The 144179-nt window shown below is 38.0% G+C and overlaps 3 protein-coding genes and 1 long non-coding RNA gene across 7 annotated transcripts in view; 2 read left to right on the top strand and 2 right to left on the bottom strand.

Moving 5' to 3' along the window:
* Positions 1-36411: 36411 nt before the first annotated feature.
* mmadhcb (metabolism of cobalamin associated Db) lies at positions 36412-45788 on the top strand. Of its 2 annotated transcripts, XM_017469047.3 has the most exons (8): positions 36412-36529; positions 37016-37054; positions 37578-37701; positions 40013-40230; positions 40348-40456; positions 42112-42242; positions 43269-43355; positions 45263-45788. In XM_017469047.3, exons 2-8 carry the CDS (start codon positions 37046-37048, stop codon positions 45455-45457), a joined length of 873 nt encoding a protein of 290 aa, XP_017324536.1. In that variant the 5' UTR covers positions 36412-36529; positions 37016-37045; the 3' UTR covers positions 45458-45788.
* A 10618-nt stretch (positions 45789-56406) lies between these two features.
* lypd6 (LY6/PLAUR domain containing 6) lies at positions 56407-95733 on the bottom strand. The gene is made up of 5 exons (XM_017470867.3): positions 95510-95733; positions 70601-70774; positions 61938-62036; positions 61322-61452; positions 56407-59405 (listed from the first exon to the last, which is right to left on the bottom strand). The coding sequence occupies exons 2-5, from the start codon at positions 70716-70718 to the stop codon at positions 59238-59240; spliced, it is 516 nt and encodes a 171-aa protein (XP_017326356.1). The 5' UTR covers positions 70719-70774; positions 95510-95733; the 3' UTR covers positions 56407-59237.
* Positions 87079-90205, top strand: LOC128632913 (uncharacterized). The gene is made up of 3 exons (XR_008396546.1): positions 87079-87313; positions 88004-88177; positions 89804-90205. It is a non-coding gene; the product is annotated as an uncharacterized LOC128632913 (long non-coding RNA).
* Positions 95734-113109: 17376 nt separating the features above from the next.
* The window catches only part of lypd6b (LY6/PLAUR domain containing 6B), a 31940-nt gene continuing 870 nt past the window's right edge, over positions 113110-144179 (bottom strand). The window contains exons 1-6 of one of the 3 annotated variants that reach the window (XM_017469082.3): positions 127120-127303; positions 126883-126961; positions 115133-115265; positions 114702-114800; positions 114230-114360; positions 113110-114033 (exon numbers count right to left, since the gene is read on the bottom strand). In XM_017469082.3, the coding sequence (XP_017324571.1) occupies positions 113857-114033; positions 114230-114360; positions 114702-114800; positions 115133-115238 (513 nt within the window). In that variant the 5' untranslated portion in view covers positions 115239-115265; positions 126883-126961; positions 127120-127303 and the 3' untranslated portion in view covers positions 113110-113856. Of the gene's footprint in view, positions 114034-114229; positions 114361-114701; positions 114801-115132; positions 115266-126882; positions 126962-127119; positions 127304-144179 lie in introns of those variants that run through there. The other 2 variants (XM_017469083.3, XM_017469081.3) reach the window with 2 other exon arrangements.

Raw genomic sequence — 144179 nt, 5'->3', positions numbered from 1 at the left:
GAAAACTCTGTGCATTATATCTTGAGATAGTAATTCACATTAATGCTGACCCTCAAATAAACTCCACTCCTTTAAGTGTATTGTTAAACCTCAACCTCGGTCTGCTTTCACTTTGCAAGCTAGTCAAACTCAAAACCTCATGAAGACATATTCCACATATCTCAAGTTTAATGTTTATTTTAGAGCTAGAGTGCCTCAACACCCCCCGTGTTTGTCTCAGTCAGCAGCAGTCTGAAGGCACAGCCCAGAACAGGAATGCTAGGAGGCTGGACAGCTGCCAGAGATGGCGGCCTCTCTTTGTTCATGCTCCGCCACTTTATCCCACGTGCACACATTCAACCAAATGAGAACCAGCTCCCTGCTAAATTGTTTACAAAGATCCACAACTGCAGCAACCCGAGCATAAGCAAAATGTGTAGAAATTCAAATGAGCAAGTGGTATAGAAACCGGTAACCCTGCCGCTCGTCCTAACCTCAACCATGTGAAACATTTTTATACACGAGGTGGCCCATGAACATTTCTTTGAATTTACTAGCAGACCATGTCTGTACAGGGAATCTGTCAGAAAGGGAAATTGATACTGTAGTTCTGCAAGCTGCAAGGCAGTTCACCATCATCAAAAAGAGAACCAAACGATTCGATTTGGTTTTGAAGCAGAAAAACTGTTTCTGTTCACTCCTGTAATATTATAACCAATTTGTGTTTGTGGGTTGCCTGTGTATTTATGTGGTTTTTGAGGTGTCTGTAGAAATGATGGTTCACATGCTGGTCTAGGTTTGTGCTGACAAAACAGACTCAGTGCTAAACCGAGAGAGAGACATTGAGAGAGAGAAAGAGAGAGAGAGAGAGAGAGAGAGGGGGAGGGAGGAATGAGGAAGGTCATTCATCCCATGTGGAAACATATGGGTTTAATAACACATACGCATAAGCACTGGCACCAACATTTATTCAAACAACAAACATGCCATTCCGATCCTCCACCATGCCACCAGAATATACAATAACAAACCTTGAAGACTGAGGAATTTCAAACTAAATAGAAGATTGGGATATTTTTTCTTTCATTACAAACCAGAGATTCACCTGAAAAAAGACTGCACTGAGTGGATACTGGTTATTGTGTTTTACTCTAGATTTCCCACCAGCCTTTGCTTGATATGTGCAAGAGTTCGTTTCTTTTACTTTGTTCTCATAGTTTTATGCAGAGCCTCGCCTGCTGAGATTTCTCAACAGGGGCCCACCTTACCCAAGCTTCATGCTGAGGTCAAAGAAAGAGAACTGTGGTTGAACAAAGGCGAGTCCAACACCCTGTGCCGAGACAGCTTCTCGGTAGTGAGTCGACCACAGTTGTATCACAACAGTGCCTGTGTGTTTTTATGTGATTGCATGTAGATTTCAGGCAATGCTTCTGGAGATTGTATTACAGCCCATAATTACCAACAATCAGCACCATGACAGTTTGCAGATACATTCATTTTTCTCCTGAAGGTGTTGTGCCAAGTATAAACTACAATTATCAACAGGAGCAAAACATGGACAACACCTGGAGATTCTGCAGGGACAAATTAGCAAGTTTAACCATTTATACACAATGAAGAGCTGTAATTCTTCTTGTACACCTTTTGTCTATGGAGCTGTGCATTCAATACTTGAACTGCTTTTCTATAGGACCATAAACAAGGAGATTATACTGTACAGTTTTGTATGAAATGTCTTTTAAGAGAACCTAACAAATGTATTTCTGCTATACAGATGTCAAATTCCTTTCATCTTAGAAAACCATTTCTGGAGAACTATTTATTATCAGTTCAGTACAATCCAATTAAGCAAATAAATACATCAAAAGAGAGAAGAGTCCATTTCAGAAGGGCTTCAATTTCTTTTCATCATACGTCAAACTCGAATGTAACGTGTTTTCCTTCTTCTCAGTTTTCAACACAGTGTTTACACAGTTGCGTTTTCTATTTATAGCTTGTTTCTTCCTCATTTGCTCATGCGTCTTTGATATGGCTGGGTATCTTATCTGTACTATAAATGATAGGCTGACATCCCAGAGATGCCTTCCTCTCATTACCAGATATGTTCTCTGTAATCAGCAAGCATGAACAAAATTACGGGGGGGGGGGGGGGGGGGGGGGACGGGACGGGACATCTAAGAAAAAATAGGCTTCAATATCCTGGTATTTATGAAAAACCATGATGCCATTAATACTTGTATGCAGTTCTGTTGCGTTGCCAAAGCTGCTGATGGTGTGCATGTGCATCAACGAAATAGTTTGATTTTGGTCTCACAGCACACCATGCAAACACGTTCAACCACGCTCACTCATACCTAGAAGCAATATAGAGTTGGCAATCCACCTACTGACATGTTTTTCAGAACTATGAGGAAACCCATAAAGGAAACATGCGAACCTCCTCACAGACAGTCAGCTTACACTATCAGAGATTAAATTGTGTTTAGAATTCACAACAGTAAACTAGGAGCCCATCTGCTAGGGAAGATGATATCACCTTAAATGACCCATTTGTTACCGTCGAAAAAAAGTGAGAGTAAAACAAAATGAAGCAGAATTATTGTAGATAGATTTCAAAGAGGATAGGGAACTGTATTAAATTGTGAGAAACTTGTAAGAAAGTGTCTCAAGTGACTAGAGAGGAAATATCCAAATGGAGAGAAATTATCCAGAGGAATGGCAGCAGTGAGAACCTAATGTGTTCTCTAAAGTGATCATGATCAATACTTTGTACAATAATAATTTCAATTCAAGTGGCTGTCATTTAAACCATTTACAGCTGGTACAGTACACACTGAAATGAAACAACGTTCATCCAGGTCCATGGTGCTACATAAAACAACACACTAATCACATGTGATGACACAGAACTAAAAAGACCTACACATTAGTAACTGTTTAGACATAATTAAACACATTTAGTAACTACTAAAACAGGACAATGGACACAATAAGTGACAGATTTGGGGAGATATTCTGTCTGTTTACTCCCTTTTGGGACTAGTTTCCTCTCAGAGCTGTTTTGCAAGACCATGGAGAGCTTGTAGGTCATACCACCAATTTGGTGATATCGGCATCCCCAGCAAATCGACGCACCCCAACCACCGCATGTTTATTCTGCTACTCTCTTGTAGGAGGTACTACACTATTCATTCACACACAACCAGACTGAAGGATAGTTCTACACCAGAGCTGTCAAACCGCTGGTTCCCCCTCACATACACTGGTCATTAAAACTGTCAGTCTGCTGATTCCCACTTACTCATTATCCTGCTGCAGTACTGTAATATTGCCACCCACTCAATCAGAATTGTGCAATATATCCATCACTCTGACTGTAAGCTATAAAACTTTTAAATCTATCTCCTTTTGCTCTACTTTGTTATGTATTTTTTTTGCACTGTGTTCTGTGTTACTTCTATTATTGCTTAGTTAGTTAGTTACAGTTATATAACACTTTACATAGTATGGTGGTGGTGGTGGGGGGGGGTCCTCCTCAACCACCACTAGTGTGATGATGTGAGGCAGCCATAGTACGCCAGAACGCCCACCACACACCAACTATTAGTGGAGAGGAGAGTGATGTAGCCAATTCAGAGATGGGGATTATTAGCAGCCCATGATAGAGAAGGGTCAATGGGGGAATTTCACCACAACACCGGTGCTATACCCCTACTCTTTTTCCCATAAGCGTCCTGGGATTTTTAATGACCACAGAGAGTCAGGACCTCAGTTTAACATCTCATCCAAAAGACAGTGCTGTTTTTACTGTATAGCATCCCCCTCACTATACTGGGGTATTAGGCCCCACACAGACCACAGGGTGAGCACCCCCTACTGGCCTCATTAATACCACTTCCAGCAGCAACCTTTTGTTTCCCCAGGACGACTCCCATCCACATAATGGCCAGGCTCAAAGCTGCTTAGCTTCAGTGGGAAACCATCGCAGTACTGTCTAGGCCTGTGTGATATTGAGTTTGTGCTGTTTATGATTTTCCACTTTCACCCAAAAATTGTTTAATCATCCATAACTGATGCCTTAAAAAAAAAAAAAAAAAAAAAAAAAAAAAAAAAGAGAGAATTTCTATTATTTGAGGTTTAAGGACCAAAGGGCATAAAATATTACTAGCTGTGCAGTCAGGAACTGCTGGCTGGCAGTGGCACTCAGCTGGATGGTGGATTTTTATGTGATTCTGCAGTATGTGCACTAACAAACCTACAGTAACAGTACATGATTAAACTGTTATATGGCCTAATATTCTCCTGCACTGTTTGTAACTGCTTTGCATTACCTTTAGTAACATATCCACTGCCCTGTCCTTACATTGCACTGTTGTGTTATTAATGTTTGTTGCACAGGAAAGAACAGTGAGAAAGCTTTTCATTATACTACACTGGAGTAGTATAGTTACTATAAAGTTGAAATGTATTGAACTCATTTAGCAGAGATGCAAATCTAGCACCTGAGAAAAGAGTACAACGCAACATAAAATGAAAAGCAACAGACTCAAGCCAAGTTCAGATACAGACAGATGTTAATGTAAATGTCCAGGTTATAAAAGACATGGCTAAATGTACTCGTGTTAAAACCCTTGGGCATGCACAGGGAATGAGCAGTTACACAATGCTTCCTGGGATCTAGCTGCATATCCATCATGTAACATGCCAGATGGTGAGTGTTATGCTCAAACCCATGTCTTTTACATATATCACTTGCCAAGAGTACTGATAAAGACAGATTCCAGGTCATTGACTTTGATTTCCTGCAAATGCCTAATGAGATGATCTCTTGCACTCAGTAAATGATGATAAAGCTGCAGCAATATGATTAACAGCCACGCATACAGACTAGTAGCTGGACTATTCATCATTCAGAGCTGAGCCCAGATTCTTCCCCATGCATTTTTTTCCCCAGCTCAGCGAGTAGCCTAAGTTTTGTTTTATGAACGCTGAGGTAACTTAGCTGTCAATGTATTGTCAATGTACTGATATGATCAGAAAAATTTGGATTTATCATAAGACCTGCCTCGGATGTTATCACTGTTTGTAGGACTACCAGACTGATAAAATATAAAACATTTCTAACTAGGCTAGTTTGGTGTCGCTAGCCAAGTAGAGGCACAACTAAGCTACACTGCTACAACTTCTTTTACTGATGTTCAATTACGTAGTGACAAACTGCTCCAAGTGGATAATTATCCTGGGCTAAAGAAATAATCTTCGGGGCTACAGCCCTGAATGCCCAGGCCATACGCCCCTGAGATAGACCACTGCTGCGCTCTCAAAAGCAGGCAGCAGAAAATACGATGTTGCTCTGTATGTGCATGTGATCATAATGTTCTTGGTTAAAATCGGCAGGCCAAAAAACAAGATGGAAAATATCTGAAGTAAAACAAAATCTCCCAGTACTATGCAATAACATTCACAGAGGTCAAAGATATTAGTAGTGATCAATATGTTGCTCAATGTCAACAAGATCATTATACCTACCACAAAGCTAAAAAAAATAGATACAAAAGATGCATGGGGTCAGAAAAGTGCAAGCAAAGTGTTATTGATTGGTCACATAGGAATAAGGATATCAATCAGATGGTTGGTAATTGTGCCACCTGACTCAGTTATGGTACAAAGACACTTTGTTTGAGATCTCCCACAGCTATCTGAGAAAATAGGTACTGACTTTTACCCTGTAAAGGAAAGACTATCCATTCTCAATTGACTACCTGTCTAATTATCCAGAAACGCAATGCTGTCCAGGACAACCCTAAATGTTACAGTATACTGCTGCACTAGACTTTCTTTTCTTTTTTTAGACATGGCATTGAGATCATTTCAGATAATGATCCCATGCCACCCTGCTATGAGTTAAAAAAAATTATCCAGCTACTTCAGATTCGTTACTTTACAACTAATCAAATGGACATAAAACCAAACCAAATGGTCATAAAACAAATCTGTAATAAAAAGTTGTATAGAAAGTGGTTTCACCTAAACTGCCAGGGATTACTCGGTGCACATGAAGGGCCAAGAGACTTGGAGTTAAGATGCAGTGGTCTTAAAACGGTCAAGCGGCAGAGATGGCCGCAGATGCTGGTAAAATGCTTTATTGAAAGACAGGCGGAAAAATACAAAATGTGATACAAGGTCGAGGTCAGGTGATCAGTAAAGACAGAACTAGGCAAAAGAATCCAAAAAAATGGAGTGCAAAACAAGATTGAGAACCAGAAAATCATAAGCAAAGAACAAACTCATCAGGCGGTAGATGACAGTGACTGATATGTTGCTTATGCAGAGAGTATTGTGTGCGTGTATACATATTTAGGTAAGTTTGTGACTGAGTCCAAGTGTGTGCAATCAGTAATCAGGTGAACATAACTTTGAGTGTGTAGGCCATGAAGCAGTCTAGGGCTGTGTCTAAATATCCCTACTACCCTACTATACAGTACAGTACTATACAGTATGCCAAAGAAGTAGTACATCTGAATTCATAAAAGTAGACAAAAAATACCTGAATGACCTTCTGCTTCTACTGAGATTCCGCGGTATCGAAACAATGGACACTGCGCTATCAAATAAGGCAACGGGACTGGCATGAAAGAGCTTTGATCAAGAGATCAAAAATGGCAGAAGGCATTCGGCCTCGGCTCTTTTTAAGTTGTTGGTCACGTGACAATGTCAACATGGCGGATGCAGTATGTCCAGATTGTATTCATACTACACACATATACTGATCAGTACGTACTGTACTGGGACTGCAATTACATGCTCCTTTGAACAGTGGACTAGTTCAACAAAATGACTTCATATAAAAACCATAATGAACTTTCCTTTACTTTCACACTATTCATTGTTACCCAGATGAGGATGGGTTCTCTTCTGAGTCTGGTTCCTCTCAAGGTTTCTTCCTCATATCATCTTAGGGAGTTTTTCCTCGCCACCGGCTTGCTCATTAGGGATAAATTCACACACTTAAAATCTGTATCCTGTGTTTATATGTTTCTGTAAAGCTGCTTTGAGACAATGTCCACAGTAAAAAGCGCTTTATACATAAAATTGAATTGAAATTGAATTGAATTGTACTATATCAAAAACTGAGCAGTATGTACTGAATCAAATGCAGTAAGTACTATCACTGTACTCGATTTCACACGCAGCCTAGAGATGGAGTTTGACACCGATTCTGGCTTTGACAGAAACAAGCAGCCCCTAACTTAAACACTTCTTGTGAATGAAACTGACTTAATGACAAATAGAAATGGTCTCCAGTAATCAGCAATCATTGCAACCCAATTGATATAAAGTACCTTGAAAACGTATTCTGTCACCTAATCGATTCTTATATTTCATTGTCTCAGATGAGTGGCACAGCCATGCAGCAGGTAGAGTTGTCCACCTCACAGCTCAGGAGTCCTTGGTTCGATCCTGATCTCAGATTACTGTGTATGCAGAGTTTATTTACCTTGTCTGTGTTGGTTTTCTCCAGGTATCGTGCATGTAGATGCAATGTTACTCTAAAATCACCCCTATGTTTGAATGAGCATGTGCATGGTTCTCTGCCATGGACTGGCATCCAAGTCAGGTTGTATTTCTGCTACTGGGATAGACACAGGATCCACCATGACACTGATCAGGATAAAGTGGAACCTGAAGATAAATCAAAGGAATAAATTGTCTCAGATATTTCAAATATAGTAAAGTAAGTCTGGTTGATCTATAAAAACACAAATCAAAAGAAAAAGGCCAAAAACTTTCAAAATATTTACTAAAACTCAAAAAAGAAAATGGTGAGATTTCTTTTTGGAGAAGTGTTCATCAGACCAATTTTAATTGGAAGACTGGCTTTGATCTCATGTAACACATTGACTTGCCAGCTCACTCAATTTGTTGAAAGTCAACATGTTTGCCAAAAACTTTGGAGATCAGCTGATTCGAATTTTTCACAAGGAATTAATATGAAAGATGTTCTCTTTGTGAGGCCTATCGGTATGGTAGAAACCAGAAAACAAATCAAAATTAAGACAAAGGAGCATTTAAAACTCTAATCATAGAGAAGCACTGATCTGGAGAAGATTACAGGACCATCTCAAAGCCAGTGAACATAAAGACATGGAGAAAACTACAGACACACTGCCTAAGTCTGGGAGACTTAGACTGGCTACTGTGTCTAAAGGAGATGTTCATCATCCATGCGTCAACCATGTACAAGGGCTGGGCCTATGTGGAAGAGTTGCAAGGTAGAAGTCATTACTCGGTTAAAAAGGTCACAAACAAGTGCACTATTCGGGTGGGACTAGTTTTCTAGACGTAGTTTGAGTTACAATTCTTATCACCGGACATCTGTGATTCCATCTACCGATTTGGATGGGACGAACATCTCTGTGTTTATTACAGAGGTGAGAGAGTCTGTTTTGTACATCTGGGCTTTGCAGAAGATCACATGCTCTGGATGCTTGCATTGCGTGCATAAGTACTTTTAAATTTAAAAAGTAAAATTTCTTAATTCATTGATTTAATTGTAATTTATTAAAATGACTTTATAAACGTCACATGATTTTGTAGTACTGGCTGCTTATAACAAAACCACTGAAATAAAGATGTGATTAATTGTATAATTAAAACATTATATAATTGAGTGCAGAAATGAAGGTGTGTAATCACCTGACGCTGATATTACAGTGGCCAGTCTTAAGAATTGACGTGATTTGGCTGTTTTAATTTTAATTTCTTCGCCGGGTGGCACCCCATCCAGGGTGTACCCCGCCTTGTGCCCGATGCTCCCTGGGATAGGCTCCAGGTTTCCCGCGATCCTGAAGGATAAGTGATATAGAAAATGGATGGATGGATGGATGGATGGATGGATTTCTTCGCCAGGGAGCAAAAACATCTACATCCATACTGAATTGCACACAGCTTGCAGATGTGCACGTTAGTAAGAGCTTCTATGATAGTTGGCCAAAACACAAGGAAAAGTGTTATGAAAAAATATAATTGGCAATCCCAAACATTCGCATTCTGACAGGATGAGATTTCTCAGAGGATCACCGAGTTAGCAGAAAAAAGTAGGTAATTTGCTCTGGAATTTTTTACAGAGGTTGTGAGAAAAACACAGACTTTGCAGATTCGGACAGGATTAAAATCGTGAAGTTTGTCTGTGAAATACGAATTTCTCTAACGCCCCCCTGGAAAACTAGTCCCATCCGAATAGTGCTAATGTCTCCCACAAACTGGCAGAGTCTTGTGTCTGATGGCACTAAAGTGGTACTTTTCAGCTTAGTAACACCATTCCCACTTGGCATATCATAATGTTATGGAAATTCATTTTGTATAAAATCCTGCTCCTCACTGCCATAAAACTTAATCTGGGAAGAAAGTTTGTCTTTCAGGAAGACAATGACCCAAGGCACACTGCCAAAGCAACACTGGAGCGGTTTAAAATGATTCCAATCCAATCTCAAGAGCACTGAACATCTGTGGTGAGACTGCAAAATGAATGTACTTCAGTGCTCCCCAATGAAAATGTCAGAACTTTTCTAAAGAACTTTTCTAAAGAGGAATGTGACAAAATTGCTCCAGGATGAGCCTGTTACTGCCTTATCAAAATAGACTGGAATATGTTTTGAATAATTTACTAAATACAGTTTTCTTTTTGTTTCTCTCTTCTTGGTCTTTACTGAGAACAAGAGTATGATTCAAAACAGTTTGGAGGCTGAATACTTTTTCAGGTCACTGGAGACTAAGAGGACGCTCAATAATAGTCCTTTAAAAAAATTAAGAGGGTAAAACAGGAAAATGACATTCTGTAAATTTTAAAGATTTTTTTTTTATTTATTTTTTTTTACAGCTGTATTAAAGAGAAGCGTCTTGCCCAACAAGCAGATGCCACCATTCCAGCAAGTGATTCATTTTTAACAAAATGATCACATAATTACTGGTAATTTTATGTCATTTTAGTGTAACAATAGTATGACTCATTCAAGGGTGCATGCATTAGCAATTAACTATCACTCTTGCTTAATAGCTAGACTTGCTTCTCTTTATGTTCTTTTTCTTATTGTGTATTTGTCAAAAACCTCTTAGTCATCAGCTAATCCCAGTAGTAGCTCACAAGTTATATATGCTTCAGTAATTATCTGATATCCATTTAATGTTAGCTGTTGTGGTGAGTGTTTCATCTGGGTTCATTGGTTTCCTCTCACCTCACACAAACATGCAGGTAGGTGGATTGGTGCATCTACATTGTCCTGCGTCCCTGCTTCTAATAGAGAAGGACATATTTGTAAAGTATTAAAATATCAACCTCAGTCAAAGTGATCACTTTTAAACATGCTTATTAATGGCCTCTCTACTGTATTGCTAAGGTTTTATGGTGTTTTTTTTTTTTTTTTTTTTTTTTGGACACTAATTTATACACCAGCCATAACATCTAAATTATGAACTAGCACACTTCTGGTGTATGGTGAGTAGGATTGCTAGAAGACATGCATGTGATAGGCAAATGAATGTGCCTCTTCAGAGCTCCAGGGTTCCCAGTTTGAACCTGAGTTTGGGTTAATGTGCAATGTGGGTTTCCTCTGAGTTCTTCGGTTTCCTCCCACCTCCCAAAAACATGTTAGTAGGTGGATTGCTGGAGCTCAATTGCCCTAGGTGAGCTCAACTTCCCTAGAATGAATGTGTCAATGTGGGTGCATGGTGTCCTGTGATTGATTGGCTTCCCATCCACAATGTATGCCTGCCTCACTCCCAGTGTTCCTGGAATAGGCTCCAGATCCACAGTGACCTTGACCAGGATAAAGCAGTTATTGAAGACAGAGTATTCATTCATTCATAAGGCACTGTAATGAAGTATAGTGTGTGTACACAAAGCAGAACCAGAGCGCCGTATCTTGCCCCTCCATCAACAGCATGAAACTCTGATGGAATCTTAGTGGCTTATGAATAACCAAACTCACACATAAAGAGGATGTTTGCATACCTCTTGAAAGTGTATTCCGACTAGTAGCATTATGTAGATACAACAAGGTACAATGTCAAAAAATAATCCCTTAAGCCCTAAAGCCACCTGTGCTTTTTATTTCGATTCAACTTTATTTATATATACTTTTAACAATGGTTGTTGTCACAAAGCAGCTTTACAGAAGTCCGGATGTAGATTTAGCTCACTAAAGAGCCAGCCGGAAGCGACAGCAGCAAAGAAAAAAAAAACCCTTGTGTCAGTTTCTTTAGTACAGCTGTGTACTGAGGTTTTGAATAAAAATAAAATAAAATGCTTGACATGACAGAATATCTGTTTCCTTCCAGGGCAACTTATAACTTACTTTTGCCAAGTGGAAAGGTGTGGTGAGGAAGGTTACTTTTTTTCTACACAGCTGTACACAGCTCCTGGAACATAAAATGTTTTATGGTAACATTTGAAAATTAGAAAATTGAACTGTGCCCAACACATACAGTGCAAAAAAGAGTTATGGTGTATTTACACATGGCTTAAAACACCACTGGCTTTGGTCTGACCTTGATCTCAGCACTTTTGCCTTCTTGCCCACCTAAACAATGCTGTAATCAAATTTATGCATCAAGCTTACACACCGTTCCATTTTCATTTGACTTGGTTTGGGCTGTGCATTAAAAGCTGAAGCTTGGTGGTTACATTTGCATAAATGCTTTTATTCACAATCCAAAAAAAAAAAAGAGAGAAAACGTATGCCCCATTTGAAGCATTAAGTGGCGGCATACTGTATGTTTCCAAGTTCAACTTGGTTTGCCTAAGAGAAAGAGAAAACAACTGGAATTTTGCATAATGTTGCATAAAGTTCTATCAAAAGTACAAATAAAACCAAGTTTGCGTTTCTATTTGTTTATGTTGCCCATACAATGATTTGACTCTAGCGTTTGTTCTGTCTTTATCACTTTATTGTTATCATACAAAATCTTAACTGCAAAAAGCATCATGTTGGCTTCTGCCCTCTGATACTGCTGGTAGAGGTCAATGGTTACCGACCCTCTTCAGAGACATCCACCTTCATGCAAGTCAACAAGTCAGTCCTGAGCATGTTCCAGCCAGGCCAATGGCCATGCACCTTGCTTCAGCAAAGATGGATTTGCAGTTCAGATGATTTTCATCTTTCCAGTCAAGCATCTTCAAAGCAGAAACTGGTGGAGACTCACCTTCTTGTGGTTTTTCGTTTGGTGTGAGTGTGTAAGGTTTTGTTTAAAACTGAATTCTGAAGACTTCAGGCAAATCTTTAGATGTTGTGTTATGAAGTGCTATAATTATTAAAGACTTTTGCATGTGACTGGATTGGCGACAATTTATGATAGGTGAACATTAAAGCCATGAGATGGTTAATATGACTTTATGTTCAAATCTGGAGCACCAGAAAAACACATTTTCCAGATTATTTGTGATATCCTGTTCTCTAAATTTGTCTTGTAGGATAAAAGGATTTTTTTTTTCTATGTTAGTATGCTCTCTATTATCCGAATCCGGGCTCCTGTCATATGAAGTTCATTATATCAGTAACATTATATCATTACTACTTCAGTGTCTTTGGTGGAAGTTACACCAAGGACGTGAGATAATAGCCACAGGGAGATGAAATGGCAAAAACAACATGTTCACAGTGTCAAATTCAGTCCTGACTGTCATGGGAAATTTACCTCACTGTCAACAAGACTGACTTGAGGTCACATGCACGAAAAACAAACTCCAGGCTCTGAGAAGCCTGGCAGCTTTATTCGCTCTTGTACTATGTGATCACTTCAGACTAAATGTGACAAACTGGTGACAATGAAATGTCCTAAAATGGTGACTTTTGCCACTGAATATCTGAATAAGTTTTTAGTGATGCATCATAAAGGTTGTGCAGATTTGTCTCTAATTAGATCAGACTCTTACTTGATTGTTCTGGTAAGATATAACATTACTCAACAACTGAGTTAACAAAAGAATTAACGAACATGCTAATCTAGGATCTCCAAGATCTCACTAACCAAATTACAAACTATCCATGAGATTAGAACACTTGCATTCAGTATTTCAAACACATTGCAGCACTGGGGTGGGCCAACATCTCGTCCAAAGTGCCTACTGAAAATAGCTCAGTTTGCAAATAGTTTGCAAAAGCTGTTTAAGAAGTGTTTTTGTTCCTGTGTCAGTTGCCACCATATTCACCACTTTCTTTTGGCTAACTACATGCGTAAGATGGAAAACGATCCTAACCACTTTGAATAGAAAGAAAACTAAAACATCAGTCACAACACATGGGGTAAGCCTCTTAATTAAACCAGAAGCTGTACATGTGTGAAGATCTTTACATTTACCTCTTTTGGCTGATGATTTTTTCCAAAGCACCTTCAGACAGAATTTAGTCTTTCTCAAGGACCCAACAAAGGCAGTTTGGTGGGTGTTAGATTTGAACTCCACCACCTTAACCACAGCACAGACTGCTGGCTGCTAGTTTAAAAGCTAGTTAGTCATTAATGTATTCTCTTAATTCTAACTAATCATTCTGGACTACCTTTAAGACTATCTGGCAGTATAAAAAATATCACATTCATTTGGCTTCCAATGGTACCCGCTCAGACTATCTTCAGGAGCTCGAGCCCCAACAATACCACGGCTATAAGTGCCCAGGAGCCAAGGGAGCAAAAATTGGCTATGCTTTCTGAATGGGAGATATCTTATACTCTCTCCCTTGTATCAAAAACAGCGAAACACCAACCAACCATGGGCGTCTGCCAATTCATGTATGTGGAAAAGGGCAGATAGCGCTTCCCTCCGAGTGTATTACACTGCCCTGTGATGCAGCATGAGCAGCAGTCTGAAAATATACAGTTGACTGGCTTCAAGTGTATTGGAGGAAGCACATATTAGCCTTCACCCTACTGGTTGGTAGCCATTGTATGATATGGGGGAGCTAGCTGGTGGGAGGGTATTGGCAGGTGTGCAAATAAGGGATAATAAGGGGGGGGGGGGGGTGGTATAAAATGTATCAGTCAACATTCAGTCAATCAAAAACTTCATCTGAAGAGAATCTTGAGGAGAACAACATGGCCTTGAATGTATTCCAGGTAAACTATGTTTTTTTAAAAAAAAAAAAAAAAAAAGCCATATGGTTTACTTGCAATCATGAATTGTCCAGTTTAAGTGAGTTCCCATTTTCTGCCGAATCACTGTAAAATACAGTCTACTGTTTTGAAATTGTCTTATGTGTAAGGCTCACAAATGTTATTATAGTAATGCCATTAATACAGCCATCAGCTGTGTAAGCAAAATGCTTCTAAATCTGTAGGATGTGAAAACATCTGCAGTCATTATTGAATTACACTGCAGTTACTCTGCAAATTCCTCATTAGATCTATATACTGAGGCAATTGACAAATTAAAGGAAAACTCAAAATGAACTGTTAAAATAATGAGTTGCGCACACCACAACAACCAGAACAGCTTCGATGAGCCTTGGCTTAGATTTTCTGGAACTGTACTGGATGGATGAACAGAATTCCTCTAAAAGATACTCCCTCCGTTTATGTTTTGATGATGTTGTTTGTTGGTGTCGTCTAACTCGTCACTTAGTGTTCAATTAGGTTGAGATTTGGTTACTGAAGGCCATAGCTTCATTTTGATTCTCATCAAAACATTGAGTGTACCTTGAGGGGCAGAGTCATCCTGAAAAAGACTACATATACTTTTATACATGTTTTATATATACAAGAGAGAATGTCATATTTTGTGAAGAGTATTTTGCATGCAAAGCAGACTGCTATATTGCCCAAATCCATTAGCAGTTTGCAAGGAGCATAATAAATAATAATTATGCCTTGTGTTTATGAGATAAAATGAGACATTTGAATATCCCTCCAGTATTTAGCCTGGAAACTTAACCGTCATAATGCAGATGCAGTAGACTTCTTCTCCCTGATACAAAAGGCTTTTTTTGTATTTTTTTTTTTAAAAGAAAGGAAAAAAGAAATTAAAACATTTTAGTTATAATGAGAACACAACTATCTTGACAATTAGTATGTCCCATGCTAATTCTGCCAGAGCCATATGTCCCTGTAGTTCTTGCCAGATCTCCCATTGAAGCTAAGTAGGGTTGAACCTGGCCAGTACCTGGATGGGAGACATTCTGGGGAAAACTAAAGTTGCTGCTGGAAGTGGTATTAGGGATGCCAGTAGGGAGTGCTCACCCTGTGGTCTGTGTGGGGCCTAATGCCAAAGTATACTGACACTGACACTTTTTACACTATACTGTAAAAACAGCACAGTCGTTTGGATGAGATGTTAAACTGAGTTCCTGACTCTCTGTGGTCATTAAACATCCCAGGACACTTATCGTAAAAGAGTGGGGTATAACTCCTGGTGAAATTCCCCCATTTGGTCCCCTTCTCTATCATGGCCCCCTAATAATCCCCATCTCTGAAATGGCTACATCACTCTCTCCTGTCCACTAATAGCTAGTGTGGGCGTTCTGGAGCAATATGGCTGCCGTCGCATCATCCAGATGGACGTTACACACTAGTGGTGGTTGAGGAAATTCCACCCCCATACTATGTAAAGTGCTTGGAGTGTCTAGGTAAGTTCTATGTAACTGTAACTTAATAATATAAAGTACATTTACTAATTGCATTGTTGTCAGAATTTTCCAACTAGATCTGTCTGTCTGCATGAACTGGTATCAAATCCAGGGTGTATTCCCGATTCATCCCCAGTGCTGTCACTTAATTAACCCCTAACTCCCCACTCAAAAAATAGACATATATCTGCACTTACACCTGCTCTTACACCTCTACTCTGTGCACTTTGCTCCTCTAGCACTCAATTTTACAATCTGTACTACCTGCATTGTTCTCTGCTTGATGTATCCCTTTGCTTATTTTTTCCTCATTTGTAAGTTGCTTTGGATAAAGGCATCTGATCAATGAATAGATGTAGAAGTAGAGTTTCCAGGATAGGCTCCAAATCCACCACGATCCTGATTGAATGAATGAATGTACACCTGTGTACAACAGCAAAGATCTGTGCACTACAAGTGCTTTTGTTTAAATGAGCTGTAAATAAATGATCTAATCTCTGTGTATTGTCTTTCTGCAGTGTTTTGGCCTTTGGATTGTTAGCCATCATGTTTACATTCCTGCCTTTCACTACGGACAAAAAGAGGTACTCGGCGTCATCGTCAGGATGTTTTTATTTGCTTCCACCTACATTTGATTACTTGATTATGTAGATGGCAATAAACTCCAAAAAATAAAGATAAACTTAGACTACATAAAATGTATTATATGCTTATATTTAAATGCTTATATTTTGTGCAGTGACTGTGGTAATCTGTCTACGACACATCATACATGGACGACTCATTCCCAGGGCTTAAGGCTTTGGGTGTTTTTCTTTAATGTGGTGACCCAGAAATGTCATATAAATTTGGCCTTTGGAAGAAAGTCTATGTTTTTTTGAGTTTAGACCAGCTGAATTCTTCCACTCTGACTGAGCATTTCTTTATCCTTGGTGCTTCGCTTGGAGTCGCTTGTCATTTTGGGTAAGGGTGAACACTTGAGCAATATCCTAATACTCAGTGTGTGACCTTGCTGCCCACTATGCATCTAGGCAAGATTTTAGGACCTTATACAACCTTTTTAACTTTGTACGTGCCATTTAATTAGCATTACCATTAACTACGGGAATGATAATTACTCAAAGCAACAGACAGCTCCATAATATAAAAGTTCTATGACTGTAGATCATTTTAAGTATCAGAATCTTTGGGGGTTTTTTTGTATAGATTTCTTTTCATCCACTGGCAAGTTTCACCTTGTTGTTAAAATTTGACTTTATAATGATATTCATTGACAGTCATTTTACGACCTAAAAGTCTTTGATAACTGTCATTTCAGATCAAATATTATTGCTTTTTCAATTTAGCATGTTTTAACAGTACAAATTCTAATATGTAGTCGATATATTTGATGTTTTTTCAGTAGAAGTTGTCATCAAGGTCATGGTGAATGTCTCAGCAGTAAAATAGCATGTTTACCTCAGCAGTTTCTTGCCAGTTCACACCTCTAGACCCTGATGACACGTTAGTTACATGGCATTACAATTGTGAATTACACAGTGTTTAAATGCTGGGGGCAATTTCCCACCAGGCAGTAGAGCTGATGAAAGCCCTTGGATGCGACATGAAATACCTACAATAATAAAATATAAAGCCTGTTAATTAGAATTGTTGCCAGTCTGCCAGAAATGAAAATATTAACCCAATGGTGCTGTTGCCTTGTACTGTAGGTCTAAGAAACAGGGCATATAATTTATATCATTTTCATTTTGAATATTCAGTCCTCACATTATTCATATAGGGTACAGATACTCAAACAATGCAAAGTTATTATTTATTGATATACAACTTGTTTTCCATTCTAGTAGCAGTCCATGAAAGTTTAATATTGGCCCATGAATATCTCAATGTAAGGAACAATTTCTTCCTTTCTTGTTATATTGAATTAATGTTACATTACAGGTTAATGTTACAGGAAATATTGAGCGTCGTGATGGGTTGTGATATTTCGTTATCACGGATGACACACACATACTTTTAGTGCTCTGAATGATGCTTCTTACCCACTGGCAGCCCCTGTTTATCAATTTCATCAGGAGACAGTGAGATTATTAACCTCAATATTACTTTTAATGGAACACAGTTGTAACCTCTAAAATGGCCCAAATGAGTTTCTCCCAGCCAATTATCACATACTGTGCCTACAGTTCAGTGGACACATGTCGGTCACATCGTGAATCAGCTCCAGGGGGTGTCTAGCTCATAGCTGAAAATAATCTGCTTCTGATACAGGATCAACTGGGTCTATGTGACGCATCCTTTTTCCCCCTCTGACTGTTTTATCACAAGATAAAAGCTCAGGATCTGTGTTTTCTACCAAACCATATATCAGTATGACTAACAAGCTATTTCACGCTCCAAAAAACAAGTAAACAGCTTTTCCCCCTCATGCTAAACAATAACAACTTCACATTTGTGTAAATTTGTGAGAAATCTGCCACTGATGTTACTCAATATACAACAGCTAAATTTATGGTCAAGTTTACATTTACATTTACATTTATTCATTTAGCAGACGCTTTTATCCACAGCGACTTACAAATGAGAAAATACAAGCAAAGTTCTGGTGGACTTGTTTTTTTCTTTTCTTTTACACTTCATATATTGTTGATGCTATTATAAAATATAATGTGTGGCCTTAATTAGCCAATGGTTGACAAAGAAAATGTACAGAGCTGTCAGCCTCCTTTAACCCACTCAGTCTAGGAGAACTCATCTGTCTGTTACTCAAATATCTGTTCGCCAATAAGCGCTCAACATAATTAACTCTTTAATTAAAACAGATCGTGTTCCAAACAGTTCATAAGTAGCAATAATAAAGCCACTAATTAAGAAGCGTAATTTAGGCACCAATTAGCTTGTCAACTATCTCACCACATATATTTCTAATATTAGAGATTGTTTCATGACTACTCATTTTTTTCTAGTTGACCAGTAATTTAAAAAAAAAAAAGTAGTCCAGTAGTTGTTTTTTCCATAGTTAAGACAAATGCTCTTTCATGGCATCACTATTTTGATGCTGTTTTATTTGTGCAGCAAAGAACGCATTAAACCGCACTTCAATTTTTTGATAGGCAATAATACAAATTATTATTTTCCTGTGTAACTGGAAAAAGGAGACTGTAACTTTGACAAAACAAAACAAAGCAAAAAAAAATCCCATTTCCACCATCAGGGCAATAATTAAGAAGTTCCGGTCAGCTGGAAATGTTATGAATCAACCTGGAATTGGACGTGTGTCTATTTTGTCTCAACGCACTCTGAAGAGGATGGTTCTAGTGGCCAAAAAATCCCCAAGGATCACAGCTGGAGAATTGCAGAAGTTAGATGTGTCTTGGAGTCAGAAAGTCTCCAAAACTACAATCCGAAGTCACCTACATCACCACAAGTTGTTTGGAAGGGTTTAAAAAAAAAAGCCTCTACTCTCATACAAAAACAAACTCAAGCATCTTCAGTTTGCCAGACACTACTGGAACTTCAAATGGGATCGGGTTCTATGGTCAGATGAAAACAAAATAGAGCTTAATGGCAATAAACACCAGAGGTGGTTTTGGCACACACATAGAGAGGTAGCCATATGGAAAAGTACCTCATGCCCACGGTTAAATATGGTGGTGGCTCTTTAATGTTTTGGGGCTGTTTTTCTCCCAGAGGACCTGGACATTTTGTTAGGATACATGGCATCATGGACTATCAAATATCAACAGATATTAAATGAAAACCTGACTGCCTTGCCATTAAGCTTAAATTGGGCCATGGTTGGATCTTCCATCAGGACAATGATCCAAAACATACATCAAAGTAAACACAAAAATGGTTTACTGTCCACAAAATCAAGGTCCTGCCATGGCCATCCCAGTCCCCTGACTTGAACCCCATAGAAAACCTGTGGTGTGAACTGAAGAGAAGAGTCCAACAGCGTGGACCTCTAAATGTGAAGGATCTGGAGAGATTCTGTATGGAGGAATGGTCTCAGATCTCTTGCCATGTATTCTCCAACTTCATCAGGCATTACAGGAGAAGACTCAGAGCTGTTATCTTGGTAAAGGGAGGTAGCACAAAGTATTGACTAAAACGGTGCCAATAATTGTTCTACACGTATATTTCACAAAGATATATTTTTTTAGAAACCTGTGTTGTGTTTGCAACTGTTTTATATCCATGACAGCAGAGAATTTTTGTAATTTTTTAAACCAAAGATCAAAAGGTTAAACAATAAAAACAATTTCTCACAGCCTTCTTTGCTCATAATTACCAAGGATACCAATATTACTGGAGGGAACTGTATATATATTTTGAGTATTTTGTTAAATGATAAAATGTAATTGTTGCCATATGGAAACAACATGCCATAATGGAACTGTGGTGACTGTGGTAATGGAAATGACTTTTCCCTGTGTAGTCTTGTGCAGTTGACAGTAGAACTGGCTTCATCTTGTCTGAAATAATTTCAGACCAACAAAGTACAAAGTAAACAACTCACTGTTTTTCCCACCACCCAACTAGTCAACAGTTCCCTACAGTAGCAACTAGTTAATGTATTAGTCAACTAGTACACTAGTCTATGCAAATCCTATCTAATATCCCATTTTTTCTAAAAAAAAAAAAAAAAAAAAAAAAATCAGATTTTTAAAAACATATTACTTGGTAATGTGCTCAGATGCATCAACTTCTTAGATGATGAGAAACTTTCAACAAATTTGCAACTTCGAGACTTGACTACTGCACGATAGACTGGGTGTTGATTCCTATAAAACTTCCTATAATACATTGTCTTGATTAAAAATCTGACTTACTTGAGTACTGCTTCCCATGCTGTATAGACTCTCATAGCTCTGGCTTGCTTTCCTTTCCAAGAATTAAGAAAATCAGCAGATGGTTGAGATTTTGCTTTTAGAGTGCCTTCATATAGACTTCATAAATCATGGAGATATTCTGACTCACTCAACAGTTAAAAACATACTTGTTAGAAAATTGTCACCAGAGATGTAGATAGCTCTCTTCTTATTTTATTTATTTTATTTTATTTTTTTACTTTTAAGTAATTATTTTCTTTTCTAATGTTTTTATTATTTTGTACGGTGTAATAGAATGTCTTGCAAAATTGGGCTGTTTTTAAATACAGCATATCCAATTTAGTACAGTTTTTACCAATGCATGTCACCACAGACATTATAATTGACCCCATCATAAGTGACCTTAAGCTCCATTTCCAAGACTTTAAATGATAACGCCCTTAGGATGTGCCATGCCGGAGGAAAAGTGACATCCTCCTCCGCCCTTCCAGAGGAAGAGTGCAGAGTTCAGCGACTATATTTACTTCCCTTCGGAGAATTTCCACAGTTAGGGAGGACAACCTCCTAATCCTACTCTAGATACCACAGATGGGGGATGTTGTTCGTCATGACATCGCATGAGGCCAACGAAACTATTTATTTAGCTTGTACAACAACACACAGCTGGTTGTCCTCTTGGCTAGGCAAACAGGATCCACATATTTAGTCTAAAGAGGAAGCATTCATTAAATGATTCAGTACTCAATGCTGTTAGATATAATTATAGCTTACAGTATGTGTCTAACTTGAGAAGTAGGATGGCAGCAGTGGCACATCAGAAGAAGTGTATTATTTCATCTACATTATTTTACAATATACAGACTAGCACTGTCTGTTTACCATAAGCCTTGAACAACCCAGGTATCCTGATAAACAAAACATGCATAAGCATTAGTACATTGCCATGGTGGTGACTTACCACCTACAGTACGCAAATGAATTAACTAGCTAGCATGCTTACTAGACACCTAGTGGTATGATAACTAGTAATTAGATAACTACTTATTGGGGTTAACTGGCAGATTAATTTATTGACGTTACGTCAGTTATCGTTTGTTAATGGTCCAATGCCTTAAATATCATAACCAGAACATCCCATTTGACCAAAACTCTATGTCCATAAACCACCAGATCCCACCATTGCCTATGAGGAGCTAAATAGCAAAATGCTCCACTCATCAATTGTGTATTCAGCATAGATTAAAAGATTGAAACTGTGACTAGGTCACAAAAAATAAACACGATTGTTACTCTATAGCTAGAATTGCTCTACCTATGACTATCATGATATCATAGCAGACCAAATGCTCACTCAGCGAGTGGTTTATATAGCATTAGTAGTATTTGATAATCAATAGGAGCCAAGGTAGTGGTGATGATCAAATTGTATTTCTAGTAAGGATTGCGACTGGAACATCCAGACAGTAAAGCATTACAATAGTCTCTTTTTGAGGTAACAATAGCATGAACTGTTATATTTTATTTTGTGTTGAGTTTATATTTCTTATATTTCTCTTTATAAATATTTCTTTCAGACATATTTTATTTTGTTATGAGTTTATATCTTATATGAGATTTTGAGATGGGAAAAGGCTGTCTTTGAGAGACTGGATTCAGCAACAGCCTTTATTACTGCATATAATATAAAAGAAAGGCCATCAAGAGTTATTGTTGATCATCTGGCTTTGCTGAAACATACAGCTTTGTGTCATCAGCATAGCAGTGGAAGCTAATACAATGTTTGCAACTAATTGTACCCAGAAGTATGTAGCATATCTATGGAAAATAGTAGCTGGCCTAGAAGAGAGCCTTGTGTCAGAGCGAAATTTAGCTGTGAATGCATAGAGAAGTCACCGTTAACTGATAACAACCAGTTAGATTAGAGCTGAACCTGCAAAGCGTATTCCTAAACGCCAACAAAAGTGCTTAGAATTGTTCAAAAAATTATGATCTATGGCATCAAATCCTGCACCAAGATCAAGTTAACCAAGTAATGTGAGCCAACAAGACACTACACGCGTAATATATACATTTCCTGCATTGATGAATAAATTAATTCCGCAGTATGATACACTGTTATTTAAACTGCAAATCTAAGAAAGCTGATTTAGTACACAAAAAAAAAACATTTTGCCTTCATAATATAATTTTACATAAAGAAGGAATACATAATGATGGAGTAAAGCCTGAAGCAGTGCCAACAGTAAAGTGGGGGTGGCTGTGGTTTGATTCCCGACCCACATGTCTCCACATACCGAAGTGTCCTTAGGCAAGACACTGAACCCCAAGTTGCTCCCAATGGCAGGCTAGAGCCTTGCATGGCAGCTCTGCTACCATTAGTGTGTGAGTGTGTATGCGTGTGAATAGGTGAATGAGAAACAGTGTAAAGTGCTTTGTAGAACCGCTGAGGTTAAAAAAGCACTATATAAGTGCAGACCATTTAAAGTGGTGTTTATTATCACGTGTGAAAAAATATATATATATATTGGTATTTACTATTAAATTATTGCATAGGTTTAATTTAAGAAAACCATTAACCTTTGCTTTTAATTTCTTTAACATTGAAGGTGAACAAAGCCATCACTGCCTCAATTCACATCCCACAAAAAGGAAAATGTCCAGTCAACCTATAACATTTGCTCAAATGTAAACAAGAATCTGTGATATTGATGATTATGTACAAAAACATATGAATGCATAGAAATGTATAAAGTTCTCATACAAATTTGCAAGCTGTCTACAGCAGTGGTTCTCAAAGTAGAGTCTGGGGTCCCCCAGGCATCCCTGAAATATAGCCAGGAGTCCATCCATCCACTTATAGATTGTACTGCTTATCCTACACAGGGTCATAGGGGAGCGTAGAGCCTATCACAGGGAACTCTGGGAAGGAAGAAGGTGGGAGAAACCATGGACGGGATGCAAACCCATCACTGGGCACATATTCACACACTATGTACAATTTTACAATCAGCCTACAATGCATGTCTTTGGACTGGGGGAGGAAACCCTTGAAACATGGGGAGAACATGCAAACTCCATGCATAAAGGGCGGATATGGGATTCGAACCCCCAATCTCGGAAGTGAGAGGCAACAGTGCTAACAAATAAGCCACATAGCCAGGGGGTCCCTTGAATTAAACAGGTTTAATTCAAACCTCAGTAACTCCTATATATAATGTCAGCTTGGACCTAATGTGTTCTGTCACTGGAAAGTTCAGCAATAAAAAAGCTCCAAGGCTCTGATAAATAGCCACAATATGTACACATTTGAATAATGAGTTGAATATTTAAATAACTTTATAAAATAAAATCTATACTGAGGAATTCTGTGAAACTAGAATTTACAGTTAAACTAGTCCCTGGCTTCAAAAGGTTTGAGAACCCATGGACTAGAGCTACTTTTCACTATTCCGCTGGCCCTACATATTAACCCCAGCAATATTTTCATTTCCATGTAGGACAAAGCTTCCTATTAGACCACTTGGGAACAAAAGCAACTATGGTCTATGTGTGGAAGTCTTCACTCCATGGTCAATTATGGAAGAATTACATGAAGAACTGCAATAAAGAAAGAGAAACTGAGCAGACCACTGATGATCTGAGCTGCTGTGAATTCTAATGAACACTGCTGGCCATTGTGTATTAAGGAGTGTTATATATGAGGTCAGTAATTACATCAGTCATCAGATTAATACCACAGGAATTCTTACAGCATACTGTTCCAGTGTACTACAAAAAAACTACTGTGATATGATGCCATTGCTATGATACCAGTGACCTTTCTGTATGAAACCATCACAATGGGAAAGTGAGTAGCAAGCCAAAGCTTCATTAAATGTTATGTAAATTCTCTGATTAAAAAAAAAAGAGAGACTATTTTACTAATGGCATAAACATACATAGTAAGTCACACTGGAATTCAAGAAACCAATTTATTTCTTTACTTTAATAATATTTTTTCTTCTTTTCAGATCAAATAGTCTTCCACATTCTCTTAATTTTAATCCTCAATAGAATTGGATGAACTATTTATTCAGACTTCAGAGTTTGAAATCCTGCCACGTTGCAAACACGGTCTTTACATTTTAATAGGAAGTCATATCTTACAAAAACACATTGTATTTAATCCAGTTTTCAAGGAGCCGCCGAGTGAAGCAAGATCAAACATGCGAATGGTGCATTAACAGCTTGGAGATCAGGGGAAGCTAAAATCTTCACCTCATGCTGAACTTCATGCTGTTTGAGGTTGGCAGTGCAGTGTGCTTCATCATTGCTGGTTAAAAGAAAAAAAAAGGTTTCATGTTAAGGTAAAAATGTGTGGTAAAATTGAACAGTGAGAAGAGCAGGCATTTTTTTTTTTTTTTTAGGGTTTTATACTTACTTAAATGGCATAACACAACATAGACAGTTGGTTTTATTTACTTTTATAGTACTATCACATCGTAAGGACAATTGGATCAAGAAAATATAACCCAGTTTAAGACTTGCCTGGACTACCTAACCTGGTCATTTGGATTCTCCAGTGAATATTCTTTTATAGTTCTGGGAAAGGCTATCCCAGGCAAATATGACTTCTGATTCCACTGTGTTTTTTTTTTTTTTTTTTTAAATGTGAATTGAAACTGTAACTATAACTGTACATCATCTCACTTCATCATCACTTCTTCCACATATGAACACTGATGCAACCAGTACTGAAAAAAAATATCTGCTAACACTGAAAACTCACAATATAAGATATTTCTGCTTCCCCCCTAAGGAAGATGGCAGACAAATGGCTGACAGAGTGTCTCTAAAAGAATGTGAGTGAGTGAACGACCTTAAGGTAGCGTAAGCAATTCCCATTACAGCTCATTAGAGTAAGTGCAATGCTACTGTGTTGAATCGCGATCCTTTGTTGGTGAGTGTCCCTTTGGCTATGGCTAGGTCCGTGTGGGCCAAGTTGCCCACAGGCCATCGATTGGATTGACGAACGATGCCTTCGTAATGGAATTCAGTGCCTCAGGGAGACGTGGAATGGTCCGAATCTCTCTAAGGACCTTGATGGGGCCTGGTGAAAGACTCTGCAAGTCCCAGGAAATATATTCCACTTCCTTGTGGATGGATTTTAGGATAGCATTAGTCTAAATCACCACTGACCCATAATGGAGGCCTTTTGACAATCTAGCATGCTCTATGATAGTAAATGAAAAGGTCAGTGAGTTACACTGTTAAACTCTGTTATATTGTGCACCATGTCTATAAATGAACAATTGCCTATAGATAGCACAAAGCTGGGAAGATACCCAACACATCACAATATTGTTTTAATTTCATGACCAAGTGATTTATAATTACACTCTGCAACAATGTTTGACATTTTCATTTCTACAGCAAACATGATTTTCCCAAGGTTCTTTCCACGTCTAGTTATAGAGTGTTTTGTATGTTATAATGAAAGGCCTGTTGCAGTAAATGAACTAAACTCAGTGGCTTTGAAAGATGTCGGTGGTCGTCTGCACATGACGTCTCCGAAAAAATAAGCAAGACAAATGAGGTGTAGATTAAACAGACAGTGAAATCTGGTTGGAACATTCCTTATTCCCTATCCTATTTATACTACTATCAGCAGTGTAATGCAAGATCCCTAAAGCAAGATGCTGGGAACTTGGCATTGTATGACAAGCACCTGAATGTGTTTTGGGCTGGAACCTGCTAATTATGTGTATTCACACACACACACACACACACACACACACACACACACACACACACACACACACACACACACACACACACACACACACACACACACACACACACAGTTAATTATTTTCAGACAGCAGGTTTCTTAGCCATTTACCACCTTGTGTTGTTACAATGCAATTTCCTTATGAAAAAAAAAAAAAAAAAACGGTGGGGAGGTTTGTTTATCCCAAAGGTATACTTTAATTGCTACTTATCTAAATATGCAAATGAATTTTATTGTTCAGGTTGGGATTGTATGTTTTGTTTTATTTATTTATTTATTTATTTATTTATTTATTTATTTAATCCTGTCTATCCCCCAAGGTGAACCAAGCTAATTTGCCAGGTTAATTACTTTCAGACATGTTTTGGAGGTCAGCCTTATAATATGATTCTGGTACCCACCATAATGTGCTCATCGAGGCAAGAGTTAAACCCTGGCTAGGAATATTGATTTTGTAATCTCACCAGAGACACAGCGTTTTCAAAATGGATCTGATGAATGTTAATATATAGATCCATATCAGACGCGTCTGAAGCCGTTTGGCCATCTTCATCTAATTGCTTCTAATACTTTAAATGGCAGACCATAAGAGATAAAAACGGTTATCATTTCATTATCACCTGCAGTTGATCCAACATTGTAGCAGTTTTTAAGCGTGAAAAAGGATACAACGGCCTTTTGTTTCACTGAAAGAATCAGGTAATTATCACATCAGAGTCCATTTGGCGTGTATTAATGTGGTACTTCCTATTCTTGACATGCCACCTGGTACATATTCATGACTGTCTTTAGCAGAAGATCAGCATTATGGCAATTAACCTGCTAATGTATGTGTTCCTGTGAGATTTTATCTTCCATATGCCAAAACCATGCCATGCATGTAATTTTCTTGTTGAGATTGAAGCCCACGATAATCCCAAGATAGAATGTCAGGAGCTTCAATATGTAGGTAGACAGATACTAATTTAATAGGATGTCATTTAGATACCAATTTTTTCACCTGAACATCAAACCATAGGTCTCCACCGTACACCTTATCAGATTTAACATCCACAAATGTCATGAACAAAGACACTCGTGATATATCAGGTATTTCATGCAAGACTGAAACAAAAGAACATATCTGGAAGCACACATTTTAAAACTCTCATCGTTTCTCCTTTTTTACACATATCATACTGTATTGTGTTTTCATAAAATCTTTCATAATTTTTAATCAAAAAAAGTTTTTTTGGTTTGTTCGTTGTTGTTGTTGTTGTTGTTGTTGTTGTTGTTGTTGTTTTGTTTTTGTTTTTTTTGGGGGGGGGGCTTTCCAATAATAATTACATTAAATCTGAATTACTGTAGCATTGCATGTTTCTCCTGTTTATGTTAAACAATATAAATGTCCATGTTGAGCTAGAAAAGCTTGAATTAAAATTCTTCTCACATTATTCATTATAATATTCAATTAATTAATCCACAGAGACACAAGGCTGGTGCTTCTTGTTTTTTGTTTTGTTTTGTTTTGTTTTTGTTTTGTTGTTTTTTTTACTACCAAAACTGGCTTCAAGCCAGAAAACGTCAGAGACAAAAAAAATCCCCCATGAGTACAGCATCCAGGCACACAAGGTTCATTATTAAACACACTCCTGTGAAAGGTAAAATAGGCTAACAAAATCAACTTGTAATGATGCAGACTTATATAATTTTGCCTTTGTCAGCAAGCATTAGGGATTTACATGGGGGGTGCAAGACTGAATGAGGCTCAAAATGTGTGCTGAGAACGAGAACCAATGATGCACCTGTACAGTGAGGTTTTGTGCATGTTTTAAAGGTGTGATACAGAGATTTAATTAAGGTGTGTGCATGCATTTCCTGGAATCATGTTGAAGTTTAACTTTTGGTGGTGGGCTGCTTCCTGTTGATGAGAGGTCTAGAGGTACTGTATGTTGTGAAGAAGAGAATCAGTAGAAGAAGCCATGTGATGATATCACCAAGAGAACAGTTATAAAGGGGAAAGAAAGGAGGACCAAGAACTGAGCCTTGTGGGATACCAGGAAAGAAAGAGTCTGCAGATCCTCTCCATCAAGAACCATTAGTTGTTATATCTTTTGGTAAATATTTGAGGTCAAATTAAAACAATTTCATGCACCATGCAGCTATTGGACAGTATGTTATAATACAGGGTGTCCCAAAAGTCTGCATATATGGGGGACTATGTACACCAACATCGCGTCGGTTGTGCCTTCGTCAGGGGATGTTCGTGGACGTCCAGCTCTCGGTTGGTCCGCAACACTTCCAGTCTTTTTGAATTTGTTAGTAGGTTTGCCAGCAGTGTCGTGTATGATGTGCTCACCATGTTTCCTATTAAAGTCCTTCGCAAGCTCCTCGATCCAGCCATGAGAGTGATTTCAATACGTTCCTCTTTTGTCAAAGGCGTTCTTAAAGGCTATCTGAGAATAAATATATATAAAATAAACTAAGTATGAAAAATTTTGGAAGACTTTTTGTTAAAAAGAGTTAATTTCCTATATGTATGGAGACCTTTCGGACACCCTGTAGATTGTCTGTGAGCTGGACCTGAACCTTATTTTGAGAATTAAGCCATTTTTCTGAAATATAACAATATTTCAATAGTGACGCTATATAGATCACCAGGCGGCTGTGGCTCAGGTGGTAGAGCCACTAATCGTAGGGTTGGCGGTTCGATTCCCAGCCCACATGTCTCCACATACCAGAGTGTCCTTGACAAGACACTGAACCTCAAATTGCTCCCGATGGCAAGTTAGCGCCTTGCATGGCAGCTCTGCTACCACTGGTGTCTGAGTGTGTGTGTGTGAATGAGTGAATGAGACACAGTGTAAAGCGTTTGGATTAAAGCTCTATATAAGTGCAGACCATTTACCATTTACCTTTCCGGAAACTAACAATTGATTGACATAAATTGGCAAATCAGTTACAGACAGAAATCACAATGTGCTGTAAGAGAGGATTAAGGAATACAAGAGGAAAATACATTGGTATATAGTATTTGCACTCATGCACTTCTAGGCTCATACCTAAATATTGTAGCTGAAGCTTATTATGAAAAACTGTGTGTTTGAACATGGTCATACTCATACTGACCTTCACGTTTATTCAGATGTTGTTTCCATACTGTAACCATGCTGAAGACTAATTTAGTTCGCTACTCTGGTCATTCCACTGAACATTTTTGTACCTCCACTGTTCTCATCTGACACTGTGTTCATGTAGAGCCATAGTCCTGGAGGAATCATAATTATATATCCTGGAGGAATTCATATTTTGTGCCAGTCTACAGGATGACTATAAATTTAAAACACAAGGGACTGCATGGTTTTAGTATTAAGGCAGATTTTACAAATAAAGCTAAGTATGGAGAAGATGCTAGTCGAGCTGAACACTACATAGCTCATCCAGAGCAGAGGCTGTGTATCCTTTCAGGACTTTGTGATGGATATCAGTGACCCCTAGTATGACCCCAGCTCCTAATGACCATGACTCCTGCTGTGGAAGACTCTCCTGACAGCACGAATCAGTTCATAAGACTGTGACCAGCAACTGTCAACGTCAAGTGACAAGCTGCTTACAATTAAAGGGTCTTGTTTTGAAGGTTAGCTGAAGGCCATCACCATGCTATGAAGGAGGGGTGAAGGTAGTGTATTAAAGATTCAGTGGATCAGTAAATGACATTTTGGGCCATGGTTTGTTCAAATAAAACATAAATCAGTACATATATTGCTTAATAGTTTCATAATATGAGTAAATATCCACAAGTCAGCGTCCTCTATCAAGAAGTGTTGTTTTTTTATTTTTTTTTTAGCAAAAGCAGATTAAAAAAAAAAATTCTAATAATACTTATTAATCGATAAGGATGAAATACATTTAAAAATAAAGAGTCCAATCTTTAGCCATTTTGAGGAATTACAATTTTAATAGCCTGCTCTCATACATTCTTTGTTTTGCTGCCATCTAGGGGAGAGTGGGGTAAGTTGCCACGCTGCTTACACCCCCAACACCAGCGCTCTTTTGTGTGACTTCATGTTCTGAGGTCAGTTTCCTGTTCTGTTCCATGTCACTCTAACCTAAAGTTATTAGACTTTTTTTCAGTTTCTTAGTCGCATGACAAGCTGCGTTTTGACTTAGATAATAGAGAGAGAAGATAGAGAGAAAAGTGAAGCTGGAGATGGAACAGCTGTTTATATGTCCAGTAGCTGCAAGAGATATCTGGAGCTTAGTTCTCGGAGATGTTCCATAACTAAATGAAACTATAAACTTTTTTTTTCTTTTTTTTAAACGCGATGTGTTGTTCATTAATAAATTAAAAATCACTAGCAAGTCGATGTGGTAGAAGTGGAATAACACACTTCAGACCATGCTGTTATATCCTTATATAACACATCCAGTTATTTATATTACAGTATATATTTACTAAGCATGTGTGGCTTAGGGGTTAGCACGTTTGCCTTGCACCTCCATGGTTGGGGTTTGATTCCGCCTCTGCCCTGTGTACATGTAGTTTGCATGTTCTTCCCGTGCTTCGGGGTTTCCTCTGGGTACTCCGGTTTCCTCCCCCAGTCCAAAGGCATGCATTGGATGCTGATTGGTATTTCTAAATTGTCCGTGTGTGTGTGAGTGTGCTCTGCGATTTGTAGGATAAGTGGTATGGAGAATGGATGGATGGATGGATGTGTGCATGTGCTTCTACACATACATACATACACACACACACACACACATATGTAGGGCCATGAATTTAGAGTATTTCATGCATTGTAATAATAAGAATAATTGGTGGATAAGCCTGTAATTGCAACTGGAATTTCGCGAGTGAGAAAGGAAGGAAGATGGTTAGAAATTATGAAAGAAATACAGTAAATCCCATCACACTACCTGGAGTAATGTTAAGAAGATCAGCCACCCACCCCTTCCAGATCTGGCCCCACTAGTTCCTTGATTAAGTTGTATTTGGCTTTGAATTAAAAAAATAAATAAATCAATATTCACAATAACCTATGGCAAATGACAAAGTACACGCCATCTATTAATTGTGTAGAACACCATATTGCAAGATTTGAAAATGTAATAAATGCAAAAAAGACGTGCTTGAGACATTATTCTTTCATTCAGTATGACAATATTCCCCCATTCTGTCCTAATTCATTTGAATAGTCGCACCATGTTAACTGTTGACTCTTTAATTATAAAAGCCTTTAAGTTCTTAATAACGAAAATACAATTGAATTTATAAAATTGAAATACATGACATCTGTATGTATTTACTTTTTGTTTACCTACTTGGAATTCAGATTAGGCTTTTAGGGGTTTTATGTTTAGTTTTCAATTAAGTTTTCGGGGGGGGGGGGGGGGGGGGGGGTTCTGTAGCTCCTCCCCATGGGTGGAGTCATCAGGGAGCCCACAGACATCCATGTGGTTGGAGAAGACAGAAGCCTGGATGGACCATTCCATCTGTCACATTTCCTGGGAAAATCTCGTTTCTAAACATTTCTACAACATTGCTGCAACATTGATAGTTATAAGGAGATTCTCATTAACCTTTCCTGTAAACATTGTGTGAGAAATATTCCAAGAACATTTATTTTTGTAAAGCTTTAAGGCGAATAAAACGTTTCAGGATGCGCCATCACAGCAACACGTCATTGTTATGAATGACTAAGGGAATTTGGCCTATGTGTTACCTCATATTTATTCCCCTGTGCAGCAGGCATTCCTGGTTGACCAATTTCTTGTTCCTAGTCACACAGGTGTACTAATAAAATTTTCAAATATCAATGGGAAAATACAGGTGCAGCTCAAAAAATTTTAATATTGTAGAAAAGCTCTTTTTTTCCCCGTTATTTAATTCAAAAAGAATATATAACTTTCATATATTCTAGATTCATTACACATAAAGTGAAATATTCCAAGCCTTTTTTTATTTTCATCTTGATGATTAGGGCTTACAGCTCATGGAAATCAAAAATCCAGAATCTCAAAATATTAGAATAAAGAATTTATAATACAGAAATGTCGACTTGAGAAGAGCTCTAACCAGATAATTAACTCAAAACACCTGCTGCTTTCCTGAGCCTTTAATCTCTCAGTCTGGTTCAGTACACAACCACAATCATGGGGAAGATGGAAGTAAATTTTGCATTTCATTTGAAAATCAAGGTCCCAGAGTCTGGGGAAAGAGCGGAGGGGCACAGAATCCAAGTTGCTTGAAGTCCAGTGTGGAGTTTCCACAGTCAGTGATGATTTGGGTGCCATGTCATCTGCTGGTGTTGGTCCGCTGTGTTTTCTCAAGTCGAGAGTCAATGCAGCATCTACCAGGAGATTTTAGAGCACTTCATGCTTCCATCTGCTGACAAGCTTTATGGAGATGCTGATTTCCTTTTCCAGCAGGACTTCGCACCTGCCCACAGTGCCAAAACTACTAATAAGTGGTTTGCTGACCATGGTATCACTGTGCTTGATTGGCCAGTCACCTCGCCTAACCCGGTATTGTCAAGAGGAAAATGACCCAACAATACATACAAGCTTAAGGCCGCTATCAAAGCAACCTGGCTTCCATAACACCTCAGCAGTGCCACAGGCTGATTGTCCCCATGCCACGCCGCACTGATTCAGTAATTCGTGCAAAAGGATCCCCAACCAAGTATCGAGTGCATAAATTAACATACTTTTCAGAAGGTCGACATTTCTGTATTAAAAATTCTTTATTCTAATATTTTGAGATACTGGATTTTTTATTTCCATGAGATCTAAGCCATAATCATCAAGATTAAAACAAAAAAAAGCCTTGAAATATTTCACTTTGTGTGTAATGAATCTAGAATGTATGAAAGTTCCATTTTTTTAATTCAATTACGGGGAAAAAATTACTTTTCCACAATATTCATAATTTTTTTTAGATGCAAATGTACTTCTCGTATGAATTCATAAGGGTGCCAATAACTGTTGCACACCCATATTTAACAAAGAGGGTTTTTTTTTTTTGATAAACTTGTTTTGTGTTTACAATTGTTTGATCCATGAGAACAGAATATTTTTGTGAATGAAATTGATTGTCCATAGTGTGAACTCTATGCACGAAAACACGTTTTTATACATTGTTAAGGAAGCCCATTCTCTCAAAAAGCTTCCAAGCCCAACTAAATGATCCTAAACCATGTGGTAAAATGTGCAATGGTCTGATGAGACCAATTCCAAAAGGTATAATAGTTCCATCATTCCAAAAGATTTGTTTGGTGAAATAAAGAGTGGTGTAATAAAATCAAATGGTGCTTCAACAAAGTATTAGTTTAGGGGTATGCACACTTATACTTATAATAACCTAGTATAGCCTAAGTATATATTTTTTTGTTTGTTTTTTTCCCGTATACATGTTTCTAATTGTTCTTCACTTAACTTTTTTACATCACAAAAACCTGGCATTTTAACAGGGGTGTAAAGACTTTTTATATCCATTGTTCATGTACAGAGTGCAGGAAGTACATTTGTAATGCACACACTGTAAGGTTTTGTTCATCATATCCATTGTACATGTGCCACTACTCAAGTTTATTATTCTAGTTCATCTGCTGTATACATGAATGCACACACACACCCTGTTCTGTTTTATCCAGTGCTATTTCAGAAGGATGTGCTTCATTTTTTATGCAAGCATACATTTTTAAAAAAGGGGGGGGGGGGGGGGGGGGGGCATTTCCATATTGAGAATGGAGCAGCATTCTACTCATGCTCTTGCGTTTGGTAGGATGATGGGTTGAGAGGATGGTTGTTAGGTTGAGTTTCTGATCTTCCTAGTATAATATATGCAATATAGAGAGGGGAAAAAAACTTATTAGATATCATTTACAACAGTAACAAGAAGCCAATACCAGCTGTAAAAGTGAACAGTCATTTAAACCTTTATATCTTATTCATATAACATATTCATAGTGTCTCACGCACAATTCTTTTCTGGCATTCATGACATAAATGTTATTCAAGATCATTTGATGTACGGTACAGGAAAAGGAATCAGTATCTTGTATGATGTGCTTTTTAACTTACATTACCACAACAATGCAATTAGTGGTTTTGGGTCTGTAGTAGTACACAAACCCTATAATCATATACAACCAGAAGGAATTCTCCTATTCCCGGTTAACTTTATTCCATTAGTAGATATTCACTGATTATTCCTATCACTGACTCCTGGCTACATAACAGCCCAGGTCAGTGTTGACATACAGTATGTTCTACTGACATCTAGTGGAAATTTGTAATCTTGCAAACTTACTCGGTCTCTTTTTAGCAGAGAGATACTGTAGATAAAGGATTTAACGTTCCAAATGGACCCGTGAATGCTTCAACAGTTCCACATTTCACTAATATTACATAATGCAATATTATGTAATATTATTTTAATCATATATGATATGTGATGAATTAAGGTCAACAGATACTATTTTAAGCATTTAGTATGAACAGGATGAAGTCTGGTCTGGAAAATATATTAAAGCATCCATTCTCTCACACACATACTGTACATCCTCTATATTCATATATATATATATATATATATATATATATATATATATATATATATATATATATATATATATACACACACACACACACACACACACACACACACACACACACACATACAAACAAGTTACAAATTAAAGGTAAAATTGGTGGTGTTGTTTGGATTTGTCGCATCCCTTAGAGGAAATAGTCAATGCAAATCAATGCATAGTTCTTCTGACTAATCAGGTTTATCCTAGGATGAAACATTTCTATCCCAGTGGGAGTGGTCTCGGCCAGGATGACTCCGCCTCCATCCACAGTGCATGAGGATCACTGAATCGTTTGATGAGAAGGAAAATGATGTAAATTGTATGCTATGGCCTTCACAATCACCAGATCTCAATCCAAATTAACACCTGTTGGAGATTTTGGAGCAACCTGTTAGACGGTGCTATCCACCACCATCATCAAAACACCTGAGGGAAAATCTTTAGGAAGAGGGGTGTTCATCTCTCCAATACAGTTCCATAGACTTGAATAATCTATGTTAATGTGCATTGAAACTGCTCGGGTGGCTTCTGGTGGCCCAACACCTTAATAAGACACTGTGGTATTTTTTCTTTAATTGCGACTTGTCTGTATGTATGTGCCCTACAAAATGAGTCACACACCTTTATTTTACTATATAGCAATTACTATATTAAAACAAAGTAATAATCATAACAACAACATCATCACATAACTGAACCTTTGAGCTCAACTACACTATATGGCAAAACGTTTGTGCACACCTGACTGACCATCGCACCCATATGTGCTTGTTGAACATCCCATTTATTCCCCCTTTGCTGTTATAATATCCTCCACTTTTCAGGGAAGGCTTTCCACTAGATTTTGGAGCGTGGCCGTGGGGATTTGTGTTCGTTCAGCTACAAGAGTGTTAGTGAGGTGAGGCGCTGATGTTTGGTGAGGAGGCCTGGGGTGCAGTCGGTGTTCCAGTTCATCCCAAAGGTGTTCAGTGGGGTTGAGGTCAGGGCTCTGTGCAGGACATTCGAGTTCTTGTGCACCAACCTTGGCAAGCCATGTATTCATGGGGCTCGCCTTGTGCACAGGGGTACTGTCATGCTGGAACAGGTTTGGACTTGACCCCTTAGTTCCAGTGAAGGGAAAATATAAAGCTACAGCATACAAAGACATTCTATACAATTGTGTGCTTCCAACTTTGTGGCACCATTGTAGGGAAGACCCACATATACAGTAGGTGTCCACAACCTTGGCCACCCTGTTGATAAATAAATAAATAAATAAATAAATAAATAAATAAATAAATAGAAACGGTCATAGAATTTGTAATGGTTTTAATGGAAGCTGTAATGATTTAGTGGATACCATTAAGGACCAGTAATGGTAAAGTTTTTAATGGTTATCTGATGGTTTTTAATAGTATTTCTAGCGGAAACCATTATAATTTCTGTGATGGTTTCTACTTTTTTTTTTTTTTAAGCAGGGAGAGATGTTTTGTAGTTTTAAGATTGAAGCACTTTTTTCATAGTGAAATGTTGTTACATCTTATATTTTCCTAAACTATATAAATAAAAGTGTCAATAAGTATGGTCAGTATTCGGGAAAGGGTTTATATAAATGAATACCTAAATGATTTGTAACCGGATAGGGCGTCTCCTGTAAAAGCGAAGCTTTTCTGTCGTTCCCTCGCAGGCCTCCGTAGTGACGTCATCAATAGGTGACCCAAGAACCTTGAGGCGCTCCTAGTTATCTTTAAAAACGGTTTATATTACACAGGAACGATACAGGTGAGAACACTGCCCAGGATATTTACTTTAGATGCGTGGCGAATTTTAAAGGGCACACATTATATAAATTATATCCGTGATGAATACTGTAATAATCATGTTATAATGAAAGTTATTCCTGTGCTAGCGTGGTGTGCTAGCTGTTTAGTTAGCAGCAGGTGTTAGCTGGGTGAGAGTTAGAAGCGAGTTCAGCTTAAATGATTGACTCCTAAGTGATTTGAATTGTAAAAGCTGGAGCTGAGACACTGAGATAAAGAAAATAATATTAACCAGTACCAGCTGCGCATTTCTTTCATGCTTGTATTACCCAGAAACCTCATGTGTACAGTCTGATAGTAAACAATGGAATAGAAACCTGTCATATGGACACAGATCAGTTCGAGGTGATGTTCAGTCTAACATCTTCAACAGCTAGCTTGTAGGTATACCTCTGTGCCATGTGGTAATGGAGTCTTTGATGAAATAATGGAGTCTTTTCATCCACAGGTGGTATATAAAAAGGAGAAGCCCAACAGGATGGCCAGCGTAAGTTCAGTTCAATCCAACATCATGTCTTGACTTCGTGTTAACCGTCTGCAGTACTTTCATTCATTCGTTCCGTCTTCAGTAAGCGCTTTATCCTGCTCCTAAAGCAAGATAAAGAGGATACAGAGCCAGTCTCAGGAACACCGGACACCAGTAGAGAATGCACACTGGATGGGACATCAGTCTGTGTCATGGCACCATTCACATATACATTCACTTTTTGGGGGAGTAATCTGCCTACGGGAATGTTTTTGGGAGGTGGAACAAAACAGAATAACTTCAACAATCACTGGGAGAACATGAAAAACTCCACACAGACAGGGACTCTGGAGCTGTAAGATGGCAACCGTGCCTCTCTGAATGCAGTACAATCAGACTTACAGTAGCTTTGGATAATGTTTAGTTGTCCACTTGAGCCGCATAATACATTTACAGTGCATTACATCTTCAACTGATCACGACTTGATTGTTCGTTTAAATCTGTTCTGTAAGTTCAGTGTATTTGCATTTTTCTGTTCCCCAGGTGCTCTGTAGTAGAGCCAGGGTGGTTACATACCTGCCAGGGCTTCACCTTCTTGTGCAACGCATAGCAGGATCCAGATGTATCTCAGATGAGCGTCACGTTAATGTCACACCACCAGATATGGGTAAGAGACCAGAACAGTCCTTCATTCTGAAACATGCACGATGATGATGGTGATAAATGCTGCATTTCTGAGTGGCTGGTTTTTGAATTCTCTCAGCGATTGGGGAAAATATGTGAATTTCAGTCCTGTGTCATCTTTTGTAAATACTTCAAAAGAAATCTCAAACCATTAGAGACTTGCATGGAATTGAATGGCACTATATATATATATATATATATATATATATATATATATATATATATATATATATATATATATATATATAATATAAAATGTGTATACCCCCTCCTCTACCTTGAAGAAGACCCACTTGGGGGAAAAAAACTTAGTTACAGTGTTATTTTTGACTGTTACAAAGTACTGACACTGGAGACTCCTTCTGTAAATGCTACATACATTTCTCTTCACTGAAAATGTATAATCGGTATGATATGGTAACATCAATTCATGTGGAGCATCCGCCATACAAGTCTACTATACGGTAGAAATAATAATGTACTGCATGAATTATTTACATCACAAAATGTTTTTATGGATTTTTAATACTGGAATTAGTTCAAGTTATATAGATAGATATAGATGTAGATATTTAGATTGCAAAGAATTTTTTAGGGGCCAAATCAATGTGCAATTGTGGAAAGTATCATATAGTCAAAAATAACACAGTGTATAAGATTATAATTCCAATTACTTCATTTTCCAGATGTTGCAGAGTTTTTTTTTTCACCTAGTATATCTTCTAGTTATATCTTCTGGAAAGGAATTACAGTTTTTGTAAAAAAAAAAAAAGTTTTTTAAAAGTATGTGGATGGATTTAATCACTCAAAGTACATACAAAAATTAGATCCAAACGTGTTTTTGGTGAACTATGTTTTTAATTTGTTCTCTTGAATTTAGGGCTGCACCTATCAATTATTTTGATAATCGATTAATCTGTCAATTATTTCTTCGATTAATCGATTAGTTTGGATTAAAACGCCAATTTTTATTTTCTGTATTTAAAAAAAAAAAACACGCAAAAAAAACATGTTCTTTCTCATTGTGTTGTCCTTCAAACATTGTGCAAATTGAAGGCTACGAAGAAGGTATTAAATGTATGTATGTGGGCTATGCTATACATTGTGCAAAGGATTTTAAAAATATTAACATTATATTTAAAAAAACAAAAACTGATTGTCCACAAGCTTTAAACCAGATGTTAAATCACTATATTAAAAATGCTTAAAAAAAAAAGAAAAACAAAAGCATAACTGGTAAGAGGTTGAATGTTCTGCAGTAACACACACATTCACTCATTTGAACACAGTAATGTTACTTTATTCTGTAAATGTATGACACTTCTTACATTTATATACAATTACATTTTATAACCCCATTACAGTTACTGCTCTCATAAAAACAATTAATTTTGTTTTTAATTATAGCATCAAACAACATATTTGATCAAAATGAATATTTTAGTTATTGCGCTTCCTTTCCATCGCGTGCTGTTTGATTGACGCGTGGACTCGCGCTCGTTCAGTGAAGTTTAATGTAGACTCGCTCGCTGTCAGAACGAGTCTTTATGTAAAATGGAAACACTGGCGTGAATTTCTAACATTTACAGATAATGATATAAAGGTAAAAATATCATTTCTGCACTGAAGAAAACACGTCTGGAACACATTAAACAGCACACGCCTCTGTCGCAGCATCTGACACGACAAGCCACGTTAATACACTTACGAGTCTGGTTGAAGCGCTTAATGTAAAACACTCTCTCCTGTTTTGGACGACGTGGCACTTTTCCCACAGCAGCTCACTCTGTAACCTCAGATGTGTATTATATTGTATGTAGAAATGCGTTTTTCACCCTCGTGAAGTGGCGTCACTGGGGGAGCGGTTATCCACAGTGATGTCACAGACCCGAATAATCTGTAATGTTTTACCATTTTAACAGAATACTCAAACTATATAAACTTGTTTGAATGATAAAAATAACTGTTAATGTGTTTCAGTTTTTTCATTTAAGTAGTTTTGCCTAAATATTGAAAATATGATAAAATTTTGAAAACCCTCCGATGATGACCATGTGATTGCGGAAAAGGAAGTGCAAATAGCACTTCCTGGTCATGTGACATGGAAAATAGTTAAAGGAAAATAGTAGTTTTGTTTTCAGATCAAAAAAACTGGAGTAAAGGGTTAATATGAGCTATCAGAGCTGCTGTTGTAGAAAATGAACGAATTAACACTATATTAAACTTAAAAACTATAGTTTTTAGTTGAAATTTGAGATGAAATAAGCGAATGATTTTACTCTTCTGTAATCCAGGACCAAGGACGGTGTGGCCAGACGAGACCATGGGTCCATTTGCTCCTCAGGATAAACGTTTCCAGCTGCCTGGTAACGTGGGATTTGCCAGGCAGCTAGAAGCCACAGCGGAGCAGAAGCCCGGCTCTGTGCATTCAGTACTACCGGACGTGCTGACAGCTCCGTCTAACAGCGAGAGGCACGAGTTCATCCTGGCACAGTTCCTCTACGAGTCCCACGTAAAGAATCTTTTTCATTCAATCCCATATACTGGAAATCCATTCGAACATGAACTTTTATATTGTCCCGATGCAATGTTACTACCCAGTCAGTTAAAAGCTGCGGTCCTCTTTTAGGAGAACGGCGAGGCTTCATCAGCACACAAGGTCGACAGCGCAGAGCAGTATTTCAACCATTCCAGAGTGGAGTGTGCGATCCAGTCCTGCCCAGAACTGCTGAAAAAAGGTTTGCAGTTTTACACTGCAGAGGACAGTGCAACAGTTTTGGCCACTAGATGGCAGCATACACTAGTGTCTGTAAACTAATCCTGACAGTGGCGTGCACAAGTTAAATCGGTAAAAAGATAAAGGCCATGATAATTAACAGGGACCTAAATCGACCTCCTACTATTGTTAAAAGAATTGAATTGAAGGTATTAATAGTAAAAGCTCAACATGTTTTGTAGTTAAAGGCTGCATCTCACGTTCTTTTCCAAGCGTTTCGATGTTGATCTGGTTTTCTGTTTTGGATCGTCTTGTTTTGGGATTTAAAAAACAAAGAAATGAGGGGAAATGTACAATTCTGTCCTTTTCTGAATTTAACCACTATCTTTGCTCTGTTGTTATTTCCCTCACAGACTATATTCGTTATCTTTATATTCTTTTCAGGGTGTCTGTGGATCCTTAAAATGTCGTAATGTCTTAAACTCCTTAATGTAAATATAAGGCTTTAATTAGCATTAAAATATCTTAAATTCACGTTTCAAAGGTGTTCAAAATGCAACCGAATCGACATCGTAAAGCAGATTTAGATTTTATTTGGGCTCGTTGCTGTTTGAAACGGTAAACCCGTGTCACTGACTACGTTTACATGGACAGCAATAATCTGATTAGTGACCTTATTCTAAATAAGACAATATTGTGATTAAGGTGTTCACATGAGTTGCTTTTAGAATACTCCTTTCATGTTCGTGTTTTACATGTTATATGTGCAAATAGACGACTGTTTGAAGCCGTGGGCTGCGTCCAAAGCCACGTACTTACCTACTATATAATATATACAAATACATGTATTTCGCCTACTATATAGCGGGTAAGTACATGGTTTCGGACGCAGCCGTGCTCTCGTTTGTTGCCAACTAAACGGAGGACTTCCTGCGGTTTTCCGCCAAAATAAAAGCCACAGGGTCTAACACATAGAAGTGAATAAAGTCAGAAATATATAACTATTGTTATATTACTGTTTGTACCCCAAGTAAAAATGTATTATTATTATTAAGTATTATTCAGTGCAATGTTAATATTACAAAATAGCAAAGTTAAATATATATATATATATATATATATATATATATATATATATATATATATATATATATATATATATATATATATATATATATATTTCTAATACAGCTGCTGAGGTAGTGTTGGTAAATGTGTCCATCTCTATAGATTTTTTTTTTTTTTCCTCTCTTGGAAAGTCATGGGAAGGAAATGCTGGATACTGGAAATACTTTTTATTTCTTTCACTGTTGTAGCAAATGGTAATACAAACAAGTATATTCGCTACGGTCTCCCATTCACCTCTTATAGAAGCTTACCCTGCTATAGTTCACTTAAACCCAGAAATGGATGTATATGCAGGAAAACAGTCGATTATAGCTGATGTATCATGTAGCACGATTGAAGTGACGTGCAGGTCTTAAAATTTTTTGGAAATGTCTTGAATATGGTATTAAAAAGTATTAAATTTGAAGTGCTGATACCTGCAGACTTTTCTTAATAGTTCCTGCAGAACTAAAATGTCGATGAAGTTTGGAGAAACACTGAACATGTGCTGCAAGTTACAGATGTCTGGTGTTACACGTCTTGATATTTGAATATTTCCCAACCGTGCAGACTTTGAACTGATGTTTCCCGAAGCCCCCTCCAGCAGTATGATGGTGCTCACTGTAACGCAGAGAACAGAGAACGACATGACCGCCTGGTCTGAGGAGGTGGACCAGGAGAGAGAGCAACTGCTGGTTAAAGTGAGTCTCTCTCAGACACACACACACACACACACACACACACACACACACACACACACCATTCTTGATCACTTTTGCACAGCTTCTTATGGGCTGTTACTGAAAGAATACAACTTTGCAATGTTGTGTTTGAGTGAACCAATAAGAACGATTGATCTATTCTATCCAGAATACACACAAACACTTTTAAAATATACTGTTGTTAAAAGGGGTAGTCTGTTGTGCATCGCTCTTAAACGCCACGCGTCTTTTCTTCTTTACGAGCCGCAGAGGAAGCCTGTGACCTCGGATCAAGTCCAGAGCGCAGTGTTTGGTTTTTTACCTTTCTAGCAAAAAGTGTCCGTTCTTTACATTCCATATCGTCGCTGCTTTTGGAACGAATGCGTCTTTATTAGGACGTGAAACGCAAAGACAACGACGTCGAGTCTGTAGTATTGGATTCAGATCCTTACAGTGGAGTGCAAAAGTTTGCACACTCTCAGGATACAATAATGGCAAATACTTTGCCATCAAAGGCCAGATATAAGATATTATGGATCTAGTTCTATCTTTTGCTGTTGTTAAAAGTGCTATACAAATTAAATGAATAGATATTGAAGATATTGCTTCTGATCGATTTGTTGAGCGGTTTCCAGGGCCCATGTTGCAGCATGAGGGTTCGTTTATTCTTTCAAACGTTCCATGGCTGGAGAAAACCTTATATGGAGAAACTCCAGACTTCGACCTGTGTGTTTTCTATTCAAAACGCACGTACTGGAGACGATGCTCCAGAATGGGAACAGATAGAGGTGTGTGTGTGTGTGTGTGTGTGTGTGTGTGTGTGTGTACTTCAGCAGTGTGTGTTGCTCAGCTTTGCTCTAATTGGCATGATCCCAAACCTTACTATGCAAATTGTTCTTTTGTCGTTTCTCTTCTGGTATTTTCCGCCCACTGAAACACACTTTTCATACGACACACATTCAAATGCTTTTTGCCGGATGTATAAGGACTTTGTTAAGCTTATAATGCTGTGTGTGCTGCATACAGTTCATTGAAGGGGCAAAGGAGATCTGCCACGCGCTGCACACCGAGGGATTTTGGGCCGACTTTATCGACCCTTCATCTGGATTAGCGGTAAGTTTGCAATGGAAGTAATAGTAGTTAAAAAGCCTGATTGTTTTGTTCAGTATTGAAATGGATTTAGTTTTTTTTTTTTTTTTTTTTAAACAATCAATTATACACATATATATAATTTCTACGTTCTTTTGAATGTCCTGTGGAATAAAATAAAATATTAGATGCCACGAGTTTACCTTCTGCCATCATTTCACATTTGAATGGCCATGGAATACGAAGCAGTGTGATAACTTGAAAATAAAAATGACCTTATATGGCCATGGGCATTGTCTCGAAGCAAATGTTTGACACCGTACACAACAACGCTTTACCTTCACGCATTTGCTGAGAGTAGGCTAATGGTTGAGAGGCAGGAATTTGGCCAATAGTTTCTCCAAGCCTTTTATAATCGACCAACTGGTGTGTGAGAAGGCAGGAATTACAGAGACGGGTTAAAGCAATGCAAATATGCGGACACATGATGCAGTACTAGACCATAAGCACATCATAATGAAATTAAAGCCGAATCCCAGACATTTTCTCAAATGTTGTGTAGTCAGTCTAACAGAAGCATTTCAGAGAATTTGTGTTCATTTCAACCAAATTAACTTTGCACCCGGAGGTTGCTCAAATGAGCCGCGACTGGCAAGAGAGAACCAGAACTATAAGCAGCTGTCTATATTGTGTCATGTTAAATTTTATTTCTTTGATTCTTTAAATGAAAAATTGTAGTCCTGATAGTATTTTTTACAAAATGTACGTGTAATTGGATTACTTTCTTTTTTGACATAACTGTAATGGATTATAGTAACCAGTTTTTTGTATCCTGATTATGTAACGCCGTTACATATATAACGTTACTCCCCAAGCCTGCACACACTCCAGTATGTCGAACAAATACAATTAAAGGCATGAATGGTGAGGTTGTGATTTAATAAACACTGATGTGTAATGTTAGTAAAGCTAGCTTTAGGCATGCTCACCTATATCACAGTTAGTTGTGTTTGTAGTGGAAGCCTAAAATTCATGATCAGTAAGCCTTGAATAAGGCTTCTTGTTGGTGAACCGTGTCAGCGCTGTAATCTACGAACTGCTCGGTTAGGACGTGTGTTTTGTCTCATTTGCAAGCCACTTTGTATAACATGGCTACAGAATAAATACAATATTCAAATGATCCAAAAATACATACAGTGCCCTCCACTAATATTGGCACCCCTGGTAAATATGAGCAAAGAAGGCTGTGAAAAATTGTCTTTATTGTAAAAAAAAAAAAAAAAAAACATAAAAATACTCTGCTGTCATGGATATCAAATATGTCCACGTCCAGTTCCAGGTTGATTCATAACATTTCCAGTTGACTGGAACTTCTTAATTATTGCTCTGATGGTGGAAATGGGCATTTTCAATGCTGGTGCTATTTTCTTACAGACACTTCAAATTTTGTGAAGCTCAACAACCTTTTGCCGCACATCACAGCTATATTCCTTGGTCTTACCCATTGTTATGAATGACTAAGGTAATTTGGAATTTATACCCCTGTGAAACAGGAAGTCATGGTTGAACATTTTCCTGTTCCTATTCACCCAGGTGTACAAAAATAAATGTAAAGACAATTTTTCACAGCCATCTTTGCTCATATTTAACAAGGGTGCTGATATTAGTGGATGGTACTGTATTCAGAGTATTATCATTTTATGCCGCATGTTAATTTCTAGAACCAGTTCCCTTATATACAGTGTTTAAACTTTATGGAATCGTGTGAATGAGGAAATTAAAGCATTACGGGTGCTGTGCATGCCCTGAGCATGGCAGAGGGTTTCAGTCTTAGAATTTCTCACGGAGAACAGGATATCCTGTTGAAAAGGTTTTCATCTCTTAAATTGTGTTGCATTATGCTTCCCCCCCTCCAATCCATCCATGTACAGTTCTTCGGCACTTACACCAACAACACACTGTTCGAGACAGACGAGCGATACCGCCACCTGGGTTTCCAGATTGAAGACCTCGGATGCTGTAAAGTGATCCGTCACACGCTGTGGGGCACGCACGTGTTCGTAGGAAGCGTTTTCACCAACGCGCCACCAAGCAGCCACGTCATGAAGAAGCTGCAAGGAAATTAACGCATCGCGCACTTCATATCGTAACATCCAAGAACACTATTGAAAAACAAAGGTTTATCCGGTGTTAATGCTCGTGCTCGGAGTACATGCACTCGACTAGCACTCATCAATGGCACAGACAAATCCATACTCGATTTCTTTTCGATTACTTTTGCTGTAATCCCTATGGGGTGCTTGATTTATTTATTTTTGTAGTTGAATATGGCAAAGTGTAGAAAGGCTCAATTCCATGCTGCTTGATTTCGGTGTTTGAGAAATGTAATAAATGAATCTATCTTTAATGCCTTTTCTTTTACTGTCACAGAAATAAAGTGAAAATTTATGCTTGGCAGGTTGTTGTGGTTTTTATTTTTTATTTATTTATTTATTTTTTTTTTGGAGTATTTTAGTTGTTGTAGCAATTAGTTAACCAGGTTTTTTAAAATAATTATTATTACATGAAAATTGCAAGGGTTACATTTTTGCTTTTCATGACTCCAAATGGATTTGAGCTGTTGTGAATTTCTACCAATATGTTCAAAGTAAAGACTCTCACCTCTTTAAAATATGGTTTGTATAACGGATTTAGAAATTATTTCAGGGGAATAAAAGTATAGTTTTCTCATCATAAGGATAAAAGTTTGTATGCCACAATGTTACTGTATTCATGAAAGATTATTTCCATCAGACAAATCTCCAGTTCTCTTAAATATAAAATAATCCAGATATTTCCTTCTCATTATATAATCAAATAATTGAACCCTTGGTTATGTCTATGTGAAGTGTCATTTAATCCTTTATTTTTTTAAAAATAAAAATAAAAACCGAATAAACAGGTGCTATTGAGTTGTTTGGTTTATTGACAAAATTCATACACTTCTCTTCCTAGGTGTTTGTGTTATGGACTAAATGTTCTGTGTGTGTGTGTTTTTTGTCACAAAATTGATTTCACACTACTCCGTGAATTGATATATCAACATATTTCACAGCTTCCAAACGTTCTCACTTTTATCCACGAACTTGTTTTCTAGACCCCCCACACACTGTGTCCAAAAAGCTGATTAGCCCGAGGTCATCGCTGTTGGGGCTTTTGTCATAGAGGAGCAGATGCTCGTGCATTATTAGCATTCATTAAGCCCAAATGGTCTCCACCAGATGGACTCCAATCGGTCTCCACTGAACTCGTAACACAATTACTTAGCTGCTAAATTAAGTCTCTTCTACTTAGCAAACAGTAAAAACAAAAACTGATGCATCTCTGTAAATGAATGTATTGCGTTCTGTCCTGATGAAACGGTCAACTTTGTTTACTTTGGAATTGTATTTATAATCAACGTGCTACGCTAGCAAACGTAAAAGCACTCGATGCATAATGTGCTCTTAGGTTTGAGAAAGATAAAGATATTAAATCTGAAAGATAACTTTTTGGCCAAATGAAAAATCAACAAAGGGGCCTTTTACAAAAAAATAAAAGTAAATCAAAATACCACTGGTTCACCAGTCTGAGCCATTTCTCAGATCATATCAGCATTTAATTTCTACTTCTAAATGAGAGCTTTGTGTAATACCTGGATATCAGGAGGAGACGTCTGTGTGTGCAACAGTTTGCCAGACTGTGCTTCCATTAAAGACTACATTACATCACCTGTTGCATGTCCATGGCTGTTCCTTGTTTTAATTATCAGCAAAAAATAGTCTTTTTTTATGTTTGGATCTAATTTTTGTATGTATTTTTGAGGGAGTAAATCCATCCACATACTTTTTACAACTGTAATTCCTTTCTAGAAGATATAACTTTTATATGCTTACTATGTGGCAAAAAACCCTCAATTTATAGTCTGGGAAATGCAGTCATTGGAATTGTAATCTCATACTTTTGTGTTATTTCTGACTATGTGATACTGTATACCATTGCACATTGTTGCCGTACGGCAACAATTTATCAACTACAGCTTAATATTATCTTCACCTTCGAAGCAGCTCAGGTAGTTATAGATAAGCAGTCATAAAATTTACAGGACAGTAATGGAATCAAGATTAAAAGGGTGCAAATGTGTAAAAAGCAGCAAGTTCAGTAAAGGACCAATAGAAGAATGGGTAAAGGTATAATTTTACAGAATGTGTATGAGCTTGTCATTTTGATACATATTACACTGGATTTCAAACCTGAATTGTTACTAAACATGTAAATAATTAGAAACAAACTATAGACAACAACAAAAAAAGTTGCTTATTTGCAATAGAGTTTATAAATCATACATAAATGTTATGAACTGATTTCTGAATCCTGTTTTGAACACATCACTGTTGACCTGTGATTATAATTTATCCCGTCCATCTCCATCTCATGGCATTTCCAATACTTTATGAGGTCAAGTAAAAGTTGATTGCCAGAACCTCGGGGCTCAAGAGCAGAACTTACACAGTATTCCAAAAAAAAAATAAAAAAAAATGAGTAGGTGACGTAAGGGATGCACAGTTTTAAGTGCATAGAGGAATAGGGAGTGAGAAAACAGTATGAGACCACAGCACTGGTTAAAAATTACTTAAAGGAGTACATAAAGTCTGATAATTGGGGTCTTATTTTTCCAAATTTAGTCATCAAGAAAATCAGACCCTACCTCACCGAACAGGCTACACAGATACTAGTCCAGACTCTTGTCATATCAAAACTGGACTACTGCATTGCACTACTCTCGAGCCTCCCAGCCAGCTCCATCAAACCCCTTCAGATGATTCAGAATGCAGCAGCACCCCTCGTCTTCAACCAGCCCAAAAGAACCCATGTCACACCCCTTTACATCTCCCTCCACTGGCTTCCTGTAGCTGCCCGTATCAAATTCAAGGACATGATGCTCACGTACGAGACCTTGTCTGGAACAACACCCTCCTACATCAACTCTCTCCTGAAGGCTTGCGTTCCCTCACACAATCTGCAATCAATTAATGACCGACGCTTAGAAGTGCCTACTCAGCGTGGCTCAAGGTCCCTTTCAAGAACAGTCACACTAACTGTTCCTCAGTGGTGGAATGAACTTCCAAGCTCAATCCGGACCACAGAATCTGTCACTATCTTCACAAAACAGCTAAAGACCCACCTCTTCCGTGAGCACGTAACTAACCTCTAAAACGCCAACCCCACATTATCCTTTAAAAAGAAAAAAAACTTCCTCTGTCTCTTACACCTCTACTCTGTGCACTTTGCTTCTCTAGAGCTCAATTAAAAGATCTTGTATGGTAGCACTACTTGTATTGTTCTCCGCTTGATATATCGCTTTGCTTCTATTTCCTCATTTGTAAGTCGCTTTGGAAAAAAGCGTCTGCTAAATTAACACATTTAAAGTACAGTTTTGGATGAGGCAGACACCCGTTGTCTGGCAAAGCCACAGGACAGGGAAGTATTATCCAGTAGCTTTGTTGTTGAAAAACTAAAGAACACACACAGTCATGTAACTGTTCATCTAGTTTTAGTCATCTTGTCTGGCTGTTGCGGTGATCGTATTTGGCTCAGGGTACGTCAGCAGTTCCCGTCTTTGTCGAATTTGTCACATGGCCATAAAAAGGCGTCTCTCCATGTCTGGCATTCAAATACAAAGTAGGGATGATTCAAACAGGAAATAAAATCATAACCGGTGTGCTGATTCAACAAAATCAGCATTTTGGAAGAGAAGCTGAATTAAGGTTGATTTTTCTTTTTGAAATATGACCACAACACATGCAAGAGTCAGACACACTGCTCCAAATCTCAGAAAGGTGGTCATATAAAAGAATCTGGTGTGTATTCAAATGTTTAATAACTGAAACAAATCTCATCTCATACAAAACTATACTCCTTTGATTCACCACGCATATTGAAAATCCATTGTCTTGGTGTTAAAGTGAATACTGCAAGCTATAATAAATGGAAGTGTGGCCTCAGAGAGGTCTTGAGGCTGAGCTGTAGTTTTGATTTAGGTCATTTGCTTAAGAAAATAAGCCAACAATAGCAGGAAAGGAGACAAATATTGTCTCAAGTATTTCCAGAGAAACTATGATCTCTGCCTTTAATGAACTTAGTTTCAACTTTTATGACACCTGAATCGAACACTCAGGTCCTTTTACAAGCTCTGACTAACATATATCGGGCGTGTGAAATTAGTGCTGGAGGAAGATCACCAGGACTGCACGCCTTCTCTAATGCATTCACACATGTGCCTGAATAATTGAACACACATAAGAAATGGGAGTCATTCATTTTTAATTGAGGTTAGAGATCTAGGTCAGGCACCCTGCTTGTTAGCCTGCATGAGATCTGAATAATTCAGAAGTTCAGCTTTTCTTCAGGGTATGCCTACAAAAGAATCGATATTTAATGTTGAACATTTGTTTAAAAAAAAACCCCCAAACAATTAAGCCGGTATATTCAAATATACAGTGTCAAATTATATACAAGGTTAATAATTTACATAATGCATGAAGAATAACAATGTGTGCATGGGTTCATATTATTAAGAAGCAAGCTATGACCTTAGTATTTTAAGCTTCTATCTCCCATTCATTCTTAACCCATATAAAATTGTATAACACAGGTTTATATGAAAAGCACTATCTAATATTTCTAATAGGTTATCGTGTCTATAGTAACGGGTCATTCACAGAGATTTGTATAGCAGATCTAAGACAAATAATCCATCCACCCATCCATCTTCTACCGCTTACTCCTTTTCAGAGTCACGGGGAACCTGAAGCCTATTCCAGGGAGCATCAGGCACAAGACGGGGTACACCCTGGACAGGGTGCCAATCCATCGCAGGGCACACAATCACACACACTCACACACAAGACAAATAATAAACTGATTATTATTATTATTATTATTATTATTATTATTATTTTTTACAAATTAAAACAATCAGTGATAGTGTTTTTCTTGTGTGTTGGTTTTGAAGTATTCAGTTAAATGTTGCTTATGTAACAGTTATGGAAGGAGTCTCCAGTGTTAGTGCTTTGTAACGGTCAGTCAGATTGTTCTGGACATGGAAAAGTCATTTTCTTACAGTAAACAGCTATAAGTTTCATGTCTGGCGCTTTCACACCAACCATGCATTTTCATATAACGGTCTGTCGTATGTGATTCCTTACTTTTAATTCTGCCACATGGCTGCATGGGCATGGCGCTCCATCTACACCGTGTTCAGGGGATAGGCTCCCGATACACCTAGGCCAAACATGAATGTGTGAAAGGGTGATGAGGGCACGATGGTTAGCACTGTTGCCTCACACCTCTGGGGTTGGGGGTTCGAATCCCGCCTCCACCCTGTGGGTGTTGCCCTGTTTGCATGTTCTCCCTGTGCTTTTGGGGGTTTCCTTCAGGTACTCTGGTTTCCTCCCCCAGTCCAAAGACAAGCGTTGTAGGCTGATTGGCATTTCCAATTTAACTGTAGTGTGCGAGTGTGTGTGTGCGATTGGACTCTGTGATGGGTTGGCACTCCATCCAGGTTGTCCCCAGCCTTGTGCCCCAAGTTCCCTGGGATAGGCTCCAGGCTCCCCGTGACCCTGTGTAGGATAAAACGTATGGAAAATGGATGGATGGATGGACCTAGAGTAAGAGTGACTTTATTAGTATTAACCACTATATGTCCTAATAAGTCAGTTAGAACTGTTTTTGAGGGTTTACATTAGCAAAGTACTGTACAAGATCTTGTTGAAGACATACACAATGAGGCAACTGACATTAATAGTTTCTAGTCCTACATGATTTATGGACTGTTTCAATCCAGCAGTAACACTGCAGTGTTTTAAATCACCATCACCGCTCTACCTGTACCTGCACCTACTGTATACACTACAACTTCAGTGCCACTGCTGCGCTGAGAATCATCCACTATCCAAATCGTTCATCAGGTCAGTGGTGTCCCTTTCTATTGACCGATGTGATGGAGGATGGCACACACACCGTGCATAGCAGCAGCAAGCCTACAGTCAGTAACTGTATACTTTCATATATAAATGAACTGTGATGGGTCTATTGTATAAAATGGCCAAGGTACTGTATAATTTGACTAAATTGCATCAATTTCTGAAAAACAGTTCTTCACTTTGGACCTTCATGTAAATGAATGTCAAATTAATTTACATTTACTCGTATACCATTCTTGAGTTCATAGAACTCAAAAAGCAAGTTCACTACCACTTTTGTACCAATCCTCGTACAAAATTTATCCTGTTTCTGCATAATTTCCATTAATATTTTAAATAATAGATGGCGCTTGTTACTGTTACTCTGTAAATTCAGTGATATTCAGGATATGCCGGCATGAACAGGAGAGCCTGGTGTCACAGGTTTTCTCTGAACAATGGAACATACACATAACTCAACTCTAAGTGCTTTCCTGTTTTCAGAGAGCAGCTCGGATTGACTGGCAAGCTGTGACTCCGGAGTGCCAGCCCCTGTTGTTCTTGGGTGGTGGGAGAATTTTCCTTTTGCCCTTCATCATAGTTTAACCAGTGATATAAGAACGCACCAAAGCTCATGCATCCAAAAGCATATTGAATGCAAGTCCATGGCATTCAGGACAGCTCACACTGCACCACCAATGTGTGCAAAATACCTACAGTATGTCGCACTGTACCTTACTATAGAAGACACTGATGAGCAAATCCACTGTAGTGTTCTTGAACCAGAACTAATGCTTCACTAATGATTCTTCAGTGTAGGAAGATAACACAATGTTAGAATATTTAGAAGTTTAAAATCTCTACAGCCCGTTCACCTCAGATATCCCGAGTCAATATGTATGTGATTAAGGTGTCTGGTGTAGTAATTAGCATTTAGCAGTCATCCAAAGCAGTCATGCAAAGCAGTATAGCAGGAGTCTATGCAGAACAGCTTGGCATTTTGTGTTGATCCTTCAACGTGGTCTTGAACATAATCGAGGCCTTTACCATGACCTGCATACCCTTTCCATTCAGCTCTGTGTGATCTGCTTGGTAATCCTGTTAGCGCTCTCATTCACTTGCAAGAATTTCACTCAATTAAAGAGTGGATTAGGGCTTGCAAACAACAAAAAGCCTGGAACTGCTTACGGATACTATAGAGAGGAGGGTGATGTTTAGAGAAGGCGATAGAAGAAAGAAAAAAAACACTGTGGCAAATCAGCTGTACTGGTCTTTTATACTTCGCATTCAATTTGAACTTTTTAATTACAATTTCAGCTAGCATAATTGTCCTGTTCAAATTTCTAATTGCTAAACTAATGTGAAACACTCATGTATTGTAATTTTTATTATTATAATGTTGTACATTCTGCACATAATGTATTTATTATAAATACATAATGTATTCAGTTCCTGTAAGTTCCTGGCAGATCCTCTGAAGTTCAGTCAGATTGGATGGAAAGCGTGTGTGAACTGCCATGTTCAGGTCTCTCCACATATGTTCTATGGGGCTATGTTTGGCTTTCATTGGGCCACTCAAGGGTGTTCAGTGACTTGTCCTAAAACCACTCCAGTGTATGCGTCAGGTCGTTATCATGTTAAAAGTTGAACCTCTGAAGAATCTGCCCAATCTCCCAGTCCCTACTGCTGAGAAGTATTCTCATAGAATTATGCTGCCGCAACCATGTTTCACCATAGTGATCATATTGTCAGTTGTTGCCCCATCAGACTAGAGAATCATTTTTCACTTGCTCTCAGGGTCTGAGAGCCATATGCTTTTCAATAAGGAGTGGCTTCTGTCTGGCCACACTACCATAAAATGCCTGATTGATAGAGAATTTCTGAAATGGTTGTCCTTTCAGTAGGTTCTCCGACAGGTTCTTGGTAACCTTCTTGACCAATGCACTTCTAGCCAGGTTACAGAGTTTGGCGGGACAACCAGGTCTAGGAAGAGTTCTTCCATTTCACAATGGTGGATCCCGCTGTGCTCCTGGGAACAATCAATGGTATAGAAATGGTTTTATATCCTTGCCCAGATCTATTTCACAACCCAATTTGATCATGGAGGTCTACAGAAAGAGCCCAAAAATGGCTTCATTTTTGGTCTGACATACACTATAAATCATGGGACCCTTTATAGTTCACACACACACACAGATTCTAAATCTCACCAACCTTCCATCAGGCCTTCCTCTAATGCCTCTGGGACACTTACTGCCCCTGTGATGGAAATCCTTGCATCACTGACACTTACATCATGCTTCGTCTGCACCCCATAAGTCACACTGTCTGAGTCTCCTCCACCCTTCAACTTCTCACACTGATAACGGTCACATGATGTCTATATTTACCTCAATACAAAGTTTTATTGAGGGAAATATAGTTTTAGCATTGTTCATTATATTTGCAGCATGCAGAGAAATAGCAACATGATCACATAGTGACCTCTCCTGTTCAGGATTGTCCTTGAGGTCCAACCGTTCTTTTACACTATAGCAGGTTGAGTAGATTGAAAAAGAAATAGGTATCTAATTAGAATTTTGCCAGAGTTTCTGTATACATATAGACTGACCCAGTGTGCTACTGTCATCCATATGTCCAATGTTACTCACTAACAGGATACTATTATGAGTTTAATCAAACAATACTGGATACATTAAAAAGGCTAAATGCAAAGCAGCAGCAGTAGTATGAAAAAACAGCAAAAAAGCTACACATTTGAGCCCATGAAAGTAATAAAAACCCAGACACATTTCTTGGATTATATTTCTGAACATGTTACTGGAGTCAGTCTTCTCAGTGGCTCTAATAATAATAATAATAATAATATTATATAAATAATATATATATATATATATATATATATATATATATATATATATATATATATATATATATATATATATATATATATATATATATATATATATATATATATAAATAAATTACTAGTTTATTCCAAACTACAATATGCATTAAATTGCAATACATCCTGGAAACAACATGGCACGTTATGTAATATATGCCACACAGACACAGACATTGCTTAGGTTTTACCAAGCAAAGTGATTTCTAATTATACTTTCACAGTGATCTATGAAGGACCACTAAACCCATGATCAAGTTCCACCAAAAAGACACCAAACTTCAATGTATGATTTATTTATTTATTTATGCATTATTTTCCAAACCAATGATCACTAATCTAAAGTCTCGTACTGCTAATGGTATCAAGGCATTGCATCCTAATCGTATCCTGGTGCACTCTTCCCAGTGTAATTGTTCATTTCCCTGTTCATTTCCACACACCTGTCTTGGCTTAGAAAGGGCTCAGCTTCCTTGGATCAGGTGTATAAGAGCAAAGAAAACAAATGTAGACTGTTTGGTAAAGACCACTGGATTTTTGTTACTTCCACTGAGTACTAGACAATGCATGTTTGATACCCATACTCGTATCATACCAAAACTACGCCTATGTTTGCCCCAAAAGCAGTCGGTTGAGATTTTCCCCACAGCAAAAAAGGCATGTGATTGTTTCCATCTCTGGTCAATCTCTTCTGAAGCTGTGCAGCAGAAGTACTTAAAATCTCAGCATGGCCAAAATGAACAGGATATGCAGTCATGGTGCCAAACAATAAGGGTCATTCTTTGTACTCCAGATGAGGTACATTAAGTCCAGCCATGCAACAGGTCAAGATCATTAAAATCATGTTACTGCTCATCTGGAAGGCGAGGAAATTTGACTTTGACTGGCAGGGGACGTCGACTTAAGAAACAGGATTAGTGTTGGTGAATGTAGATGTAGATCAGGCGCCATCATTGGTTTTGCAGTGAAAGATGAACAGGTTTATTTTAACACATCAGGGTTGCACTTAATTGCAAATATGGTCATAATGTGCACAAGATAACTCGTATAAACCAGTCAAAAAAATAACTCGCATTATTTTGTACATTTTTCTTCCAAACCATCAGCCATTTTTTTGAGGACAAACCATCCAACTAAAAAAAAGTGGTATAGGGACCTTTTGAACATCCAGGATCCGAGTCTCAGTTAGACTGTAACACGACACCCCATGATTGAACAAAGTGGACTTCATTTTCAACTCAAAGACCACCTGTAACACAATTGGCATCAGGTTTTCACCTTTGACCCAAGATTTTAAGCACAACATGGGTCATGTTCCTCCTTTCTATCCTGTTGGACATTTCTAAGCAATTAAAAATACCTGTATATCTTTTGGGCTGTGAAACAAGACTTAAACCTGTTCAAACATAAGTCTACGTTTTGACTAGTCCTCTGAAAGGAACCGAAAGAAACCGAAAGTTCACAGGTGGGGTGTTTTTCCTTTTGTCCCAAACATAATTAAAATTGCATTACTGGTACAAGAAGAAATTAACCACCATGTGTCTGTAAAATCTCACCATAGCAATTTAAATCTTCTGATCTTCAGTGAGATTTGAGCATTCAACTGTGCAGTGGTATCATTAATATTTCAGCTTGATTGATTTCAGCACACCACCTTTGCTCTCAGGCTTCATCTCAATTGTTGTTCTGCAAAGTCAGAGCAGGAAGAGAGGTTGGGGCAACTCTGTTTTCTTTCACGCCAAAAGGACTAAGAGATAACGCAGACACAGACTGCTAAACTAACACACTGTGGGCTTTTCTCTATCACAGTGCAGGTCAAAATATCCAACATAATCTGACCACTGGGAACTGACGAATCACAGTTAACTGGTTCACTGGTTGAGGTTATATTTATGAACTCAAGAGTGGAGAGCTCTTTAGAACTTGAAAGGATAAATATATTCACTCCACAATGTGTAGATGGAATAAATTATTAGTATGTGGAAAGGCTGAACAGAAAGCAGCGGAATATTTCATTACAACGGACGACAACGAGACCTGCGTGATCATCAAATAGCTTTTCCAGTGGTTCTGTTTCAAAGATAATTCTTAGTCATTCTTGTTTTTTTCTTTAAAATATGGATCTTCATCAATGAAGTAACGACAACTTATAGGGTTTCAAAGAGACTTTACGCTTTAACAGGATGGGAAATTTTTTACCGTGCCCTTTAATATATTCAAAAGTATGTACACTCATTTACAAAAAAATTACAAACTTCTTAAAAAAAAAAAAAAAAAAAAAAAAAGATCAAACATGGCGTACAACTTAGCACATAGAACGTGATTCATACACAATATTTTGGTCCAGCAGGGTTTTTCTGTTAGGCACACTCAGTTTTATGCACAATGTGTAACTGGCACTGTCTTCTTCTATGGTACGCGATTACCTGAGCGACACTGAAGACACGAGAGATTGTGTTAGCCCTTCTGTTACCTATGGGTAAGTAGCATGCCCTTTGTTTTACAGAGTCAAAAAGCATTGCAGTTTATGGAACTAAACGTTCCATGCTTGGCATTTATATTCTGACAGGAAACAACTTCTTTCCAGTCCTGGGCAGTTTGCCTAAACAAATCAAATCCAAAACGAACAATAACACTGTAGTTGCAAACACTGCATTTTTTTTTTTTTTTCATGACCACTTCACAGATAAAGCGATGAACTGGTAACATATCACAGTAACATTAATAGCCTTCAGCAGAATGTCTATCACAGATACAGTCTCTTCCGAAAGTATATTGTTTTGCTATATATTGAAGACAATTGGGTTCGAGATCAAAACATGAATGAGATGATAGATCAGAATTTCAGCTTTCATTTCCTCATACTTACATCTAGATGTGTTAAACAACTTAGAACAAGGCACCTGTTGTTTGAACCTTCCCACTTTTTCAGGTGATCTAAAATATTGGAACCTGTAACTGATAGGTGTTTCTTGCTGCCCAGGTGTGGCCTGTTAAATTGATTGTTTAAATAATTAATAGCTCTGAATATCTACTCTTGGTTTGAGCCCTAGTTTTCACCTGTGAAGACTGCATTTGTTGTTAAAGAGGATAAACCAACATGAAGACGAAGGAGCTGTCTATGGGAGAAAAGCAAGCCATTTTGAAGCTGAGGAAAGAGGGAAAATCTATCAGAGCCATTGCACAAGCACTGGGCATATCCAATACTACAATTTGGAATGTCCTGAAAATGAAAGGAAACACAGGTGTACTGAGCAGCCAGACATATAATGGGTCGGCCAAGGAAAACAACAGCAGTTGATGACAAACATTGTGACAGCTGTGAAGAAAAACCCAAAAACAACAGTTAGTAACATCACCAACAACCTCCACAGAGCAGTGGGGAAGGCATCATAATCCACCATTCGAAGAAGACTTCAAGTGCAGAAATATAGAGGCCATACCACAAGATGCAAACCACTCATCAGCAGTAAGAATCAGAAAGCCAGATTGGAATTCGCAAAGAAATACAAAGATGAGCCACAAAAGTTCTGGAACCAAGATTAACCTCTACTGAAGTGATGGAAAGGCCAAAGTGTGGAGAAAGAAAGGATCTGCTCATGATCCAAAACATAGAAGCTCATCGGTCAAGCATGGTGGAGGTAGTGTTATGGCTTGGGTTTGGATGGCTGGTTCTGGAACAGGCTCACTAATCTTTATTAATGATGTAACTCATGATTGTAGCAGCAGAACAAATACAGAAGTCGTCTACAAACACAATGTGTTATTTACTTTAAGTCTATCTGTTACATTACTTTTGCTCGCCTAAAAATTGGGTGGTCTGCCACAAAAAAGTGCCATGCTCCAAGTTGTTCAACACGTCTAGATGTAAATATCAGGAAATGAAAGCTGAAATACTGATCTGTCACCTCATATGCATCTTTTGATCTCAAACCCAAATATATTCAGTGTTTAGCAAAAAACAAACAGAACCCTCGCCTTGCTGTTCCAATACTTTCGAAGGGGACCGTAAAATAAACAGACAAAAACAGGAAAGGGCCACATATACCATATATACACACACCACATGAGCCACCAGTGGCTTAAAAACAGATTCGAAATGTAACACAAACGCTACAAGACTCAGCATGCGTATCTTACACACACATCTGTACACAAGTGCTTTATAATAGTTGATGATGAATTGATCTACAACACCACGTGAGAGCAAAATGAAAAATGATAAATAACTGCAGCACATTAAGGCTTTTTTTCTTCTACTTCGTTGCTCATGAAAAAAAAAAACATTCATCACTGTAAAAAAGAAATTGTGGATTGAAAATTTTTTTTTTTACACTCCTCAGTTCATGCGGTGACCTACTGTACATGTAATGCGCTTTAGTGTCAGAGTCCTACCATAAATGTATGGTACAAGAAATAAATATACATCTAAATTATATTTCACGACACAAACTGTACAGTTTTGTTTCCGTTTAACCATAAACATGATCTCGGATTTTCCTCCATATCTGCAGTGTGGCAAAAGGTAGAGGTCTACATTTAGACAGGGTAATACATGATGCTCATGAAGGCTGAGCTTTATCTTTAGATTAAGGAATGTACTTACAAAAAGTCTACTTTTAGACAAGAATGTCTTCTTATATATAGGATGCTTTCGCAGCAAAGGTAGCAAAGAAAACAGTAGTACAGCTGATTAAAAACCAAAAAAACAAAAATGACACTTCATTTGCAGGAGGTTGAACTAAAAACAGATCCAGCCACAACCCCCGGTTATCGTTCTTGTTAATGCACAAACCATTGTTTATTCCTCCGTTTCGTAACTCTCGTGTTCTTTTCAGCTCAAAAGGACCCACTGAAATTTGTTACTAGAAGTGTAACGGTCTAAAATACCATGAATTCAAGGGTGTTTAAAATGGCTAGTGTTTGTAAACCCTAATCAATAAGGTGATTTGAGGCTGGCCATTACCTCTGCTACTTATCCATGTTACCATCCATTACGACGCAGTGCACAGTAAAGAGTCAGCCGTGGCTGAGGAGGAGGATGAAGACGAAGCACAGGAGCAGTGTATGACCCAGAGCAGTGCGATTGCTGCCATTCAGGGGTGACGTGGTGGCAAAGATGGCGTCCGTTTCATTCCGAGGGAGAGGCATGTTACAGATGTTTCCCTCACAACAGGAAACGCACACCTGTACAGACAAATTAGGCAGGACAAACCAGGTTCATGAGACAAACGTGGGGAATAAAATGTGAACCACTAAACAAACACTACACATAGAAGTTCTGCACTAGCTCTTTTAATGAATTTAAGATTAAGATTGAAAGATTAGCTTCAGGATCATAAAATCAAACTGAATTCCTATAAATTCTAAAAAAAAAAAAGAACTTGTGTTTGCTGTTTCCTGAAGATCTGTCCACTGTGTAGATGGCTATCTAGTGCTCTGTGGGCTCAAGTATGTGGAAGAGTGCAGCAAGCCCTCGGAGTCATCAGAGCGTATTCGGCTTCCGTGAACAGCGGTTTGAAAAGACGACTTGGCTGGCTTCACATGTCTCAGAGAAAGCACTCATGTGTCCTGGGTAGTAGCTATCGTGTGATGAGTAGAGCTAGCTAGGGTGGGAATTGGCAAGTGACCAAATTGGGAGAAAATGGTGTCAAAATAAATGGGGTTTACTGAATGTACTCTAAAATATACGTTTTCTTTCAAGCAAATACACTGGGTGCACTTAAACAGCCCTTCAAAACAATTCTGATAACAGAGTTTGAGACATTAACCTTAACTTTTCCTTCAATGGTCAATGTCTTTTTTTTTTTTTTTTTTTTTTTTTAAACGATGGTTTTAGTCGCCACTGATTAAACCGTACACACAATGACGTGTTACAGTAGCTGGAAATGACTGGAAGATCCCACTACACATCACGCTAGCAAACTAGCTAACTGCCAGCATTAGCAGTGCACTTAAACTCCAAAAGGTGCATGTGAAACAGAAACCAACTGCCTTGCTTCCCTGCTCACTTATAAGTCAGTGGTTTTATCAAAGTTTGCATGCTACATGCGCTAACTGTCAAAAGTTTGTTTGGCAAGATGGAATAAAATATTACTGAGGAAAGGAAAACAGAAAAATATTCAGTGTTTAGACCAGTACATTCTTGTCAGAAATACACTAGAGTATAATCTTAATCTGAAATAATTTAGACTGTTTCGGACACGCCCCCATGTCTTTGTGATTATGACTTTGCACAAGTCAGAAATTGAGCCATTTAACAAAACTTGTGTAGGATTTGTGTATAAATCTTGGATTTGTCTAAGACTATTGGCAAAAGTTACCAGCTAAAACAAAATAGCTTATTAAGTTCAGTAAGCAGGCATTTACATAAAAAAAACAACAACAAAAAAAAAAACAGCTGGATTTCTACTTTTCTAATGTTTGTTCAATGTCTGTTTCATGAGGCATGAAACAAAATGAATTGCTTTCGGACAGGGCAATCGAAAAATGCCGGATTTGCTTGATGTAGATCAATATTCCACACCACTAACTTAACACATCTATTTGTTTTCTACTCATTCCTTGCCAGAATTACTTCTGAAACATCAGGAAGAAACGTAATCTCTTGCAGGCATGCATCTATTTCATTGCATACTGCAGCTTCCAATAATGTAGTAGTTTCTCCACGTAGTTTCTTCCTTGTGTTCAAACGCTGACCTTCGCCTGGCTACTTTACAGCTGCAACAGACGACTTTAAAACCTGGGGAACTCCCTGGACTGTCTAGTCATTTCCTGCTTTCTTGTTCGAACCTCCTGTGCTGCTCTAAGAAGCAAGAGATAAGCTACACAATGAGCAATGGTGATGGCAAGAAGCAAAGCTTTCAGCACAGATTAAGCAGGCTGTATGCTGTCGTCTAACTGGCGTCTCACTCTTCCAAAGCAAAATCACTCAGCAAAGAGTTAAAGATTAGTGTAAAGTGGTTAGGAACTGCTATGCTATGGGGATGGACAGGATGGAAACTTTCGAGTGCTCATGTGAAGAAGTCTAGTGTTTTACACTATTATCCAAAATTCAGATTCTTAGAGCAAATCAAGGACAATGTTTAGATGAAAATGTTTACCCTGATTCCTTCATGGTCCATGTCAGTGCAGCTGGTAGCGAGACAGTCCTCCAGTGCGACACAGCGCTTCGTCACGGACACCGTGTTTCCACCCCAGTCCAGCGTATGACGTGTATAACAATATTTAGTCTCTATAATGGGAAACGATTTGAACATTTTGCACAGTTCAGGATTTCTATTAAAAAGGCCGGTCATATTTCAAGATAAAGTGTTGCGACTCCCTTTTAAATCGCCGCTCAACGCTGAAAGAAAGTGCGATTTAAAAGATGGATGATGAGCTTTTTTACGCCATTAACAGTGTGCTATACATCAACTCCGCTTTCTTTTCAACTAAGACTGTTCAGAGCCAAAATTTTTAATGTTGAGAAAGAAGACGTGGATATATATTTCCTTCACTGTACATCATGATCACTTGGATATATAATGACTAATGCAGAAGTTAAAGCCCTGCTAATGTAATGTTTTTAATCAGAACTGCTTTTCATGAGGGAATCGTTCAGCTGTACAACAGGCCTAACAAATCATATCTACGCTGAAGCTATTACTAAAAAATTCATAGAATTAAAAGAGGAAAAAAAACTTGCTTTATGGAACAACTGGAATTGGATGGTCTTACCTTGTGGGCAGTACACATCTGGAGCCCAGCGATTACATTCGAAATTGTCAGCTGCTTCCTCACATGTAAAACACTTGAATCCTCCTGGATATGGAGTAGCTGTGAACACACACACACACACACACACACACACACACACACACACACACACACACACACACACACACACACACACACACACACACACACACACACACACACACACACACACACACATACATACATACATACATACATACATACATACATACATACATACATACACACACATACATACATACATACATACATACACACACATACATACATACATACATACATACATACACACACATAATATATATATATATATATATATATATATATATATATATATATATATATATATATATATATATATATATATATATATATTATGTGTGTGTATATATATATATATATATATATATATATATATATATATATATATATATATATATATATATATATATATATATATATATATATATATATATATATGCATTACTTGTGCATTACTTTTTATGGATGCACAAAAAGCCCTGAATTGTACAGTCCTAACAATCCCTGGTCGATTGGTTGTACCTGTCAATCCCCAGGGATTGGTTCAAATACCATTTGTACAAATACCAGGTTCAATTACATTTTATTGTTGGTGTGATATTTAATTTGACTCTCTGAATTATCTTTTGTTTATTTTATCCATCAATGCGACACTTGAACTTGTCTACCACTTATAGGTTTTTGCAAATTATCATTTCATTTGTAAATAAATTTAAAATAAAATCCATCAATGAACGATCGTCAGCTCAGCTAACATGATGTTTGTGAATGCACACGAATAACCAAATTGATTCATTTTAAAAATATATTTGAAAAACATTTTAAAAATATATTTGAATATATTTTGATACATATACAAAAGTATATATAATATTATTTAAACAATTTTAAAACTTTCCAATGGACCACCTGCAATTACACCACTGACCACTAGGGGTCCGCAGAAACGCTGCACTAGACAGTAGAGTATATAATGCATAGTGTAAGTGTATAGTACGTCATTTGAGACACAGCTTTAGTATTTACTCTCCAAAGCGTGTTTTCGGAACAGAAGTAATGTAATGAGTAAACGTATCGCGTGCAGACCAACTAATCGATAATGAGATTAACAATTAGTTGTTGCAGCTCTACACTGCAGATCAACTGCTGAGGTTAAGTATTCGTTTTTAATCTTATCTGGATATGGATTTTCACAGCATTTAGTTCCTTATAAATACAACAAATGTAAACAAGTCACAGCAGGTCAACATTTACATCCTGAAATCAAGAGGCTGTAAGAGAGATGCCGTTTTAATTTGTAATGTCCTGCTACACATAACTGGGATTTTCATCGTTTTCTTTTTTAATTAAGCCTCAAGTAGCTTTGGGCTTTTTATATTATTATAATTTTTTTTTTTTTTTAATTATCAAAGGGGTTCCCAAAACGATCGCAAGTTGACACTGTACATTTTCTGTGACATTTTCTCTTCATTTTTTATTCCAGATTTATATAGTTTAGGACTACTGTAACATTTGAACATTTTATCATGTGTCAGTAACATAACATAAGTGACTAAAAACCAAATGGAATATTTCTTGCACTGGATTAGTGAGGAAGGAGGAGCTTACGTTGCCTGATACATCTTTACAAAGAGTCAGGTGTGTTTCAAAAAGAGCATCTCTTTCCGCCATCACGTCTATCTTCACGCAATACATAAGAAATAAAACGGAACAGGGCATGTTATTGGAAAATGATTCACGTGTGAGGGTGTGATAAGGGCCAACGCAAAGCAGAGGAGCCTGGATTATACTTGATGGCAACATGAGCATTGTTCACACTCTCGCCTTGTTCTCTTTTTAGGTTTAAAAGCAACATCCACTCTAGCTGGCATGTTAGAGCCAAACACCCTTTCATCTTGCTTCCAGCTCTATTTACTCTCAAAACCTGACTACATTTACATGGACAGCAGTAATCTAATTATTGACCTTATTTTGAATAAGACAATATCGTGATTAAGGTGTTTACATGAGTTTCGTTTAGAATATTCCTTTCATGTTCCCGTTTTACATGTCATAGAACATAGATTGATTAAAGGCACACGTCATTACGTCCCCACGCCACGCGACGTTCCCTCCAGAATTTCACTTATTAACATACAGTTCGTCTTTGTTATGGGACCGTACACAGTTTCGAGTCTTTCAGTTTTGTTTTTATGTAAGCTTAATTATGTGCAGTTAATTATTTGTCATGCTATACGTGCAAACAAAATTCTCCAGCAACAGGCCTCCTCTGTACTTTCATTCGGCAACATTTCATTCATGCCACCGCGACAAACTCGGAGGTACTTGATGAGAGTACGAAATAAGGACTAGTGGGAGAGAGTTGTTTTAATGGAATTTGATGACGCCGAATGGAAAGCAAATTTTTGTGTATCTGTCCTGTTGCAAAATGTGGTGAAAACTCCCACACGACGTTAATAGTGTGATTAAGGTGTGTACATGTCTATAATGCACGTCAATAATGTGACTAAAATAGGAATACTCCACGTTTGATTTGGGTTTACTTCAAGTATTACTTTAGACGGATTAAGGTAATCAGAAATCACTGTTTACATGCTAGTTTCTTAATCAGAGTTTTGTCTTAATCGGGTTACTATCGGATTATTGTTGTGCATGTAAACGTACTGATTGTGATTACTGTCATGAACTGCGTCTAAAATGAAAAATTTCTGAGCTTATAGTAAAAGGTATTTACTAATCTAGAAAATTCAGAAGAAATGGTATGCAAAACACCTTTCGGTGAATTTGAAAGCTACATTTGAGGGTTTTGAGAATTACAAACACAGATTGTAACAGGAAAACTGGTTAGTGTTAGAACTCAGTAATGGTCTAGAATAGGACAAGAATTCCATTTGAGACACAATGCTAGTTTGTTTAGTGGCGGTAGATGGACAAGGAAATTGTTTTGTATTGTATTGCTGAACTATGATAGTGCAGGGGGTCAGGATAGTGACGAAGACGTACACTCCATTTAAATGTGGCTTGTTCAAATGGTGTCTCCAAGTAAAAACGTCTAAATATTAGCACGTTTCTTTTATCCATCCATCCATCAATTTTCTATACCGCTTATCCTACAGAGTCACGGGGGACCAGTAGCCTATCCCAGAAAGCATGGGGCACAAGGCAGGGTTCACCCTGGATGGTGTGCCAGTCCTTCACAGGGCACACTCACACACCCATTCATATAGCACTGACACTTTGGACATGCCAGTCAGCCTACCATGCATGTCTTTGGACTGGGGAAGGAAACTGGGGAGAACATGCAAACTCCGGACACACAGGGCAACATGGGAATCGAACCCCAAACCCTGGACGTGTGAGTCGAACGTACTTACGACTAAGCCACTGTGCGCCCTTACTTATTTTATCACTGTACAAAATAAATTATTACAACATAATAGGACACAGAGTTTCTCTCATGACCCCAGTTGTAAATCAAACGACCCCTAGTTTGGGAACCCCAGGTTTATGAAAATAGTATACTTCATTTAAATAAATACTAAATAATATTTTGTTTAAAAACCCAGCATAATATGAAAATAATTGTTTATACCTGGTGACAGAAACACCTCAATATTTGTCATCGTTTAACATTTCGTGTGAAACTGAAAGTTAAAAGAGGAAGTGCTCATATTTCCTAAATGGTCTCAATGGAGAAAAAAAAAGCCAATGCATTCCATCTGTTGTGTTGAAACATAGAAGGTCTCGGGTCGCAACGTCCATCAGCACATTAAATGTACAGCTATTTCCTCCAAACAGAGTTAGCTGTGAACATTGTGAAGGCACGCATGAGCTACTGTACTGCACTGCACTTTCTGCTTACTCTAATACACTCAGGGCTCACATCCCCACTAATTGTATAGCAAAAGACATGCACACCTGAGCAGACATGGATATCTCTAGCTGTATCCTTTAAAGTAGACACGCTATTATACTCATCTTGGGAGGACTGCCTTAATATAGGTCTGCAGTGATTATAAAAGATTTTGAAATGGCTCCAGGCAATATTAACTTGGAATTACTATTGTGGTCTAATTAATACTGGTGTCCCTGTGTCAACAAGTAAGCCCTAAATCAACACTGGAACATTCTTTTCAAGCCAAAAGTATGGGTGCTGGGCAGCAAGCTTGCATTCAGTTCATCATCCTGATCACATAATAACAACTGCTAAGCATGGCATTGAACTTCAGCCCGAATAACTGAAACAGACCTCATGCTCAGCTAATGACTAATCCAACAGATCTCCAAATCATTAAAAGCATGAGGACCAACACCCTACAAAGTCAACACCATAGTGACCAAACACAGAGTGGTCAACCTCACTTGCTCTAAATACTTCACCTCATATTAGAGGGCCGGGTTCTGCACAAAGCAAGCGAGATCTGGCTTGAGGGTATTAACACAGTTACTGTGCCAATCCGAACTTGGCCAGGGATCAGAGGCTCACCGAGTCGCTGGCAAAACACAGACATGTCATGAAAATCCACTGGTCAGGAAAAATCATTCTTATACAATCCAGAGCTCAAACAAACAAATACATCTGTGTTCATCTGCATGTTGCAAATTCGGTCTAATATCTGTCTTCTGCTCAAAGACTATGGCATGAAAGAGGACTATGGCATGAAAGAGTCTTTAGGTATTGTAAATAAATATGGTTGTGGTAATTAGCATCAGAAGAAACAGGAGTTATACAGTCTTTAGAAACTGGTGTGGTTAACCTTTATAAACACACCAAGTTAATTATACCTTGTATGGTTATGATAGAAATGAGTCAAACCTCATATTGATTAGGGTCATTAAACCAGTCCATGTAATGTAATGAGTAATGGTCACAGCAAAATTCTTTTCTTTGCATAACCTCCACATGTTAGCAGGTTGGGGTCAGAGCACAGGGTCAGCCATGATACGGCACTCCTGGAGGAGAGAAGGTTAAGGGCCTCGTACAAGGGGCCAACAATGGCAGCACTAGGGCTTGAACCCCCGCCCTTCCGATCAGTAACCCAGAGCCTTAACCGCCAAGCCACCAATATTGTTGCTAAATGTAATTATCCTCGAAAACACAAGATTCAATACATATCTTCCAAAACGATGCATGTCTTGGACCCTTTTGAGAAATTTTGGTTCAACCAACAGGATACTTGCAGAGAAACTCTGCATATCAGCAGGTACCCAACACCAACATCACCACCAACATGTAAACAAGCAAACTCACTGCGAGCTTCTGTTACCAAACAACGTGAGACAGGCTGAAGTGGCCCGGCTTCCAGGATCTGGCAGAAAGGGTCTCTTTTCATTACAAGCCAACCGTGATTAACAACCATGACTACCAGCTGAGACGTGACAAACTCATTTGTCATATCCGATATACAGGAATATCACTGCTCACATGCATGGCGCTAGCCACAGTCTGATCTCGACAACAACTGGGACAAGACTTTAAGGCTTATCTGAGGCAGCTGTTCCCTTTGGACGACGATCAAAGACTTGGAGAAGATGACGGAATAAATCGCTGCGTGTATGTGGTAAATGTGTAAATGATCATCGTGTGTGATTCCTTCAAAGGACACATTCCTGCCTTTCATGGGAATTGCCATTTTTCACCCCTAATGCACTGGGCCATTTCAGAGAGTAGAACTGACCTAAAGATGTTTTCCCACCCCAGACATTTCAAGTAATTTTTTTTATCCTTTCATGGTCTTACTTTAACACAGTAGGCCCAACAAGAAAGCCTAATAGATGTGTTGTGATCACATGACATTGGGAAATTTAGCAAAATGGCTCTTTTATAGGTTTACACACAAGATTGAATCCAAGTATTAAGATACCTTAAATTCTTATCTTAAGGGTTTTTGAGTACACAACTTAAATATGTGATTCCTAATGTTTTCTTACTTCTCTTTTGACTTAATTTCTTCTTTACTACACCAACCATTTTTTTTTTTTAGACAAAGATGAGCAGAGTTTTACACCATTTCTTCTCAAATTGTTCTATCTTTGACTTGTTTCTTTTTAATTTATAGAATTCTCTTTAGGTTTTTTTTCCTCTTTTTTATATACAAATATTTCATTTTGCAGCCAAGAAACTCAGCATGCAAAGCTTTCTTCTTCTTCTTCTTCTTCTTCTTCTTCTTCTTCTGCTTATTGTTCTTCTTCCTCTTATTGTTGTTGTTCTTCTTCTTCTACTTTCTATTGTTCTACTTCTTCTTATTGTTATTGTTATTATTATTATTGTACTTATTGTTGTTCTTCCGCTTATTGTTATTATTATTGTTCTTATTATTGTTCCTATTGTTCTTATTATTACTGGTCTTATTGTTCTTCTTCTTCTTATTATTATTATTATTATTATTGTTCTTCATCTTCTTCTTCTTATTGTTCTTCTACTTAGTGTTCTTCTCCTCATTGTTCTTCTTCCTTTTATTGTTCTTATTGTTCTTCTTCTTCTTCTCCTCCTCCTCCTTCTCCTCCTCCTCCTCCTCCACCTTCTCCTCCTCCTCCTCCATCTCCTCCTCCTTCTTCTTGTTGTTGTTGTTGTTCTACTTCTTCTTCTTTTTGGTCTCCTGGCCAGCTGCACTCTGAAAAGTCAGCCTCTTTATTCTCAAAGCTGTAATCACTAACAGGTGAGTCTAGTCACAATTAACGAACAGAATGTAAGTTAATCACACCCACTCCTTAGTGATGACTCCGCCCAGTGATGACAATGATAACTGAAAGCAGCTGTGCACCATTTATCTTGGATACACTGGTCCTTATGCTAAAATAAAAACAAAATGACACAAAGTATGTTTCAGTTTAAGAAGGTTGTACTGGAGAGGGGAAAAAAATAATACAAAATAACATTTGGAACATTTTCCAGCACAGACCTGGTCAAATAACATACCTGCCTGAAGCAAAGCTAAGCAACAGATGACCTGTTAGGACAGTGATTAAAGTTTTTTTAGTGGTCACGTCCAGGATTTAATATTAAAATCCTCTGTGTTTGGAAGTGATCTTGCCTTCCATGCCTTAAGGTGTTGTCACACATGTAGCATGTGGTCTGTTTAAATCTAACACCGGTGTGTTTACTCCCGCATTGCAGTTTGTCAAGGCAGGTGAGAACACAGCAAACCAAAACAACTGACCCATTCTGCTTCGACACAAACTCTAGAATGGTTTGATTGCAGTGTGAAACAAATTAAGCTCTGAATCTGATTTTTCCTGCTTGTGAGTTTCTAAACAAATGCACAAAGAGCAAACTGAGCCAAAAACCCACCTGAAGTGAAAGGCCAGACACCAGCACCAGTAATTTGTATAGTATGTGTGGCACCAAATAACTACTTCTTGTTCTTATCCCAGGAATCTTATTCTCAGTATGCTCACACTGACCATCATTTCTAAACACTTACTACTGTTTGAAGTTATAGTAGATGTAAAAGCATAATGATTTATAATCTCGCTGTTTGGTGTCACGCAGAAGAGGATGGGTTCCCTTTTGAGTCTGGTTTCTCTGAAGGTTTCTTTTCCACCAGCAACTCTGGCTTTCTCATTAGGGCTGTACAGGTGCAGCTCAAAAAATTTATATATCGTGGAAAAGTTAGTTTTTTTCCCCAGTAATTGAATTCAAAAAGTGGAACCTTCACATATTCTAGATTCATTACACATAAAGTGAAATATTTCAAACCTGTTTTTGTTTTAAACTTAATGATTACAGCTTGCAGCTCATGGAAATCAAAAATCCAGTATCTCAAAATATTAGGATAAAGAATTTATAATACAGAAATGTCGACCTTCTGAGAAGAGCTCTAATCAGCTAATTAATTAAAAACACCTGCTGCTTTCCTGTTCCTTTAATCTCTCAGTCTGGTTCAGTACACAACCACAATCATGGGGAAGATGGAAGTAAATTTTGCATTTCATTTGGAAATCAAGGTCCCAGAGTCTGGAGGAAGAGTGGAGAGGCACAGAATAAAAGTTGCTTGAAGTCCAGTGTGAAGTTTCCACAGTCAGTGATGATTTGGTGTGCCAAGTCATCTGCTGGTGTTGGTCCACTGTGTTTTCTCAAGACGAGAGACAATGCAGCATCTACCAGGAGATTTTAGAGCACTTCATGCTTCCATCTGCTGACAAGCTTTATGGAGATGCTGATTTCCTTTTCCAGCAGGACTTTACACCTGCCCACAGTGCCAAAACTACTAGTAACTGGTTTGCTGACCATGGTATCACTGTGCTTGATTGGCCAGCCAACTCGCCTGACCTGAACCCCATAGAGAATCTCTGAGAGACACCAGACCCAACATTACAGACGAGCTGAATGACTATATCTATTCTTGAAAGTGCTATACAAATAAAAAAAATAAAATGCATTGAATTTTACATGACTGTATTTCTGACCAATGAAGAAAAGTTTTGTTTTCAACCCCGTTCATTCCTATAGTGAACTTGTAAAAAAATATATAAATATTTTGAAATCAAAACAAATTAAATAGCAGGTGAAGCAAAGGTATCAATTTGACTCTGGTACTCTCGGATACTCGGATGTACTAGGCTGAGTTTTAGATACTTACTAGAGGGATGAAGGAAAATAATGTCCTTTTTTGTAAAGTCTCTTGACCGCACAGTCTTTAGCCAGTCAGCGATGGAAGTCAGCATTAAGAACCAGGCCAGTATCGGCCAGGGTTCCATTGCTGGGCGTACACTCGCACATGCAACTCTGCGATTTGTCAAATCCCAAAAGGCACCTATGAAAGGGAAGAGGAACAAAATCAAGGATAGAAGAAGCACTAGAGAACTTTTAATAAGAGTCTGTTTTAAATGTACAGAATCTTAAGAAACCTTTTTTTAATAGTCATAAATAATACCAGAGCAATACGACTTTCTTCCTGTTCTGCCAAATTCCAGCTCTTTCACTAGTTTTGGTACACATGAACATTCTACACATACCCGTGCCCATTTCAAAGCGCTTTTATTTCACTCACTCAACAAAAGTGCTTATTAAGAGACTAAGCTGTCTCTTATCTTCAGGCCTCCCAAACAGTGACTGTGTCACTCTGTCCAGAGTATTAAAGGAACGGAAGCAAGCACAGTCTTCCGATAAAAGCCTGCACAAACTGAGCCATGCTTGTTGTTACAGCAATTATGTCTCATTATATCAGTGTCACTGTCAGCAGTCTGCCAGTCTTCTGATCCTCACGCGTCACAGAGCTCCTTATTGTTTGTACTGTATTCTGGGTTTGGTTTGAGTCATAGCACTTTGTTACATGAATCTCATAAACAGTGGACGTCCACCACAAAACTGCACACTGCCTCTTGCTTATATTCTAGGAGAGTTTAGCAGAGCTTTTTGGAGTTTAAAGCCAGCTAAAGCCCAGTATACAGATTCTTTCTGAAAAAGTTATGTAGAACACAGAGCATTCTGTATCAGAGCACCCAATTTTTAGGCAAGCAAAAATATTGGAACATGTGACTGACAGGAGTTTCTTGTTACCCAGGTGTGTCCTGGTAAATTGATTGTTTGAACAATAAATAGCTCTTAATATATACTCATGGTTTGAGCCCTGGGTTTCACCTGAGAAGACAACCTGTAATTGTTGCTAAAAAGGATAAGCCAACATGAAGATCTGAGAGCTGTCTATGGGAGAAAAGCAAGCCATTTTGAAGCTGAGGGAAAATCTATCAGTCTCTCTGCACAAATATTGGGCATAGCTAATACAACCATTCGGAATGTCCTGAAAAAGAATCCATTGGTGAATGAATGGGTCAGCCAAGCAAAATCAACAACAGCTGATTACAGAAACATTGTGAAAGCTGTGAAGAAAACCCCCAAAACAACAGTCAGTGACATCACCAACAACCTCCAGAGTGAAGGTATCACAATCTGCCATTCAAAGATGCAAACCACTCACCAGCAGTAAAAATCAGAAAGCCAGATTGGAATTCGCAAAGAAATACGGAGATGAGCCACAAAAGTTCTGGAACCAAGATTAACCTACACGAAAGTGATGGAAAGGCCAAAGTGTGGAGGAAGGATCTGCTCATGATCCAAAACATACACGCTCATCTGTAAACATGGTGGAGGTAGTGTTATGGCTTGGTCTTGCATGGCTGCTTCTGGAACATGCTCACTAATCTTTATTGATGATGGAACTCATGATGGAAGCAGCAGAATGAAATCAGCAGTCTGCTAGAACCTTCTGTCTGCCAGTTTACAGAGAAATGCATCCAATCTAATTGAAAAGAACTTCATCATGCAGCAAGACAATGATCCAAAACACAACACCAACTCAACAAAGGACTTTATCAGGGGGGAAAAGTGGAAGGTTTTAAACTGGCCAAGTCAATCACCAGTCACCAATCACTTAAAGGAGAAACCCCCTGAAACAAACAACAATTAAAAGTGGCTGCAGTAAAAGCCTGGAAAAGCAACACAAATGAAGAAACCAACAATTTGTTGATGTCAATGAGCTGCAGGCTTGATGCAGTTATTGCAAGCAAGAGATATGCAACCAAATATAAAGTATTAAGTGTTATTTATTTTTATTGTCTTCAAGACTTATCTGGTCCTATATACTTTTGCTCGGTTAAAAAGTGGGTGGTCTGATAAAAAAAATGTTGTAGGATTTATGTTGTTTAACCCATTTAGATGTACATACCAGAAAATAAAAAACTGAAATCATAAACTCTCGTCTCCTATCCAGCTTTTAATATCAAACCCAAATGTCTTTGGTGTACAGCACAAACAAATTAATTCGCCTTGCTGTTCTTGCTGTTTCCGAGGAGACTGTAGATTATTGTGCAGTTACAAATTCTTACACTTAATGTAAAATTTCAGAATTAGAGTTAGTTGATATGTCCTTCTTGGCATATAAAAAGTGTCTTTCACTGAACATTGAAAAAAATCCCATCCACATTTTTCCAAATGCATCATTAGAGAAATATCTCAGTAAGTATTATTGTACACTCAGATGCGTACGTTGGTCATGTCAGTAAAAAGGTCTTGCTGAATTTTCTTTGATAACTGAAAAAAGAATCAAATAAAGACCAAGAAGAGGCATACAAAGAAAGTCCTTCAATGTTTCTGAAAAGTAATCTAGGTCAAACTGTGCATCTGTTAGATAGAAATCAGCTCAGGTTAGGCAAATCATTTCCTGCTTTCTTTTATTTTATGGCTTAAGCACTGTTATCCTTCTGTACACATATAAAAAGACTGAGTACGTGACAGTGACACCCTGGAACATGGTTCAGCAACCAAGACGAAAAAAAAATGAGCTGGAGCTGTATTCCAATTCAACAAATAATAATCACAATACATGTCTTGACACAAGACCCAGCTTCCTGAAGTGTACCTTGTTTGTCATTTTGAAGTACCATATTTACTTTGCTATCTGGCTTTTAGTCCCGAAGTGTCTGTGCTTACAGTTAGAGAAGTGAGTGACACGTGATTTCATTTGCATTGTACTGAATCAAAACATCTCTGCACTTCACTGGCAATGACTACAAACCAAATGAGAGATGTGTTATTGTTGAAAGCCATCAGATCATACGAGTGGAACAGAGCGAGGTGCTTTTGTATTTAAGTGAACAACAGCTTTCTCTTTTGCATTTCCGTAACCTAACCCTAACCCTACTCATCATGTCATGCCAGTCAATCGCACACTTTTAAGCTTGTACATGCCTTCACATGATTAGCACCGACATATTTAAAAGGTGTGTTAAATACTACAGAATTGAAATGAAGTAGTATTACTCAGACTGTACTTTGAGTACACTGCATTATTTATTTTGTCCTTTAAAAATTATTTTAATTTTTCTAAATGCAAGCACTTCAGTAATTAAAGAAGAGTAATAATACAGTCCCAGGCTACACTATAGGTATACACCTGACCATCACACCCATATATCTTCCTTCTCCAAACTGTTGCCACAAAGTTGGAAGCACACAATTGTATAGAATGTCTCTGTGTGCAGTAGCAGTATGCAGACATCACCACAATGTGACGTCATCACAACACGCATTCAGCCAAAGCCCCATTCAATTCATGTGTGCTGAACATGAGTACAGCTAAAAGGTCACGTTTAACAACAAACATCACTGTGAAAGACCATGTAAAACAATATCGTGCAACTGCAGTTTCGCCAATTCAAATAGTTTTCTGAAAAAAACCCCAAAAACAAAGCAAAAAAAATATAAATAAATAAATAAAAAAAACACTAAAGAACTCCCCAAATTGCGTTGCACATTTTGAAACAAGCCGCAACAAAATCAAGCATTTTTGGCCGCAACAATCACAAAAAAAACCTCATCGAAATCCAGACTGAATTCTGTCACTTAAGCCTTCTTGTCCACTCTCTGCCCCTCATGCTCTGTACTTGTAATCCTCTTAGAAAGAATAACGCTTTAGCTACATTCCACAGCACTATGGATTAGGGATGGGCGATATGGACTCAAAACTATATCACGATATTTTCTGGTATTTAATGCGATAACGATATTAGTGACGATATAAATATAATACCATGCACCACTGTTTTTGGCTACATGTGATAGCTGTGAGCGCATTCAGCAAGCACTGAACTCCTTCTCAGCTTCACGTCCGCCTTCCACCATACTCATTTTCACTCTGCACGTAAGCTGCGAATGGGTCGCACACCGAAATACATCATCAGCTACGCTTTATCGTTATTATCGCTGGAAGACTAATTCTTATTGTGGGGAGAATTTCTAGCAGTATATCGCAAACCATAAGATATCGCCCATCCCTAGTATGGATCTATTAGTAGACTAAAAATGTGTCCGTTTTAAGCCTTGTAGAGTAACTGTGGGCCATCCTGAGTTATTCGAGTCATGTTTCTGTTAGAAACGTTAAATAAATAAATAAATAAATAAATAAATATCTTGTTAGGACAGTAAGGAAATGCATAAACAATATGAGAAAACAGACTCAAACACACACTTACAGGAGGCAGCGTGAGCTCTACTGGATTCCAGTTCCTCAATGTGCTGATAATTGATTATATAGCAACATGAATGACTTGGATATTGTGAACATGCATCCATTTTCCATACCGCTTATCCTACACAGGGTCACAGGGGAGCCTGGAGCCTATACCAGGTTATTTGGGGCACAAGACAGGGGACAATCTGGACGGGGTACATACACCATCGCACACAAACTATGGATGATTTGGAAATGCCAAAACAGCCTACAACAGTTTTGAATGGGGGAGGAAACCAGAGTAGCTGGAGGAAACCCCTGAAGCACAGGGAAAACATGTAAGCTCCACACACACACAGGGCAGAAGCAGGATTCGAACCCCAGAGGTGAGAGAGAAATGTACTAACCACTAAGTCACCATGCTCCCACTGTGAATATATCAAATATATTAAAAAATAAAAATAAATTATATATATATATATATATATATATATATATATATATATATATATATATATATATATATATATATATATATATATATATATGAGCAACATATTCTAATGTTGTGATAATACCATATCATAAACTGCAATAATAATAATAATAATATATGTCAGGCCTGCATCGTGATCCATATACACTGTATATATTATAAAAACAATATAGGAACTAACCTACTACACCAGTTGTAACAGTGGCATTTCCATCAGTCTTCATAAACTGATAAAATTCTCTAGAAAACAATGTTTAATCCTAAAGAATGAGAACCCCAGGGCTAATCCAGAAGTCCCCTCCCCCCCAACCCCCGTCCCACCCAGACCTTAGCTCTTAGCTCTTGTTGCATGTTAGCTCTCGACTCCTCAGACAATACAGTGCAGCACACCAGAGCCATGTTGGACTGCATTGGATTTCCTTAAAGAAAAAGAAAAAAAAAAAAAAAAAAAAAAAAAAGATTCTTATCACTACCTCTGGTCCAAAGCAGCATTCAGAAAGGGACCAAAATGCAAGGTGTGTGTGTGTGTGTGTGTGTGTGTGTGTGTGTGTGTGTGTGTGTGTGTGTGTGTGTGTCTTATTTCAGACTGCTGGTTGAGTTAGGAGGCGGAGCAGTACTTCAGGTACGTTTTGTCATCCCCGTGGGTTTGCCTGGTGACATATACCAAATGTGTCAAATTGTAAATTTGAATCATGCATTAAATGACCAGGTCAAAAGTTTTACCATTTATTGTATGTTGAACAATGGTAAAAAATATATATATATATATATATATATATATATATATATATATATAGGGCAGTCATTTAGTGAATTTTTCCAACTTGAACAAAGAATTACAGCCAGATTGATAAAAATCACTCATTTGTTTGGACACTTATTGTTTGTAACAATTTATATTAGACAGCAGAGACAAAACCACCAGCTTTTCATGCAACTGAATGACAGAATGAGAAAAAAACAAATGGTTTGAGGGAAGGGGTTATGGCCTTTAGGCTCCTGGGAGTACATTAAGCAATTAATCAAGGAAAAGCTTCATCTTACAGACAACAGTACATGGGTTTGGTTTCAGCACCATAGGTGTCTTTGTTGTACCTGACGATGCATCTCAGAAAGCGTTATCTCCTGTAAAGGAGTCTAACTTTACTCAGCTCGGCCTTCCAGTGTCTTTTACTCAGGTCATTTGTTTGAGGATAACATCAGGACCAACACAGCAGGTGCAATGGCTGAGAAAAGACTTTCCCAGGTAAAAAAAAAAAAAAAAAGAGCACAGGGATAGAGTATACAGAAGCAGAATAAAAACTTTTTTTTAAGGTATAAAGAACAACAATTTTATATAACACAAATGGTATTTGACTGTACTGTAGAATGCTCTTTTTTAAGCTTGTTCCCCCTGAATAATGTATATAAATCATATCTAAATTATCCATGCCCCATGTCATGTTAATCTGTATGTAGCCATGAGTTGAGCAGTAGTTCAGCTGCACTTACTGATGAAGAACCCCGAGAAACAGTTTATACCACAGCACTATTGAATTCTCTAATCTGATTGGCCAGAAGTTGCTGATTAATTTTCTATAACAGCAGCTCTGACAGTTGTGCTGGCTGTAATTCAAATGAATGGTCACCCACTGATACTACTGTTACTATGGCAACCAGCATCACACTATCCTGTTATTGATTATTTTCTTATAATTGCAACCCTCCAGAGCAGGATATTCGCAAGCTATAATCCTGTAAAAGACATTTACATGATCTTAGTTGTAGCGATGGCATGAGGACAAGAAAGTGTTGATGTCACCACACCTTGAGGTCTAAAAGCAACATCCGCCCTCATGGCTAAGACGGCAAGTGAGACTGATTTTCTGTCCATTCGTTTCTGAAGGAGACAAAGGTGCTGAAAATGATCAATGGGTGTTAAGCTTTACCAGTCCCGTCTACTCTGAGAAACACAATCTGTCATCAGTCAAATGAAAAGCTCCGGCTGCTTGTGGGGAGGTGAAAGAAAATTCCCCTTTTGAATAAATGGATCATGGTCTATAACAGTAGGTAATTACCAGGCAAAAATTCCACCCTGCACGCACTCGTGGTGAAAGTATGTGTCAATCATGTCTGTGTGTGTGTGTGTGTGTGTGGGTGTCTGCTGGGAGTTTCAGAACTTTCTTGCATTCCATCAATTATCTAGTATTAACTATTGATCTAATACCAGAACTCATGAATAGTTAGTTTAGGTGTTTTAAGAAATGTCTTTCTGTTATACAATACAGCCTCATGGATTCAGGGTGTGTGTGTGCGCGCATCATGCACGGCATGGATACCTCAGCTGTTACCATTCGAATCTGATTATTTAGTAATATCCTTAAACAATAACAGCAGCTTGTCGACGGCAAAAATTTTTTATTAACTGAAGAAGACGACATCACGACTTTATTAGTTTAAAGTGTTGTGGAACATCTGTGAAACTTGCGGTGTAGCAGCTATAAATAGTCGTTCCCTCATCAGCCTCTCTTTTTCACTCTCTTGAAGTTAATACAAAGGACAAAAACAAAGAAACAAACAAACAGCTTACCAAGAAATTGTCAAGTCCCTTAACATGAAGTATTTCCCTTGCTGGAAAAAACATACTGGGCCCTGACACTGGAGACTCTGGAGAAATTTTTTTATTTGTTAAATTAAATTGTTAAAATTGGTTTATTATTAGATTTAGTTTACGTCCACGATACAACTATCTGTAAAAGAGCTGTTACTATAGAAAGGATAAATTATTATTATTTTATTAAAGTGCATTAATGTAAAGCATTACATTAATTGTTTGATTGTTCCGGCGAAAAATGCTTGGTTTTACTGTGGCTTCTTCTCAAAATTTGCATTGTGATTCGTGGAGATTTTTTGTCAGTTTTTTTTTTGCGGAAAACCACTTGAATTGGTGAAATTGTAATCGCATGAAATTGTTTTGCAGTGATGTTTGTTGGTAAATGAGACCTTTTAGCTGTACTCCTGTTCGATGCACTTGTATCGAAGAGGGCTTCAGTTGAATACGTGTTGTGATGTGCTTGACCCAAATCTGTAGAAAATCTGCCGTAATTTTTGAAAAATTACAAGCTCCTCTGAATATTCTGGAGTTTGCTTGATTTCATGTTAATTTCTGCGATCGCAAAAACAGAAAAAATCCTGGAGGGACTCACCTGTGATTTGTCTTGCAGCAGCCACTATTGTCAAAGCCGTGCGGTTATAGAAAATGAATCGACACCTTCGGAGTCGTCAGTCTAATCAATTCAGCAGCACTGTAGTATGATGTGAAAGGTTTCAGGGGGGAAAATTATATATATATATATATATATATATATATATATATATATATATATATATATATATATATATATATATATATATATATATATATATATATATATATACACACACACACACACACACACACACACACACACACACATACACACACACATATATACATACACACATACACACACACACACACAGTATCTCACAAAAGTGAGTACACCGATCAAATTTTTGTAAATATTTGATTATATCTTTTAATGTGACAACACTGAAGAAATGACACATTGCTGCAATGTAAAGTAGTGAGTTTACAACTTGTGTAACAGTGTAAATTTGCTGTCCTCTCAAAATAACTCAACACACAGCCATTAATGTCTAAACCGCTGTCAACAAAATTGAGTACACCCCTAAGTGAAAATGTCCAAATTGGGCCCAAAGTGTCAATATTTTGTGTGGCCACCATTATTTTCCAGCACTGCCTTAACCCTCTTGTGCATGGTGTTTACCAGAGCTTCACAGGTTGCCACTGGAGTCCTCTTCCACTCCTCCATGACAACATCACGGAGCTGGTGGATGTTAGAGACCTTGTGCTCCTCCACCTTCCGTTTGAGGATGCCCCACAGATGCTCAATAGGGTTTAGGTCTGGAGACATGCTTGGCCAGTCCATCACCTTCACCCTCAGTTTCTTTAGCAAGGCAGTGGTCATCTTGGAGGTGTGTTTGGGGTCATTATCATGCTGGAATTCTGCATATTGATCATGCTCTGCTTCAGTATGTCACAGTACATGTTGGCATTCATGGTTCCCTCAATGAACTATAGCTCCCCAGTGCTGGCAGCACTCATGCAGCCCCAGACTATGACACTCCCACCACCATACTTGACTGTAGGCAAGACACACTTGTCTTTGTACTCCTCACCCAGTTGCCGCCACACACGCTTGACACCATCTGAACCAAATAAGTTTATCTTGGTCTCATCAGACCTCAGGACATGGTTCCAGTAATCCATGTACTTAGTCTGCTTGCCTTCAGCAAACTGTTTGCGGGCTTTCTTGTGCATCATCTTTAGAAAAGGCTTCCTTCTGGGACGACAGCCATGCAGACCAATTTGATGCAGTGTGCGGTGTATGGTCTGAGTACTGACAGGCTGACTCCCCACCCCTTCAACCTCTGCAGCAATGCTGGCAGCACTCATACGTCTGTTTCCCAAAGACAACCTCTGGATATGACGCTGAGCACGTGCACTAAACTTCTTTGGTCGACCATGGCGACACCTGTTCCAAGTGGAACCTGTCCTGTTAAACCACTGTATGGTGTTGGCCACCGTGCTGCAGCTCAGTGTCAGGGTCTTGGCAATCTTCTTATAGCCTAGGCCATCTTTATGTAGAGCAACAATTCTTTTTTTCAGATCCTCAGAGACTTCTTTGCCATGAGGTGCCATATTGAACTTCCAGTGACCCGTATGAGGGAGTGTGAGACCGATGACAACAAATTTAATACACCTGCTCCCCATTCACACCTGAGACCTTGTAACACTAACAAGTCACATGACACCGGGGAGGGAAAATGGCTAATTGGGCCCAATTTGGACATTTTCACTTAGGGATGTACTCACTTTTGTTGCCAGCGGTTTAGACATTAATGGCTGTGTGTTGAGTTATTTTGAGGGGACAGCAAATTTACACTGTTATACAAGCTGTACACTCACTACTTTACACTGTAGCAAAGTGTCATTTCTTCAGTGTTGTCACATGAAAAGGTATAATCAAATATTTACAAAAATGTGAGGGGTGTACTCACTTTTGTGAGATACTGTATTTCACATGCTAGATTGCACACTCTTAACCTTACCCTTCTTTTATGTTATAGCAGCTTCTTTATAAACTATCTTTTTGTAACGCTGTATCTATGTACATCGCTCCAGATGTCATGCTCTTTTAATTTTCCACAATCACTGTTAGCGGTTAACGTAAATTCTATTAGGATGCCACCTAAATTGGAAAGAGAGAGAGCGCAGTGAAGTTTTTCCACGTTTACTGGAAACCTTAAGCACCTGAAAACACTTAACCAGCTCGAATGGTTAATCTAAGGCATAATGATGAAAACCAGTTTATTGAGAGATTCCCAAATATGAACAGCATATCTTTGGCCTGTGGAAGCAGCTGCAACAATTACTCTAGATTGAAACCTGGCATTCCTGATGAAGAGGAAATAAACAATTTCCATACATGACATTTTATAACTGTTAAAGGAATCTGAAACATAGAGTTGACATTTTGCAGTTAAACTTCTGCTTTCTAGTTTCCTATGAGAGCCAGAATTTTGGGTGATCATAGATATTTAATGGTGCAATAGGTAAAATCAGACTTTCTTTTTTTCCCCAAGATTAGGTGTCTAACAGTTAGGGGAGTTTAATATTTGAATGACATAAAATATAAATGGGAATATACGTCATAAATTTTTCCCATATGAATTCATAGGGGTGCCATTAATTATTGCACACCTATATTTAACAAAGATATGTTTTTGGATAAAACTGTGTTGTGCTTGCAATTGTTTGATATGCATGAGAGCAGAGTATTTTTGTAAATTTTTTCTTTAACAAAAGATCAAAAGGTTAAAACAATAAAGACAATTTCTCACAGCCTTCTTTGCTCATATTTACCAAGGGTGCCAATATTAGTGGAGGGCACTGTAGATATGCTATTCAGAGTCATGCCATTTATCTTTATATATATATATATATATATATATATATATGACAAATATCCTAAGCCAACAAGGACACTTTGTAACTTCTTCGTCTCAGATTTTGCATGAAACCTTGAGCTTGTTCTTCCGCTGAGTCAATCGTGTACAAAGTGCGCATTCCTTGGGGCGCACCTTTTGATTTTGATCAGAGTGTCAAGTCAGAGCTGCTCTGAAACCCTAACTTCCTTTCAGCCAGGCACAGAACACCCAGCCATATTATGTCCATGTCATCTCATTACTTCAGGTCAGGGGCAGACTCAGACCTGAAGGGGTGCAGGATTTTTGCGGCTCCCAGAGGGGTCAAAGGCCTACGGGTTTCTTTCCGAGCTCCTGCCAGGTGGGGACGACTAGCTTCAGCTGGCAACATGATACGCTGGCCTGTGAAGTGGCCTGTGAATGGCAGGGTCTCCCTCTGTAGGGAAAACGAAATGCAAATCCTCTCCTGTGACTTCGCAAACCCGTTGGACCAGATTTGGCTATGGTACGAGAGCTGTAAGGGCAGGAGGAGTGTTGTGTGAGCTATCGTGGCCCGCCCGATGTGGCTCTTTTCCAGTTTGCTACAGGTATCTGACTGGTAGTGTTTTTAACACAAAAAGGAGATCAGCCACTGAAGGATCAGCAGCAACCATAAACTGAACTTGGAATTCTGAGTGTAGATCACAGACTGCCAGTTACATATACATATACATACATACATACATACATACATACATATATTCATACATATACACATATATATATATATATATATATATATATATATATATATATATATATATATATATATATATATATATATATATATATATATATATATATATATATATATATATATATGTATGTGTGTGTATATATGTATATGTATATGTGTATATATATATATATATATATATATATATATATATATGTGTGTATATATGTATATGTATATGTGTATATATATATATACACATATATACATACATATATATACATATACATATATACATATATATACATATACATATACATATATACATACATATATATATATATATATATACAGTGAGGGAAAAAAGTATTTGATCCCCTGCTGATTTTGTACGTTTGCCCACTGACAAAGAAATGATCAGTCTATAATTTTAATGGTAGTTGTATTTGAACAGTGAGAGACAGAATAACAACAAAAAAATCCAGAAAAACGCATGTCAAAAATTTTATAAATTAATTTGCATTTTAATGAGGGAAATAAGTATTTGACCCCCTCTCAATCAGAAAGATTTCTGGCTCCCACGTGTCTTTTATACAGGTGACGAGCTGAGATTAGGAGCACACTCTTAAAGGGAGTGCTCCTAATATCAGTTTGTTACCTGTATAAAAGACATATGTCCACTGAAGCAATCAATCAATCAGATTCCAAACTCTCCACCATGGCCAAGACCAAAGAGCTCTCCAAGGATGTCAGGGACAGGATTGTAGACCTACACAAGTCTGGAATGGGCTACAAGACCATTGCCAAGCAGCTTGGTGAGAAGGGGACAACATTTGGTGCGATTATTCGCAAATGGAAGAAGCACAAAAGAACTGTCGATCTCCCTCGGCCTGGGGCTCCATGCAAGATCTCACCTCGTGGAGTTGCATTGATCATGAGAACAGTGAGAAATCAGCCCAGAACTACACGGGAGGATCTTGTCAATGATCTCAAGGCAGCTGGGACCATAGTCACCAAGAAAACAATTGGTAACACACTACGCCGTGAAGGACTGAAATCCTGCAGCGCCTGCAAGGTCCGCTGCTCAAGAAAGCACATATACATGCCCGTCTGAAGTTTGCCAATGAACATCTGAATGATTCAGAGGACAACTGGGTGAAAGTGTTGAGGTCAGATGAGACCAAAATGGAGCTCTTTGGCATCAACTCCACTCGCCGTGTTTGGAGGAGGAGGAATGCTGCCTATGACCCCTGGAACACCATCCCCACCGTCAAACATGGAGGTGGAAACATTATGCTTTGGGGTTTTTTTTCTGCTAAGGGGACAGGACAACTTCACCGCATCAAAGGGACGATGGACGGGGCCATGTACCGTCAAATCTTGGGTGAAAACCTCCTTCCCTCAGCCAGGGCATTGAAAATGGGTCGTGGATGGGTATTCCAGCATGACAATGACCCAAAACACACGGCCAAGGCAACAAAGGAGTGGCTCAAGAAGAAGCACATTAAGGTCCTGGAGTGACCTAGCCAGTCTCCAGACCTTAATCCCATAGAAAATCTGTGGAGGGAGCTGAAGGTTCGAGTTGCCAAACGTCAGCCTCGAAACCTTAATGATTTGGAGAAGATCTGCAAAGAGGAGTGGGACAAAATCCCTCCTGAGATGTGTGCAAACCTGGTGGCCAACTACAAGAAACGTCTGACCTCTGTGATTGCCAACAAGGGTTTTTAAACCAAGTACTAAGTCATGTTTTGCAGAGGGGTCAAATACTTATTTCCCTCATTAAAATGCAAATAAATTTATAACATTTTTGACGTGCGTTTTTCTGGATTTTTTTGTTGTTATTCTGTCTCTCACTGTTCAAATAAATCTACCATTAAAATTATAGACTGATCATTTCTTTGTCAGTGGGCAAACGTACAAAATCAGCAGGGGATCAAATACTTTTTTCCCTCACTGTATATATACATACATACATACATACATTATATATATATATATATATATATATATATATATATATATATATATATATATATATATATATATATATATACATATATATATATATACACACATATATATATACACATATACATACATATACATTATATATATATATATATATATATATATATATATATATATATATATATATATATATATACACACACACACACACACACATATATACATACATATATATACACATATATACACACACATATATACACACACACATATATACATACATATATATACATGAAAAAAAATGATACTTATTGTTTTCCACTTTAATTAATAGTTTAAAATTTCCCAGTAAAATCTAGAAAATGTTCATGGTTAAATTTTTTCTTTTTTACATCACAAAAACCTGTCATTTTAAGAGGGGTGTGTAGACTTTTTAGATCCACTGTAGGTATCAGTGAAATAAATATCAGTATATTTCAGTGTATGTTAACTTGAAGCTCTAAGCAAAGTGTAATTTCCAAAGGCTTAGCAACACCAAATGGATGCCAATAAACATTCAACTTTCAGCAATAAGTCATTTTATCATTTCACTCCTGCTTTTGTATTTTCTGAACAGCACCACATTTCCTGATACTCATTACATGGAACAGATTCATTTAGACTATGTGTAGCTGAATGAGAGCATCTAAACTGATAACAGCGAGACCTACTAGAGAAAACAATGCATTCCTGAAGTGGATCCTCATGCCACATGCCATATGGTGTTGAACTGTTCCTCCTGGCACGTAGATGAAAACCCAAGGCGTCGGTTCAGATCAGAATCGCAGGTCAGCTAACTGTAATCCTGTGAGCACATGCTCTGATCCAGCACTATGCTTTTGAAGTACTGCAGTTCAGCTGTATAATTTCCTAATCCCCTTCTCAAGCACTTGGCACACCAGGAAAAAAAAAGATCAAGTAGTTTACACAATGGAAAACTATGGTGTAGCATGAAAAATTAGCATGTCTGCTTCAATTTTAAAAAAAAAAAAAAAAAAAAAAAAAAAAAAAAACAACTTTGTGTATCCTCTAGAGTGCATACAAATATTATACATTATGCTAGTTATTAAGCATTAAACTATTGTAAGCATGAAATGGTTATTAAAGTCTGTTTGAAAGAGATAGCTCCATGTCAGTTAAAGATTTAATGAACTTATTGTGTTAATATAAAATGAGAGGACTCAGTTCTGATCAGGATTCAGGTCATATTCCAAACGCTAGATTTTTAAGGGGTAGATGGAGCGCTAATGCTTGTTATCCTAGTCTCTTTTTTTCCCCCCAGTACACCAAATATGCATATTAGCTAAACAGTGCTATCCACAAAGTGCATGAATCAGATGCTCAAGCACTAACTGTCATCAAGTAAGTCTTCCTTTCAAAGTCAAATCCAATCTGATCACCATCCAGTCTATCCACCATTGTGAGAGCAAAAAACCAAAACCACAAGGGTGAGGAAAAGAAATCAAAGAAGGTCAGGCCGCAAGATGGAGAGACAAGTACTTCTAGCCTTAATTTGACTTTTAAAGTGTTGTTCTCGCCTCCACATTCTCCACCCACCCTCGCTCTGCTTTTCGGTTCATCTTCCTCACATTTGTACACTCTGTATCTGGATCACTAAGTGATCTCAAAATTATTTGAACCATTTTAGTACCATATTAATACCAGTTGGGCTGCTTTTTCCTAGATGCTTTATCAAAAATGTACTAATGCCGGATTAGGTCAAGTCATCCTTCTGCCATTGATGTGTGAAGGGTTAAATCTGTCTGGAGGGCACTTGAGTGAAAGGGAGAGAATCCCTTTGAAGGGTGGGTAACATGCCTAATTTTTAAGTCTAGGAGGCGGGTGGGGAGTATATGAGGGATCAGAACGGGGGGGGGGATAAAGTATCCCAGTGGCAGCTGCAGTGGCAGTCTGAGAAGGGGGGCACAACCTGACTCCCTTGAATTCTAAAGCCTGACATGGTGCAAAGGCAAAACAAGCTAATTAGGATTTTAGAGGCTGAGAATTTGCCTTCTTTCTTCTGTCTTGGGGGACAGGGATGGTGTGAACCTTTTCAGAGGACAAATGCAGAGAATGGAGGGAATAGAAGATATGGTTTCTCAAAGGACAGTTGTTTATTACTGTATATACATGGTTATAACAAATAAGGTTAAACCATGGCCAGACAGATGCCTCTCATGTCTCTGATGTCTCATGCAAAAGAAAGGAGGCAATATTGTTAAAAGCGAAGCAGTCAGGTCCTAAAGCACTGGAATTTGGATGAAGCAGTGAACACATAAAACAAGTCCTACACTTAAGATAAGATTAACTCGTTCGTTCGTTTATTCATTCATTCTTAAAAAAAAGAAACTTTGATAAAACTGTGAAGATGTCTTGCTGTAAACAGATGCAGGATGAACCTGACAGGAAATGTAATTAGACATGGGGCATAAAACTTCAAACCACAATTATGTGAGCCTCCTACTTCAAAGTTAGGCAGGAAGGGTTGCTCTTTATAGAGACTGGCCATGTAACCTAAGAGAAATTGGGTCAGTCGATGTGCACAAAGAGGAAAGCAAACACGCTTCTTCTCAACTTCTTACGTGATTGATCTGTGACAATGCAGAATGTCCAATGTTAAAAAAATAAATAAATAAGTCCAACATGCAGGAACAAATAATAGAAAACAGAGTAAATGTACATTTACTGGCCACTTTAATAGGTACACACAATCATACATGTGGCAGCAGCGCAATGCCTAAAATCATGCAGATACAGGACAAGAGCCTCGGTTAAAGTGCACCTATTATGCTTTTTCAGATATTACCTTTCATGTAGTGTGTTATAGAGCTGTTTGTGAATGTAAAAACGTCTGCAAAGTTTAAACAATCAAAGCACACGACAAACTGAGTTATTGACTCCCAAAAGAATTAACCGATTCTGAACAGCTGAAACGAGTCGTTAGTGATTCCAGACTCACTGACAGCGGTAGACCCATCACAACAGACTGGGACATCTGACCAATCAGAGCAGAGTATGCACTCAGAAAGGAGGAGTTTAGAATGAATCTTTTAGAACGGATCATTGAACGAGTCGTTTGTGACACTGGGGGGAAAAGGTAATGCTGCAGTTTAAATTATGAGCACATTAAATTGTTTTTTGACCTTGGATGCATGTAAATCTATTGTATGAGACCTTTAAAACAAAATTAGGTATGTTTCAAAACCATAATAAGTGCGCTTTAATGTTTACACCAAACACCACAATGGGGGAAAGAAAAAAAAAGTGCTCTCAGTGACTTTGCTGGTGCCAAACATGCTGGTTTGAGTATTTCAGAATCTCCTGGGAATTCACTCATAACAGTCTCTAGAGTTTATACAAAAACGGTGTGAAAAAAAAATAAATTTATATATATATATATATATATATATATATATATATATATATATATATATATATATATATATATATATATATATATACACATACAGCGAGCATATTTCAGTGACGCTGTAGCCTATGATTCCTGTTCTTGCCTGACAGGAGTGGAACCCGACATGCTCTTCTCCCCATTTGCCATAATGTAGTGTATTCTGACATGCTTTTCTGCTCACCACGTTTGCAAAGAGTAGTTATATGAGTTACTATAGCCTTCCTGTCAGCTGGAACCAGTCTGGCTATTCTTTCTGATTTCACCCACGGAATTTCCGCTCACTGGATGTTTTTTGCACCATTCTGTGTAAACTCTACAGACAGTTGTTGTTTTTTTGTTTGTTTGTTGTTGTTGTTTGTTTTGTGAAAATCCCAGGAGATCAGCTAGTCTAGCACCAACAACTATGTCACAGTCAAAGTCCAATCAGATGTCTGATGTGATTATTAACTGAAGATCTACATGACTTTCTGCACTGCGTTGCTGCCACACGACTGGCTGATTGAACTACACTGATGAGCAGATGTACACATGTTCCTAATAAAGTGAATGGTGAGTATATGTAAAGAAGGGATCTTCTGTTCCATTTTAAAACACATTAAACTAAATGTCCACGTTTTCAAGCATCCATTTCACTATTATTTAATTAACTACATTTATGCACCGACTATGTTGAACACAAAATACAAAAGAAATGATTAAAAGGCAAATCTCTAGATAAATAGAGAATAGATGCAAGCGGATTATTCGCACTGCTCTTTTTCAGCAGGGGATTAAAAAAAAAATTCAGTGTACTCTTGGGAAGCACTCTAAAGAACACCACTGCGCATACAGACGTTAAAAAAAAGAAAGAAATTATTAAACATCAACTACCATACCACAAAAATGATTTTATATTCACACAGATTCAGTCATGATCATATTAGGCTAATTCTCTATTCTCTATAAGGAGAAAAAATAAAAACAAAGAAATAACTAACACACTATTCCTACACACCACTTCCAAGGTTTATATATGTATCATAAATACAAATTGTCCTAAACAAGACATTAAAGTAAAGTGCAGAAATACAAAATGCTACTGTTATTTACTCTAATCATGTTGGGCTAAAATGCACTATGATAGCAGTATAGAAATAGAGAATGGCAGCAGGTTCACTGCAGGGTGCAAGAGAAGCCTTTGGAAAGACAAATTGAATACATCTGCTCAGCAAGACACTGAAATGAGGCCCAAGAGGAGCTGATTAGCATCAAAATCTGACACGGTACTCCCTGCTTTGTGTAAGAAAGCCGTGTTTTCCTCGACCAGGAAGCATGGCACAAATCCCCTCTACATTTTTTTTTTTGTTAGTTATTTCGAAAACACTGTTCTTTAAAGTAATGAAAGATGTATTCAACAGATAAGAGATGATCTCTCTCTCTCTCTCAAAAGAAAAACCTTCAACCTTGCAATCCCCAGGCAGACATGCAGTGAGATCCTGTGCAGGTCAGTCATGCAGCTAATGCGAAGCACAAACTTCACTAAATAATTGAAAAAGATCATAAGTAATGTACGACGGCGAGGGACGCTTTTATACGCTCTGCTGCAGGGAAAAGTGTTATTAGATGTGTGTCGAGTTTGCTGGAGGTGAACAAAGAGAGCGGATGAAGACGTGGCTCGCTCTGAGCTGCACTCGCTCTAATGGAGAGACAGATGAGTGCTCATAGTGACTTTTATAGGGCTCATTCATTTTTGTGCATGCTGAGCCCCAGCCCCCATCTCCACTATGCCACTGTACTGAGATCAGCATTTGATTTTATGGAAACTGTGGAGTCACGCAAAGCAACTCTGACAGTCCCCTTGTAAAAAGTACCTTATAAATCCATTCAGATTAGACTTTATTTTTTTTACTAAACATAAAATCATTTGATTTCATTCTCAATTAACGAATATAAAAACGTAATAAACAGACTTAGCATTTAGAGATCAAATTGAACAGAATGGTTATTTTAGTCACCGTTATATCTCTGATATGGAGATATATTCATACTATATACTACTATCTTAACAAACAACTGTATCAAAAATGCTGCATAAAATGATTTCTAAACAAAAATATATTAACTATATAAGGAAATCTGTCTAATATTTTTCATTATTTCCATCCATCCATTTTCCATACCGCCTATCCTACACAGGGTCACAAGAGAGCCTGGAGCCTATCCCAGGGGACTCGGGGCACAAGGCGGGGGACACCCTGGACGAGGTGCCAACCCATCGCAGGGCACAATCACACACCTATTCACATACACTACAGATAATTTGGAAATGCAACGCAACCAACTTACAACGTGTGTCTTTGGACTGGGGGAGGAAACCAGAGTACCCAGAGGAAACCCCCGAAGCACGGGCAGAACACGCAAGCTCCGTGCGCACAGGGCCAAGGCAGGATTCGAACCCCCAACCCCAGAGATGCGAGGCAATCCACTAAGCCACCGTGCCCCCCCTACTCATTATTAATTACTATAAAACAAATCTAAGATTAAACCTATTTCTATTAAAGTAATTTCAAAAGCAGTCTTTTTGTATTGCCAGATAGTTTTTCTTATATCAAGCATTTACAATAAGCAGAATGCACTGCCAACATATTTAAAAAATGTCAGAAATAGGGTTAAAAAACTTCCATTTATTTCATAAGAAATATTAGATAGAAATCGAGAACTAGTAGATACATTTAGAACTATTAGAGTCTAGATATCTATTAGACATTAGATACATTTGACTGTACTCTCATGGGAAAGCCATAAATCCATCAAAACGCCATGTTTGTTTGTTTGTTTTTTTAAATAGTAAATTACACTATGATATGCTATACTAATTATATGATATAGTAATTAAACAGCTGGACTGAAGACTAGCTAACAACCGCTCCCCCTCCCAAAAAAGGCCCGCATGAGGCGTTGACTAAGACTAAGTACTTAAACAGGTCACAGCCACTCACAGGTTGCCAAAGGTAAGAAATGACATGCAGAGTAAAGCGTGTAACTTGAGTCACGAACATTCAGCATGCTGAAAGTGATCTCCACACCTGAGAGAACACAAATACAACATCACGGGACAGGGCATTCCTCACACCTGCAGCATCTCTTTTGCTTATAACCGTCATACTGGTAGCAGTGGTGTGTGTATACCAGTAGAAATGAGACACCGTTAAACTACAGCAAATGAAAATCAAGTATTTGGACTAAAATGTAGACACACGGCTAAAAATCGAAGGCAGGCTAAAATGTTAAAGTAAATGTATAGCTCGTTCATGATTTGCTATAATCCGTACTGGTTACTTCATCAAAATGGAGGACGGAGTATCGGTTTGGAATTTTTCTAGCTTGTAGTCCAGTTACTCAGTTATAGGACACTAAATGAGTGTTAGTGAGAGCAGTATGCTGGGTTGACATGCTGACATTGGAGAAACAGAAAGAGAAGCCTTACTGAGGTGTTGCATCAATAATAATCAATAGCTTACATGTTGGAAACTACATAACAACAATACTGATTAAATTGTCAAGCCCTTGCTATCGTTCTGCATAGATCCCGATTAAAAAAGAAAAAAACATGACTGTGATATCAAATGTACCAAATATCCACCCCTAGCCTGAAGACTACAGACGGCTCATAATGACCTTCATGCATGCCTTCGTTGCATCCTCCATCTTGTCATTACCACATTTCATAGACACCCAATTCAATCTCTCTTAAAAACCATCTGGGTGAAAACAAAGGACACATCTGCTAATATCATGGCGGCTAATATCATGGCGGCTAATGTAATGTCGCTTAGGGTTATTTGATACACAAACATGTGACGCCACCTTCCATGAAAAGCCCCCATAATTGAAAGCGTCCATGCTAACGGGCATGAATCTGGGCTCGGGAAACACATCCGACAGCCCATTTCTCAAAACCGAGCTAACGGGGTCTCCTGGCAGGCAAGAGCAGACTAATCCATCAAACAATAGCGTGATCTGTCAAATCACTGCTTCAGTCTTCCTGAAAGTGATTAACAAGCGCACGGATAACAACTGTGACGCTGCATAGATCATCAAAAGAACGTTGTAACTTTCATGGATGTCGAGATGTCAAGGTCTTACTGAAAAGGGTATCACAGGCTGAACAGACCGGGCGGCACTGTGGATCAACGCTGGAGTTAGAAATGCAAAATTACTTGCAAGCTAATAAATGGGAACTCTCTGGTAGATAGAAAAAAAAAGGTGCTTAAAAGGTTCTGACATGACAAACAGTGACAAAATGACTTCATGTGTTAGTTTTGTTAAAAAAAAATATATATAGCACGATACTTCTGTGATATATTATGTCAGAATATATAGATTTGCCAGCAAAACAGTACTCCTGCAACAACAACAACAACTATTTCACAATACTTTCATTGAACTTCTACATTTATTTAACGCGGAAAATTAGAAAAAAATATTTCTGCACAAATCTGTGAAATCTAATCTGTTCTAATCAAAGGTTGTAATTATGAAAATATATTAATGATCGTACTGTTTCAAAATGTTCTATGTTTGATATTATATCAGCATATTCCCCAGCCATATCTTCCAGCATTTGCTCTTTTCTCATAAACACACACACACGCAAAACCAACTTATATGCTATATCCTCATTGCTGTGATATTCAGCTCCCTCAGCACCGTCAGATAAACAGGACCCGAGGGACTCCTTGATCATGAGAGGTCTTGTGTGGGCTACTGTGCTCTTAAAGCCAGAATGCACTTTTACTCCAGCAAGGATCCTTTCATCGCTAAAATATTCTTTTGGATCCATTGTTTGAGGGATTGTGCTGCTTCACTGCTTTCCTGTTATCAAAATCACAAATTAGGTTTGGATATAGTGCTGTAATTCTATTCTTTTTGTATGCACGCTGCTCTAAAAACATGCATTTCTGTCACTCTTTACATAGCTGGGTCTGTATTACTTTATTATACATTATCACTGCCCGGACATGTGCAATCAAATGATTTACACTGGATATACATGAAGCAAAACCAGGTTCCTCGACATACTGCATGTCATGTACCTGCACTGTGGATTTCCTCTCTGCATGAACGTTTCATGGCTTTCAGCATGACAGTCTCGAGTCCTAACACACTTCTGCTAGAGGTATACGGCACAATAGCTGATCATGCCTCAGTGAGTAACTCAGCCAGCTAGTATTATTACTGCAACGGTATTACAGTTAGTTACTAATGATATTACATAGCGGTGTAATGATATTAAGATATCACAATTAATTACACTTTTGCTTTGTATCCATGCAACATTGGATAGATAAGAAATTGGAAAGAATTTTAATGAGAATGAATCACCCAGAAATAATGAAGTATAGAGGAAGATTATTATGTTCATGTAATCAATGCAGGAAATATGGATTGAATAATATGGGGGGGGGGACAATATGTGTAGTGGATCATGCATAAATTATTGAAAACCTAAAACATGTCCACATTCTTTTTTTATTGAATATGAACAAATGTAAATATTACGTATATTAAACGGTAAATGGATAAAACATTAAACAACATAAAAAAATCTCCCTAAATAAACAGAAATTCGTAAAATGTAAAATATTTAATGTTGATAACCAAAATGATTAATATATAAATAAATATATATATATATATATATATATATATATATATATATATATATATATATATATATATATATATATATATATATATATATATATATATATATATATATATATATATATATGTTTGAATAAAGTCTAGCAATTTTCTTGAAAAAAAATAACGTATGCAGTTGCATGGCACAAAGTGGCACAATTATATTTTTATTTTTTACCATTTTTTTTAATGTAATTTGGGATTTTGTGTAGGAAGGTATCTACCAGAAATATGACAAATTAGCAAATAGTCTAGAAAGCAACCAAAATCACAGTAATGATGTATATTAAATAAGTAATGGTGATGTGCATATTATATTTTCCTTTTAAAAAAAGCATCCTTAAGTTCACTCTCTGTAAGTGTGAACAGCATGCACGAAAGGGTTAAGCAAAGCTAAAATATATATCAAATATATATAATATATATCATCAATAAATTGTTTTTATCTACAGTTATTTTTACTAAAGAACTCAATATTCATCAATTCAGTGCAAAGTAATCAATAACATTTTTGATACTTGTTAAAATAAAAAGAGACGAAACAGTAGGAGTTCAAATTAACGCATGAATTTCGTTAAAGGTGCCCATATAAAAATGGATTTTTATATAGTATATATATATATATATATATATATATATATATATATATATATATATATATATATATATATATATATATATATATATATATATATATATATAAAATGACTCATTACAGAATTACAATAATATATATTTATTTATTTATTTGTTTATTTGTTTATTTAAATTGTATTTCTGTAATAATGCTATGAGTTAGAATGATTCAATTATAATTTTCTATATACTGATTATGCACATAGTAAAACATGGACTTAACACACACTGTCCATGACATGTGTCCATGACTTATTTTTTCTATTGCTTTGTTTTAGTTAATAATAATAATAATAATAATAATAATAATAATAATAATAATAATAATAAAAGATCCACAATCACCAGACAAAGTATATCTCACTATAGTGAAAAAAGGAAAAGTCATGGATTTCACACACACACACACACACACACACACACACACACAGCTTGATGTAAAAGAAAGGACTGTATATTTCATTCATTCATTAATCCTCAGTAAATGCTTTAATCTGGTCAGGATCGTGATGGATCCCGAGCCTATATCCTGGAAACACTGGGAGCAAGGTGGGAATACACCTTCGAGTCTCAAAGTATGAAGTACGCTACAGAGTAGACCTATGTTTTTATGTTACTATATATAAATATACATTAAAATACATTTGTCTTCCTGCAATTTGAAGGCTGATTTCACAATATTTCAGAAAACAAATCTGTTCACACCAACAAAGAGTTCCTCAAGTACAAAGACTCATGCACCTGCCTGCACACACAAACACACTCTCTAGCGTGTATGAATTTCATGCACCCACCTCCATCGATTTGTACTCGCCAAGGGCACCGGAGGTCCAGTCTGACCACGGCTATATATGATATAACCGTGAACTGACCGTGACATCGAACCATGCATACATGGCATCGCATGGACTTAACACATTCCGACTTAACACACATGGATCATTCCTGACCTTTCCCAGGAGATGAGATAAAGGATGGCAAAAATATATATTAGAAAGTGACGCAGATGGTAAGGCATCTAACAGACTTTAAATAATGATAATAATAATAATACATGAAATAATAAGAATGCTACACCTTTTCATAACCGAATTATTGTTATTCTGGATGGATAATTTCAACATTTTGGGCAGCACAGGCTCCAAAATAAATATATATATATATATATATGTTACAAAATGTATACAATTTCATTGGACCAATATAGGTCCTTAATGGTATCCACTAGACGTAGCATGCCACCAATAGGAGGTAACAAATTACCAGTATAGACCTACTGGGACCATTACAGTTTCCATTAAAACCAATACAATTCCCATTATAACCAGTACAAACTCTATGAGGGTTTTTTTTTTTTTTTTCCAGCAGAGTGAACACTCAGACTGAGAATTTTACTGTAGAAACATCTTGCCAGAGCTCAGAGCGAGCAGTGCATCAACCTTCTCCATTCCGTGTTTACTGACTTTCCACGAGTCCCATTGACTTGTTTTGCTTTCACACCCTCAGCCACTGAACCAAAACAAACCCTGACGCAGAGAGCTGGAGAGAAGCACTACTCACCGGAATGACAAATCCTCTAACTCCTGATCAACTTCACCCACAGCTCCAACTGTCTCCTTCGTTTATTTTTCACCAGAATACTACAGGGTCCATCTCTCTGTTCCTCCGTGTTTTGTGCTGTCACAAGTCCGCAGCGTGGACGAGCACACGCGTTTGTTTGCGCGCCGCTTCCGGTGTGCGCGCTCTAGTTACGCGGTTACGCGCACCTGAACCTTTTTAAACGTCTTCGTCCGCCCACGGCTAGAGTTTTCCCTTTTATAGGCTTCTTCTCAAACCACATCCTAATAAACAAGAGTGCAAAAATCCTAGTGTTAACATTTAGACTGATAGAATGTGGTAGAAGGACAATCACTAGGTGTTCATTCAGAACTGGAGATGTTTCTGTACTTGCTTCTAAGTAAACAACACTATTATGATTATGATTATTATTATGATGATTATGTCAGAGGCACGTTCGTCTCACACCTCCAGGGTTGGGGGTTCGATTCCCACTGTTGCCCTGTGTGTGCAGAGTTTGCATGTTCTCCCAGTGCTGCGGGGGTTTCCTCCGGGTACTCCGGTTTCCTCCCCAAGTCCAAAGACATGCATGGTAGGTGGATTGGTGTTTCCAAAGTGTCCATAGTGAATGAATGGGTGTGTGTATGTGTTTGTGCCCTGCGATGGATTAGCACCCTGTCCAGGGTGTACCTCGCCTTGTGCCCGATGATACCTGGGATAGGCTCCAGGTTTCCTTGTGACCCTGAAAAGGATAAGCGGTATAGAAGATGGATGGATGGATAATATCACAGGACAGTGTTGCAGTTTACATAGTATACAGTGATGCAGCTAGGTTCACATTTATTTCAGAAGAATCTAACTTCTGGTTGTTGATGATGAGCACTATGCACTCCAGAAATGAATCAGGTTTTAATCAATGTACTCTAGTGTAGGTTGCATTTTATTACATGGCCCTCTGCTGGTGGTTTTCATCAAACTGCCCTGCTGGAAAAACAAACAAAATAGCAAAATCTAATAGAATAGAAACCATCCATCTTCTATACTGCTTATCCTTTTCAGGGTCACAGGGAACCTGGAGCCTATCTCAGGGAGCATCGGGTTTGTGAACATGTGTAGTTCAATGCAATGATTTCAGTGACCTCTAATCAATCCAGCAAGCAAACAAACAAACAAATAAAAATAGCAGGTTTATGTTTTAAACGTAAATCATAATATGATATTAAAATGATATTTTGTTTGCAATGTTTTCAAATACGTATGGTCGTATGATTTCAAAGCTATTTAAATCGGCTTTTTACAGCATACAGTTTTCAACCACATTTTGCTATCGTGGATGAAAATAGCAGATCGTAAAATAATTCTTTGGTTTCGGAGTTGAGATCTGCGATTTTAGACGCCATGATGTGACAAAGACACATGATGACGTGTCCGAAATCCTTTGACTTAAAATCTCAGAATGTGAGCTCTCCTAGTGCTCGTATCATCTAAAAACCACAGCAAAGGATTTTACGAAACTCACAGAACAGCCGCAAATACTTACATGGTGCAGGTGACAAGCAAAACATAAACAAAACATACTAATGTACAGAAAAAAATATCCTTATTACCTCAAGCTCACTTTGAATATTAGTTTCTGTTGATGTGACCTTAGAAGAACGTAATCATTTTCTTTCGTCATAGGTCTATCCTTAGACGAGCTTCATCATATAATATGACCTGAAGAGCAGGTTATTGCATTATCACGTTATCTGTTACAGAATTTTTGGGGGGGAGATTTTGTACAGTGTGACAAGTAAGCATAAAAAAATCGCTGTAATGGCACAGTCGAAAACCGGCTTTGATTTAAAGACTCCTTTCAACATGTGTATGTTTTTACATAATAAACATCAGAAATGTTGCTAACCTGCAAGACGTTAATCATAATTCAATGTTTTCAGGTAAAAGGAGTGAAGAAAACAACTATGTGCCAAACGAAAAGGAAATATGGAGCTCTTGCAAGTTTTCAACTCCCTTTCAATAATCTAAAGTGAATTTAACAGTAGCTTAATTAGCCACCTCAAGAAAGCATACCCAAGAACTCGGTTATCCTTTCGAATAGAACTTTTCCTAGGCTATTAAAATAACTGTGGGTTTTTATACTTAAAGCAAAAATGTTAGGAATGCACTTTTAAAGATCTCTTTCACCGTGAGTGACTCACCTGCGAATTAAATAGTGTATCTTGTATCTTAAACAGTGCACACCATTGACTGAGGTTTTTGTAGGCAGCTTCTTCGGGAGAGCATTAACCATTTTTAGCTGGATTTATGTTCGATTTAGACTTTTAAAAAAAAAACAAAAAAAACAAACAAACATATTTTTAACTATATCTCAATAATAACTGAATCATTGAATACTCACACTATAGCTTTAGTTTAGGATGATCTCTGTCGAGAAGTCATTTAAAAGACATTGCTGAATTGTGTATTATGCAGGTTCCTATTATGTATCTTATAACTAGGAATAAAAACATAACCAGCCACCATCACTTGTTGAAATAGAGCTGCTTTTGTTTGGTTATCCTTCCATCAATACTCTTATGGACCGAGTGGATATCCAAAGGCACTTCCAGGAACTAATCCCATTTACACCATGAATTTTCCATTATCCTGTTAAACGATACTCTCCGTATTTATGTTTAGCCTTCACTTGCACCAAATCGTTCCTCTGTATATTCAGGTTAAAATAATTATTCATACAGAGATCTTTAGTAACAAACATTTTAAATTTGTCAGAACGTAAAGAGAGAAAGGAAAGTGATGCTGTAAGTAAAGTAGCTACTGCTAGACTACAGTTAGAATATTAGCTGTCAAACTAATGCAGAAAGAATGACCCAAAAGTATGTGGACACCTGACCATCATACCCATATTTAGTTTTTCCCCAAACTATTGCCATAAAGTTTGAAGCACACATTTGTATAAAATGTATTTTTATGTTGTAGCATTACAATTTCCCTTAAGAGGCCCACACCTTTTACAGCAGGAGAGTGCCCCTGTGCACAAAGCAAGCTCCATGAAGACATGGTTTGCTTGGAGTGGAAGAACTCCAGTGACCTGCACAGAGCCCTGACCTCAACCCCAGTGAACACCTTTTGGGATGAACTGGAAGACCGACTGCACCCCAATATCAGTGCCTGACCTCACTAATGCTCTTGTAGCTGAATGAACACTACAAGAGGAAACTCCATGTTAATGCCTATGGTTTTGGAAAGGGCAAATGCTTTTAGCCATATAGTGTAAATCTGTTTTGTTAAATCCATTAAATATGCTTTAAATAATACATTCTTTGGAATATTCCATTAATTGGGTGTGCCACTTCACTATTCATTTCTTCAATTTCAGTGACCTCTAGTCAATCCAGCATGCAACCAGAGAAACAAATAAAAATAGCAGGTTTATGTTTTAAACGTGAATCATAACATATTAAAATAATATTTTGTTTGCACTGTTTTCAAATATGTATAGTCATGTAATTTCAAAGCTATTTAAATCAGCTTTACGGCATACAGTTCTCAACCGCATTTTGCTGTCGTGGATGAAAAACTCCATGTTAATGCCCATGGTTTTGGAAAGGGCACATGCTAATCGGGTGTTCATATACTTTTAGCCATATAGTGCAAATCTGTTTTGTTAAACCCATTAAATATGCTAAAAAAAAAAAAATACATTCATTGGAATATTCCATTTATTGGGTGACACTTGACTATTCATTTCTTCATATCTATAAATAGCCTTTTTTTTGTCAAATCCACAACAATGAGCAACATTTTCCCAGTCATCAGCGTGTTGTACGATGACAGTATTTTTAGAAAGCTTCCACTGGAAAAATCTACTCTGCTCACATTTATATACAGAGTACATAAATCCATCAGAAGCACATAACCCTGACTGCTGAAATGTGCACTTCAAAGCACCGGAGTGGAATGTGTGTGCATTCAGAATGGATGTGTGTGTGTGTGTGTGTGTGATGTGAGGTGTGAGGATGTGCTGGTTTTCCCCAGGGTGCCAGAATTTTCAGTATGTTTGGTATCTTCTGGTTTAATATTAATAGGCAGGATGAACTTCAGACTATAATGATATAGCACTAACCCTGTTGTCTTCTTACAGTATAACTTGTATATCTTTCCTTCTTTATTAATAATTCAGAGGTACTACCACTACTAACAAACAACAACAATAATGTGTAGCATTCTTCTCACATCTATGTAAGATTTTTTTTTTTTTTTTTTTTTTTTTTTACAATTTATTTTCCATATGGTTCACAAAATTATGCCAATAATATACCCAAATATTGAATTGTGCCTAAAATATATAGTAAACAACAATCCACAAGCATATCTGGATTAACAGTTCCTGTCCTGCATGAAAGCACCATCAGGACCATGTAGAAGTTTCACGCACCACTGAGTACCGCTTAAAAATATTTTAATCTATAATTCGACCCGTTTTCCACAATTACAACCTGCTAGAGGATCCAGTTCCACGTAATGAAGGGACAAGAGGTGAGATAAGGATAATTTGACCAGGACAGGAAGAAAGAGAGAGATCAGAATCGAACTGTGGAGTAGAGAGAGAGAGAGAGAGAGAGAGAGAGAGAGAGAGAGAGAGAGAGAGAGATACTGACTGGCTAACAAAAATATACACAGTTAAATATGTATCCATCAACATCTAACAGAGCTGAAGTGTGAAAGGAAAGGAATGCATTCCTTTGACATTTTCTTTGAAAGTAACCTTTACTTTTTCAGAGCAGTAATCGATAAACATCTTTTAGATTAGTTAATCAGCACGGCTGCTTGGGGATTCATTTTGAATCATTCTTGAATACTGTATCATATACCAGAAAGTAATTCTATGACGAGAGTCGTAACTGGATTCTCATGTAAGCGAATCAAATCCTGCATGTACGCTGAGCCTTAAACTTAAATAAAATGGCTTTTCCAATTTCCTGTGTTAGGAATTTAAAATTTAACCTTAATATATTTATAATATTTATAAAGATTCATAAATCTGGGATGCCACTATACAGTCATGTGAAAAAATAAGTATACCCCATGGAAATTGGACAGCTCTCACCCTGGCTCTGATCTGTTTAATCTGTTGCCCTCAGGGAGACGTTACAGGTGCATCAGAGCAAGGACTAATAGATTTAATAATATTTTTTTCCCCAAAATCTATAACCATTCTAAACACATACTGATTTCACAGTATAGGTATATAGAGTCTCAGAACTGTGCATTTTATAGTACCCCCCACCCCCCGGTACTATTTATTTATTTATTTATTTATTTATTTATTTATTTATTTTTTATGTATTTCGTGCTGTTATATTTATTTATTTTATTCTATCTTGTTTATTTTATGTACATGTTGGCACGGAACAAAAAGGAGTGGCTCTTAATTTCATTGTACATGTGTATAGTGACAATAAAAGGCATTCATTCATTCATTGTTGGCTTTTTTGACGCATTTGGAAAAGCATACATTCAATTCAATCTTTGAAACTGCCTATTAATAAATTTGGTACACTCTGTCAAATTACATAAAATTGACATTTTGTAGCAATTTACACAATTTAAATTAACAAAAAAAAAAAAAACAAGATCAGTCACATGGGAAAAAAGTAAGTACACCTACATTTATCACACTAAAGGATTAAAGAGGAATGGGACCATCCGGCTTTTTATAAGCGCTCAGTTCAAAAGCCTGCATCTCTGATGGTATGGGGGTGCATTAATGCCTATGGAATGGGCAGCTTGCACATCTGGAAAGGCACCATCAATGCTGAAAGGTATATACAGGTTTTAGAGCAACATATTCTTCCATCCAGATTCTGTCCCATCTTTAATTCTGAAAGATTCTGCCTCTCTAAGATACTCTTTTATACCCAATCATTTTACTAACCTGCTGCCAATTAACGTAATTAGTTGCAAAACTAACATTTCCAGCCTTTTGTTGCCCCGTCCCAACTTTTTTGAGACGTATTGTGGCCATGAAATTCAAAATTCCCTTATTTTTTTCTTAAAATGCTACACATATACTCAGTTTAAATATTTGATATGTTTTCTATGTTCTATTGTGAATAATGTATGGGTTTATGAGATTTGCAAATCATTGCATTCTGGTTTTATTTACATTTTACTCAGCATCCCAACTTTTTTGGAATTGGGGTTATATACAAATCTCATATGTAATGTCTGTTGTTCCCTTTGTTAATGAGGTGTGTGGTGTCATCATGCCAAAAAGTTACAGAGTTAAAAAAGCCAACAATTTCCATGAGATGTACTTATTTTTCACGATTGTATAATACATAAAGTAAAAGTACTATATAATAAATATAGTGTAAAATATAAAAATCTAGTATAAAATGCAAATATTTTATATCACAGAATTGTTGAATTGTCTAATCTGATTGGTCAAAATGTGTTACACAGTGACTTGTATGCCAGACGCTCCATGAATGAACTTGTTCCTGAATGAACAAATCATCGTGTGTAACTGCTGAAATGGTAAAGTTTTTTGCAAGATGACATTCACTGTGCATGTTTGGAAGGAGTCTCCAGTGTCAGCGCTTTGTCAGAGTCTGAGATAAAGCTGTAGCTAAATTATCCGGCATGGGAAAGTCTTCAGGATGGAAGGCATTTGCAGTTTCTCAGAAACAAGCTGCATTTTTCGTCTTAGTAATTTTAAGAGTGTGAGAGAGAAAAAAGTGAGAGGGGCTGGTGAGGGAATGGCTATTTCTAGCTTTTATAACTTATAAAAGTGATAACAAAAACTATCTTATAGGAAAATAACAGTAACTCTACTTCAGTTTTGGCTGCATTCCACCACTGCATCATTGATTATTTTCCTATAACAGCATACCCCACAATGTTTGAAGTCAAACTTCAAGAAACCAACAATGTGAATTATTTTTAGCGACTCTGAACCACAGGCTTCAACAGAGATCTAAAATATTCTTCCATCCATCCATCCATCCATCCATCCATCCATCCTTTATACCACTTACCCTTTTCAGGGTCACAGGGAAACCTGGAGCCTATCCCAGGGAGCATCGGGCACAAGGTGGGGTACACCCTGGACAGGGTGCCACTCCATCACAGGCACAATCACATACACACATTCATACACTACAGACACTTTAGACATGCCAATCAGCCTACCATGCATGTCTTTGGACTGGGGGAGGAAACCAGAATACCCGGAGGAAACCCCCACAGCACAGGGAGAACATGCAAACTCTGCACATACAGGGCCATGGTGGGAATCGAACCCCCCTGGAGGTGTGAGGCAAACGTGCTAACCACTAAGCCACCGTATTCTTCCATATGTCTACAAATAAACCAGTAAGCAAAGTAACAATAAACCAGTAGCAAAGTAACAAATATCCTATACAGAAAACCTGTACAACTGCTGCTTAGTCAGTGGCCTGATCACAAATTCACACATGAAATCCTGTAGAATCCAATAAAGGATAATACTGCTTTGTAACCACTGCTGTCCAACAACCCACCATCCCTGTTTGTAAATGTCCAGGTATAAAGTCTACATCTATGTCTATGGCTGCTAAAAGCATCTCAGTGCATTATGGGTCATCCTCAGCCAGATTATCAGCCCCAGGCCTGTCCATCATGAGAGACAATACTAACAGTGATGAGCACAAGGAAGAAGACAGAGGCCCTTTCACGATGGAAGACGGACACCAGATCTTACCCTCCATTAAAGTTAAAAGCAAAAAAAAGGTCTAAGTGCATTCCCTGCATGTCCATGGACAGGCACCCTTTGAAAAACAGGATCTACTTGCAGACATTACGTCACTCACTACAGATTAGATTCATATAAAACCCCTTAAAATTTACTTTCAAGACCCTGAATGAATTCTTTCACAGTACACCTCATCATGCTATTTTATTTGCAATATCCAATATTCTTAAATGAAACAGTGGCAGATCTATTAGACCCGGGAAAGAAATTAAACTCATGAAAACTTTTAAACATGGCCTCACAAGGCCTGAATGCAATGTGGTGCATTTATTCTGGGTGTGTATGCTTGGAGGTGGTTAAAAAAAAGAGACAGTCAGTGAGAGTGCAGAACTACTGCCTTTCCTCAGCCACTGTGTATGTGTGTCTACTTTTTCACATTGCATTAAATACATTACAGGGGGTCACGATGGCTCTGAGGTTAGCACATTTGCCTCGACCTCTGAGGTTTGCATGCTCTCCCCATGCACTAGGGGTTTCCTCCATGAATTCCAGTTTCCTCCTCCAGTCCAAAGACATGTGTTGTAGGCTGAGTGACATTTAAAAAATTCCCGTAGTGTGTGATTGTGCCCTACGATGGGTTGGCACGCCGTCCAGGGTGTCCCCCGCCTTGTGCTCCGAGTTCCCAGGCTCCCTGCGACCCTGTGTAGGATAAGCAGAAAATGGACGGATGGATGGATGGATGAATGATACACATATAGCACATCACATCTCCAATATTGACGATTATAAAATATTAAAAACATTTTAATAAACAAATAGTAAAAAAATATTTTATCATTTGATTATCAGAAGGAAGCGTGAAAAAAGTGAAATGTTTATATTTTAATCCGGTTTAGAGCCAACTGTTTGTGTTAATTCTTATAGCATAACAGCAGGCCTGTGAGGATGCACTGCTGTGAGAGTATACGGTGATAAGGAATATTGCACTGTTCCTAGTCAAGTCCAGAATTACTGACAAAAAGGAAAACAATGAATAATAATAATAATAATAATAATAATAATAATAATAATAATAATAATAATAATTTATACAAAAATTAAATTATACCCAATTATTCACTTGTCCATAAAGAAAAAAATCCCAAAACAAACACAATTTACTTTTCCTCTAACAAAAAAAATATTCTTATAAGGATATCTTTAAAAATAAATAAATAAACAAACAACAATATTACAACTAATACGATTACTACTACTACTACTGATTATTATTATTATTATTATTATTACTACCATTACTACTACCATTATTATTATTAATATTATTATTATTTAATAGCACTTAATAACATCTGACTTTATTCATCATATATATATATATATATATATATATATATATATATATATATATATATATATATATATATATATATATATATATATATATATATATATATATATTTTCCATAAAGGATTATTTGTTTGCATTTATTTGAAATATTCCTTTGGAGAAAATTTTGAGGGAAATACCATAAAGAAGAAGAATTCTTATGAGAATGATTTATGTTAGAGGTAAAGTAAGTTGTCTCTGCAATTGTAATGAGACTGAGATCAGATCCATTTAGAAGTAATATATTGTGCTATTTCCTCCTATGAAGCTAAAATGCTGCACAAATACTCACACCACTACCACTAGTTTAATCAACAAGAGGGCACAACCATTCTCCCAACCCTAAATTAGTCTCTTGCTTTGATAGTTTTCTGCCTAGCAGTCATTTCATCCTTCGACAACAACCTCTTCTGACACATTCTGCCCTGTGCTCAATTGTGGTTTGAAAATCAACCACAAATCCCTACCTTTTCTCATTTATAGCTTGAAATTCAGCACCGTGGAGCAAACCCTGTAGCACTGGAGAGCGATCTCACTGGAAGCAGGGACAGAATCTGGAGTCCATTTATTAGGTGTATAACGTTTTAGGTGTATAAAAGTCTCAACTCTGCTGCTTGATGTTCACATCAAACATCAGAATGTGGAATTATGATTATGTCACATGACCCAAATCTGTGGAAAATCTGCAGTAATTTTAAAAAATTGCAAGTTCCTCCAAATATAGAGGTTTTCTTGATTTGCATTCATTTCGTTGATCAAAATCCTGGAGGGAGTGACAATAGACTGACGGAGTGACAGCTCTGTGGGTGAAAACAGCCAGATTGGTTCAAGCTGACAGGAAGTCTATAGCAACTTGAATATAGTTGTGCTTAAATGCTTGTGATATGTGCTTAAAAGCTATATATCTGCATAAATTTGACCTAAAACATGATAAAAATTTTCACACAAGATAAAGAGAACTAAATTAAACAAATGAGATACAAGTATTATAGTTGGTCATTTATTTATTGAGGAAAATGATCCAATATTACAGATCTGTGAGTGGCAAAAGTATGTGAACCCTGTTGTGCAGCAATAACTGTAATTAAACATTTCTGGGAACTGTTGATCAGTCCTGAGGAATTTTAACCCATTCCTTAATATAGAACAGCTTCAAATTTGGGATATTGGTGGGTTTCCTCACATGAACTGCTTGCTCCAGGTCCTTCCACAACATTTCTACTGGATTAAGGTCAGGACTTTGACTTGGCCGTTCCAAAACATTAACTTTATTCTTCTTTAACCATTCTTTGGTAGAACAGCTTGTGTGCTTAGGGTCGATGTCTTGCAGCATAACCCACTTCCTCTTGAGATTCAGATCATTCTGATATTTTCTTTTAGAATTGGCTGGTATAATTCAAAATTCATTGTTCCGCCAATTATGGTTTTTATGCTGGAATGCAATGTTTTCTTTTCTCCTTCTGATTTAAAACAAATATTTTATTTTGGTTTCATGAACGCACGCAAAATTGTTCCAGTAGCCTTCTGGCTTGTCCACGTGATCTTTAGCAAACTGCAGACAGATAGCAATGTTCTTTTTGCAAAGCAGTTGTTTTTTTCCAGTCTGATAAGCAACAACAACAGAGGTCCTCAGAAATCTCCTTGCCATGATGCACTTCCACAAACATGTTGTGAAGATTAGACTTTGATAGATCCCTGTGCTTGAAATAAAACAGGGCACTCACTCACACCTGGTTGTCACGCCACCGAATGAAAATACCTGACTAATTTCACCTTCAAATTAACTGCTAATCCTAGGGGTTCACATACTTTTATGAAATTTTCACCAGACTTTGGTATTAACTCAAGAAATCAGGAAATATAAATAATTCACAAGATTAATCTCCATAAATAAAGTTATGTGTAATAAAGTGGAATGACAGGGAAAAAATTTTTTTTGAACATGCTATGAAAAAGCAGTTCACCAAGGCAAGGTAAATCAAGGAACCAGCTGAAATCCATTAGTAGTTAGAAAGTAATTATACCTTCTATCTGTGTAAATTAATATCAACTGGGTTAGTAAATTAATGGCCTATAAAAAAAGCTTTTCGTTACCAAGGTGTCACACAGGAAACATCTCATGGTGGGTAAAAGCAAAGAGCTCTCCCAAGACCTTCCCAACTTTATTGTTGTGAAACATATTGAAGAAATCAGATACAGACATATTTCAAAACTTCGGAATCTTCCAGTAAGCACCATTGGGGCCATTATCCGCAAGTGGGAGCAACATCACTCCGTTACAACCGGCCATGCACCGGAGCTCGTGGCAAGATTTCTGACCAGGGAGTCAGAAGAAAAGTCAGAAGAATAGCCCAAGAGCCAAGGACCACTTGGAAAGAGCTCCAGAAACACTTGGAGGCAGCAGGTACCATCGTCACAGAGAAAACAATAGGCAATGCACTCCACTGCCATGGCCTCTACGCATGCTCACCCCGCAAGACTCCATTACTAAAGAAAAGACATGTCAAAGCTTGTTTACAGTATTCTACAACTCATTTGGACAAGCCTATGAAATGCTGGGAGAGTGTAGTCTGGTCAGACGAGAGCAAAATTGAACATTTTGGCTGTCATACTACACACCGTGTTTGGAGAAACAATGGCACTGCACCTCACCCTTACAACACTATACCAACAGTGAAGTTTGGAGGTGGAAGCGTCATGGTGTGGGGCAGTTTATCATCACATGGTACTGGCAGACTTCATATAATTGAAGGAACGATTCTTGAGAAGAATCTGCTGCCATCCACCAGGTTAATGAAGATGAGACTTGGGAGGACTTCCAGCAGGACACAGATCTAAAGCATACAGCAAAGGAAACTCTCAGTTGGTTTCAGAGAAATAAAATCAAGGTGTTAGAATGGCCCAGTCAATCACCTGACCTGAATCCAAGTGAACAAGATTTAAAGGCTATATGTTTAGAAGAATGGGCCAAAATCACACCTGAATACTGCGGGCGATTAATTTCTTCATACAGGAAGCGTTTTGAAGCTGTTATTAAAAACAAAGGCTTCTCCACTAAGTATTAAATAAGTTTCAGTTAGCATGTTCAATACTTTATTCCTGTGTCATTCCATTTTATTACACATAACTTCATTTATGGACTTTAATGTTTGGATTTATTTATATGTCTGGATTTCTTGAGTTAATACCAAAGTCTGGTGAAAATTTCATGTGAATAGATTCATTGGAAATATATTTACTGAAAAAAAAAAACTGTTGACATGTTCAATACTTATTACCCCCACTGTATGCTAGTAACTAACTATTCCAATCAACATGACACATTTTTAATTTAACGTGTTAGATAAATATTTAAGTCTGAAGTTTCAACATTTCCCCACTGAGGCTGATGAAACACTTTTCATTTACTAAATGGCCACTTTTCAGGCCACATGTTTCTTTGTCATTTTCCCCAACAAAAATGAAAATCCAGTCACTTATGTACACAAAGAGGTGCAGGTCACACACCTCCTCTGAGTTCCCTCCTGCTGTAAGATGTGCTGAAAGATCAGAGAGCTTGTTTGTAGGAACATGAGCGTCTCCTCTGAGCCTCATGTTTACACAGCACCACAGGGGACGACCGATCTAAAGCTCAAAGAAGTGCCATCTTCTTGACCCTTCCTGCAGGACCTAAACTGGACCTTTGATGGTTGCTCAATGAGTCTAACATGCGTGATGCTGTTTGCAGTGTCATCAGTTGGACACTGCAAACAGCTCACACATGCAAGGCTTCGCTGATGACTGATGAAGTAGTAACAAATGGTATGGAACCATTCACTGAAGATAGCCAATGATGTATTGAGTTGATGACTATCATATTTGAAAGCATATATTAATGTAGGTTTAGCAGTTCTACAACCAGCTATAATCAAGTAATCATAATATTTATAATAAGATTAAATAAAATAAGTCAACTTTAAACTCCTTACACTTCTATATTTTAAAATCTTTAGTTTTTTACTACAGCTATGACACTAACATGGCTAAGTAACAGACTGAACCAGTTAGCAGTGTGATTTTACTTAGATTTTACTAATTGTACTTGGATCACATGCTCCTCAGTCTTTTCTGAATAGACCTGCTGTATATATAAAAACAAATAACAAATATAAAATGACGGTGTGAAAATATTAATTTTATTTGGCAAATGAGTTGAACTTTTTTTTAACTGTATTTTTTTTCAGTAATTTCATATTTTTGTTTTTTTTAATTTGCTACCTATCAAATGGAGATGGTACAATATTGAAACCTTGAATATCACCCAATATCAATATTGTTTTATTTAAAAACTACTAAGCTTCATTCTTTTTTTTTTTTTTTAAACTAAAACTCTTTACAATTAAACTCTAACACAGGTATATTGTAAATATAATAAAGTATTAAATTATAAATACAATAAAATCATATAAGTCTCTTTATTTGTAAACATTTACAGTTCCAAAAATAAATTCCTTATCCAAATTCAATTCCAATCTTTGTCATTTGTTACAGGATCCGATATCCGAAATGTTTCTCCCATATCCGATCCACCATTTTTGTTCATCCATGACTTCCTCTTTCACAGGAGTATAAATATGAGGTAACACATAAGCCAAATTCCCTTACACATTCATAACAATATTTATACTTGACAATATTTATATAATATATTGTTAAGAACATTTAACAATAATCCCTTAGAACAATTTGTAAGACCAAGAAATATAGCTGTGATGTGACTGCCTCTGCCAAAAAGCTTAAAATGGGCCGTGGTTGGATCTTCCAGCAGGACAATGATCCAAAACATACATCAAAATCAACACAAAAATGGTTTACTGACCACAAAATCAAGGTCCTATCATGGCCATTCCAGTCCCCTGACTTGAAACCCATAGAAAACCTGTGGGGTGAACTGAAGAGGAGAGTCCACCAGCGTGGACCTCGAAATGTGAAGGATCTGGAGAGATTCTGTATGGAGGAATGGTCTCACATCCCTTGCCATGTATTCTCCAACCTCATCAGGCATTATAGGAGAAGACTCAGAGCTGTTATCTTTGCAAAGGGAGGTAGCACAAAGTATCAACTAAAAGGGTGCCAATAATAGTTGCACACATATTTATCAAAGATGAATTTTTTTTGGATAAACCTGTGTTGTGTTTGCAATTGTTTGATATCCATGTGAGCAGAGTATTTTTGTGAATTTTTTAATGAAAGATAAAAAAAAAAATTCACAGCCTTCTTTGTTCATATTTACCAAGGGTGCCAATATTAATGAAGTGCAATTGGGTCTGGATGTATTTGATCTATAAAACATTCCCTGATGAGGGAATCCTTTCTGATAGAGAAACACTATGTTGTAGGGTTCAACAAGTGGAAGTGGACCTTTAAGGGTCATAGATTTAACCTTTTTGTCCTAACAGGGTTCCAAGTGAATAATCATACATGCTAACTATACTAGGTTTCTTTTCGTTGAAAAGGGTCTGCACTCATTCCCTAATCTTTGCACTCAAAGATTTACTAGCTCTATAAATATTGAGGGTGCCCACGTAGCAATTCCGTCTGTAATCCATCACAAGTTTCTCAGTCATTAGTGTTTTTGTGGTTCTGTTACTTAGAACCCCCTCAGATACTCATGGTATAACAAAGAAAGCAAGATCTCTCTGAGACTCTGCTACCAATTAACGCTATGAACTCTGACCCCCTGTGCATTATGTTAAGCTTTACAAGCCTTTAGATAAACAACCATGCTGACATAATGCACCCGAAGCGACCCGGTCGGATTACAGAGCCGGACAAGATCGAAAAGTGTGTTGTGTATAACATGGGTTGGTTAATTGCACATTCATTTTTTTTTCAGATTATCCAAACAGCCAATCATGTGGCAGCAGTACAATGCAGAGATGGGTTAAGAGAATCAGTCAGAGAATCTTCAACTGTCCAGCCGAATTCATTCAGGCAGCTAAATGGTGGCTGAAAGTTCCACGGACATGTTAACACTCACCAAACACTTTCACTTTGACAAAAAATTAAGGGGTATGTCTAACACATACAGTGAGGGAAAAAAGTATTTGATCCCCTGCTGATTTTGTACGTTTGCCCACTGACAAAGAAATGATCAGTCTATAATTTTAATGGTAGTTGTATTTGAACAGTGAGAGACAGAATAACAACAAAAAAATCCAGAAAAACGCATGTCAAAAATTTTATAAATTAATTTGCATTTTAATGAGGGAAAAAAGTATTTGACCCCCTCTCAATCAGAAAGATTTCTGGCTCCCAGGTGTCTTTTATACAGGTAACGAGCTGAGATTAGGAGCACACTCTTAAAGGGAGTGCTCCTAATATCAATTTGTTACCTGTATAAAAGACACCTGTCCACAGAAGCAATCAATCAATCAGATTCCAAACTCTCCACCATGGCCAAGACCAAAGAGCTCTCCAAGGATGTCAGGGACAAGATTGTAGACCTACACAAGTCTGGAATGGGCTACAAGACCATTGCCAAGCAGCTTGGTGAGAAGGGGACAACAGTTGGTGCGATTATTCGCAAATGGAAGAAGCACAAAAGAACTGTCGATCTCCCTCGGCTTGGGGCTCCATACAAGATCTCACCTCGAGGAGTTGCATTGATCATGAGAACAGTGAGGAATCAGCCCAGAACTACACGGGAGGATCTTGTCAATGATCTCAAGGCAGCTGGGACCATAGTCACCAAGAAAACAATTGGTAACACACTACGCCGTGAAGGACTGAAATTCTGCAGCACGCACAAGGTCCGCTGCTCAAGAAAGCACATATACATGCCCGTCTGAAGTTTGCCAATGAACATCTGAATGATTCAGAGGACAACTGGGTGAAAGTGTTGAGGTCAGATGAGACCAAAATGGAGCTCTTTGGCATCAACTCAACTCGCCGTGTTTGGAGGAGGAGGAATGCTGCCTATGACCCCAAGAACACCATCCTCACCGTCAAACATGGAGGTGGAAACATTATGCTTTGGGGTTTTTTTTCTGCTAAGGGGACAGGACAACTTCACCGCATCAAAGGGACGATGGACGGGGCCATGTACCGTCAAATCTTGGGTGAAAACCTCCTTCCCTCAGCCAGGGCATTGAAAATGGGTCGTGGATGGGTATTCCAGCATGACAATGACCCAAAACACACGGCCAAGGCAACAAAGGAGTGGCTCAAGAAGAAGCACATTAAGGTCCTGGAGTGACCTAGCCAGTCTCCAGACCTTAATCCCATAGAAGATCTGTGGAGGGAGCTGAAGGTTCGAGTTGCCAAACGTCAGCCTCGAAACCTTAATGATTTGGAGAAGATCTGCAAAGAGGAGTGGGACAAAATCCCTCCTGAGATGTGTGCAAACCTGGTGGCCAACTACAAGAAACGTCTGACCTCTGTGATTGCCAACAAGGGTTTTTAAACCAAGTACTAAGTCATGTTTTGCAGAGGGGTCAAATACTTATTTCCCTCATTAAAATGCAAATTAATTTATAAAATTTTTGACATGCGTTTTTCTGGATTTTTTTGTTGTTATTCTGTCTCTCACTGTTCAAATACAACTACCATTAAAATTATAGACTGATCATTTCTTTGTCAGTGGGCAAACGTACAAAATCAGGATCAAATACTTTTTTCCCTCACTGTACTGACACACTTCAACACCATCGGTCAATAGAGTCTCAACGCACACGCACACATTTCATTCTAAAAGGAAAAAGCCATATGTCATGTTTAGTCAGACAAATCCAATCCCATTAGTCTAGACTGAGAAGATACAAATGGCGCATGGCTTTGTGTTCAGCAGCATCAGCGTCTTTAGGGAGTTAATGTGGAGGGGGATTTAAGGAGAAGAAGCCCCTTCTTTCATATAGACTCAAAGCTTAAGTTTAAAATCAGCACAAAGAATTTTGAATTTGCTCATGACAAAAACTGAAAATGCATGAAAGTGTGCGTAAAAGGAAATGCTATTGATGGAAATGGAAAAAACTGTGACATAAATGTGTGTTGGTCTGGTGCCAATTCAGAGTCATGTTATTTATAGTTATTTAAACATCTTTATACTGTTCTCTTATCTGTTGTGCATGACCACAATGATTCATGAATCTTTTATGTGATTCAGCTTTTTTTAAATTAATTTTTTAACACCATTCTTTCTCCGAAATACCTTTGTTATTAAAATGCATGCTTATAAATGGAATTAATTCTCATTTTCACAAAAGAAATTGAAAATCTAGTGAGGCAAATTGTGTGATTTGACCCTAATGCTACAGGAGGAAAACAATAAGACCTGAAATATCACAAATATGACTGTTTTGTCTAAAACAGGGACAAATGTAGTTTTGGTCAATGTAGTCAAGATCCAAGAAATGAAGTGAAATGAAATTTAAACGAGTGAGAAATTAAATAAAATGCATTATGGAACCATGTGGAACATTAACAACAACTTTTAATTATTTCATAGTGGCAATATTGGTGTAAATGGCAAAAAATAAAAAAATAAAATAAATAATAATACTTTCATTGAGGGTTTTTATTCTTTATTTGTTCTTTATTCACAAATACTGCTATGAATATCTGTTCAGTTGCATGTCTCAAAGCGTCCACTGATTTGCTGCTTCAGCTAGCACTGTTAGTCACATGTTTTCTTAATGTGAGATTTCTAAACCAAAATGCGACCATGAAACATTAAAAAGTCTGTCCACTTTCTCGAAGCCTTACTGCTAGATCTCTTCCGAGTTCTGTGTAAGAGAGTGGCTTTGCAGTTTTGTCGTCTTGTTAGGCTTTTTCTGGGACAGTCTCTGGGCTCCAAGCCATTGGACGAGGTCGTCCCACCATCCCAGAATCCCTCAGTCCTGTATGTGTCCTTCAACAGGGTCAATACAAACCCAATGAAGCATTACTCAAGGGAATCAACATCCTCGCAGTTAAATGATTCCTTTTGTCCATCCTATTTAGCATGCCATTGGTAAACAGTTGACATTGGCAAAGTCTCTGATTCCATGGCTTCTTGGTTTGCGCTGACTGGCTGGACTTTCGGTCACGTCAGTGTGACAGCTTTGCTATTGCGATTGGCTGCTTTTATACGTCCAACACTGAGGAGGAACTTTCGGCTTTCTTGAAGACTCCTGGTAGCCCTTTAGCTATGTGCCAGTGGTATTCCAGCAGGATATTTGCAGGCTCAGCAGCACTGTGATATTGTCACAAAGGTAACAGCGCTGCGAGAGCTGCAGTTAGTAGAAATATGCGAGTCCAGCTGTTGCTGCTGCTGCGTGTCGCGGCGGAGCTGAAATCCTGAATCCGCATGAACACGGCGTTGGTGTGATTAGTGGGAATCTCCACATTACATGCCATGCCCTCGCAGCATGACACACACTCCTGAGAGAGGTCAATAATCAGAGATCAGCATCAGAAACACGACTGTAATGAATTTTAAACCGGACATTTAGAAAAACACAACAGGAGCGATCTTCATGCTTCATTTTGGTACTCAAAATACGTATGAGAAGGGGGCGACCTTAACATGCATAAACAAACAACACATACACATGGAGCTGTGAGTGTGTGTTCTCACCGCGTGGTGCGTGTTCATGTGATGTCGGCATCCTGTCAAGTTGCAGTCGTCGAATGAAGCGCACCTTTTCGTTACAAACTTTGTTTTTCCGTGTCGACCAAAATGATGTATGGTCATGCAGTACTGTGTATCTGTAATCACAGGAATGATGAATACACTAGTTTTATATTATTCAGCACAAGCAAACGTTAAGTTCAAGTTCTTTTAGAGATCTCTTGTGGTTTGGTATTCAGTATGCCAGAAGGGAGTAACCGGTGTACTTAAGAATAATGCATGCATAAATACACTAATGGAGCGGTAAGTGTGTATCGATGACAGAACCAACTGAAAATAATTATTTAGCTTAATTTCTGGACACAAACGACACTAAATCTCTTCATCTCCTAGGTATAGGAATGAAAAGGATATTTTCATGAATGCATGTGGAATGTCGTGTGAGAGGATATTCTTTATAAAGATACGGAGCACTCACTCTGAGGACACCACTTGTCTTCAGCCCAGCGATTACAACTGTAGTTGTCTGAGGCCTGCTCGCATGTGAAGCACTTGAAGCTTTTGGGATATGGAGTCGCTGCACACATACGATTGTCCATGTTAGAGATAAAAACAGTAGAATATGACTGATACTGTGCTGGATACAATTCTTAATTCATAATCCACCATGAAGCTTGAGGACGTTCAGCACATGAGAACCTGCGTCATATGATCCCAGGAATTTTGAATCATTTCGAATGGCCTTTTGCCAAATTATAACTCATTTGTATAAAAATCTCAAATTGAAATTTCTCCTAAAGGATTTCGCTGACCTTTTCTCCAGCTGTTCTGCTACAGGAGCTCAAAACGACTTGCTGAATACGAATAAAGAACTGCTGCACGTTATGACCGAAAATAAAAAGCACTCACCATCTACAGGAGGCCTGATGTTATAGAAGTTGATGCTGTCACACTTCACTACAGCCAACAACAGCATGGAGGCAACCAAGAGGTACATGGCTACAGGGACAGCCATCCTTCAGAACCGGGTTAAAGCGGGCAGCTGAATTGGGGGTAAAAAAAAATAGATAAAAAATGTCGGTCAAACAAAGTCTATTCATGACATTAATGATAAAGTTAAGAAACTGTAATAAATATGAGTTCACAGCGAAACTCAGAAGGTTTAGGTGAAAACAAAACCCTCCACTTGAGTAATAAGGACTTTAGTGAATAAAAGCAGTGTGAAATAGACAGTTGAGACCAAACAACACAAAGAACACTTTACCTGCCATGAAGATTACTAAAGTGCACGCTTCAGGCAGGGGAGGAACAGGTATGTACTTAACACCACTTCTAATTTAACCAAAATAAATGGTAAATGGTGCACTTAAATAGCGCTTTTATCCAAGGCACTTTACACTGTGTCTCATTCACCCATTCACACACTCACACACCAATGGCAGCAGAGCTGCCATGCAAGATGCTAACTTGCCATCAGGAGCAACTTGGGGTTCAGTGTCTTGCCCAAGGACACTTCTGTATGTGGAGTCACGTGGGCCAGGAATCAAACCGCCATCCATAGTGGACAACCTGCTCTACCATCTGAGCCACAGCCGACCAACACGCACACAATGCACAATCAGGCTGAGCAACATGGCGATTACGCACTTTTCGGAAGTAACACTGATATTGTGATATCTTTTTTTTTTTCTTTCTTAAATATTAAAATGTTCTTTAGTAACAAGCACAAACTCTGTTTGGAAGCAGCTGGTTTGATGTACATTTTGCATTCTTTAAAAGCATAAAACATTTTTAATGGATTTTTATTGGAAATTCTAATTGGAAAAAATCTATAAAAAATTATTTTTCAATTATCATTGATTTTTGTAGACATTAAATAAAAGCATCATTAAACACAAATAGGTTTCTTTAAAATGCATTTCTACTGTTTTGCTGGCCGGGTAATAGCAAACCTAACCAGATACATATCATTTATTGGAGAAATATCTTGAAGTAACAAGATATGATATTTTGGTCAACCCAAGAGAGAGAGGAGAGAGAGAGAGAGAGCAAGAGAGAGATTGGCTGGAATATTAATCACTTATTCAAAATGATATCTAATGTGTGTGTTTCACTCTGCAATCACAGCTGTAAATGACCTACAATGCTTTTTTTGTCATTTGTTCAGTATATAATTGTATCTAAGCTGCAAAAAGCTTTTCATCGCATCTGTAAAACTGCGGCCGGCTTCACCCGGTGTAATCTACACTTCGGTTTTTCATTAGTTTGGAATTAAAACATACTGAGATTTTCACCCAGACTGTGATTTCAAATACCTTAAAAATAACAACAGTAATTCTCTCAAGACTCATTAAACAGGGGTTTTAACCAGGGGGACTGAATCACATTCATGATGGTTCGGTGACATACAATTCATAACTGAATGGCGTCAACGATGACCTTTTAATGCTTCATCATTAATGTTTAGTTTCTGGTTAAACAGTGGTTGTGGGTTATGTTATGATTATGATTTGTTAGACTCTGAAGACGAGAGGGTAAATAAAATGAAAACTCCCTGAAGGTTGCTTAGTGGTTAGCAGGTTTTGCCTTGGAGTTGGGGATTCGATTCCTGCCTCCGCCCTTTGTGTCCGGAGTTTGCATGTTCTCCCTGTGCTTCGGTGGTTCCTCTGGGTACTCCGGTTTCCTCCTCCACTCCAAAGATATGTGCTGTAGTTTGATTGGCATTTCCAAATGTTCTGTAATGTGTGTCTGATTGTGCCCTGCGATGTGTTGGTACCCTGTCCAGGGTGTTCCCGCCCGCCTCGTACCCAGAGTTCCCTGGGAAAAGCTCCAGGCTCCGCTCGACTCTGTGCAGGATAAGCGGAATGGAAAATGGATGGATGGATTTCTCAATGAGCTACGCTAAATATTTGCATCTGCTACAGAGGCTGTGACAGTTCTTGTATAAAACACTAGAGCTGTCCATTTTTACATTAAATACATTAATCAGTTCTGATACGGGAGTGCTTAGTTTGATCAACTGAAATATTTATTTATATCAAAGTCGACTTCGGCTCCACATCAATTTGACCATTTTTCATGCCCATCAATAGCTGTTCATCTCTGTAACCTCTGGAGTTCAGCTCTATTATGTTAATTGATCCTTAATGAATTAAATCCACATTGCTCATATTTCACTTTGCACTTAAGCAGTCTCATGGCCTCACTGCCGATCTCGGCATAGTACATTACGCCATGTTCTTCATTCAGTTGCATTCATGGATGACTTGATTTCCTTTGAGAAAATTCAAAGATGCCGAGTCAACATCACGTTAAAAGGGACCCGATAACGTATCGCAAAAATAGCTTTGGAGATTTTCTAACGCCGTCATGTTCAAATAAAACCACATCTCCTCTATCAGCTGGTTGAGATTGTGTTAGCTTAAGGTGCGTAAATAGACTGCCTAAACAGACGCTAATAGCAACTTACACAAGAAACATTCACTATAAGCACAAAACACTTTGACGAGCTTAAAACTAAAAACCTGTTACGATTATTAAAGGGTAAACGCCATAGAAAAATAAAATGTTTCCTTTGCCTGAAGCCAAGTGTTGCTAAAAGCAGGGATGTGAAATGTCTCTGTAGTGGATGTTAGTAAGGAGCAGTAGTGTGTGGTGACCCTGAAGGTTAACCATTAAGGCTGAGCGCAACTACTATTCTGGGCGAGTTTCCACACTAATGCTCGCTCGCAATCAGGCCTGAAGGTTCGCCTTTGAGCCGAGATTACTCGTTTCTCACACGTATCGTTACATCAGGACGAGTGAGAGTTCAGGTGTTCTCACATTCCACACAGGAGTCCTAAATAAATAACCTGCTCAAGCTGAGCACATCTACGTTAATTACTTATTTCTTTCTTGCAGAGAAATTCTGATGAGTGACAGTGATGGAGGCAAGCCTACGTGCACTAAACCGAACCCTTCATAGATTCTGGCTCACAGGAAAGTTATGGTTTATGCAGTCGTTAGTAGGGTTGAGCAATATGATGATATAATATCAATATCGAGTCATAATAGACTTTTTGAGATATCACGGATATCAAGACATTGTAGAATAACTTTTAAATAACAATTATTCCCCCTCTCTTCTATTCAGCATTAAATATTTCATCTTTGTAAATATTAATTGAACGTATCATCCATATTCCCAGTTATTAACGTAACACTACTGTGTTGCTGGTGGTTGCTAGAACGCCTAAAGTATATATTGTTATACATATCATATATTGTGGAAATCGAGTATCATGATATGATACATTTGTGAGGCTTTACTGGTTAGTTCCTTCGACTGTTAATGAGGATGGTCAAATTTTGTGCTTCCTTTAGTGTAGTTCACACTGCCCCGACAGACGCCAACCAACACCAATAATCACCAACTTTTAAAGGTTGGCCGTTGGATTTAAAATGTTGGGAAACACAACTGTCATGTTCTCCCTGCCCCAACCGACACCAACAAACTTTTTACAGACAGTCAAAAGGTTTAAAATGGATGATCCTTTTACCGCAATCAAAATTTTCCTATTATTAGTGTCTTTACGTGTCGTTCGCCCCCTGAAGAGATGAAGATTGAAATGAAAGAGGTTGTGAGTGAAGCCTTGGTTGTTGCGGCATGAGAGACAGGGCACTTACTTGGGGCAGTGGTGGCTTGACAATTAAGGCTCCGAGTTACTGCCAAACTGCCACTGTTGGGCCCTTGAGCAAGGCCCTTAACCTTCTCTGCTCCAGGGGTGCTGTATCATGGCTGACCCTGCGCTCTGACCCCAGCTTCCTGACATGCTGGGGTATGTGAAGAAAAGAATTTCCCTGTACTGTAATGTATATATGATTAATAAAGTATCATTATCATTAAATGTACACAAAGAACTGCAGACAGAGGAGTTATCCTCTTCGTTCAAATGTTTTGAAATCTGCAATTTTTCCCACAACAACAATTTAGCGTGCCTAGTGCACGGTCTTTCATTTCTATAGAGATTTCAGGGACGCTTGCATCATCATCATGGCAATGGTTCGTGCCCAGGTCAGATCACGTCAGAGTTTGCTGGAAAAAAATCGCACCACGCGGCTCAGCCATTCCACGACCGACAAACATGTTCAGTCGGCGAAAACAGACGCCGACATGTTTAACACACTGGTATGACAAAACCCGACACACATGTCTGTTGACATTAGTCGGTGTCTGTCGGTGCAGTGTGAACTAAGCTTTAAAGATAAACGTCCTGTATTCTGCTAGTCTAGAAAGTAGCATGTTCGACGCATGTGAATCAAAGAGGGTTTTGGCTGAATGCGCATTGTGATGATGTCACATGACGCGTCTCGGCCCAAACCTGCGGAAATTCCGCGGTAATTTAGAAAAACTTCAAGATTGATTGATCATGCAGCAGTGGCATTAGTTTAAAACACAGTTAAGTGTCAATGTGGCGAGCACCTACAGTATAAGGACCTACAGCTCCTTTTGTCCAAAGATAACAACACGTACGCGAACACTGAGACTATGTTTACTCTCTTCAGAGATACACAAATCCTGTCAAAAGGATACGAGACACATTACCAGTCTTTGTATTCTCTACAAATAAGACCTAATAAAAGATGCCACATAAAGCATGCTTGAATCCTTTGCACACAAATGCAACATCAGATACAACATAAGATCTTCTAAAGCTTGATACTGAATTCAATGCAGAACACACACTGGTGCCTTGATGGCTGAGACAGAAGTTGTGTTGCGGTCTTTAGTGTTAATCCTTCCACCTCAGCATTCCGGATTGACACCCACGTTATTTTCACATTAACAAGTAATGGCGCCCCGCTGCTTATCTCTTACTAAACGAACATTCTGCGAGTCAGGACCGATTTGTGAGCTTTAATGGCTTTCAGTGTTTAGCAAATACTTCACTTAGGTAATATGAAGGAAACTGGGTGTTGGTTAAAGATTACAGATCAACAGAGGATGCGATAAGCTTGGACGCCTGTAGAACAGTTGCAAAAATGTTCAAGACAATATCATAGGCCTGGGTGAATCACTGTATCCACACACAACCTCACATTTTCAGAGAACAACATAAACTGGTCATGAAACAGTAAGCAAAATACTGACACCGTAGCATGTCATTCACCCAGAAACAATTTTTTACGTCCCTGCTGTGATGATCAAGGATCAGAATGTCTTGTCATTAGTAAATTCTTACCTTGCAGTAGAATTAAAAGCTCAGGAAAACAAAAGTGGCCTGACTCTGAGGACTTCTGGATTAGTCTGACAGAGTGGAATGAGATTGTTTGTCTGAAGAAGGGGAGGTGGAGGAGTGGTCTGAGAGCCAATTTCCTCTTTAGCCCCTTCCCTAAAGGAATCACTGACCCCACAACTTCCTGAGAAAGCAGCCTCGGGATTGGAGGATTGGATGGCAGAAGCTGTTTAGCAGCAGCCTGGGGACACTGTGTGAATTCAGTGAGGAAGTGTAAAGGTGATTATCACACCTACACACACAACGGGGAAGGGAGTGTTTTGCAGCGACACCTGTTTACTAAATTACTTAACTGTCTTATTTCTGTTTACATTCATTTCACTTTACATCACAATAATGGAAACAAGTTTAGGAGTGTATGTTGTTGTGTAGTGATAACTCATAAGTGCACGGGGAGACAACTAGGGAAGTCGTCCTTGGTCCAGGGGATCAACCGGCTTATTTAATCACGATGTATAAACAGGTTTCGCCCTGATCCCGGGGTGTTACACACCGCATTCCTGCATAATGATGTAACGATATATCAATACAGTGGCGTACCGTAAAAAGTATAATTTGAGGAATTTGGGGCGATGTTCAGACAAGCAGTTATATGAGATTCTTTCGCCACATACAATTTGAGCAGAAAAGACTCTGAACGAAATCATTTGTATGTACTTTCCAATATGACTCAAATCAGATTTATGTTAAAAGAAGATTTCTAATTTAAAAGAGCTTACACCCGCTTCACTTTTCATCATTGCTTTCGTCACCAAATAAGTTCTGAACCATGACTTTAAGAAAAACAAAACTGAAACATACACGTTAGTAGCGAGCTAACGAGCTCGCTTTTCGCTCCGAGTCAAATCACCGGTTTTTATTAAATGTGCCCGTTTTAACATGTTTCCTATAACACCAATTTACACTGGGACTTGTATTGTGGACGCTCCACTTTAACGGATTAAAAAACACGTAGCTGTTGACATGCTGAAGGACTCTCCAGTGTCAGCACTTTCTAACAGTCAGAGGTAAAACTGTAACTTGAGGTTTCCTTGCATAGGAGAATCTTCAGGACAGAGATGTTTCTCAGTAACATGACAAGAGAGGGAAACAAAGAGAAGCTTGTGAGAAAACAAGTTTATGGCTTATATGTTTATAGCTGCTATAAGGTAAGTTCGCAGATGCTCTATAAAGGAATAAAACGCATGACCTGTCATTCTTTAATAAATGAAAAATGGAATCGTTGTTGTATAAGTGGAATAAAACACTTCAAGATGTACTGTTGTTGGAAAAAGTATCGACTTTCAGATGTTAATAGTAACTCTGTTTTGTGTCACACCACCCTAGAGCAAATTGCTAATCTGCTCTATTTAAGATAATGACCGTCTTGCTACGACGAAAACCTAGACAACATTCCATTCCTCAAACAGAAATCAGGAAGTAATTTAACAGTTTTCCCAGGATTCCCTCAAGGTTATGGGATGCCGGTTTCCCATGACGGCTGAAGAAGAAGGCAGCCAGGATTACAACCGCTTCTAAGCACACTCCCAGCAGGAGGGGTCTGTGTTTGGAAGGTTTAACGGCCTTCCAGCTCCGGAGACCTTGTTTTAGGAGCGAGCACCTGGCTGCACACTTCACACACCACATGGCAAGTGCTTTGTGTTCATGCTGTTACACTCCACATGAGTGATTACTGATTTGTCAGGTTGCCAATTCAAAATAACTTGCTTTTTCCAAAAAAAACAAAAACAACGTGCACCTGATGACACTATTGACAATAACCTGAGTGAAAACTAGAATCTTATATGGTTTGTCCCCTTTTTGCTGTATTGACTGTGTGCACTCAAGCTGGCATGGACTCCAAAAGTTTGTGCAAAACTGTATGATCCATTTTAGATCAAAACCTCATTGGAGTGTCATCTGAACATGAGGAAAATCTGACCTTTTGTACAAAGCAGTTAAGACGATCAATATCACACATTTGCTTACATTTAAATAGGGACCTGGAAACAATGCGGAATATTGAATATTAAACATTCAAGATATTGAACGTGTACTTTCTTTGTTTTAAAGCTTTGTTTTAAAACCATCTGTTTATTGCTAATTTTAAATAAAATAAAATAAAAAAAAATCCCAGATTTTCAATGTGGTCTCAGACTTTTGGATCCCAGTGTACGTTAAAAACAGAGAAAATTTCTACACCATAGTGATACAATGAAGGCAAATTTTTTCCTTTTTAAATATGCATTTACTATTAAATTCTCATAATACAGTCCCTCCGGGATTTAGCTATCGCAGAAATTAACGTAAAAGAAAAGAAACACCTCAATATTTAGAGGAGCTTGCAATTGTTCAAAATTACTGCAGATTTGTGACATCACAACGTGCCATGTGACATTCAATTCAGTTCAATTCAATTTTATTTGTATAGTGCTTGTTAGATTTCCATGTATCCCAGGAATCTCAGATTATGCCTGTCAGATCTTCCGTCATGCCTTCCAGCCTGTTCTACAATTACTTCTATTAACTTTTAGTTCTGTGCTGCTATGAGCTAGAAAGTGTGATTTACCTCAGAGCGTTTCAGATCGATCTGGGGAGCCTAAGTGAATGCACGCGGACATATGCATGCTCAAATAGACATCCGAGTTTATTCATGCAAACCAAGAGTATTTATACACATTGATAACAAGCAGTGCGTGGACGGTTTCTACTGGTCCAGGCGTCAGACAGATTTAAACAAAACACACAGCACATAGTCATAATACAAAATAAGTCCTGTGTCATGTTGACACGGAAATACATGTGTATTTCAAGGATATAGCGATAATCAAGGATAGCAGTTGATCAGCTTATTCAAAGAGGTAATTAAATGAATACATTCATCATAGGTATTTGATAGCAGTTCATAATATAAGAGAGTACATGATATAAGAGAATTTCCTTTCAGTGCTTTTAACAATGGACATTGTATAAAAGCAGCTTTACAGAAACATATAAAACACAGGATACAGATTTTAAATGTGTGAATTTATCCCTAATGAGCAAGCCGGTGGCGACAGTGGCGAGGAAAAACTCCCTAAGATGATATGAGGAAGAAACCTTGAGGGAACCCATCCTCATCCTCATCCTCTAACAACGGATAGTGTGAAGGTACATCACAATGCGCATGCAGCCAAAGCCGCCTTCGATTCCCATGCATCGAACATGAGTACAGTTAAAAGGTCTCATTTACCACTATAAAAGAATGTGCATAACAATCTTGTGCAAATGCAATTTTGCCAATTCAAGTAATTTTCACACAAAAAAAACACAAAAAAACTCCACACATTGTATCGCAAATTTCGAAAAAATCCATAGAAAAAAATCAAGCATTTGTGGCTGCAACAATCCCAATAGAACACCATGAAATCCTGTATGGACTGGATAATACACCAAAAATATTGGGTTCACTTCTACTAGCCTCAGGCAGAGGATGTTGATCAAAGGTAAAAGTGCAAAAAGGGTTTTCTTTTTCCTTTAAGTCGACACATGTAAATATGAGTTTCTATTCTCAAATAAGCCATGACTAAATAAATAAACAAATAAATATTTCCTAGGCTGATTGATGAAGCATCCTTATAATAGATGTTCACTTAAAATACTTATACACAAAATAATTTTGACACCATGCATTACACATTTTTCATAATAATAATAATAATAAACATGAGTCTTGATTGGGTCACACATACATTACAGCAGAGTGAAATTCTTTTCTTTGCATATCCCAGCTTGTTAGGAAGCTGGGGTCAGAGTGCAGGTTCAGCCATAACAGCACCCCTGGAGGTTCAAGGGCCTTGTTCAAGGGCCCAACAGTGACAGCTTGGCAACACCGGGGCTTGAACCCCCAACCTTCCGATCAGTAACCCAGAGCCTTAACTGTCAAGCCACCACTGCTCCAAACCTTGTCTACGGGGAAATGAACTGTTGATAGCATACAAATGCAATTTAATGACCTAAAAGAACTCTGTAGCTGTGGACAGATTAATTGCACACACATGCCTACAGTTTATAAAACAAACATTCACTTAAAATATACAACTTGGCATTTTAGTGTTTCCTGGAGTAATCAAGCACTTGCACTACTAAACCTTGCAGCACTGCACTACTGTTAGAGTCGTGTTTTTACAGAAAATTTATCAACACCTTCTGATTAATCAGTTTTGAGAATTCAGCAGTGCTGTGGTACAAGTCTCAAGAACACACTTCATTTAGAGAGCACAGAATCCTCAGCTATACTGTTTCCTGAACTGAAGTGCTTATCTTAATCCCTCTGTTGGGTCTGAAACCACATCCTACATACCAGGGTTTAATCCCTCAGCCTTGTAATGTAATTTATAGGTAGCTTTTGCTTGTTCGATCACTGCTGCAAGGACTTTCAACATTATGTAAGCACCAAAAAAAAGTAAAACATACTTACAAGATGAACAATGTTTGCTTGTACAACCTGTTAGCGATAGCAAGTCCTAACTAAGGTTATGACCCTGTAAGCAATTATTCAGAACAGGTCTTTAGAGAAGAAAGCGAGGAGGGAAATTGAGACATCCTGAGCAAACGTTGATCCTTGGTGGAAATATTCATGTCCCTGATGTCACATGGTGTAATTCATTCACGAGCTGAAGGCTTAACTATAGTTTATAGCAGCGGCGATGTCGCTGTTGGATGGCTGTAGCTGTTCACTCAATTCAGGTTGAACTTATGATTAACTATGTGAAAATTCCACGCATAAATATAACTCTGCCAGAGACAGGATGAAGAAGATTAGGGGGGCGGGAGTTAAAACCAATACGCTATGCTGTGAAAAATTCACTTCAGTGCTATTTAACAATAAATGTCTTCCTGTGGCCACACACGTTGTAACTTTATACACACAGAACACTCACTTATGACTAAGTCAACTTGTTTTGAACCTCCGTGAGATGACAGCAAATTCTGAGTATTAGTTCACATTGACAGCAAAGTAAGTGACACCACTGAGAGATTTACAGCTTTGTTTGCTAGAAATCTATAGCCCTGGTTATACAGGAAAAAAAAAAGAAAAAAGACAAATGTGTTTTACCTGGCAACGGCAGACGCTATGGCTTGACTGACACACTAACACTGTTATTGACTAGCCATATTTTTAAACACATTTCCTTAGTCTATTTTGGCATTTTAAAGTTCTATGTAAACAGAAAGGGTCTTAAAGGAAAAGTCCACCTTGAACCACATTAAATATCCATACATTTTCTATACCGCTTATCCTACATAGGGTCGCGGGGAGCCTGGAGCCTATTCCAGAGGACTTGGGGCACGAGGTGGGGGACACCCTGGACATCCATCGCAGGGCACAATCACAAACACACTCATACACCCATTCACACATTACGGACAATTTGCAAATGCCAATCAGCCATGTCTTTGGACTGGGGGAGGAAACCGGAGTACCATGAGGAACCCCACGGGGAGAACATGCAAGCTCCACACACACAGGGCGGAGGTGGGGATCAAACCCCCAACCCTCAAGGTGTGAGGCAAACGTGCTAACCATTAAGCCACTGTCACGTTACATATATTATACTGAAATATTAGTGATGCGGTTAGTTGGTTGGTGATGTATTTTCATTATTCCTGTGAGTTGTCCAACTCTGCTTACATCACAGGGGGACAATGTTACTGCTAGAACAGTTACAATGGCATTTAATGGGGGCTAGCAGGATCAGTGATCTCAAACATATGAGATAAGGAACAAATGTCTGTTAGCTTCTAAAAACAAAAGAGAAAGTACTTCTTTTACCACTCACCATTTTCCAGTTACATGCAATGTCATATTAAATGTGAAACTCAAAGTAGACTCTGGGACACTGTTGAGGCTCTGCTGGTTAGTGATCTCATTCATGACAAGCATGATGGTGGTATTAGTATGAAAGCTGAAGCTATGACATTTTTGAGGCAAAGCATATGAATGGGGAGATGAGAGAAATTTCCGGGTCACAGGCTATACTGAGGAATTTTTGAGGAATCGAGAAGGCACCAATTAGCGTTTAGGGATATGCCCCATGAGCGTGTGTTTGAGGCGTGGCTTTGGAGGGAACACTAAAAAGAGGAGTTGCATTTCTTTGAATTTTGAGTTTGTGTGATATTTAGCTCTTTTATTCTTTGGGTATAGACACAAACTTTAAAGGTTCTTGTGATACTGTTCAATTCATTAGATCTGTGATCTGTTAGGTTGTTCATTTCTTACCAACACTGAGACAGGAAAATGAACTGTTAGTCAAAGATTAGTCAACAAATCCAAAAACAATCAATAGTTTACTTCCATAAATTACTAGTTAAACCCCTACAGCAGTGTTTAAAGAACTTCTAATAATAATAATGAGCACTTACTCCAGCACTTGTGTTTGGTTGTAGCTCTGCCTGTTCGTCCTGCAGCTATCCTGCACTGGTTTTGGTCAGCTGGTAGACACTAAAAATGCAAACCATATCCCTACAATAAATAAGTCATTTCTTTAAAAGTTCCCTGTACATTAAGCAACATATTTTTATTGCATAAAACTTTTATTTTATTATATTTTTTAAATAAAGGGACTTGGTGTAACGTAAGAGCTTGACTGAGAAACACACCTGCCTGCATGATATGCTCAGCTCATCAGCTCGAAGAGTGTGAGGTTCAACAGTCACTCAAGTGCACTTGTTATGGGAAGCCCTTACTGACAGCGAGAGGGATCAAGATCGCATTTCTGATCCTAGAGAATGTAAGGAGTTGTCACGCAGACCCACATCTTCCTGAGTACTGAGGGCTCTGGGAAGGCAATTAATCATTCAGTATGATGTAGTGTGTGGTTATGTGTGGGTATGTATTACTAGCCAAATCATAATTCTAGCACTAATTCTATTGTAATATGCTGTAAACAATTGTCCAGAGTGCCAGATTTTAAACGAATAAATAAATTCCATGAAGTCTGGAATTCTGTGGTAGATTTCCATAGGTTTCCAGTATAAGATGACTAAATTCTTTCCCTCTCTCTGTTAATGTCAACCAGTGAGAGCTTTTACAAAGAAAAAGGATGTTAACCCACAGGGCTTTTTGTGTCGCTTTTACGACCCCTTTCTAAGTGGTACTATTCTCTGTTATTTGTCAGCGCTGACCAAGTCAGGAGACAGACACTCAGCTTGTAAAGCACCAAGAGCCTGAGGACAATACAAGAGTAATAAAAAAAAACAACAACAACAACAACAACTATTTAGGATCTACAGAAGGTTCCCTGCTGTGAAGGCCTCAAGAATCCAGACCTCCTATGGTTCTGTTGGAATGAGCAGTACAGCTGAGGATATGATTGGAGCTTTGGTAATGTACTTGTACCATCAGCTACACTGAGAGCAGTTTAAGATGGCCTGTACAGTTCTAGATAAGGCGAGTTTTCTTCAAGACCTTGATGAGAAATTACACATATAGAGTCCTAAGTAGAAAGACATGGTTATAAAGTAACACAGGAAGCAGCTTCATCAGCAACTGAGAAATGAAAAAAATGTTGTAAGTACGTTTACACAGTTTTAGGGATAAATTTTGCTTTAAATACATTAGCATTCTTAAAACTGGTCTCATATTTCAGGTGAATACATGATCTTGTAATTTGTTAGTACAACTTCCCTAAAAACCATACATACTATTTTATAGTTTAGAAATCTAGAGATACAAGTTATAGTTAAATCATCTAGAGATACAAGGCAGTTGAGTCAGCTCATAAATGTCAGGTGTGTGGTATTATAGCTATACCTGTGTTGAATTTGGGCATGTATGCTAGGTTATTGCTGCTTAATTCTTAATTTCCACCAACCTCGGAGTCATGAAAAACCTGCTAAATCCCCAAACACTTCCTGGTCTGTAGATTTACTCACTACATAGAGTACAACATAATGGCATTGCTCTATGTCCAGTGAAACACCATTTAAGGTTCAGTTACAGAGAAGAAAAGGGTATTTTTGCTGACACTCAACTTTCTATTGGTCTTCATTACTATTAAAGTATTGCTAACTTGGCTTTGTTTACCATCGGTAGCTTGGGTAGACATGCCATGCACTTTTATGATGCTTATTTGTCATTACTGGCACAAGTTGTTTTTAGCTACAATGGCCAAAGGTAGGTAGACACCAAAGTATTGAACATCCCATTCCAAAACCATAGGCATTAAATCTTATGTTGTTCCCTCTTTTGCTACTGTAACAGCATACAATTCTATAGGAAGGCTTTCCACTAGATTTTGGAGCGTGGCCTTGGGGATTTGTGTTCATTCAGCTACAAGAGCATTGGTGAGGTTAGACACTGATGTTGGGGTGCAATCGGTGTTCCAGTTCATCCCAAAGGTGTTCAGTGGGGTTGAGGCCACGGCTCACTGCAGGATACTCGAGTTCTTCCAAACCAAGCTTGTCTTCATGGAGCTCGCTTTGTGTACAGGGGCATTGTCATGCTGGAACAGGTTTGGGGCTCTTATGCCGCTTTTCCACCGTTGGAACTTTCCCCAGGAACTTTTGGAGGTACTCGGTGCGTTTCCACCACAGGGACCAGGGTCTAAATTATGTTCCGGGTAAAATATTTAGCCCTCGCAAAGTCCCTACTTGGGAGGTGGTTCTTTTTCAAAAGCCAGGAACTTTGCAGAGTGGGACTTGGGCGCTGAACATGCTGATTGGTTGAGCATTTTTGATTGGTAGAGTGCACACAGCATTTTTTTTCAATCATCGTTTTTAAAAGTCTGCGGGAACTAGAAACGGCGACCCACGATGAAAAAGCATACTGAAAAATATCAAGTGGGTTAAGTGAGCTGGGCGTTGTTCACACAGAAAAACAGTGCAGAGAAAAGCTCGTGTGTGCACGTGTTCGTCTCAGTCATCTCAGGAATAGTTAATAAAATCTCTCTGCTTACTTTAAGCCTAGCATTGCGAGCATTCTCAATTCGCTTTACTACCACGAATCATTTCTTTTCCAGCGCTTTTCCTCAATTACCTTTTTAAAAATCCAAAGCAATACATCACAATCAACAGAACAGCTTGAATCTCCTCCATGCTTCTTCGTGTTGCAGTGTCGTTATCAGATTTCAGAAAATAGACTGTCCGTTTTTAAAACACGAACCTTTATCCAAAAATAAAAAATAAATAAATTTCATTCCATAACCGGGAATCGAACCTGGGCCGCGGCAGTGAGAGCGCTGAATCCCAACCAGTTTGGTTTGGTTGTAGCAAACTCTTTTGTTACTGTTCAAAAGTTTGTGTTCCAATCAGTGCCTGCTACGCCCGTTTTTATGAGCCGAGCAAGCATTTTACATTATTACACAATTAAAATCAGCTTACTTTGTGTCAATAATCAGTTTGACTGTAGCATACTTTGAGGCATCATATCCTCACCAAGGGCTTGTTGCACGCAGTCATACATCACCGGACTAATTTCCCTAATCTTCAAGGTACTTTAAACCACGATGGAGACACAGACAAAGGTCTGATGGAACAAAATGGTCCCTTGAAAAAAGTTCCTGGGCTTAATTGTTCCAGGTAATTTACAGGAAATGTAAAAGGAAATTGTAACACTACAGCATACAAAGATTTTTGACAAATGTGTGCTTCCAACTTTGTGAAGACAACAGTTTGGGGAAGAACCATATATGAGGGTCAGGTGTCCAGAAACTTCTTGCCATACATTGTATGCAGGAAAGAACAAAAACATTACTAGGAAGCCAGAAACTTGATTTTGTTAATACAGTGCTTTTAAACAAATCTATTATGAAACTTCAAGCATATGTTCTACACTGTTCATGCTTTTTTTACATGGGCATCCTATTTAATTTTTGCCCCGTTTTCCCCACTTAATCTCTTTTGTAAGTGACTCTTAAGTCTTAAGTACTCTTCACTTTCTGTGCTCACGGACTGTTTATTCTTGGTCATACTACCCTATTGTTAAAAGCTAAAACTTTAACTTTACAAACTATTATATAAAACGCCTACTGTTTCCTGTTTGATCCACCTCTGTGTATTTAAGGGTCATAAAATTGCCTTTTCACTTGCCTGGGGGCATTTCAGGGGAAATACAACACTGTTGTGTGGCAAAAAATTTGTGAGCATAAAGCCTTGCTGTTATCTGATCATGTCTTGGTACGTCTATATACGCTGAGGGTGGAAAATCCTGATTGCTTCACTCCCTTCAGGCATGTTTGGCAAGGGTGGCATTTGGAATTATGATTAAGGCAGAACCCTGTTGTATATCTTTGGCTATACCAAGAAATTATATCAGCACTTAGAATGGCTTACAAATTGGTTTATAATATGGCTTTTACATCACAGCACCCATAATTTCTTCCTGTGGATGCGTTGCAAACTGGATAAATCAGTGATTATATAAAATATATGGTTGCAGTAAAAATTAAAGCACTTAAAAGTTTTTTTTTTTGTTTTTTTTTGTGTTTTTTTTACTGAACCAGACAATTGGTCAAAAGAACCTCCATGCTATACTGAAGCATTCAACTGGTATTCAAAAAGGAGAGTAAAGGGTTGAGCAGTTAAGCCTAAATGCTAAGTTAAAGGTAGGGCTGCACGATTCTGGCCAAAATGATAATCACGATTATTTTTGATCAATATTGAGATCACGATTATTTATCACGATTATTCATTGATTTTAGGGACAATATATTTTTATTGCACTTTCACATTTAAATAAATTGACCACTGCTTTCACCTCCATGTTGTGCTACATTCCTGCTAATGTACAAATCTTTGCATCAAATTAGACTGGTCCTTAAAGTGCATCATCTCGTAGAAACAAAATATAAATAAAATTGTACCCAAAATATAGGATAAGTAATTTTAAAAATGCTATCAACCAAATGAAAATATGCATCAAATATAACAATATGCAATCAAATGAAAACAATTTAGTCCTGTGCAGAAAAGGCAATAACAGTGTTTACAGGAGGAGAGACGCAGACAGATCACCCAATATAGAGGCGCAGGGATGATGTCATTTTGTACCGGAACCCGGAAGTTAGCATCACACCGGTTCCCTCGACAAAAATCCAATAGGATTTTCACATAGGCTTTTGGATTATTGCAAAAAATAATCTCTGTGATCAACAGAAGTTTACAATACGTTTTATCCATCAAGATAAACTTTTATGAAGTTTGAAGCCTAAATACAATCGCCAGAAATAAACAGCTAACTGTATGCTATAAACGAACTAAACCCCTGTTGCTCGATTTCAACGTCACCATCACCAAGCTTCCGAGAACTTTGATTTAAAACATTTTCCATAATACAGATTTACTCTGTGGATACATTTTTTTTTTAATTATAGATAGCATACCTGAACCAGTTTATCTGAAAAGTTTTTTCCTGCTCAGCGTGATGATGTTTAATCTCCCCGACAACGTCTGTAGTCCCATTTAGCAACATGTCAGTGTCATGATTTCCCCTCGCGCAAGCGCTGGAGCTCGCAGTGCGCTCTTTTAGTGACTGACTTTGTTTACTTTCTACATGTGCATTTATTATGATTTCTGTCCTGTCGCCGCACCTGTATTGTCATTGTTTGTTCTCTTATGTGTCATCATTAGTCTCAGCTGTTTTGTGTTCACCCTTAATTACGTTGGTCATTTAAAACCCTCGTGTCTCATTATTCAGTTCGAAGTATTGTGCGAGTTTTCCGTATACCAAGCTTTTGCTCATAGTTTGCTCAATGCAGCTGCTAGAGTCCTAACTAGAACCAGAAGATACGACCACATCACCCCGATCTTACCAACACTGCATTGGCTCCCAGTGAAATCTCGCATTGATTATAAAATACTATTATTAACTTATAAAGCACTAAACGGCCTCGCGCCACAGTATCTAAGCGACCTTTTGGTTTTCTATGATCCGCCACGCCTACTTAGATCAAAAGATGCAGGCTATTTGACAGTACCTCGAATAGTGAAGGCTACAGCAGGGGGGAACGCTTTCTCTTATCACCCCACAGTTATGGAACAGTCTTCCAATTTGTGTTCGGGACTCAGACACAGCCTCAGTGTTTAAGTCTAGGCTTAAAACGTATTTCTTTACTGAAGCCTACCATGACTAGACTTTCTGTTATGCTAAGCACAGTCCTAACAATCTTTTCTCTCCCTCTCTCCTTCTGTCGAACCACACACGATGTTATGGAGATACTAGAGATCCTGATCCTTTCTGCTCTCCGGACATGCCTGATCCGTTTCGGATGTCCTACCTCTGGATGGAGCTCTCATCTACTCCAATTCCAGACTGCTGGGACTACGGCTGCTTCTAAGGCCAAACAGGGACTTCATATAAAACCATAATGAACTTTTTCACACTATCTGTTGTTACCCAGATGAGGATGGGTTCCCTTCTGAGTCTGGTTCCTCTCAAGGTTTCTTCCTCTTAACATCTTAGGGAGTTTTTCCTTGCCACGGTCGCCACCGGCTTGCTCAATTGGCATAAATTCGCACTTTTAAAATCTGTATACCGTGTTTATAAATTTCTGTAAAGCTGCTTTGAGACAATGTCCATTGTAAAAAGCACTATACAAATAAAATTGAATTGAATTCAAGTTTCACGTCTTATAGTTTTGATCATGTTCTCGACCTCGTTGTTTAATTCTGGTTTAGCCTTGTTTATGCCCGTTTGCCGATCACCTGACCTTTTGCTTGTTTTTGAATATGCTATTGTCTCGGGTTTTGGATTTGTCTGCCACTCTTCAATAAAGTTCTGATTTGCACTTCCATCCGTCCTGAACCCTCATTACACGACAGTTAGAAATTGCCTTTTTCAATACACGTAAAAGCTTTAAAAAAAAAAAAAAAAAAACTCATGAGAGGGGTTTTACTGGCATATTTTATGCCGTAGAATAAAACGGGGGAATATTTTGAGCTTGTGCTCACCACAGACCTTTTTTTAGGCTTTTAACCAAACTCCCATTAAAAAACAAAACAAAACAAAACAAAACATTGACTTTGGGATGGAACTGGAAGGGCTAAAATGCTAACTCGTTTCCGGGTTTTGGCGTGACAAAATGACGTCATACCTGCGCCGCTCTGTGGTGATTAACTGTAAGTTTAGGAAGCGCACGATTTGATCTGCAGCAGAGTTTCTATGAACGGAGGATGAACTTTTAACATCAATATCGCAGTCGATCATGTTCATGTATTCGTGGGAAGTCAAAATCATAATCAAGGTCAATATTCAATTAATTGTGCAACCGTAGTTCAAGGTAGTATAATCCAACACTTTCGGGCCCCTGCGATGAACCGGGAAAAGGGTTAACTTTCAGAAGAATTTCCAGCGGATCCTCTTCCATGGAGTTTTAAAAAGTCCAACAAGCATTTTGGTAAAATTACACATTTCTCACATTTCACTTCATGCACTAGGAGTTCTTGCATGGCCTTTGCCATGTTCAGGATATTTGTTGGTACATGAAACCTCAAAGCTGATTAAGATCATACCATTTCTTGAACATTTGTCTATTATCATGTACTAAATAAACAACCTTAGCTGTAAGCTAAGCTGTTCCTTAAAGCTCTGTGTAGCCAGACATGAACAAGAGCACACTTCAAGAAGGGTGTGAGAAAATGTATATAGTCAGTCCCTCCAAGATTTTGCAATTGCAGAAATTAATGTGAAATCAAGCAAACGCCATAATATTCGGAGGAATTTGCAATTTCTCAAAATTACCACAGATTTTTTTCTGCTCTTCGATTCACATGCATCGAACATGGTCTCATTTACCAAACAAACATCATCATGCAAAACAATTTAGTGCAATTGCAATTTCGCCAATTTAAGCATTTTTCTGCAAATAGGCACAAAAAGCTCGTCGCAAATTCTGAAAAAAAGCCACAACAAACTCAAGCATTTTTTTTTCACAAAAAAAACTTTGCAAAATCCTGTATGGACTGATATAATCTATTCATTTATAATAACAAGTCGAGCTCTACAGCACTTCATGAATCCCACAGTTGTCAGCTTTTATAACACATGACAATAAGAATCTGAGTGGTCATACAACAGTATGACCAAAATGATAGCAAGAGATCGGATTAAAACCACTGGCTCCCTGCAGACCTCACAAGTTTTGTCACTTTCTTATAAGAAACTAACCCCTCACTCACTGGCTCTCTCATTACATGTGGGTGAGAGACCAAGGTCTGTTTAATTGGCCAACTGATTACACCCTATACACCCTCGAGTTCACTCCCCTCCTCCGCCATCAGTCTCTCAGAGGCCCTCCTGTTCACTGGCCCATGGGTTCAGAAGGATCACGATCTCAGAATAAGGCCTCCCTTTGTGTGGCTCACTTGGCTGGGAAATAGAGATGAGTTTGTCCATTGCCTCAGAGGCCATGGAGAGGGCTAGAAGAGGCCCCAAGAGAAACTAGGCTCAGGTATCACTAACGTCAGCGCTGAGAAGATGAACCGGGCCCTCACAATTTGAGATTCTTCAAAAAAGGTTCCAGCGTAGCAAATTCCTAAGTCCATGGCCGGCATGTACGACCAATTATTTTCACTGACAGATTTGTCCTTGGCAGATTAGCACCTTTGACTGACGTCATATCATGTTCTGCTGATTGAAAATGTTGGTGTTTTGATGATGGTGATGGAGAGCACTGTAACACAGCTCCAAAATCTCCCAAAGGTGATTAATTGAGTTGTGATCAGGCAACTGTGAAGGAAATAGCATATGATTTATATAATTTTTGAGTTTGTCAAACCATTCAGTGAGCCCTCCTGCCTTGTGGATGGGATATCCATCAGGATAGAAAATGTTTCATTATAGGATAATGATCTGTCAAAAGAACTTTCATTGATTTGCAGCAACTTCATTTAAACGGGACAAATAGACCTACACCTTATCGGATAGATGCTCTCTATCCTGCTCTCTAATGTCCATCTAGTACATAAAAAAAAACTTTTTTGTCACTGGGCATGACATTCAAACAGAATAGCCTGTATTTGTTTCAAATAAATACAAGATGTCAGCATTTAATTGAATGAAAAAATATACTGAGCTGTGGACAATTTTGTTTTTTTTTGTGGCAATAACACAATGTTATTTTTCAAGGTGGATATCTCCTTTGTGTTTTATGAGCTGAAAACATGGATCATTCACTGACCCAGGAATATCCTACTATGATTTTGTGAATTTTAACTACTCCTTGAATACTAGTCAGTCCGTACAGGATTTAGCAGAGGTTTATTTGTGATTGGAACGGCCAAAAATGCTTGATTTTCTGCGGCTTTTAAAATTATATATATATTTTTAAATGTAATATTTAATTATTTTTTTTATTTGTGATGCAATTTGCAGAGTTTTTTTGTGCTTTTATTGCGGAAAACTACTTGAACTGGTGAAATCGCTATTGCACAAAATAGTTTTGCACGTATAGTCTTTCGCAGTGATGTTTATTGGTAAACATGAACTTTTAGCTGTACTCATGTTTGATGCACGTGAATTGAACAGGGCTTTGGCTGAATGTGCGTTGTAATGACGTCACATAGCACGTCTTGGCCCAAATCTGCGGAAAATCTGTGGTAATTTTGAAAAATTGCAAGCTAATGTGAATATTGCACCGTTTCCTTGATTTTTCATTAATTTCTGCAAAATCTTGGCGGGACCGAGTAGTGTAGCCATTCACAAATCCAAAATACTGACTGATTGAAACGTACTTTGCCAAAACTACGATCTTTTAAACAACACAGAAGCTCCTTGTGTTCCAATACGAAAGCTCTAATATCTGGTCCCTTTTCTAATTATTTTGCTGTGCGTTTTCAGAAACCTCCATCTACCTTGGTGATGACATTAAAGCTGCATAATTAAACCTCACCACAAACCTAATATGAAAGTATAAAGCGAAGCACTTCACTGTTACACACTGGAGTAAAAAGGTTTAATTGAGTGTGTAACTTGGTGAAATTTGGGTTTGATTATTTTCATTTAGTCTGGACCCCGGTCAATCAATTTCTAGAGGTCTTCTGGAAGAGGCCGTCTCTTTAATTAACTGGCCACAATGCCCTGGTTGGCGCGAAATGAAGCAGAAAGCCCAGACCCAAGTGGCTTTTACTTCTGGCAGGGCTTTTGTCGCTTGCTGATTTGGGGCTCGCAGATCTAATCTCTCTAGATGATGAGAGATTGGGTTCTATCCCTGTGCAGCCTTGTCAAGTTAAGATTAAATAAAAGCCTTTAGCTGTCTCACCCGGGACAACAGCCAAGGTAATTCAACAGAGATTCCTGAATGTTTATCCTGTGTGGGAGAGCAGAATAAGCCCTTATTCTTCTCATGCTTTCTCACATATCATAGGATGTGAGCCAGCAGTGTTGATGATTGTCACAGGGCTCTGATAACTCCCGGGCCGAACAGCATGTGATGGAGGGAGCAATGGGCTCCAGAGGTTAGGTGCGATTCAATTTCCAAAATGCCCAAATCAGACTATAGACAGATCTTATCTTGGGATAGATATTAGTCATCCACCTCCAGAATTGAAAAAGGTTATGATATTTTCAAGTCCATGATAATAATATGGAAAGAAAAGAATTTCACTATTCTGTTTGTATAAGTGTCACAAAAGTCTGCCTACCTCCGTTATGTATGCTGATAATTGTAAGATATTAATTCATTCATGATCAGCATGGCAGAGGATGTGGAGCCTATCCTGGAAACACTGGTAGTCAGACGGGAATACACCTTGGATGGTGCCAGTCCATTCCAAGGCACTGAAATGTATCATATAATCAATTATCACTCGTATAAAGCTAGTATCTATAAGATCCTACTATTGCTCTTTTTGCCAAGTTGTACCCAAGATGATGCATAATTTGAATGACCGACAAAGCAGGCAATTGCTTAGAACCCCCAAGTTTTGAGGTGGCCACTTGATAGCTGACACCAGGTCCATGAAAATGTCAAATCTAGAAGGGCAACACTCTCCTAAAACTTAAAAGATGGGTAATGTTCAACTCCATACCAGCAGGGCCCCCCCCTAAAGGGGGCCTAATCTCCCTAACATGTAAGATGTGTACAAGTTTATTTTTAACTGTCATGCTGTACAAAATGAAGAGAACTTACCTGTATGGAAGCCAAAGAGAAAATAAGAAGAAGCGTAAAAGACGAAGTAGAACTGTGGTAAGTAATAGAAATAGAATCTGCATATCAATATAATCAAAACATCATCAACAGTTTGGCAAGCCAGTTATTAGCTAGGAGCTGGTGCTTGGTTTAAAGATTGTCTTGATGGCTTGGTCTATTAAAATACACAAAGTATAAAAGTCAACACTTTGCCAAAGGACTTCTGTTGTAGCTACGTGATATAACAATTGTTTATCTAACTGAGAAGCTTAAGCTAGCACTAGGTAATAAAGAGAGAAAAAATAAGATGGCACATTTAGTTTTTCTGCCTGGGGCTCCCACAGTCCCTACAAACGCCTCTGTCTAAGCCCCTTCTCAGATTTAGATAAGACAGAGGATGTGCAGCTTATCAATGACCAGAGCATCCCATATTGTCTTCAGACAATTTGTAGCCCTAAGGCCAAGGGTTACTGACCCACCCCTGTCGTTCCATTTAGTGACACATTGATACTCATGGGTTGGACAGTGGTCTCGGCTCAGAGCTTATCTGTACGGTCAAGCCTCCCCCGTTGCTCGGGTCACAGGTTATCACCTGCACTGATATGCCCGGGGCACTGGCCTTGAACAATCAATCAATCACGTCTCTCTATGGCCTCCTAAATACAATGCTGGTATTTTGCCTATTCAAGTAATATCAGTCAAATTTCGCTTATATATTAACGGAGATCTTTTTTAAACTGAATGTCCTCATTAAAAATAGTTCCAAGATGGAAGTGGTCACCCAGGCAACACATGACTACCTGTAGCTCACCGGACTCTATGTGTCAGTGTAGCACATAACACTACCTGTGAAAGTTGGAGGTGGTGTGTCTATTGAAAAGCAAGTGGTAAAAACACTATTTAATTATTTTAAGAACATAACTAAATTCAGCTTGGGTATTAGATCATGGTAGGGCTTAGCTAGTAATGGAAACAACACCAAAGTGCAGATTCCCAGTTACTTATCCGAGTGCCATATCACAATGTTATGATACAAGTATGACATAAAGCTGGTGACTTGGATCCAAACGGCATGCTGAAAGGCCTGAGTGAAGGTCTACATTGACCTACACCCTTAAAAGTAAAATTGGTACATTAAATATATTTGGCATTAAAGGCTGTAGAACCCTTAGACTTTTTTCTTTTTCGGATAAAGTTTCAAGGAGAACACTTTAAGAAAGGGAAGAACTATTTTGTGGTAGCACAGATGGCACCATTTTCACAAAATGCCTCATGCCATCTCATCCTATCCCTTTTCCAAAACCTCAGCATTTCAAACAGACTCCTGAGACAGATACATTACCCTGCGGCGTGACCCATCTCCGAACTCTAAATACAGTGGCTCCTAAATCATGTCATCATGGCATGCCAAGTAAAGGAGCTCTTGCCTTGGTATAATGATAGTCTACTTTCTGATAAGTGTAAATAGCAGAGAGGTTAGGTATTGTGCATGGTACTTCAAGGAGAGGGGCAAACCTCTATTTAAAGGGGATCCAAACATCTACTTAGCAAAAGTATGTGTGCATCATCCAAGCAGGAGGCAGGGAAATAACCTTCGGAAAGATTCAGAGCTGCTTTCTGCCAAAACGGAAAAAGCAGGGATCATCCAGGACATTTAGTACTATAAATCATCCTATCAACCGAACACGGCACTGAAACTGGTCATTATTTTCAAACTCTTAATTCCAGCTAAAAAAAAAAAAAAAAAAGAACGACAAAAGTGTTCTGAGGTTCTTTCCTGGACCTTGATATAGTAAAGATCTAAAGGCCAATGTCCGAACAAGAGTCGGTTGCACGAGTCATAAAGCTAATTGGCCGTATACGGCCATTCCTCAGATTCCTCAGTAATTGGCTGGAGGTGAATTGACAGGAGCAGATGCAGTTAATGACCTTGTCTGAGTAAGACACAAAAGCATGAAAGAAAAAAAGGAAGAAAAGCTTGATACAATCCAAAGTCTGATCCAATTTGTTTCATTAAAAGTCCTTAGTAATTGTTATAATATTGAGTAGCAAGATTATTCTAAGGGTCCATATTGTACTGCTATTATTAAACAAGTCAATGACGCCCTATAGACAAATAAACCAAGGATCAAGGATAAATGACTGAAGGTCAAATTAGGTTTTGATAGTTCAAAGACAATGTGAGACAAAAACACTGGCTTAATAAAAGCAATTATCCTGCCATATTTAATCTAAAACATTATGATATCCTTACTTTACTCTTGGCTGAGGCTTTACGCTAAAGAAAATGTTGCAAAAACTCCTCAACTCTAATTATCCCTTCATCTCAGTATGCAATCTTCACTTTTCATCTCTTCTTAATCTGATTCTGATTGAGCAAAGGTGCTCAACACATGCAAGTGTCTAAATACACAACGTAACACCTTAGAGCTCACACCATAACACCTCCAGCTCCGTCTCACCCAGGCAATGACAGTTACACTTATTACAGTGCTGCACGACTAGAGATGGGGGAATGTGAACCGGAGGATTGCTTGGAGAGCAAGAGTGCAGTCTGACAGGCTAATGGAAGTGCCCTCATATCGGAGTCTCCCTCTCTCCAGCTATCTGTACAAGCATAGGGGAACTTCAAAGCGAACAAGGCCGCCTGTGATCTCCAAACGGCACAGAGCGACTCCACACTGACAGCTGAGGTAAGAGGAGAGGAGGCGCTCTGCTTCGCCTCTCATCACTCGCAAAAATGACTGATGGAGGGAGATACAGTGGGTAAAAGGAGATCTCGAGAAGGAGATGTACATGGTTATGGTGGCGATACTGGAGGTAGGGAAGTACTGGTGTAATAAATCATGTCGGTGACAGAATTCTGGCGTCCATTAGCTGCGTTAGTAGACTCATACATATTAGTAGGTAAGTGGAACATTTCAAGTCAGGTTTCACTTTATAATTGAACACATTTAAACATTACACTTTTCTGCGGGAAACCCAGACCTGTATGGAAAATCTCCCTATAAGTACAGACAGAGTACTTTCAGTCTCATCTAATATAAATGATGGATATTATACTGCTTTCACATCGACCTTCACTCCATTCATGTTTTTTCAATCCTGGTCCGGCAAAAATCACAAGCCTCCGTCCTCATCCATGTGAATTATGGCTTAATTTGTTGCTCATGTGAACACGGTTTTTTCGTTGATCCAATGCCAAAATGATGTGAAAGAAACTGAGAGCTTGCATCACTGTAGAAAAGTTCCGCTCTAATAACTTTTAAAGCATTGTTGTAGCAAATAAAAGCTTACAGAAGTACATGCATAGAGATGATGGACATCAACTGTTCTCCAAAATCCCCCATACTGCTCTTGGTGTTAATACTGAAACATTAAGACCACCACATTATAAGAAATAAAATGCATTTAATTCTATAGCATGTATTTCTTTTCCCTTATAGCTAAGTTATATATAGTTAATTTTATCATCCCAGTAAACAATCCAAAATCACTTCATTAGCTATGAATAAAACATATCAAGAATTAATAGTATTTGATCGTTCCTCTAATAAAAAATACTTTTACAAGACCTATAGTGCAAAAATATAATTTTAATTAAAACCAAATGTGCCAACAAAGCTCTCGAAATTCCAGCGCAATTAATAAACACCTACTTGTGCAACAATTTGGAAATCTTTGCCAGGCAAAACCAAGTGAACCGAAAACATAATTGCGTACTGAAGAACAGGTAATGGAAACGCATGAATTTCGAAGAAAAAAAAAAAAAAAAAAAAACCTCTCAAATACTGCAAAAAAGTTTATACGCTTACATGAGGTTCATTTTCAGACAACTCAACAAAGCAATATTTCGAAAAGATGAAATGGAAACACATTTCTTGCATTTAGGTCACATGACATGGCAGTGGTTTTGCTCAGACCAAACGGTCTCAGCTACTACCCTGTACTCTGTACAGGAAACCAGTTTATAAAGAGCAATGGATATGCACTTCTCGGTCAGAACTGGCTCCCTCGGGCATGATACGGCAGGCGCTACGAGTGGTCCTATTTTGGTGCATAACTCGTCAAATGATAAGCAGGTCATTCTGAAGTTTTGAATCCACAGGACCTCTGTAAAATCATTGCGGACTATGATCTCCCAGAAATCCCGGATACGTGGCCACTGCCAGGTATAAGGGGCTTGCCTTTCCATGATTACATGCATTATGTGCCCTCGTCGCCTTCTATTAAACACTACCACGGCTATTGCGGTGGGTGCAACTGAAATCACCGTGCCAACACTCATCAGATCTTGGAGGTTCGTTGCCATGTTTAATTGCAATGACTATCGTGAGAGGAGAAAACACGGATTTAATTGCATAACATCATTTAATGGAAACTCAGACCATTCGCTTTTATGTTTTGTCTAAATTCTTAAAATATCACTTATATCAGTTATGCTCATTTACCAACTAACATCACTTCGATTTTGTACAAATTGCAATTTTGCCAATTCAAGGAGTTTTTCGCAAAAACAAACAAACAAACAAAAAAAACCGCTGAAAACTCTGCAAATTGCATTACCAAATTTTTAAAAAGTTACAGCAAAATCAAGCATTTTTTTTACAAAAAAAAACTGAAATCCTGTATGGACTGAATACATAATTATTGTTTGACCATTTAAAAGGCAAATCTTTTACGACTGACCTGGTAAATTTATTATAATCAAATTTCTTTATAGAATACCTATTATAACTTTGAACAGTTCTGTGGCTTTCCACTGAAAATATAAATAAAAGTTGTTGTTAGTCAGATTTTAAAATCTTTTTTCCCCCTCATCCATAATATATATATATATATATATATATATATATATATATATATATATATATATATATATATATATATATATATATATATAGTGTAAAAGACAGTTTTAGACTCCTGTATAACACTGACTGAAATTATATTTTTATGTCCACACCCCCTTGACCACAGTGCATTTTGGGAACCTCTGAAGAGCAACATGTGTGACATTACTGAATACAGCAACAAAAGCATCATCTAAAACTTTGCCTTATTCTGAAGATGGCGGAGTTTAAAACAAATCTGAGCAAATTGATTTATGTTTGTGTAACATGCCCTGATGTCACCATGAACACGCTTGTTTGATTTTTGAAGTTTTAAAAACAAAATCATTCGACTCGAGAGCAGACCTCACATTATCAGCCAGGAACTTCAAACTGTATTCTGCCTGCAACTAACCAATAATGGGTAGATTGTGTGATGGATTTAAAATACAGTATGTTTAATGACTGAAACATTGAATTAACATCAGAAGAAACAAAACACAAACAAAGTATTGGCATTTGGCATTTATCAACTTGTTCAGTCGGTAAAAAGTTTTTTACTTCACCAATGCAAATATAATTAAACTAATAAAAGGTTCAATACTTGTAGCAATGTTACTAAAGAATCACAACTATTCCAACATGTTCCTGTAGTTTTCATGTTATCAACATGTTTGTTCATATGTTTTTAATCAGAATATTTTGTATATGTAAACACATTCACAGTCAACACAGCTTCTATTATGATTCATTATTTACCTTTATTAACCACAAAATGTTTAACATATCAACACATTTGTTCTGTTGTTATTTTGTTACAAGTGCATGAATCGGAAACATTTCTGCTGGATTTCTTTTCGTGAAATAATTTGCAAACAGGTGTGGAAAACCTCCTGGATTTCTGAGCTTTTAAAGTTGGCAAGTTTAAAGCTGTTATCAGATATATTTGATCACTGCACAAATGTATAACTGATTATCATCAGTTTTAGGTGTGAAACAGCAATACGAACAGCCCTTAACCCCACAGACCATTTTTGGATCTTTAGTCCTTGTCCATTTGCACCGTGCACCTGTTGTACAGCTGCTTTTAAAAGCAGGTGCATTCACAAGTAGAACACCCAAAGGAATTACTTGAAGCAGCAAAAAGAGACATCAAACATTTAAATATCGTTATTGTATCTCGAGAAAACCCGAACACGTGCATAAAAATCAATCACTGCCCTGATGCTGGGAATGATGGATTGCAGTAATGCACATATCTGCACTTTATTATAGTCAGACTGTTGCTGCCACCCACCTTTATATCCGTGCATTATATATTTTTTAAAGACACTTTTCCCTTTTCTAACTGTATACAAGTAAGTTCTGTTTATGTAAGTAAATTCTATTTTAGGTCACGGACAGTCGTAAAAAATCTTTTCACTACAAGTCCTACTGTGTATGTTTGAGAGACAAATCAAATTTTTATTTGAATATTTTTTAATTTGATGTCGTGTGACAGCTAGAGCTTTCTGTGATTTTCTGGGAATTTTAACACACCATTTCAGTCATGTTACGGACCACAATTAAAGGGTGTGTGTGTCTTGGTAACACTGGTCTTAACATGACTGACACACACACACACACACACACACACACACACACACACACACACCTGTTTGTCTTATACTTATGAGGACCTACTGTTGACATAATTATTACAGTTCTATGCTACACCTAAACCTAACAGTAAACTAACCAGTTCTATTTGTAGACACTCTTG

Source organism: Ictalurus punctatus, chromosome 6 (assembly GCF_001660625.3).
Source record: "Ictalurus punctatus breed USDA103 chromosome 6, Coco_2.0, whole genome shotgun sequence".
Classification (NCBI taxonomy): domain Eukaryota; kingdom Metazoa; phylum Chordata; class Actinopteri; order Siluriformes; family Ictaluridae; genus Ictalurus; species Ictalurus punctatus.
Note: the sequence above shows the minus strand (reverse complement) of the source record. Positions and strands in the feature narration are given on the sequence as shown.

Excerpts from the sequence above, each read along its gene's own strand:
- mmadhcb (XM_017469047.3), top strand. Across the intron at positions 42,243-43,268 it reads GAGAGCAACTGCTGGTTAAA|TTCATTGAAGGGGCAAAGGA; the intron begins GTGAGTCTCTCT and ends TGCTGCATACAG. Across the intron at positions 43,356-45,262 it reads ACCCTTCATCTGGATTAGCG|TTCTTCGGCACTTACACCAA; the intron begins GTAAGTTTGCAA and ends ATCCATGTACAG.
- lypd6 (XM_017470867.3), bottom strand. The coding sequence starts at position 70,718 with ATGGAACCCTGGCCGATACTGGCCTGGTTCTTAATGCTGACTTCCATC. Across the intron at positions 62,037-70,600 it reads TATTTTCCTTCATCCCTCTA|CTACTCCATATCCAGGAGGA; the intron begins GTAAGTATCTAA and ends GTGTGTTCACAG. Across the intron at positions 61,453-61,937 it reads AGATGTGTACTGCCCACAAG|AGACTAAATATTGTTATACA; the intron begins GTAAGACCATCC and ends TTCCCATTATAG.